At 43.0% G+C, this 144,179-nt stretch overlaps 1 protein-coding gene across 2 annotated transcripts; it reads right to left on the reverse strand.

Annotated features, from left to right (window-relative positions):
* Positions 1-33,347: 33,347 nt before the first annotated feature.
* DENND2C (DENN domain containing 2C) lies at positions 33,348-94,673 on the reverse strand. 2 transcript variants are annotated; one of them, XM_077481593.1, is made up of 19 exons: positions 94,441-94,673; positions 71,370-72,476; positions 65,914-66,062; positions 64,131-64,237; positions 63,470-63,637; positions 57,678-57,774; positions 57,305-57,349; positions 55,581-55,768; positions 54,906-55,015; positions 54,672-54,741; positions 53,450-53,527; positions 52,723-52,863; positions 51,364-51,512; positions 50,973-51,150; positions 50,031-50,072; positions 48,868-48,973; positions 46,142-46,378; positions 41,286-41,372; positions 33,348-38,561 (listed from the first exon to the last, which is right to left on the reverse strand). In XM_077481593.1, the coding sequence occupies exons 2-19, from the start codon at positions 72,197-72,199 to the stop codon at positions 38,530-38,532; spliced, it is 2,814 nt and encodes a 937-aa protein (XP_077337719.1). In that variant the 5' UTR covers positions 72,200-72,476; positions 94,441-94,673; the 3' UTR covers positions 33,348-38,529. The 2 variants fall into 2 exon arrangements, with proteins under 2 accessions (XP_077337719.1, XP_077337718.1); XM_077481592.1 differs by having other exon boundaries at positions 46,142-46,381.
* Between the last annotated feature and the right edge of the window lie 49,506 nt (positions 94,674-144,179).

Below are 144,179 nucleotides of genomic sequence, written 5' to 3' on the forward strand. Positions count from 1 at the left end.
TGATATGGATCGGAAAATAATTCCAGTGACTCAAGCGGAAGGTATGTGGTGGTGGTGGTGGTGGTGGTCGTGTTGTTGGTGGTAGTGTCTTTGGGGGTGCACATAGCAGAGAGTGAAGAAGAGGGTGCAGATCGAGAGGATGAGGAGGGTGCAGAAGAGTAAGGCTGAGCGAGCCACTCAACCAAGTCTGGTGCATCCTTTAAAGTAATTGAACGCACCTTCTGCAACTTCCCACTTTGGCTCAAGCCTGTTGCTCCTGCCCTACCCCTACCACCCCTGCGGAAGGGCCTGCCTCTTCCTCTGCCTGTCATTTTTTAAATGACCCTGTGACAAAACTCTTAGTCCCTATACCGATGAAGGACTGCTGCAGTATAGGGCAGCGGTCAGCAGTGGTGCACGTCAACCCTATCTATTGTGGACCGATAGCGGTCCTTACAGAACAGCAGACTGTACCGCACTCAAGCCTATGTACCGTAGCACCCTATACCAAGTTACCAGTCCTTATAAGAACTTTTGTGGAACAAGCAGGTTGTGTGTTAGTGATTAGCAGACTGTACGTCAGTCCCTATACCGCTGAAGGACTGCTGCAGTATAGGTGAGCGGTCAGCAGTGGTGCACGTCAACCCTATCTATTGTGGACCGATAGCGGTCCTTACAGAACAGCAGACTGTACCGCACTCAAGCCTATGTACCGTAGCACCCTATACCAAGTTACCAGTCCTTATAAGAACTTTTGTGGACCAAGCAGGTTGTGTATTAGTGTTTAGCAGACTGTACGTCAGTCCCTATACCGCTGAAGGACTGCTGCAGTATAGGGCAGCGGTCAGCAGTGGTGCACGTCAACCCTATCTATTGTGGACCGATAGCGGTCCTTACAGAACAGCAGACTGTACCGCACTCAAGCCTATGTACCGTAGCACCCTATACCAAGTTACCAGTCCTTATAAGAACTTTTGTGGAACAAGCAGGTTGTGTGTTAGTGATTAGCAGACTGTACGTCAGTCCCTATACCGCTGAAGGACTGCTGCAGTATAGGTGAGCGGTCAGCAGTGGTGCACGTCAACCCTATCTATTGTGGACCGATAGCGGTCCTTACAGAACAGCAGACTGTACCGCACTCAAGCCTATGTACCGTAGCACCCTATACCAAGTTACCAGTCCTTATAAGAACTTTTGTGGACCAAGCAGGTTGTGTATTAGTGTTTAGCAGACTGTACGTCAGTCCCTATACCGCTGAAGGACTGCTGCAGTATAGGGCAGCGGTCAGCAGTGGTGCACGTCAACCCTATCTATTGTGGACCGATAGCGGTCCTTACAGAACAGCAGACTGTACCGCACTCAAGCCTATGTACCGTAGCACCCTATACCAAGTTACCAGTCCTTATAAGAACTTTTGTGGACCAAGCAGGTTGTGTATTAGTGTTTAGCAGACTGTACGTCAGTCCCTATACCGCTGAAGGACTGCTGCAGTATAGGGCAGCGGTCAGCAGTGGTGCACGTCAACCCTATCTATTGTGGACCGATAGCGGTCCTTACAGAACAGCAGACTGTACCGCACTCAAGCCTATGTACCGTAGCACCCTATACCAAGTTACCAGTCCTTATAAGAACTTTTGTGGAACAAGCAGGTTGTGTGTTAGTGATTAGCAGACTGTACGTCAGTCCCTATACCGCTGAAGGACTGCTGCAGTATAGGTGAGCGGTCAGCAGTGGTGCACGTCAACCCTATCTATTGTGGACCTATAGCGGTCCTTACAGAACAGCAGACTGTACCGCACTCAAGCCTATGTACCGTAGCACCCTATACCAAGTTACCAGTCCTTATAAGAACTTTTGTGGACCAAGCAGGTTGTGTATTAGTGTTTAGCAGACTGTACGTCAGTCCCTATACCGCTGAAGGACTGCTGCAGTATAGGGCAGCGGTCAGCAGTGGTGCACGTCAACCCTATCTATTGTGGACCGATAGCGGTCCTTACAGAACAGCAGACTGTACCGCACTCAAGCCTATGTACCGTAGCACCCTATACCAAGTTACCAGTCCTTATAAGAACTTTTGTGGAACAAGCAGGTTGTGTGTTAGTGATTAGCAGACTGTACGTCAGTCCCTATACCGCTGAAGGACTGCTGCAGTATAGGGCAGCGGTCAGCAGTGGTGCACGTCAACCCTATCTATTGTGGACCGATAGCGGTCCTTACAGAACAGCAGACTGTACCGCACTCAAGCCTATGTACCGTAGCACCCTATACCAAGTTACCAGTCCTTATAAGAACTTTTGTGGAACAAGTGAGTTGTGAATGTTTAGCAGACTGCAGCAGAAGGGCAGCAGTCAAGTATAATATCCTTTCTATATTTGGAAGAAAGAATATTATACATGTACAAGCCTATTACTGTACCACTGATACCAGTCCTGAAAAGAACCTTTGTGGAACTAATAATAACAGCAAGTCTTTAAAATTACCCTCACTGCCTGACAACACTGCTTCCTTCCTGTCCCTATACAAATTGGCAAAAAAAGAGAACGATTAGTGGTTACTGGAACAGCTCTTTTGTGGACCTTGATAGTAACAGCTAATGATGATGATGATGATGATGATGATGAAAGACTAATCTGGCTGTCCCTGTAGCATACACCGTCCTTTCCCTTTCTCTAAACTAACAAAAGACACTCAGGCTGCTGCAAGAATCAGCAGCACAGCAAACCTATCAACACCTAACACCTATACCAGTCCTGAAAAGAACTTTTGTGTACCAAATAGCTAGTGGTTTATCTCTCCCTACTCCACACAGGAACCTGTCCCTATCGTAACAGAAGAAAGAATGTAAAATGGCCACCGGATCGGGTGTATTTATAGGTTAGGGGGAATGTCCAAGTGTCCATGTGCTGTCATGTCTCAATTGGCTGTCCTGTATCACATGATAAACGTGTCACCAAAGGTTAAAGTTCTTGTATACATTAAACACGTAAGTCCGCCGCGGCGAACGACGGAAAAAGGCGTTCGAACGTGCGGACCGCGAATGTCGGAAATTCGCCGCGAAACGACCGCCGGGCGAAACGTTCGTCCATCACTATTCTCTAATAGAGCCATCTGCAGGGCTTAGTGGGTGTTGTGTGACTCAATTACAGTATACCCCTTTATCTCTGGTGTTCTATAATAAAGGCATCTGCAGGAGTTAGTGGGTGTTGTGTGACTCCAGCACAATATACACCTGTATCTACCGTTAATTGCTGTTCTCTAATAGAGCCATCTGCAGGGCTTAGTGGGTGTTGTGTGACTCCATTACACTGCTGTTTTACCCAACTCCCTTCAGGCCATTACCATGTCTGGAAGGCCAGCAAGGAGAGGCAGACAGGCGCGAGCCGATAAAAGAGGGCAAGCAGGCTCTGTGTCTAGAGACAACAGTGCTGGTCGTGGACGCGGTGCATTGTCATCAGCACGTGGCCATGGGACACGCTTGTCCTTCTTTTCGGCAGCTGGACATGTTGAACAGCAACATGCCAACGACTTGGTAGAGTGGATGACCAAGCCCTCTTCATCCTCCTCATCCTCTCTCACCCAGTCTCAGGGTACTAGCAAAGCAGCTGCCAACGCATCGTCTTCCCTCCTCTCAATGTCATCATCAGTGACTCCTTCCCTAGACCCACCACGTCCTCCTGAGGAATCTCCTGAACTCTTTGAGCACAGTGTTGGGTACATGCTCCAGGAGGATGCCCAGTGTTTTGTGGGCTCTGATGATGACACTCAGCTAGAGGAAGGCAGTAGCATGAGCGCAGAGAGAGGGGATGCTCAAGAAGGACAGAAATCTGGCAGTCATGTTCCACAAGCTGCAGCATACTGCCAGGTTTGCTACAGCGATGAAGAGGGAGGGGATGATGAGGGCACTGACTCCACGTGGGTGCCTGGAAGGAGAGAGGAGGAGGAGGAGGCACATGTCCAACGAGGCAGGATGCCCTCCGGGGGCCAGCTTAGGGGCAGCACACCGACTGAATCACACCGCAGAGCTCCGCCTGTGCAGGGCGCTGCCTCTGCGTGTTATTCTAAAAGTTCTTTGGTGTGGGCCTTTTTTGAGACGAGTGCATCAGATCGCACCGCTGCTATTTGCAACATATGTCTCAAGCGTATCTCGCGTGGCCAAAACATCAGCCGCTTGGGCACCACATGCTTGACCAGACATATGTTGACCTGCCATGCAGCTCGTTGGCAAGCATACCTCAAAGACCCACACCAAAGAACAAAGCGGACCTCTCCTTGCTCCTCATCAGCTGGGCATCTCCAACCCCACTAGACCTTCAGTCCTCTCTGAAACCTGCTCGCTCTAGGAGGAATGAATGTGTAGAATTAGGTGTGTCACAGCCAAGTGCTTCCGGGCACTCTGCTAGCAGTACACCCACGTCCGATTATAGCAGGCAAATGTCCCTGCCCCAGCTGCTGGACCGGCGAAAGAAGTTCACTCCCAGCCATCCACATGCCCAGCGGTTGAATGCTAGCTTGGCTAAATTGCTAGCACTTCAACTGCTGCCTTTTCAGTTGGTAGACTCGGCCCCCTTCCGTGAGTTTGTACAATGTGCGGTTCCTCAGTGGCAGGTCCCCAAACGCCACTTTTTCTCACGGAAGGCGATTCCGTCTCTCTACCGGAATGTGGAAGGCAATGTCCTTGCCTCGCTGGACAGGGCGGTCAGCGGTAAGGTGCATATTACCGCTGACTCATGGTCCAGCAGGCATGGACAGGGACGTTACCTGTCTTTCACGGCCCATTGGGTCACTCTTCTGGCAGCTGGGAAGGATGCCTCCAAAATGCTACTATTGGTTGTGACACACCTCTCTCCTCCACCCCCTCCTCTTCTTCTTCCTCCATAGCCTCTTTCAATGCTCTGTCCTCAGAACCAGCGGTGCTCCGTAGGCGTTCCAGGGGCTACGCAAGTACGCAGGCAAAACGATGCCATGCCGCGCTTGCGCTGGTTTGTTTGGGGGACAGGAGCCACACTGGGGCGGATGTTTTGTCAGCTCTGCAGGGGCAGACCGAGAGGTTGTTGACGCCACGCCAGCTTAAGCCAGGAATGGTGGTTTGCGACAATGGCACCAACCTCCTCTCCACCCTCCGACAGGGACAACTGACCCATGTGCCCTGTGTAGCTCACGTCCTTAACCTGGTGGTGCAGCGGTTCTTGGGCAGGTACCCCGGCTTACAGGATGTCCTAAAGCAGGCCAGGAAAGTCTGTGTGCATTTCCGCCGATCATTTAATGCCTGTGCTCGGCTGGCTGAGCTCCAAAAGGAGTTGAACGTGCCCAAGAACCACCTTATATGTGACATTCCCACCAGGTGGAACTCAACGTTGGCCATGCTGCAGCGGCTGCACACACAGCAGAGGGCCATCAATGAGTACCTGTGCGACTACGGCACCAGGACAGGGTCAGGGGAGCTCGGTTTTTTCTCACCACGCCAGTGGGGCATGATCAGGGATGCATGCACTGTCCTGTCACCGTTTGAGGAGGCCACAAGGATGATGAGCAGTGACAGTGCATGCATCAGTGACACTGTACCTCTTGTCCACCTCTTGGAGCATAAGCTGCGTGGAATAATGGACAGGGCACTTGAGGCAGAACAGAGGCATGAAGAGGAGGACTTCCTTGCCTCTCAAGGCCCCCTTTATCCAGACAGTGTTCCTGCTGTGCCACCCATCACACAGGAAGAGGATGAGAAGGAGGAAGAGGAGGAGGAGGATGATTGTGTCAGCATGGAGGTGGAGGCTGGCACTCAGCATCAGCAGTCTTGTAGGGATGATTTACAGTCCCAAGAAACACGTGAACTTGTACGTGGCTGGGAGGAGGTAGCTGCGGATCATGTTGTCCTTATTGACCCAGAGGACTCCGGACCGAATGCCTCAGCTAACCTATGCTGCATGGCCTCCCTGATCCTGCAAAGCCTGCGGAAGGATCCTCGTATTCTTCGGACCAAGGAGAGGGACCATTACTTGCTGGCCACTCTCCTTGATCCACGGTACAAGGGTAAGGTTGCCGACCTTATCTTGCCATCGCAGAGGGAGCAGAGGATGAGACATCTCCGGGAGGCCTTGCAGAAAGGTCTGTGCAATGCGTTCCCAGAGACTGGGAGGTTACAAACTCCTGGTCCTGGACAATGTGTTGCTGAGGCATCGGTCAGAAGGAGCGGTGGAGAAGGTGGCCGTCTGACTGATGCTTTCAGACAATTTTTTAGTCCGCAGCCCCAAGGTATGATCGGTTCCAGCACCCATCGCCAGCGTCTGATTTACATGGTGCAGGAATACCTAGGGGCAAGGTCAGACTTGGACACCTTTCCCACCGAAAATCCTCTGGCTTACTGGGTCTTGAGGATGGATCACTGGCCAGAGCTTGCACAGTATGCAATTGAGCTACTGGCCAATCCTGCATCCAGCGTTCTTTCGGAACGCACCTTCAGTGCTGCTGGTGGCTTTGTTACCGATCACAGGGTGCGCCTGTCCACCGAATCAGTTGATCGACTGACCTTCATCAAGATGAATCAGTCTTGGATCAGCCACAGCTACCAAGCACCTGAAGCTGATGTAACCGAATAATTTTTTTTGAAATACCACATCCCTTCAAGACTGCCTATGCTGATGCTGAGTGACTGTCCTGTTATGTTGATTGTCTATCCTCTTCCTCCTCCGCTGAGATGTTGGAAGAACATTTCTGGTTCTGGGTGATGCCATCAGCCCAATTTTTCTGCCCCTGTTTAACAGGGGCGTTTAAGTACAATTTTTGATGCAATGCTTTGCAGCAGGGCTAATTCCTGCAATAAAACTAGAGTATATGGGAGAGGTTGCAGTGTGGTGGCACCAGCACCAGTCCCTAAGGCCCAATTTCTCTGCCCCTGTTTAACAGGGGCGTTTAATTACAATTTTTGATGCAATGCTTTGCAGCAGGGCTAATTCCTGCAATAAAACTAGAGTATATGGGAGAGGTTGCAGTGTGGTGGCACCAGCACCAGTGCCTAAGGCCCAATTTTTCTGCTCCTGTTTAACAGGGGCGTTTAAGTACAATTTTTGATGCAATGCTTTGCAGCAGGGCTAATTCCTGCAATAAAACTAGAGTATATGGGAGAGGTTGCAGTGTGGTGGCACCAGCACCAGTGCCTAAGGCCCAATTTTTCAGCCCCTGTTTAACAGGGGCATTTAAGTACAATTTTTGATTCAATGCTTTGCAGCAGGGCTAATTCCTGCAATAAAACTAGAGTATATGGGAGAGGTTGCAGTGTGGTGGCACGGATGCTCTCAAGTGCGCGCCCCAGGGGGCGTGCGAGAGCGGAATTCTGGGAGGACGTCATATGACGGCCTCCCAGAGTTAAGAAACCGCCCTGTAGCCGTCATTTGGCTATAGGGCGGTTATTAAGTGGTTAAAAATCAGTGCTCCCGCCAAAACGGCCATTTTTAAAAGTTTTTTTTTGCATTGACCCATGTCCCCTGGGGCAGGAGCCAGGTCCCCAAACCCTTTTTAGGACAGTATCTTGCATATTAGCCGTTAAAATTAGCACTTTTAATTTTGAACGTTCGAGTCCCATAGACTTCAATGGGGTTCTAATGTTCGTACGAATTTGGGGTCCGTTCGAAAGTTCTGGTGCGAACCGAACCGGGGGGTGTTCGGCTCATCCCTAGTCTTGGGCCTTCCAACACCAAGCATCTGTCACTCAGGTGTGTAAAGCGGGGACCTGGTTGTCTGTCCACACGTTTACCAAGTTCTACAAGGTAGACGTCAGTGCATCGGCTGATGCCTGTTTTGGCCGCAAAGTTTTGCAGGCGGCCGTATAGTTGCAATTGAATATGCAATATATTTCCCTTTTTTCCTGCTTTTTTTTCAATAAAAACACAGTACCGTTAAGTTAATGCTCTGTGCATTACATTCCGCAGTTTTTTTGTGCGGTTGTGGGTAGTCACTCCTGTTGAGGGTACCATAGTTTGGTGGTGGATTTCTCCACGCACTGTTGTTTTTTTGGGTAAAGATTCACTAGTTCCCACTTGCCTTGGTGGATGACGTTTTTATGCTGTTTTCCCACCCCTCGTTTGGCACTGCTTGGGGACGCCCCAATGGTTATGAGAGGAGCTGTGTCGGTCGATGAATATAAGAGAAAATAGTTTTTTTTGTACTCACTGTAAAATCCTTTTCTCTGTAATTCACAGACAGACACAGCACCCGCCCCTCCTTTTTCTCTTTACGTTATACTGCTTGTTGACATACTGATGACTGCATTGCAGGGTGGAGGGTTGTTACCCAAGGGACCACCCCCTGGGTGGAACTAAGAGTTCTGAGTGTTGTATTACAACTAATGCCTAGTATCTCCTAGTAATAGGGCAGAACAACCCAATGGTTATGAGAGGAGCTGTGTCGGTCAGTGAGTTACAGAGAAAAGGATTTTACGGTGAGTACAAAAATACTATTTTTTGAAGAACTCGCTTGATCTTTCTGTACTGATCGTGCTCCCTCAATTTCAGGTCTGACCAGCGTTTCCTCAATAGATCCTTGGATCATCGTACCCCAAAATTTTACAACTTTAGTCATGATCTTGGCTTTTCTCACATTTGGATTTGGGTAAGGTCCATACTTCCCATCATAGTCGGCCCTCTTCAAGATGTCCACCATCTCCACCATCTCTACAAAGACATATATGCGGCCTTAAATCTCCTCCGGGATCGGGATGTTTCTGGCTCCGGGCTTTCGTTGTCCTCCTCGTTGCTGAAATTAGCACGCACCTGCTGTGTCTCTGCCATGTGCTCTCCCCACTGCACCGAAAGAGAAGGGGCGGGGAATAAACTAGAAAGAACATCAGGGGTGGGCGAAGTTTTACGCATGCGCAGTGTATATAAAACATAACACGAGTGTGTCTTATGTACGATCTGTAAGCTGAGAACGGAGTATCGGAAGCGACAATCGTTATAACGAAGGTACAATTTAAACTTGGTGCTTCAGTGGCCTATACTGCTTATAGATTGAGGCCTATATTGGGTCAAGATTAGGAGAGTTTAGCCTGACATTAGGGTTTGTCTTGTGTTGTGTCTTGCAGAGAAAATGGATGGGTTCAAAGACCACAGATTTCTCCCAATTTTCATTGACAAGTACAGGGAGCTGCATTGTCTGTGGCAGGTGAAACACCCACATTACAATAACAAAATAAAGAGGCAGGCAACGCTGGAGAAACTGCTGGAGTTGGTGAAATCGGTGGTCCCCACGGCAAACATCAGCTATTTAAAAGCCAAAGTTGGTGGCCTGAGGAGCACTTATCTTAGGAAGCGCAAGAAGGTCCAGGATTCCCAGAGGTCAGGAGCTGCAGCAGATAACGTTTATGTCCCCAGGCTGTGGTACTGTGAGAGACTGCATTTTCTGTTAGACCAGACCGAAATCAGGGAATCCCTCTCAACCCTTCCTTCCACGCGTCCTTTTATGCTTCCTTCCACCCCAGCTGAGGTTTTCCGTTGTCCAACCTGGGACTTTCAGCCAGGAAGAAGTGGAGGAGCCCAGCTTGAGCCAGGTATAGTATATATATTGTTCTACATTTTTTTTTTTTTTTTGTAAAAATTAATGATGTTAACTAGATGTGATTATTGATCACTAATTGCTGATTTAATAAAGTGTTTTACATATCTAGAGACAGTAGTAGCCAAAAATAACTGGGACAAGAATGAAAAATGCTGGGCTCAGAATGATAGTCTTTTCTATTTGTTCTGGAATGTGGCAGCCAGGAGGAGGCAGGGGTTAGTGGCAGCCAGGAGGTAGACAGGCCTAGGAGCTTCACAGAATCCCAGGTCACTCCTCTCTGCCTTCCAACCGAAAGGCCAAGCAAGGGGAGGAGTGTGGAGGAGTCAGCGCTCAAGTTCATTGGGGAGGCTTCTGAGGCCCTCAAAACCACCCTCACTCTTCAAGAGGCCTTTGCCTCCGTGGCTGCATGCAAAATGCAGAAAATGGAGAAGGGGGACGCCTCATGTGTGAAGAATTTATTTATCACACACTAAATAAGGGGTTGAGGAGACAACTCACAAACAAAACCCACCTGTTTGAGTTGGACCATCTTCCTCCTCCTCCTTCTGCCACACCTTCAATGCCACAGCCTGGAAGGAAGCATGGAAGGAAGACCAGAGAGTGATGGCCTGGGTTCAGTCTGGTCTGACAAAAGAAGCAGGCTCTTGTATGACCACAGCCTGGGGACAGATATGTCATCTGCTGCTGCTCCTGATCTCTTGGATTTCTGGACCAGATTGTACTCCCTTATATATGGACTCCTCCGGCCACCAATTTTGCTTTTAAATAATTGATGTGTGCCTTGGGGGTCAAAGGCTTCGCCAATTTCAGCAGTTTCTCCAACGTTAGCTTCCTCTTTATTGGTTATGACCCCCAATAAAGGTTTTTTTTTTGGATAAAGAAATACTTGCCTATGTGTTTTACTTCAAAAAGGACAGTTTGTTTGTGAGTAGGCAGGTACATTTAAAAAATACAAAGTCAAACTAACAAGGGACACCAACACCCACCAACCTCCTCAAGATTAAAAAATACAAGATAATAATGGTGTTGTGGTAAGTTGACACACAAAAAAATTAAGGAGATCACCAAAATATAAAAAAAAAACAGGAGATATTGATTAAAAAGACAACCACAACATTTTTAAAAAATATTAAAACATAAAAATAAAAAATTATTTGGGACATCTGACAAATAAAAATATTCTATTCATGAAATCAGGAGAAATAATAAAGAAAGAAGTTTGTGAGAAGTCTGTGTGAATATGAGCAGCAAAACAACTTCATTCTTCTAGCATTATAAAGAAAAAGAGAATGCGCTGCATTAACCACTTGGGATCCGCGCTATTGCAAAATGACGGCAATAGCGCGGACCCACATTTTCGGGACTACGTCTATTGACGTAGTCCCGGTTACGAGCGGCCTGCGCGCCCCCTGAGGGGCGCGCGCGGCGCGCTCTGTGATCGGCGAGTCCGTGAGACTCGCCTGATCACCGATCCGTGTAAGGGGTCGATCCCGACCCCTTATCACGTGATCAGCTGTCAGCCAATGACAGCTGATCATGTGATAAAACGGAGCCGGTAATCGGCTAGTATTCCTCCTCGCGCTGACAGCGCGAGGAGAAAAAAAAAAAGCCGATCGCCGGCGGCCGTGTTCGGGACATCAGTCCCGATCACGGCCAGCAATTTAAAAGGACACCTGCCCCCTGCCAGTGCCCACCTGCCACCCGCAGTGCCATCCTGAAATAAAGTAAGTGCCCCCCTGTCAGTGCCACCCAGCAGTGCCCATAGTGCCCACAGTGCCACCCAGCAGTGCCCACAGTGCCACCCAGCAGTGCCCACAGTGCCACCCACAGTGCCACCCAGCAGTGCCACCCACAGTGCCACCCAAAATCTGCCTCAGGTGCTGCACCCCAGTGCCGCCCATCAGTGCCCAGCAGTGCCGCCCATCAGTGCCCAGCAGTGCCGCCCATCAGTGCCCAGCAGTGCCACCTATCAGAGCCACCTATCAGTGCCACCTATCAGTGCCCATCAGTCCCATCTATCTGTGGTACCTATCAGTGCCCATCCGTGCCACCCATCCGTGCCACTTATCCGTGCCACCCATCCGTGCCATCTTATCTGTGCCCATCTTTGCCCATCAGTGCCGCCTTATCTGTGCCCATCGGTGCCGCCTTATCTGTGCCTATTAGTGCCGCCTTAACTATGCCTATCAGTGCCCACCAGTGCAGCCTATCAGTGCCCACCAATGCAGCCCATCAGTGCCCACCAATGCAGCCCATCAGTGCCCACCAATGCAGCCTATCAGTGCCGCCTAATCAGCGCACTTCAATGAAGGAGAAAAATGACCCGTTTGCAAAATTTTATAACAAACTATTAAAACATGATTTTTTTTTTTTTTTTTTTGCATCTTTTTTTGTTTGTTTAGCAAAAAATAAAACTCCGAGCTGTAACTAAATACCACCAAAAGAAAGCTCTATTTGTGGGAAAAAAATGATAAAAATTTAATTTGGGTACAGTGTTGTATGGCCGCGCAATTGTCACTCAAAGTGCATCAGCGCTGAAAGCTGAAAATTGGTCTGGGACTGAGGGGGGTTTAAGTGCCCAGTAAGCAAGTGGTTAAACAATTTTTAACATGCAGCATGACAGATGTGCTATATCAATTACGAACGCTAGTTTTACCATACAGAGAGCTTCTTAGTTTCATAGTTTCATAGTTAGTTAGGTTGAATAAAGACACCAGTCCATCCAGTTCAACCTGAGTGAGTGTCTACAATGGTCCCTTTCCCTGTACATTACTACACCCACATTGGTCCCTATCCTCAAGGAGTCTGCACAATCCACAATCCAAGGTCTGCATTCATATACTAGGGCCAATTTTTTGGACAGAAGCCAATTAACCTACCTGCATGGCTTCTGTCTCGTAATTTATTCTGAGCATGTGTGGCACTTTGTGGGTCGGACTTGTCTACATATGATCGGAATTTACGCAATCGGATTTTGTTATTGGAAAATTTTAGATCCAGCTCTTAATCTTTATGTGTCGGAAATTCCGATAGAAAAAGTCCGATGGAGCCAACACATGGTTGGAATTTTTGACAACAAGCTCTGATCGCACATTTTCCATCGGAAAGTCCGACCGTGTGTACAGGTCATAACACTAAATATGTGGTTTACCTGATTACATGTGATTTGTGCCACATTCAATATGTGGGTAGGTCCACAAGATGGCTGAGGGACTGTTTTTATGAACATGTGTATAGTGTTCAGAAAAACAGAATTACCAATGTAGCAAGACATTTTAGGGAATTTCATGCTGGTGATATTTCTGCTATGAAGGTTCAGGCCATTGAGGGGGCATGTCCAAGATGGCGATCTGAGAGGTCGCAGGATCCAGGGCTCTGCTGGCTACCTGACATTTATTTACACTCCTAGCCGGCATTTCTAGCCCTAAACTATCCAGACATACTCCGGATGTCATATAGAACTAGACACAGGGGGAAAAAGCTCTGTTTTACAGATACAGCACAGCGAGAGGCTCCCCACGTGGCGGCCTCCCCTAAGAGTGCCCGTAACATGGCGTCACAAATGGAGATGGAGGAACAAACAGCGGAGACACGACTTGGATTTCAAGAGGTGATGGCAGTGATAGCAACATGCCAAGCTACTCTGACTAACAAAATCGAAGCTGTACAGCTGGACATCGGTCTTATTTGTCAAGACCTTGACAAACTCCGCTCGAGGGTGATGGAGGTGGAGCAGCGGGTTGGGCTGACGGAGGACAATACCACTGAACACACAGAGTCTCTCCACACTATACAGACGAGGGTCCGAGCCCTGGAATACACGGTCGACGATGCAGAAAACAGAAATAGAAGGAACAACCTTTGCATCGTTGGCATGCCTGAAGGAGTGGAGGGGAAAAACCCCACAGTGTTTGTCGAGGAGCTACTAAGGGGCCTACTGCCGGCATCACAGTCCTCAACTTATTTTACGGTGGAACGTGCCCACGATATCCCTCCTGTCCCGGAGTCGCCTGGATCTAACCCCCATACCCTGATTTTTAGGATGCTCAACTTTAGGGACCATGATGAGATCCTCCGGGCCGTAGGGCGCGTGAGTTAAAATATCAAAATGCCAATTTAATGTTCTTTCCTGATTACTCACTTGAGACTCAGAAACTATGCAGATCTTTTGTTCAGATCAAAGTGGGGCTGCGGGAGCGGAACATCAAGTATAGTGTTCTTTTTCCCGCCAAGCTAAGAGTCCGAAATGGAGAGACTGTTAAGTTTTTCACTATGCCCCGGGATGCCACAGCCTGGCTAGAATCGTTGCCTCCAATCCGTTAAGAATTGGCTGCCCACCTGTTCCAACTAATTGGCTGCCTCACTTTGTTTTCTTTCTATGACTGTCTGTGGAAACTGCTGCGACGCATGCATGGGTCATTGATCCCAATTGTACAAAGAACTCGATTGAACCCGGCTGACCAGTGCCACATTAACCTCCAGGCCCCCTCGTGGAACTCTTTTGATCACTCCTGTCCTCCTCTCATGCCCGCATATTGGACTGTGGCACTGTGGTGGCCTTGTCCCTCCAACATATAATGCCTGAGAAGTGGAGATTGAACTGGCAGCAATACGTATGGAAACCTGTTCTTGAGTCGACTTTACTGAAGGCATGTGGATCGAGTTGGCCAGACAGTAACATCTGACTCGTTCGTTGTGTGTAATAGGATTGGTCTTGATAAAGGAACAATACCTCCTATTAAAAATATTTTGCTGCCAGTGATTTTGCTGTACCACCTACTTAATCCACGAACGGGAGACACTATGACTCGTTGCGCCCTAATACATGTGGAGCTAACTGAGCAGCTGAGTCCCCTAAGACAAGGGGAATCCCTGGTTGGGGCCGATAAGACCTGCACAAGTTGCCAGGAGTTGCGGTACATCCTCAGGCTATGACTTATATCCTAGAGACAGAAATATTGGGTATCTGACTTTGTAATACAGGATTGGGGTCAGTTGCAAGCTACCTATACAGACAGCTCTATTCAATGAAGTTACAAGTGAATGTTCTACAGTTTTATGGTTAAATCAGTACAAAGCTATATACCCCTTGCCTCGCCTAGGACACTGTCCCTACAACTTAAACCAGCACCTCTGTTGCCTCTGCTTCCTACTAGGCAACACCTCTTGCTATGAACGCACGCCCTTCATAGTCTTCTGTTCCATGTTGGGGTTGGGGGATACGATAAATTACCAGGTTCTGATGGAAATGTGGGGGGTGGGGGATGTTTTCTGTTGTTGCAGATATTAAGGGTTTTAGTTGCTAAATTGTTATCTTTGGAGTTGCTTTATCACCTTTGGAGTCCTGCTGATTTATATGTGCAATGTGATTATACTGCTTCAGTATGTGACCTAATACCTCATTTAAGGAGCAATGTATGATGGTCAGATTATATCCCTCCTGGTGACCACCCGAGTAGGTGGGGAAACTTACGGATCAACGCCATTTATATATTCCCAATAACTAATGGCTAGCCTTTCTATTATTTCCTGGAATGTCCGGGGTCTAAACTCAGCCACTAAAAGATCATTGGTATTCAAATATTTACAGAAATATAATCCCCATATATGTGTCCTTCAGGAGACTCATTTGGTCGGCACACGAATACTTGGTCTCCGGAGGGCATGGGTTGGAGCCCACTATCACGCAACTTATTCCAACTATGCTAGGGGGGGTAAGCATTCTGTTTTGTAAGTCCCTTCCACTACAAATATTGGACATCCGAACAGACCCTGGGGGTAGATATGTGATCATACATACTCTAATATATAATAAGCATATGGTTCTGGTGGGCCTATACCTTCCTCCCCCGGCAAATGTACAATTGCTATATGATATTATGCAGTTAGTGATGGGTTTTAATACCCAGGAAGTCATTATTCTTAGTGATTTTAACTTGATGCCCTCGCAAGACCTGGACAGGCTTCATGCCACTGCTCACCCCTCCTCAGAATTACAAAGCTGGGCTGACACGTTTGCTCTCACAGACGTGTGGTGACATTTCCACCCCCACTAAAGGGAGTATTAATGTCACTCCACCTCCTATCGGGCCCTCTCCCGCATAGATCTTGCATATACCTCCTCCGGGGCCCTATGCTGGGCAAGGGAGGCAACACATTTACCATGTGGAATTTCAGATCACGCTTGCAATCCCTCTGGCAAGATCCCCGACACGGAGGTTATGGCGTCTGTCCAGGTTCTGGGCCACAGTTGAAAGGTTGCAGGAATTAATGATGGAAGCCATTTGTAATTTCTGGAATTTGAACGGGGAATCTGCAGATATTACTACTGTGTGGGATACATTTAAAGCCTGGATAAGAGGGGAATATATTTCCCGCATAGCTTCTCTACAGAGAGAAGCCTCCCGGTCTCTGGAGGTACTGAAGGAGGAGAGTGCAAGGTGTGAGGCAGCGTATATCCAATCTCCCAATGATATTAATTATATGTTATGGTAGAGGGCCCTCAGGTACCTTTCTCTACATAATGTGGAGCGGACCCAAAAGTCAATGTTGTATTCCAAACAAAGAATATTTGAACATGGGAACAAAAATGTCAGGCTGCTGGCATGGGTGGCGAAAAGTCAGACTTCCCTTGCTCCAACTCCTGAGGGAGAGATGCCTATCCTGGTCCAGGCTTCCGTTGAATTCAATAGGCCGAATAAACATCTTAAAGATGATAATTTTACCCAAATTCAACTACCTTTTCCGAAATAGCCCGATCTGGATTCAGGGGTCTTTCTTCCGGGAAGTGGTCAAATGCATCATTTCCTTTATATGGAATGGATCCATCCCTAGATTGGCGAAATCCACACTGCACCTACCTACACATTTGGGGGGCCTTGCCCTCCCAAATATATGGGTCTATTATTGGGCTGCTATGCTGGTCACAGTATACTGGTGGTTTGAGGCTAAGCTCTATAATGCTGCAGTCAGTATAGAAGTGGCTCATTTGGGTTCACTACAGGCTCTACAAAATTTAGTCTATAGAGGGATAAGGTCATATAAAGATCTCAATGGTCCAACTAGAGCGGCGATTAAAATATGGAATGTAGCTAGATGCAGATTCTTTCAGGTGGAGTGCTAAGTAGCTTGAGATGAGTGGGAGAGCTCTGTACTGGGATTTGGGGAGGGAGCTTTGTACTAACGGAGAGCTTTGGTGGGGAAGGGTGATGAATAGCGATGAATGCAGGTGTGTTCAGACATGAGTTTGAACCCGCCTGAACTATTCTACTGGGAAGCTGTCAAAACCAATAGCCAATTATAGGCAGTGGAAGCATCCCCCCCTCCCCCGCAGTCGCACATATGCAAGGGGTGTGCATGCATGTGGCTGCAAAGTGGTTTATGCATCCGCCACCTGTGATTGGCTGTTGGGTTTGACAGCATCCTGGCAGGATAGCTCAGATCGGTCCAAACATGTCTGAGCTCATCTCTAGTGGGGTTGAGGAAAGAGCTCTGTACTGCAGAGGTGGGAGAGGAGCTATGTAGAAGTGTTTCTTCCACTGACATCACCGACGCAGGGACAGTTTTTTCTTTTCAGTGACACCACCAACACCCCAGATAGCAAGGATAACTTGCCACCAATTTGTGGCAGTATTGAATTTTAAGTCTGTTAACTTGCGGCACATTTTCACTGGCAAGTTGCACACTTGCAGAGCACTTGAAGCACAAATTCTAGTTGACATTTTCCCAATTTGTAGCAAATTTGTGTGGAAAGTCTCTAGCTAAAGCAAAGGTTCAGTGGGGTGTCTACAGCAAGAGCTCTGCAAGTCTACAGCATGAAAATTAAGCCACAGTGACCCCTGTGGTCGGATGACACCATACACAACTTAACTGAACCAAAACTTGCAGCATACTTGCAGAATGTTTGCAGAGAAAGGTGATCTGGAGCCATGCAATATGGACTTGCTGTAATTGTGCAACAAACTTGTGGAGCCTGATAGGTCTAGCAATAGCTTAGCAAGTAATTTTCAAACTTTCAGTACAATTGCTTGCTATCTGGAACAGAGATATTTTTTCCTCGTAGAAACACCACAGACTCCAGAGACACCTTCAACAGAGGGGCATTTTTTCTTCTCAGTCACACCACCGACACACAGGGTAATTTTTTTTCTTACAGTGACAGCACCAACTCAGGGACATTTTTTCCTTCCCCGCTGTTAGCCCAATATTTCTATAAATATTAATATTACAGTGCATCCAGAACGTATTCACAGAGGTTCACATTTCATGTTACAGCCTTATTTCAAAATAGATTCAATTCATTATTTTCTTCAAAATTCTGCAAACAATACCCCATAATGACAATGTGAAAGATTTATAATTTATTAAAAATAAAAAACAAAAAAAATCCCATGTACATAAATATTCACAGCCTTTGCTCAATACTTTGTTGAAGCACCTTTGGCACCAATTACAGCCTCACATCTTTTGAGTATGATGCTACAAGCTTGACACACCTATTTTTGGGCAGTTTCTCCCATTCTTCTTTGCAGGAACTCTCAAGCTCCATCAGGTTGGATGGGGAGCGTCGGTGCACAGCCTTTTGTCAGATCTCTCTAGAGATGTTCAATTAGGTTTAAGTCTGGGCTCTGGCTGGGCCACTCAAGGACATTCACAGAGTTGTCCTGTAGCCACTCCTTTGTTATCTTGGCTGTGTGCTTAGGGTCATTGCCCTGTTGGAAGATGAACCTTCACCCCCAGTTTGAGGTCAAGAGCAAGTTTTTGTCAAGGATGTCTCTGTAAATTGCTTCATTCATCTTTCCCTTGATCCTGACACGTCTCCCAGTTCCTGCCGCTGAAAAACATCAAAAAGATGAGTGGTGCCTGGTTTCTTCCAGACATGGTGCTTGCCATTCAGGCCAAAGAGTTCAGTCATTGTTCAATCATTGTTTCATCAGACCACAGGAATTAGTTTCTCATGGTCTGAGAGTCCTTCAGGTGCCTTTTGGCAAACTCCAGATGAGGGCTTTCATGTGCCTTTGTGAAGAGCTGTGATTACTTTCCGGATAAACGGCATTTCATTGCATACCACAAACATGGCATATGCCACTATTGACCCTGTCTTCCTTCTCCACCCAACGGGATGGGCGGGGTTGGGGTTTTCAATAGGCGAGGGTAGTGAAATTCCAAGAAGAGGGGGGGTTCAGTTTTCCATCCTCACCCTGGGCACTGGGGGGCCAGACAACTGGGCTGATAGGTCAGTGTAGGATCTCAAAGACTAAAGAATTTTTATCACGTTCCTTGTGGTGGCCCAGTGACAAAAAAGATATTGAGAAATATGTCCCCTCATGTCTGTGCACATAACAAGTTACCCCTATCTTCTTCTCTGGGTTAACTGTAACCACATCCAGTCCCATCACATACTTGGGGGTCAATTTCTATGGATTTTGTAGTTGATCTACTTAACTAAAGATAATACTTTTGTAACAGCTACATTCTCCTTTGGTAATCTTGGGCTCTGCTTGCACTCTACAGTGTGTGTGTGTATATATATATATATATATATATATATATATATATATATATATATATATATATATATATATATATATATAGTAGACATAGTTGGGAAGCCTATTTTATTTGCCTCTGGTGTTTGAAATCCATATGTCAAGAATTCTCTGTTTCTTTAGAAATGCCACTATGTTCATGTTTTCTTCAGATTTTTTTGTGTGTTCTGGTATGTACTGACTTGTATTGTACATGAACACCTTCCTAAAAAGACTGTTTTCTGATTAAAGATATTACCTTTATCTTAGTATTCATTGAACATCTCACTAGGATGGCTCATTTTCTACCAACATTGTCTACCCACTGCTGAACAAACTGCAGAGCTGTCTGTTCAAGAAATATTTAGAATGCATGAAATGTAAAGTTTGACAGAGAATGATAGTTCATCTCTAAATTTTGGAAGAACTTTTGCACAGCACTAGGTGTTATACATTGTCTTCTGCCTTTAATACTCAATCTATTGATCAGACCAAGAGGACCAATCTAACTCTGGAGAAGTACGTTCAATGTTTTATATGTTATTTTCAAGATGACTGAATGGACTATCTTCCATTGGCAGAATTTGTATATAACAATTATAAGCATAAATCAACTTCTCAAACACTCTTTTTATACACTGTTTTTTTTTTAATCAAATCTTAAATCCTAACCTCCCTATTTCAACTACAATTCTTGCTGTAACTTGAAGAGTACGGTAACTTCCTTACAGAAGGCTCAGAAGAAATTAGTTGAAGGAAGGAAGCTCAGGAATATTACAAAATGGCTGCTGACAAGACATTATAGAGCACCTCCTACAGATCATATAGATGACAAGTCTGGTTATCTACCAAAAATCCAAATATGCATATTCAATCTTCTAAGTTGGACTAAAAGTTTTTGGAACATTTTCAAATTTCAAATCTATTCAGTAAATCCAATCTATTGATGTACAAGACTAAGCCAATTTTTGAGAAATTCTTGACTCCAGAATTTGTAAGAACAAATTACAATTATAGGTTCAATGGAAAGGATATGGACCAGAAGACAACTCTTTGGAACTACAAGAAAATGCTTGTCTGATCCTGACAAGAGAATTTTACCATGAACTTTCCTTTTCTTTGTTGCTGGAGAATGTAGAGGGTTGAATTCCATTTTGTGGAAAGGGAACAGAACAGCTGTTGCATGGATAAACTGTGCTGTCTTTGCAAGGTCAGTAGTTGTTGTTCTGCACAGTAGGATCTGCAGAACATTGACCTTTGCACAGTCACATTGGAATGTAGTCATAGTGGCAAACTTGGCTGAAATTCCCCAGTTTCTGGGTGCCAACAATGTTGTCACCAGCTGCAGTGCCAACTCATGAACAAGGAGTGGAAAGAAATTTACTTTTGTACAATTTTTATAGAAGATCTTAATAGAGTAATTTTTTTTCTGAACACATGGATATAGAGTACAGAATCCTGCTAAGGAAGATACTGTTCAGGGATTTCATCTATATATTGCAGGGCCATTAATGGTCACATAAGCTGACTGGAGCCTTTATAACAACTTTGAAATGCAGAAAAGGGTAAGAGGTTATATTTCCAAAGTTGTATTGAACTGGATGTATAAAAAGAGCTATTTATACTTTTTATTGCAAGCTTCTATTGGTGAATACGCCTTGCAAGCTTCTTTTGGCAGGCAAAAGAGCAGAGAGAATTATTCCATATGTTAGATAAAACTGAACTCTGGCAAAATATAGAAAAGCACCAGATTATTGCAGCCATGTATTTGTTAAAAAAAAGTATTGAATGTTATTCCAAGTGAAATTGGTGTAAGTGCCTTAATTTGACTTGATATCAGTCTGATCTAATATCCTGATTCTGCGGGGAACTGATATGCTGGCACCATTTGTTCTAATGGAAACACAACAATCAGCGAGAACCTGTTGGAAAAACTGTGCTAAATAGCGCGCTGTCCAAAGAAGGGGGGGAAGCTGCCAGCACCGCAAATGACAATTGCATAAAGTAAAATGGGAAAGTGATGGTGCAGCGCTAGTGACAATTTAACATTTAAATGGGTAGTCTAAAGTGCATAGATTACCTAATGCACATGTAAAATATATCAACATTAGAAAAATTGTGAAGATATCAAACAGTATACATGTGCAATATAGAAATAATGATAACAGGTGATTAAACCGATGTATAACATGCATATAAAATGCAGCGATATCAGGTGATTAAACCAATGTATACCATACATATAAATGCAGTGATCTCAGGTGATTAAACCAATATACACATAAAATACAGTGAACAACTCATTATAAACTCAAAAGCAATAATAGAAAAAATGAATGAACAAAGAAAGAGTCCACTGAGTAGGAAAAAAGGGTTTGATGAAAATGGAAATGTTCAAAACATATGTATCTTGACGCCCCAAATGGTAATTATCAAGCCACCACTAAATGCGCATGAAAAGGGGGGGAGATGGAGCACTGCCACCAATAACACTGAGGCTTACCGGAAAAAGTGGATTCAGTAGGACATACGCCCTATGAATCAGACTTGTCCGTGATTCTTCACCAAAGATAATAAGGTCCAGATGGATATAGACGTTGGAAGAATTGGGTAAAAAAAATCTTCTCACAAGGACCACCGATCGACAAGAAAAGAGGCTCCAAGATATATAAAACGTCTCATGGATTCAAACGTATAAGGCCAAAAAGGAATAAAAAATGCACATAGCGTGAATCCGCATAACACAAAACGTATTAAAAAATTAAATGGATTTCTTCAGAATAACAAAAGATGGAATCTGCAACAAAAAAAAATGGAGGTGGGGCTGCCAGTACCGCAAATGAAAATTGCAAAGAGTAAAAGTGATGGTGCAGCGCTAATAACAATTTGAAATATATATGGGTGAATGGGTTATCCAGGATTGGATGGGTGATCTGGCTATCAAAGTGCCCGGACCAAAAAGAGGGGCTGTATGTGATCCCCTCTGATCACTGGGAGAACAGCTCCTATACAACCCGCCTGCTGGTGGTGCTCGCCCCCCCCCCGCTCCCAGGCAGCCATAGCTCGCCAGCCCTCAAAATCCACTCGCAAAATGCGAGCAGTTGAGTGTAATTTTTGAGGACTGCACTATAATATACTGCAGTAAAATTTTCCCAAGCACTGCAAAATACTGTGTTAAACGTGCAGTAACGCACAGAAATATACTGCAGTTAACTTGTACTAATGCACTGAAATATACATTAAATATATGTTATATGTTAAACATGCAGTAGTGCACTGAAATATACGGAGTTAAACAGCACATAACACACTAAAATATACGGCATTAAACTTGCAGTAATGCACTGAAATATACTGTGTTAAATGCATACTAATGCACAGAAATATACTGTGTTAAATGGCACGTAACGCACTGAAATATACAGAACTAAACTTGCAGTAATGCACTGAAACATACTGTGTTAAACAGCATGTAACACACTGAAATATACAGTGTTAAACCTGCAATAGTGCCCAGAAATATACTGCGTTAAACAGCGCGTAGCGCACTGCAATATGCGGCATTAAATTTGTAGTAACGCACTGAAATATACAGTGTTAAACTTGCAGTAATGCACAGAAATATACTTAAACGGCACGTAACGCACTGAAATATATGACATTAAATGGCACATAATGCACTGAAATATTCAGCATTAAACAGCACATAATGCACTACATATACTGCGTTAAACGTGCACCAATGCACAGGAATATGCTGCGTTAGATAACACGTAACACACTGAAATATGACATTAAACAGCAGGATTGCACTGAAATATACTGCGTTAAATGTCACGTAATGCACTGAAATATACAGCGTTAAACTTGCAGTAAGGCACTGACATATACTGTGTTAAATGGCACTTAACAAACTGAAATATACAGTGTTAAACTTGCAGTAACGCACTAAAAAAAATTGCGTTAAATGGCACGTAACACACTGAAATATATATATGGCGTTAAATGGCACATAACACACTGAAATATACTGCGTTAAACGTGCACTAACACACTGAAATATACTGAGATAAATGGCACGTTCTGCATTGAAATATACAGCGTTAAATGGCACATTACGCATTGAAATATACAGCGTTAAACTTACAGTAACACACTAAAATATACTGCGTTAAATGTACACTAATGCTCATAAATATACTGCACTAAATTCCATGTAACACACTGAAATATATACAGTGTTAAACTTGCAGTAACTCACTGAAATATACTGCGCTGAATGTGCACTAACGCACAGAAATATACTGCATTAAATGGCACATAATGCACTGACATATACGGTGTTAAACTTGCAGTAACGCACTGAAATATACTGGGTTAAATGTGTAGTCTAAAAATGAATGGTCACTACACTCACACTGACTGAACTATCACTAGATTCACACTAAAGCGACACTAAAGTAAAAATGAATGATCACTCACTACATTCACACTGACTAAACTATCATTAGGTTCACACTAATGCAAAGATGAATGGTGATCACACTCACACTGACTGAACTATCCCTAGATTCACACTAAACTCATATTCTACACTGACAATAGAATCACTATAGCACACTGTCTAATAGCTCTGAACAGAGCCCTGTTCTATCTCTCCACACTGATATCACACTACAAATGGCCGCTATTGAAAGAATAGTTTTATAGTGTGGGGCAGGACTAAGAGCAATGAGCCATAATAGAGTCATCATGATAGCTTCTAATCATAGCTCTGACAGTGCTCTGTGCCCTGATTGGGCAAAGCTTTCATTGCTTCAGCCAATCAGGGATTACAGTGCACTGTGCGGCAGCGCAGTGCATTGTGGTCATTCGGGAGGCTGAACAAATAGATGAACGCCCCGAAAATTTGGGTGTTCGTCGAACGGGCGAATAGCCAACGTTCAGCCCAAACTCATGCTCAGGCCGAACCGTTCGCCAATCCATAATCACTGGTGTTAATTTAGTAAATGAGTAGAGGGTGTTCACTTTCAAAGTGAATTTTCACATTTTAAAGTGATTTTCCACTTATTCTAGTAAATGAGATTAAACAAAGTGAACATTCACTTTGCAAAGAATACCCAATCATGTGCAAAGATAATGTCTATTTGCACGTTTTTAGATAATTGAAGTCAGCATGACCCATCACCTTATTCAGTTCGGCGAGTGAATTTTTTCTTTGTAAAGTGGATTTTCACTTAGCTTAGTGGATTTTCACTTAGCTTAGTGGATTTTCACTTAGCTTAGTGGATTTTCACTTAGCCTCGTGAAAGAGGAAATGCTCAAGCAATCTTTGCAAAGTAAATTTTCAGAAAATTGAAAACGTATTTCAAAAGTAAACATGCTGTTCTCCTTTAACCAGGACCATTGTTTGTTCTACTGTACGGCAACAAGACAGTATCATTCATTTAGGGCCCTGTTCTATCTCTCCACACTGATATCACACTACAAATGGCCGCTATTGAAAGAATAGTTTTATAGTGTGGGGCAGGACTAAGAGCAATGAGCCATAATAGATTTATCATGATAGCTTCTAATCATAGCTCTGACAGTGCTCTGTGCCCTGATTGGGCAAAGCTTTCATTGCTTCAGCCAATCAGGGATTACAGTGCACTGTGCGGCAGCGCAGTGCATTGTGGTCATTCGGGAGGCTGAACAAATAGATGAACGCCCCGAAAATTTGGGTGTTCGTCGAACGGGCGAATAGCCAACGTTCAGCCCAAACTCATGCTCAGGCCGAACCGTTCGCCAATCCCTAATCACTGGTGTTAATTTAGTAAATGAGTAGAGGGTGTTCACTTTCAAAGTGAATTTTCGCATTTTAAAGTGATTTTCCACTTATTCTAGTAAATGAGATTAAACAAAGTGAACATTCACTTTGCAAAGAATACCCAATCATGTGCAAAGATAATGTCTATTTGCACGTTTTTAGATAATTGAAGTCAGCATGACCCATCACCTTATTCAGTTCGGCGAGTGAATTTTTTCTTTGTAAAGTGGATTTTCACTTAGCTTAGTGGATTTTCACTTAGCTTAGTGGATTTTCACTTAGCTTAGTGGATTTTCACTTAGCTTAGTGGATTTTCACTTAGCCTCGTGAAAGAGGAAATGCTCAAGCAATCTTTGCAAAGTAAATTTTCAGAAAATTGAAAACGTATTTCAAAAGTAAACATGCTGTTCTCCTTTAACCAGGACCATTGTTTGTTCTACTGTACGGCAACAAGACAGTAACATTCATTTAGGGCAGGCAGCGCGGCACATATACAATGCAAGTCTGAGCTTATCCCACTTATCCACTCACAGTACAGCATTTCTCTTTGATAGCATTTCAGAGAGCCAAATATGCAGAGTAATAATTTGCAGCACTGGTAATTAAAAAAGAACACTGTATAATAATTATAGATAACTTGATAATAAAATAAAGTGTGGACAATTGTTGTGCGTCATGGGAATTTTCAGATCTGTTCACAACAAAGGTTGAAAAGATGCTTTGGAAATTTTCTCTAAGCAGGTGAATCACATGGATAAACTGTGCATGCTCTCTTTTAGTGTTTCTGAAACTTTTAAAAACTTTTTTTTAAGTGCCACTTCTTGCATGGTTTCTGCACACTTAATTAGAAGCAGTCAGGAATTGCCAATTCCAGTCCTTCTGCCCTCCTCCCCCTCCTTCCCCCTTTTGAGGTCCTAGTGCAGGGGTCTCAAACTGGCGGTCCTCCAGCTGTTGCAGAACTACAAGTCCCATCTAGGGTTGCCACCTATCTGGGATTCACCTAGACAGCTCAGGTTTGGAATCATGTGTTCCGGTTTCAGACCTTCTGAAATACGGACACATTATTCAGACCAGACTATGGCATCCCAGCAGGGTTGCTGGCTGCAGTTGTGTAAGCCAAGAGTATCTGTTTCACTCTCTTTTACACTTCCCAAAAGCCAGCACTAACAATTACCCCTCCCCCACGCAGACAGGAGAGGAGAGAGGCCTTGATCTGCTCCTCTTCCTCCCACCCCTACCCCTCTGTGAGTGCGCCCAACTCTTCAATCCCTGGCGCTGTGGGGATTGAAGTGGGGAAAGTGGGAACCAGAAATTTGAAGTCCAGCAGCCTCAGCTACATCTGGATGAGAGGTGCTGACTGCGAAGGGGTGATTGAGCTCGCCATTCATCCCTGCCTGTGACTGAAGTCTCTCTCCTTCTCTCTGCTTCTTCTGAGTGAGCACATTACAGTATATAAAGGTTCTCAGAGCACCCCTTACATCAGAGTTTGCCTTTACACCAGAGGCCACAGTGTTCCCCCTTACATCAGAGTCTTCTTTGTACATCAGAGTTCTCAATGTTCCCCCTTAGATTAGGGTTCCCAGAGCATCCCTTATGTTAGAGTCCCCAGAGTCCTCCCTTACATCCGAGTCTGCAGAGTCCACCCCCTTAAAGTGTAAGGGAATTCCGTGAGTTCAGATGTAAAAGGGGAACTCTGTGGACTCTGATGTAAAGGGACACTTTTGTGATTACCTTCATTTGATTAGAAATGTTATTTAATTTCAAAATATATGTATAGTAAGGTCTTGCAATGTCTCATGGGACTTGTAGTTTCAAAACAGCTGGAGAACCGAGGTTCCCTACCCCTGGTTTATACTATAAAAAAGATTGCTGAGTGCCACTAAAGTGTTTGGGTTTGACTTGAAGAAAAGGTGGCAACCCTAGTCCCATCATGCCTCTGCCTGACTGAGTCATGCTTATAACTGTCAGCCTTGCAATTGCATGTAGTATTGGAAAGGCCGTGTTTGCGCTACTGGGCAACAAAAAACACAATGGGGGTTATTTACGAAAGGAAAAGCCACTTTGCACTGCAAGTGCACTTGGAAGTGCAGTCGCCCTAAATCTAAGGGGTAAGATCTGAAATGAGGGGAAGCTCTGCTGATTTTATCATCCAGTCATGTGCAAGCTAAAATGCTGTTTTTTTTATTTTCCGTGCATGTCCCCCAGCGACTTTATTTCCAAGTGCAGTGCAAAGTGGATTTTCCTTTAGTAAATAACCCCCAATATACATAAAGCATTTTGCATGCATTTTACTTAAGGAGTATAAGCCCAAAGTAGAGTGCTCAAGAATTCTGGAAGAACAGCCAAAGGGTAAAGGGAGAGTTTACTCATAAAGCCCCATACACACTATCAGATTATCTGCTGAGATTTTCCTTCAGATTTACCAAAACCATGTAGTAGAAGGGCCTGCCTGATTGCATACACATTGAAACTCCTAAGGTTTGTCCTCATATTATATGGTTTTGGTAAATCTGAAGGAAAAACTCAGCAGAAAATCTGATAGTGTGTATGGGGCTTAAGTAAGATTCCACGACACTCTACATCATGATAATATTATTCTGGATTTTCAGGCTTGATACCTCTGGTAATAAAGTATTATTAATTCTACATAAACCCTCTGATTGCTGCTTTACACCCTCACATACAGTATTTCTAAACATTGCCAATAAAATAAGAACTCTTGGTTCACATATATTACATGTTCAAGCTGGCCACTTGCATCAAAGGTTACACTTATAGCTTACACTTATATAGCATATGGGGTCCAAGCGGGGTATGACCATGTCAACACTAAATATTCTAATTTGTACACGGATATATACCCCTTTATATTTCTAGCAAATGTTTGTAGGAATTTATAGTTTGCATATTACAATACATTAATTCCTGCAATACATGAAGCTGGCCATCTGGCTATACATCTAGCTTGCCATTTACATGAAAGTGATTCCTCCTGGGATAATCTCTAGCTAATGCCAAGTACTTATAGACCACTTCAGGCTGGCCCCTTTTGCAGGTATAGCTATGTAAAACGTTAAAAATAAGTGTATATTCTGTATTAAAATCCAGTAAAACGGTGTCTCGCCCTGCTCTGCACATGCTCAGTTGCTCTCTATTCTCAGGTACTTTGCCTAAAATCAGAGTAACTAGAGGCTGGTCAGCTGACAGCATTAAGGCCCAACTCCAGGCAAAAAAAAAAGTTTTCACATGCAGTGGGCGGTGCCTGCACTGCATGGGTCAACTGCTCGTTTTGTCTAGGGATGAGGAGAAAGCTTATACTCACCTGATCCTGTATTCCACTGGAAAATGGCACTCACCCACGGTCTAGTTATGGACTGTTCCTGATCTATGGAGCCTGCTCTGGGCTTGATGAAGTCAGGAACAATCCACAATTCAAGACTGTTGTTGCATTGGGTTGCTGAACTGGTCTTGTGCTGGAGAGATCTGAGTATTAAGCAAGTAAATATCCTTTCTCCTCTCCCATGGACAAAAATAAGCAGTTGCCCCGAGTTGGGCTTTGAGATTACTGTTGCTGAAGGGGGGAAGAAATCAACAGGAATGGCACAGACTGTGCTGAGGAAACACAGCTTAATGAGGGAGAACAAAAAAAAAGCAGGAGAGGTGGCAAGACAGACTCTGCTGCATGGAAGGCTCAAAAGAGTTAAAGTGGTTGTAAACCTCAGTCATGAAATATGAGCAAAGCATATTCCTCTATAGTGTTTACTTGTCTTGCCGAAAAATCATGGCAAGACAAGTACACACTATTGGGATATATTTTCTGTTTCTTTTTTTTATTATTATTCATTTTCCCTAAAAATGGCGTTTGAAAGACCACTGCGCAAATACAGTGCGACAAATTATTGCAATGACCGCCATTTTATTCTCTATGGTCTTTTCTATGGTCTCTGCTAGAAAACACACACAAACACACACACACACATATATATATATATATATATATATATATATATATATATATATATATATATATATAATGATTGTAGCAAAAAATACAGAGTTTAACTTGTAAGCAACAAGTGTCAGAAATAGTCTTCAAGTGGTTAACAGCACTAAGTGTCATTTCGCCCCATCTCTGTTCCTGTGTGCTGTGTGCAGATGGGTGTGCCCCTCCCCTCCAATAAGCTCTCAGAGCTTTCCTCACTGTTCTCTGCAGAGTGTGACTTCAGCTCTCCGCCCCTTTTTTTCTGACAGCTCAGACAAGCTTTATAAATTCTGGACTTTGAACAGGTGTAGAAAGACTGCAGATAGACAGGTACACTATATGTAGGATGACTTGTTTCAGCTCTGTGTATTGCATGGGGCCAGTCACTTCACTGTGTAGATGTAAGGGTTTACAACCAATTTAAAGTTACAAGGACAGTATCTAATCTTATCCCCTTGAGTCTCCCTCCGTTCTGTCTCATCGGCAGCCTATGAACTTCAGCATTGTAAAGCTGCTGTCGGCCTTCCTTTTTAACTTCACCAAGACATACAATCAAGGCTGGAAATGTACATATTTTAATTAAAGAAGTGATTTATAGTTTTTGAGACTAAGAAGAGGGGGGAAGTTTCCAATAAGGAAGTGACTGCTTTGGGCTTCAAAAAAAACAGCAGCCTCCAGCAAGGAAAACAGGAGCAATGCTGGAGGCAATTTATAGCACACACTAATTTTGGTAGCATAATTATAATATGGAATTGTTATGGGTACATTTACGGTTTAAAGGGATTGTAAAGTAAAATTTTTATTTAAAAAAAAATAACAAACATGTTATACTTACCTCCACTGTGAGGCTCATTTTGCACAGAGTGGCCCTGAAACTGCTCTTCTGGGGTCCCTCGGCGGCTGTCTCGGCTTCCTCCCGCAGGTCCTTCTCATGTTCATGCGAGCTCCCTCGCATGGTGAGAAGCACCTGCAGGCTCGCTCCCGTGATACAGCCGGCGGCTATAGCTGCTCGCTGTATCACACGGCCCCGCCCCCCAGAGCTCCACGTCAGTGGATGTGATTGACAGCAGCGCGAGCCAATGGCTGCGCTGCTTTCCATCCATCCACTCCAGCCAATCAGCGGCCAGGCTGAGTGGCGAGGAAGGACGGCGGGGGCGAGCGCGGGATTTTCGAGGGGTGAGGTAAGTAAAACGGTGGGCCCGGGGCGCCGGCACTGTCAGATGTTTTTTCACCTTAATGCATAGAATGCATTAAGGTGAAAAAATATTTACCTTTACAACCCCTTTAATATTTTGTCATGTTTTATCCGTGCAAGTACAGAAAAATACCTTAGATATTAAGCCCTGTTGTGGACTGACAACACACAATATTTTTGTGTGGTGTTGGCAGGTATGCTCAGTGTCTTTTGCTAAACTACTCAACAACTCTTACTTTTAGAGCTCCATAACATATTATTATTCTATAGTCCAAGATAAGAACTGGAGGGATTCATTTTGATAATGCAGGAAGTCTGCAGAAGACACAAGACAGTTGTGATTTTTCAATCAATGGCTGCTCCAAAGGGATCAAATAAGAGAAGTTCACTGTTAGGACTTGCCACACACATATACCCAAAGAAGTGAACAGTCTCAGATGATACACAGGGATAAAACCAATCTCCCTACATAAGTTTTACATCTATATCTGCTGCCTTCAGCTTTATATATTCCTTAGAAAGTTCAGATCATGTTAGATATTTTCTATTCCTGTTCAACACTGAGTGCAAAGTCTGGGCATATGGCCAAGACAGCTGATTGGACGTATTAGTGGCATCTGTCATCAGTGCCATGTATTAGTGCCATCTGTCATTGGTGCCACATATTAGTGCCATCTGTCATTAGGGCCATGTATTAGTGCCATCAGTGTCACGTGTCATCAGTGCCATCTGTCATCGGTGCCACATCAGTGTCATGTGTCATTGTCCTGGTGCTCCAGGGCCTTCAAAAGTGCAATAGGTAGCCAACAAGTTAGATGTGTCATTTATGCTCCTAGAACACACGATGGTGCTTCCTGCCTGTTGGGCCTCTCTAAGTGGCCAGGCTGTGAAAAAATCCCACGCGTGTCATATTGTAACACTCAGGAGGAGTAGCAGAATGTATTTTGGGGCATCATTTGGGGTATACACTGCCATGTAAGAGAAATAACCTATTACAATGACAATTTTGTGGGGGCAAAAATCTTAATTTTGCAAAGAATTGTGGGAAAAAATTACAACATCAAAACCTCCCCATCCATCTTACTAAATACCTTGGAATGTCTACTTTCAAAAAAGGGGTACCGTATATACTCGAGTATAGGCCGACCCGAGTATAAGCCGAGGCCCCCAATTTACCCCCAAAAAACTGGGAAACCTATTGACTCGTGTATAAGCCGAGGGTGAGATATGCCTGTCCATCCCTGTGTGTGTCCGTCCATCCCTGTGTGTCCGTCCATCCCTGTGTGTGTGTCCATCCATCCATCCCTGTGTGTGTGTCCATCCATCCATCCCTGTGTGTGTGTCCATCCATCCATCCCTGTGTGTGTGTGCGTCCATCCATCCATCCATCCCTGTGTGTGTGTGTGTGTGTGTGTGTGTCCATCCATCCATCCATCCCTGTGTGTGTGTGTGTGTCCATCCATCCCTGTGTGTGTGTGTGTGTGTGTGTGTGTGTGTGTGTGTCCGTGCAGCCTTGTGTGTCCAGCCTACCTGTGTCCGTCCGGTCCCGTCCCGAGCCTCCGTGTCGTCCCGTCCCGAGCCTCCGTGTCGTCCCGTCCCGAGCCTCCGTGTCGTCCCGTCCCGAGCCTCCGTGTCGTCCCGTCCCGAGCCTCCGTGTCGTCCCATGCCAGGATCGCCGCTCTTCGTCAGGGCCCTGGCGGCCATTCCCCTGTTCAAAAGCCGCGCCTCCGCCTGTGATAGGCGGAACACTCAATTTCCCAGCAGTCAGTGTTCCGCCTATCACGGACATCGGCTCATCCGAGGATGAGCCGATGTCCGTGATAGGCGGAACACTGACTGCTGGGAAATTGAGTGTTCCGCCTATCACAGGCGGAGGCGGAGGCGCGGCTTTTGAAAGGTAGAATGGCCGCTGTCTGTCTGCTCGACACGCTGTTCGGGCAGTCAGACAGCGGTGACTCGAGTATAAGCCGAGGGGGGCACTTTCAGCCTCAAAAAAGAGGCTGAAAATCTCGGCTTATACTCGAGTATATACGGTAATTTGGGGGGTATTTGTACTTTCCTGGCTTGTTTGGGTCACAAGAAATGAGGCCACCGCTACATCACGTGTGATCATTTTTTTATGATTTGCACCACAGCTTGTCGACTCGCTAACTTTCACAAAGACCAAATAATATCCACTAATTTGGGTTATAAACAGACTAAGGACATGGATTACTGGAACCATGTTCTGTGGTCTGATGAGATCAAGATACACTTACTTGGTTCAGATGATGTCTTATGTGTGTGATGGCAACCAGATGTGGAGTACAAAGACAAGCATGTCTTGTCTACAGTCAAGCATGGTGGTGGGCATGTCATGGTCTGGAGCTGCATAAGTACCTTGCCAGCACTGGGAAGCTACAGTTCATTGAGGGAACCATGAATGCCAACATGTACTGTGACATACTGAAACAGAGCATGATCCCCCTCCCTTCGGAGACTGGGCCGCAGGGCAGTATTCCAACATGGTAACGACAACAAACACAACTCCAAGACGACCACTGCCTTGATAAAGAAGCAGAAGGTAAAAGGTGATGGACTGGCCAAGCATGTCTACAGACCTAAACCCTATTGGGCATCTGTGGGGCATCCTCAAATGGAAAGTGGAGGAGCTCAAGGTCTCCAACATCCACTAACTCTGTGATGTCGTCATGCAGGAGTGGAAGAGGACTCCAGTGGCAACCCGGGAAGCTCTGGTGAACTCCATGCCCATGAGGGTTAAGGCAGTTCTGGGAAATAATGGTGACCACACAAAATATTGACACTTTGGGCGCAATTTGGACATTTTTACTTAGGGGTGTACTCACTTTTGTTGTCAGTGATTTAGACATTAATGGCTGTGTGTTGAGTTATTATAAGGGGACAGCAAATTGACACTGTTATACATGTTGTTCACTCACTACCTTGCATTGTAGCAAAGTGTAATTTCTTCAGTGTTGTCACATGAAAAGGTATAATGAAATATTTACAAAAATGTGAGGCGTGTATTTACTTTTGTAAGGTACCGTGCATGTGTGTGTATGTGTATATTATTTATATATATATATATATATATATATATATATATATATATATATATATATATATATATATATATACATACATACATACATACATACATACATACACACACACACACACACACACACACACACACAAACATACATACATTATATTCTATATATTGCTGTTTGCTTATGGTTCTGCTTTACTTTCAGATTTGGTCGTTGATCAGCAGCCTTTTATTAAAAAGCAAAATGCCAAAAGGGAATATATGTAATATGTTAACCTTTAATGACTTTTGAAAATCTACAAGTTTACAAAAGAATAACAGTATAAAAATATATTTACATCATTTACAAATGTACACTAAATCACATTAGAAAGTATCTATTATAACACAAAATACCCTTTGAAGACATCACATGATGTTCTTCCCAGAGCCTAAACAGTAGTACTTCATTAACCAGCTTGGAAGATCCTGCTGGATTAGAATATGTAAAATGGGCATTCCACATTTCTTCCTGATACATCAGTGTGTGATTGCTTTGGATCTACAGTGAACACATGCTAAAATGAATCTGCTGACAGTTTACTTCTGTGTATGCTTTTCTATTAAGCTGTAAACACAACTGAAGTATACAAGCAGACTCTGGGTGCCATCATTGAGAAACATGTAAATAGCAAGTAAGGACTCTTTAAGTCACCACAAAGATAAATTATATTAAGCTCATCTTTTGTCCATCAAATGCAGCCACACTCTAGTGCACAACAAACTGCACCCTAAATTCCATAATATGTATACTTAATGTGCTCAATCCACTAAAGTATGATGTATGCAGTATTTTTAATAAATATACATTGTTACTTTATTTTTACAATCATGTTTTCAATATACTTAAAGTGAAACTTTAGTCAGAAAATTAAGGTTAATAGATCACTCCAGGCTGGCCCCTTTTGCAGGTATAGCTAGGTAAAATGTTAAAAAAATAAGTGCCTCTACTGTTTAAAATCCAGTAATACGCGGCCTCATTCTGTTCTGCACATGCTCAGTTGCTCTCCACATTTGTCATTGTGCTGAAAATCAGAGCCATTAGAGGCCAATTTGCTGACAGCCTAAAAATGTACTGCTGCTCATAGGCTCTGGACTTCAGCAAAATGACAACCTCCGACAAGTTCATAGGCAAAATCATCAGTTTAAAGTACACTAAAAGAAAATTTACAAGCACACACTTATTTTGTTAGCATAGTTAATGTGGAAATGTATGTTCCTTGCTAAAGAACATTATTTTTTAGAAAGTTGGTATAGGTAAAGTTCCACTTTAAGCATTTATTACCCTGATTAGTTACACAGATTTTATATTATATTTGTTTTTGTTTCTTTATAGTAGAACTATAGACAAAATCAAAATCAAAAATGATATATGGTGCAGTCTGTCAAGAGCATTAACACAGCTATTCAGTCCCCTATACAACTGTTTTTTACACACTGATTCTGCCAGTAGATTCATTATATTTCCACTTCCATGAACAGCCAAGCTTTCCAACAAAAGTGGCAGGTACAGGGCTTGGGATCAGCCATTAACAGAGGTGCTGATAATGGTGTTAACTGGATTTAGGCTTTAATAGGTTTGTCTCTTTTACTTAAAGTCTATTTAAATGTATGTCTTTCTGATGCCACGTACACACGATCGGAATTACCGATAGAAAGTTTTTCCGGTGGGAAAATTGAGAACATGATATCCATTTTTGGCTGGCGGGAATTCGGACAGCTAAATTCCGATGGAGCATACACACTGTCGCATTTTCCGATGAAAAGCTCTCATCTGTCTTTTTCTGGCTGGAATTCCAATCATGTGTATGCAGCATAAGACTACCTTGTCCACAAGGTTACACTGCTGTTGTGCGATTTCACTGCACAACAAACAACATTGGCACCCTACTGCAGGAAGTGGAAAAATAACTCATCTATCTGTAGGTTCAACATATTATATATTATATATATATCAAAACACCCTTACATTTTGATTGACCATCGCAGTTGAGTATGAGGTAGGATACCCTAGACAAAGCTAATTTAGGATAGACTATGGTAACCATGATTGTCCAGTTGACATGGTGCACAAAAGAACTGAGTAAAGCAGAACATTTTAAAAGCCAATGGTGCAAAATAAATTTGATGATCAGATATAGGTCTAATAAACAAACACCAAAAGGTACAGTGAGACAGCCTTATATTACAATATCTCACTAACAAAATTTCAGTAGTGGCCTATTCCATATAACAGAGTTTGTGCCATTATCAGATAACAATACTAGCTGGTCAACAATATATTTATAGAATTGTATTTTGCTATTTGTTTATTCAAATAGAGTAAAAAAATAGGTAATGCTGGGCTACACACAAAACAGAACAATCCTGACAAAAATTGCTATGTGTCCTGCCCTTTAGTGGATCCTCCATAGAAACATATGGATAATTTAATCCATAAGGCTAGGTGTCATTTCCATGCATTCTTTGCAATTTATCATTTGTTTTAAAAAAAAAATAAGGAAAAGGCACATCTAAGTGCAGAAATAAAAACATTTAATATCCCAAAGGGATTAAAAACACTTACAAAATAGATTATGAAAGGAGGGCATCATGTATGAAGCAGGGAAAGTGGCATCCGTCATCAAGATGGTCCCAGTATTTATCATAAATTCCCAGAGATGTCACTGTGCAGCAGCAGAAAGTCCCAGAGGAGCCAGCAGGTGGAGGCTGCAGCTCTAGAGGCACTGGTGGAGCAGCTGCACTGTCAGGATCAGCGTGGAACGCGAATCCCAGAAGTGACATCAGCGGGGAGGGGGACCAACAAGCAGCCTTAACCACAAACCGGAAGTGAGGTCATCTGCTGGCTCCTCTGGGACTTTCTGCTGCTGAACAGTGACATCTCTGGGAATTTATGATACATACTGAGACCATCATGATGCTGGATCACCTTCCCTACTTCACACATAATCCGCTCCTTTCATCATCTATTTTGTAAGTGTTTTTAATCCCTTTGGGATATTAACATTTTTTATTTCTGCACTTGGAGGCAGCCTTTTCTGTTTATTTTGTTACTAGAGATTGCTCTCCTCTTTGAGTTCTGCCCTAAGTGTATGAAGACCTTTCATCTTTTGAATATTTCCACCCAATATAGACATCAATCTGTTCAGTCCTGTTACTCAGAGCTCTCTTATGCCGCATACACACGATCGAATTGTCCAGCGTACTTAGTCCGGAAAACAATCCGGCGGATAGTCCGGCGGACTTTCTACCGAACGGACTTGGCCACACATGGACACACAGAAAGTCCGGCGTTTGCTAGCGTGATTATGTACAACACGTACGACGGGACTAGAAAAAGGAAGTTCAATAGCCAGTAGCCAATAGCTTCCTTCTCGTACTTGCTTCTGAGCATGCGTCATTCTTAGTCCGTCGGACTAGCATACTCACGAACATATTGTCCGCTGAAACCCCAAGTCCGGCTGAAAGATTGGACTGCAAGGCTGAAAGATTGGACTGCAAAGCTACTTTCTAAGTCCACCGGACTTTACGCTGAGAAAGTCCGCTGAAGCCCACACATGATCGGATTGTCCGGTGAAATGCGCTTCGGTGGACTAAGTACGCTGAACAATTCGATCGTGTGTACGTGGAATTATACACACTTTTTATCTTCTGGTTTTTGTGTGTTGCCATTGAAGTCTATGGGGCCAAAAAACAAGCATTCATGTACCTAAAAAAGCACCTGTGATATTTTCCCCAATGCAGGCAGCGCAACACGCAGATGTGAACAGGCCTCATAGAAAAAAATAGAAAATCTCTTGTCATACATTGTTGGGCAATGCATATTAAATTGCACATATGTCAATAGGGACTTAAAGTTCAATATCAGCAGATCTGAAACCTGGTGAGTTGAACCTTGAGGCAAAGGAACATAGGTCTACACGAAAGCATATTTGCTCTATCACACAGTTTGAATAATTAAAGTAAAAACGTAGCTCATAAACCTGTACATAAATTTGCATAATAACATGCACTGTCCCCCTAGTGTGTCCAGGCAGTTATTAACAACTGCAGGCACAGTGAAGGTGCTTGAATTCTAAAGCATTGACTCCCAGCTGGTGAAGACTGACATTTGACAATGATGACCTGAAAAAAACAGTGATGTCCCTTATAAACAGGGGGGAGGACAAAATGAGACTTGGACTGCTATCCTGTGCATAAAAACTTTGCAACTACCCGAGGGAAAAAAATAGGAAAGGGCTTACTCGTTTTGACCACAACCTCCCTGACCACAAGTACCCTGGTCAAGGGGTTAAAGATCTGGCAATAAAACTCAAAAATTATTTTTGTGCTCTAAGTGAGTTCAGAAGCAAAATTGGCATTCGGGAAAGGCACTTACATTTCTAATTTTTAAAAGGACTAAATAAAGTGCATTTCTAAAAGAGCTATCTTTTACAGTAACTTTTAAAGGCTCATGATACCTGTGCTTTGTAAATACATATAATGAGTCTAAAGAGCACTGCCCCAAAATATCATAGCAACACATTACTTTTTTTACAGAGTAGTGTAGATTATAGTACAATTCACAGTGAATAATGTGCAAATGGGAAGATATAAATGTAAAGGTGAGCAAAACACCTGTATGGCATCTTGAATTCCCAGTGCAAAATAGATGATGTGTATATCTTCTATGGGATCAGATAACAATACAATATACAGTATACAAACATTTGTTTTTTTTTTCTTCCCATCAAAGTCAGTCACATCCTGTATTTACATGTACATTAGTGAAGGAAAGCTTTCTCGATGCCTTCAATGGATCCTTTTCATTATTAAAATCTGTATACTTATTAAAATGTTACATCCAGTCAACAGTAATGTTGAGACATTGGTAGATAATTGTTTATACCTCTGTAAATGTTCATTAAATGTTCAATGTTTGTGGCAAACTCAGAATTCTTTAATGCCATAAACATATTTGTCATATGTTTGTATTTATGGACAAATACAAAACACATCCATAACCGCAAAGCCAATATCTCTACACAGCACCGCCGTTTATTGTGGAAGAGGAAAACGCCATAGTCTTCATTATCTGAAAAAGTCATTCCATTTGAAGAAATTTTGGGAATCAATACCTAAAATGTTTCCATAAATCTTTTTTCAGTTTTGGCATATGGAATATTTTACTGGCGTCCATCTGTTTTCATTAATAATCCATCGAACAAGGTCTGGCTGCAGTACTGAACTCATTGTCCACATTTCTCCTCTAGGACTTTGGTTAAGGCAACGTAGAAAAGAAAAATCTGTATCCTCATTTTCCATATCGGTATGAAGCTTTAACCTCGGTGAAGTGACTCAGCAACCACAATGCTGTAGTCGATCAGCAGATCATGTATATATTTGATTTTTCAAAAATGTTTATTTCTTTTGAAGAAACTTAATTTTATTACCTGCAAGTAAAAGCACAAAAGTTATTGTCTTTGCTTGTCAAACTGCTTAAAGTTATTGTAAAGCACGATTTAAATAAAAAACAAACAAACAAACATTTTATATTTTCCTCCTCTGTGCAGTATGTTTTGCACAGAGCAGCCTGGATCCTCCTCCGGTCCCTCTTTGCTGCTCCTGGCCCCTCCCTCCTATCGAGTGCCCTCATAGCCAGCAGATTCCTATGGGGGCACTGGAGCCAAGTCACAGCTCTGTGTGTCCATTTAGACATGGAGCCCTGACCTGGTCCCATCCCCTCCCTCCTCTGATTGGCTGACTGGCTTTGATTGACAGCCAATGGCGCCGCTGCTCTGTCTCAGCCAATCAGGAGGAGTGTCCCGGATGGCTTAGACATATACGTGGACATGGCTAGAGAGAGATGGGTCTCAGTTAAGTAATTATGGGGTGCTGGAGTGGCTGCTACACACAAAATATTTTTTATCTTAATGCATAAGGCTACTTTCACACTGGGGCGCTCAGCGCACCATCATTTTAGCGGCACTGATCAACCGCTAGCGGGGCAGTTTTAACCCCGAAAAAGGGTTAAAAACGCCCTCAAAGTGCCGCTGCAGCAGCTCTTTGCAGGCGGGTTTGGAGCACTGCCCCATTGTTTTCAATGGGAAAGGGCGCTTTAGGAGCAGTAAATACACCGCTCCTACAGCGCTCCAAAGATGCGGCTTGCAGGACTTTTTTGACCGAGCGGCTCTTTCAGGTCGCTTTTCAGGTGCTATTTTTAGTACTTTAGCGCCTGCAAAGTGCATCAATGTGAAAGGGGCCTTAAGATAAAAAACCTTCTGTCTTTACAACGCTTTTAAATAAAACAGTACAGTATTAATTAAAAAGCATTAGCTGAGAAAGGGAGCAAAAGCTGTAGCAAGATGGTTTCACAGGACTTCAGGCCACGTGACTTAAGGCAGAAATGTAAGGTCATGTGACCTGCCACACCTCATTACTATGGGCTGCGAATATTAGCAGAGCATTTTTTTAAATAAAATAAATCAAGGATTTCAATCAGCCAGTGATAGGGAAGTGACGTCACCCGGCTCCTCCCAAAACTAACCAGACGAGTCGGGTGACGTCACGTCCAGTTACGGCCAAAACCAGAAGTTTCTCTTTTCAGCGTTCTGTTGTTGTGTGACCCCACTTGGCTGTAGTTATTCGCAATTTTAAATGTAAGTTTGTTTTATATACAGTTTCATTGTATACTACACCATGAGGAGATGTCTCTCTTATTGCATGCACAATGACCATTCATGAAAGATACCTCAGGGAGATTGTCTGGGCAGTCTGATGCGCATTGTCTTTGTATTTGAGGTTAGCGGCCATTGCACTTGAATGATTTGTGCTCTTTTGGGATTCAGCACTACTTTATTATCATCGACACTGGGATTTATTTGCTGTTCATTCACAACTTACCTTAGAAAAAGGACTTTACGTCACTATTTTGTGATCTTCATATTTTTTGCACTGGACATATCTATATATATGTTTTGAAATACATATATATTTTTTCACTAGTTTCAAAAATACCCTTTTCATCTTCTTATGATATTTGAATATATGTTATTTGATATGTAGATATATGTATTTTGATTTAGCGCTGCTCCATCTTACAAACTGTTTATTGATATTGGTGTTAGTGAGTTTGGCAGCTTTATATTCACTATTGCGCCACACTTTGTTAATTTTAATTTTTATTATTGTAATCCACACACTGAGTAGTGCGTAAGTTTACCTTATTTTCCACTTATGTTTGCCAAAAGGCACACAACTCTTTAAAATAAAAGATCACTTGTGGTATTTAAAGGGATTGTAAAGTCTGTTTTTTCCCCATAAAAATAACAAACATGTTGTACTTACCTTCTCTGTTGCAGTGGATTTGCACAGAGCAGCTCAGATCCTCCTCTTCTCAGGTCCCTCTTCTGTGCGCTCCCAGCCCCTCCCTCCTGTTCAGTGCCCCCAAAGCAAGCATCTTGCTACGGGGGCACCCAAGCTCAGTCACAGCTCCCTATGTCCATTCAGACATGGAGCCCCAACCCGGCCCCCTCTCCTCTCTGATTGGCTAGCTGTTTTCTATTGACAGCAAGGGCAGCCAATGGCGCAGCTGCTGTGTCTCAGCCAATCAGGAGGGAGAATTTCAGACAGCTGAGACACTCATGGACATCGCTGGACAGAGAGGGGGCTCAGATAAGTGTTAGGGGGGCTGCTGCACACAGAAGGCTTTAAATACTAATGCATAGAATGCATTAGAATAAAAAAAATATTCTGCCTTTATAACCCCTTTAAGGGGAGAGAACAGAGTTGATGCATACGTTTTATGCACTATATTTAGGATTAAAAATCATTATTTTTTATTTTGTTTAGTCGGGTAAATATTATATATTAAGTTAGTAGGTGGTGCGTGTGAATCGGATATTCCAGGGTTGTATATTGGTGGTATACTGCTCCGCTGAGAATACAGACCAGAATATCAGGATCTTCGGTTGCGCACACACATGCTGAATGACTCAGAGGAAGGACACACCTCTCCTGTCTACAACATGTGCGGAGCTACTGCTCTGCTCTGTTTTTAGAAACCCCATCATGCACACCCAAAATCAAGGTAGCACCCTGTTTTAAATGTTTATTGTAACAATACAGTAAAATAAAACTGATTGAGCAAATAACATTTTCCTTTAAATCAAACTTACTTAAGCCTTTCAGAAATTTGTTGACTCCACTGGGCTCTGCCTCAGGAAGCGTCTTCAGATATTCGAGGGCTCGTACCTCAAAAAGTCCTAAATTGGAAGCACATAAAAGAACTAATAAACATAAATTCATATACTTCGACATTATTATATAGAAAGTTACCGGTTCTTAAAACTTTTACAAATATGTAGAGAACTCTATTGAGTAAACTCCTGAAAGAACCTATGCCCCTAAATCCATTCCTTTGCCAAAGGCTGTGGGGGTGAAGAAGGAATAAACCTGTTCATGTTTTGGACCTAGGCAAGACTAGAGGTTAAAATTTTGTTTCAAAGAGTTTTTTTTGTAATGGTAAAAAACAGGAAAATAATCTTCATCTGCCCAGTGTTACTCATACTACTTCTTACCACTCAAATAAAAAATACAGGATTTGCATAAAATTGCAAGAGTTAGGATGTAGAAATTAATTCACACGTAAGTGAGGAACATATGGTGATCATAAAGTGAACTCTGTTAGCACATGCTTACACAGTCGTTTTTAACCACTTTCAGACCGGACCATTTTGCTGGTAAATGACCAGAGGTCTTTTTACACTTTGGCACTGCGCTGCTTTAACTGGTAATTGCGCGGTCATGCAATGTTGTACCCAAACAAAATTTGCGTCCTTTTCTTCCCACAAATAGAGCTTTCTTTTGATGGTATTTGATTGCCTCTGCGATTTTTATTTTTTGCGATATAAACGTAAAAAGACCGCAAATTTTGAAAAAAAATGATATTTTCTACTTTTTGTTATTAGAAAAATCCAATAAACTCAATTTTAGTCATACATTTAGGCCAAAATGTATTCAGCCACATGTCTTTGGTAAAAAAAAAGTCAATAATTGTATATTTATTGGTTTGCGCAAAAGTTGTCACATCTACAAACTAAGGTACGTTTTCTGGAATTTACGCAGCTTTTAGTTTACGACTGTCTATCTCATTTCTTGAGGTGCTAAAATGACAGGGCAGTACAAAACCCCCCCAAATGACCCCATTTTGGAAAGTAGACCCCCTAAGGAAATTGATAAGAGGCATGTTGAGCCCATTGAATATTTTATTTTTTTGCCTCAAGCGATTGAATAATGACAAAAAAAAAATTTTTTTTTTTTTTTTACACAAAGTTGTCACTAAATGATATATTGCTCACACATGCTATGGGCGTATGTGAAATGACACCCCAAAATAAATTCTGCTGCTTCTCCTGAGTACGGGGATACCACATATGTGGGACTTTTTGGGAGCCTAGCCGCGTACAGGGCCCCGAAAACCAAGCACCGCCTTCAGGCTTTCTAAGGGCGTAAATTTTTGATTTCACGCCTCACTACCTATTACAGTTTTGAAGGCCATAAAATGCCAAGATGGCACAAAACCCCCACAAATGACCCCATTTTAGAAAGTAGACACCCCAAGCTATTTGCTGAGAGGCATGTTGAGTCCATGGAATATTTTATATTTTGCCACAAGTTGCGGGAAAATTACAAACTTTTTTTTTTTTTTTTTTTTTTTCACAAAGTTGTCACTAAATGATATATTGCTCATGCATGCCATGGGCATATGTGAAATGACACCCCAAAATAAATTCTGCTGCTTCTCCTGAGTACGGGGATACCACATATGTGGGACTTTTTGGGAGCCTAGCCGCGTACGGGGCCCCGAAAACCAAGCACCGCCTTCAGGCTTTCTAAGGGCGTAATTTTTTGAGTTCACTTCTCACTACCTATTACAGTTTTGAAGGCCATAAAATGCCAAGATGGCACAAAACCCCCACAAATGACCCCATTTTAGAAAGTAGACACCCCAAGCTATTTGCTGAGAGGCATGTTGAGTCCATGGAATATTTTATATTTTGCCACAAGTTGCGGGAAAATTACAAACTTTTTTTTTTTTTCACAAAGTTGTCACTAAATGATATATTGCTCACGCATGCCATGGGCATATGTGAAATGACACCCCAAAATAAATTCTGCTGCTTCTCCTGAGTACGGGGATACCACATATGTGGGACTTTTTGGGAGCCTAGCCGCGTACGGGGCCCCAAAAACCAAGCACCGCCTTCAGGCTTTCTAAGGGCGTTACAGTTTTGAAGGCCATAAAATGCCAAGATGGCACAACCCCCCCCCCCCCCCCCAAATGACCCCATTTTAGAAAGTAGACACCCCTAAATTTAGGGGTACACTAGTGAGACTAGGTAATAAATGGCGGGTGCCCTGAAACTATAAAAAAATAACTAACCAACCAGCGTCACCTGTAACAGTTATATGGTGATCACTGGTGAAAGGGTTAACTAGGGGGCAATCAGGGGGCTTTATGCGGTAGTATATGGGGGTCCCTGGCGCTATAAAAAGCTGCGGCGAACCTAAATACCTACCTGCCTAACTAGCGTCACCTGTGACACTAATACAGCGATCAGAAAAACGATCGCTTATTAGGCTGGGTTCACACTGGAGCGATGCGGGAACGCCACGAATGCGCGGCGGGTTCCCGCATCGCATGCCTCCCGGCGGCAGTTCACACTGCCCTATGCGAACTGCTGGGAGTGTCAGTGAAATGTTAATGACACCCCCAGATCAGTTCGCATATCGCAGTGCGATCTGCAAACTTGGATCGCATGGTGTGAACACCCATGCGATCCGATTCTGCTGCGGACCAAAAAAAGGGTCCCGTGCGAGTTTGCGGCGGGTGCGGCGGGTGCGACACGAATTCAGCCATACTATCTGTATAGCTGAACTCGAATCGCACAGAGATCGGATGTGATTTGCACTGCAGTGCGGTGCGAATCACATCCGTTCTCATAAACCGCTGCAATGTGAACCCAGCCTTAGTGACACTGGCGACGGGGGGTGATCACGGGGTTAAACCTTTATTGGGGGGGTTAGGGGGGTACCTTAGAACTAAAGGGGGCTAACCCTAACTGCCCTAACAGTTATTAGTCACAAATGACACCTGCCGGGTGATCAGGGGGTTAAACCTTTATTAGGTAATAAATGGCGGGTGCCCTGAAACTATAAAAAAATAACTAACCAACCAGCGTCACCTGTAACAGTTATATGGTGATCACTGGTGAAAGGGTTAACTAGGGGGCAATCAGGGGGCTTTATGCGGTAGTATATGGGGGTCCCTAGCGCTATAAAAAGCTGCGGCGAACCTAAATACCTACCTGCCTAACTAGCGTCACCTGTGACACTAATACGGCGATCAGAAAAATGATCGCTTATTAGGCTGGGTTCACACTGGAGCGATGCGGAAACGCCGCGAATCCGCGGCGGGTTCCCGCATCGCATGCCTCCCGGCGGCAGTTCACACTGCCCTATGCGAACTGCTGGGAGTGTCAGTGAAATGTTACTGACACCCCCAGATCAGTTCGCATATCGCAGTGCGATCTGCAAACTCGGATCGCATGGTGTGAACACCCATGCGATCCGATTCTGCTGCGGGCCAAAAAAAGGGTCCCGTGCGAATTTGCGGCGGGTGCGGCGGGTGTGGCGGGTGCGGCGGGTGCGGCGAATGGCTGAACTCGAATCGCACAGAGATCGGATGTGATTTGCACTGCAGTGCGGTGCGAATCACATTCGTTCTCATAAACCGCTGCAATGTGAACCCAGCCTTAGTGACACTGGCGACGGGGGGTGATCACGGGGTTAAACCTTTATTGGGGGGGTTAGGGGGGTACATTAGAACTAAAGGGGGCTAACCCTAACTGCCCTAACAGTTATTACAGTCACAAATGACACCAATGCAAAAAAAAAAAAAAAAAAAAAAAAAAAATGACATTGGTGTCACTGTGACTGGGGGGCAGGGGTAATTGGGGGGGTGATCGGGGGGTAAAGGGGGGGTGTGAGTGTGCCTGGCATGTTCTACTGTGTGTGGGATGTGTTGGTGCAACTCACTGATCCGCTCTCCTCCGTGTCGGAACGAAAAATACCGACACGGAGGAGAGAATACATCACTTCCTCTCCTGTGTTTACATTACAGGAGAGGAAGTGATGTCACCGGGGATTTCCATTCGTCGGGAGCGATCGCGAGGGGGTGGCCATGAATGAATGGCCGTCCCCTCGTCCGGGATCGCTCCCGAACGAAAACCGACCGCCGCAGGCACCGGGCGGGGGCCCGATCGGGCCCCCGACCCGCGGGAGGCAAAGCACGTACATGTACGTGCTTATGCCTGCCCGTGCCATTCTGCCGACGTACATCGGCGTGAGGCGGTCGGCAAGTGGTTAATATTCCATGTTTAGTAGCAAAAGGCCATAGTCGCTCTCACCTACATTAAACTTAAAAAAAAAAAAAAGAGGTCAATTCAGTTGAACTATCAAAATTAATACGGTAACTTGGTCAAGTAAGGAGATCACTTCTTTGCCTTCTGACCTATATAGGAAGCTCTTAGGAGGCCTTTTGCTGATATTTTGGCAGATTGTTTCTTGACTATATATCACCATTCATCAACAAGAGCAATTTTGTTTGGTAAAATATGCCCTTTTGTCATATGAAAGCTGTTACACAAAGCAGCAATCATATGGCAGTATCTGAATGCATTAACACCGATTTTGGTAAATAGTGATTAGTATCCTGATTCTGGCTTTGGATGTTACCTGAGCTAATATTCCTTCTAAGTAACACAAGATTGTAATTGGCAAGTCAAGTACCTTTGTGCAAGATACCTATTTTACTATGAATATGAACAGCAAGTGAAAAATAATTACCCCTTTAAATTTCTGTGAAATAATCTTTAGTTATACTCTTTTTTTAATATGAATGTAATGCTGCATTTTAGGTGCATAATCAACTGAACTAAAGCTACAAGACACCACTGGTGTTTTCCTTTACCTTTAACGACACTTTTTCGTAACTCCCGATCCTGTGTGAATCCTGCAAACATCTGGGTCTCCATAAAGAGATCGAGGAATTGCCGTACGCTTCTGGAAGTGTGCGACTTGCGAAAAGGCTCTCTTTGAAAAATACGCTCTCCCTTCTCATTCACATACATGTGCAGAGAGTAATGTCCAACAATCTCCACAAAGAACCACACAAAGGCCTCTGATACTAGGGTGTTCAGAGAGACTTCTTCTGGGGAGAACAAAACACAGTAAGTACCGTACATGTTACTCTTTTTGGGATAAATTGAGTGTCATCGTCATATCACTATTAGATTGACTGCAGTCATATGACAATCTATTTATTATAATATAACTTGGTGATACTGAAATGTAATATTAACAAGTATAGAGTCTAGTAAGCATAAAACAGCAGCAGTATAATAATTACATTTAATGAGATAGCCTAGAAAACATTCAAATGGACTTTCAATCCATTGATCCCGTTTCAAAATGTAAAATTGAGTTTAAGAAATGCTACTTTTAAAGTAAAGTCATACCACATAATGCAGCCTAGTTGAAAGTAAAATTATCACCAGTGCACAAAGCAAGGTCCATAAAGTCATGGATGAGTGAGTTTGGGGTGGAAGAACTTGACTGGCCAGCACACAGTCCTAACCTCAACCCGATAGAACACCTTTGGGATGAATTAGAGCGGAGACTGCATGCCAGGCCTTCTCGTCTACATAAGTGCCTGACCTCACAAATGTGCTTCTAGAAGAATAGTCAAACATTCCCATAGACACACTCCTAAACCTTGTGGACAGCTTTCTCAGATTAGTTGAAGCTGTTATAGCCGTAAAGGGTGGGCCAACTCAATATTGAACCCTACAGACTAAGACTGGGATGCCATTAAAGTTCATGTGTGTCTAAAGGCAGGCGTACCAATACTTTGGTAATATAATGTATGTATAAAATATACTAAAGCTGAAATATTGATTTAAAAACATTGTGTATTGGGTTTGCATCTACTAAATGGAATAAGAATTATCACTATTATAATTAGGAAGTTACCAAGATCCTTATTATTTACAAATTTAAAATGTATCTAAAATGTTAACACATGTTTAAAATATTTTAAAGTATGTGGATAATAAAGATTTCAGTTAGAATTGTATATGTACAGTTATAAGAATTGATGATAATATACAGCATATCTATAAATATTGCTTAACATACAAAATAAACCTATTAAAATTAGGTAATCCATGAGAGATGAAGGAGGTTGGAACCCCTCTCCATATTACTACACACAGTGGTCGAGAGTTAATAGTGATCGTTATATTTGTATAAATTTGGAATGTCATCTAATTAATATTTATAGGTGTACAATGGGGAACATTTATTAATGCAATTGTGTCTCAAGGTTCTGTATATAAGTGTAGTGGTGACATTTTGGACAAAGTGTCATTCATGTGTAAATTTAGTTTTTGCCTCAGAACTGTAATGGGGTTCTGAGGGTTAATTATGTAGGTTAACTTTGACATCAGTTTGGCTGGGCTGTGTTAGAGTTCTGCCAGGCCTTAGGTACAGGGAGGTGCACATGACAGGCCAGAACCAGGCCTGGTTGGATGTTTTGGGTATAAGCTTCCTCGGAGCCAATCAGTGGGTGTGCCGGGCCCTGCTGAGGAGTCTGGGGAGGGGTACTTAAGATGTGGAGGTTACGTGTTACGTTTGGTTCATTTGTGAGGCCCTAGAGGTCTGTTCCCGTTTTTGGACCGGGGTAGCCCCGCGAGGGGTCCTGGTCACGGGAGCGTTCGTCGATCCGCAACATGCTTTGGTTGGTTAACCCCAATAGACCCACCTGGTCTGGGGTAAGGATTCGTCTGTTCCCGAGTCTCGGAACCGGCTGGTCCGAGGCGCAGTAACTGAGGGAGGATTCAAGGCGTCCGGGTGTGCTCTCGGCTTGGAGGGGCACCGCAGCTCATGCAAGTGACTGGAGGGGCACTCTTCAGAGGAGGGCCAACAAGCTGGCATCCTGAGAAGTGCCTGGTTACTGAGTTGTGAAGGACAATGATGAATCCCCGCTTTTTCCAGTACTGTCAAGGAGACAGAGAACGTTCCAGGTACTAAGAAAAAAGGTTCCTGTTCACTTTTAGTTACAACTTGTTCAAGGTCAGAGATTTCACAAGTTCTGAGTCAAAGCGCTGATTGCCATAATCTCTGGCTAGAGATTTGTTCAGCCTTGAAGTGCTCAGCTGCGAGTGGCTACTCTCTGGGTGGCACTAGAGACTTTGTTATATCTGCAGTTCGAGGTGCCTGAGTTTTTTCACCCTTGCCCTCTGTTCTCATATGAGACTGTGTTGTTGGATGTTACCCCTGTAAATAAAAACCTTTCAAAAGGACTTTATTAATGTCAGCATCCAAAGTTGTTGCGTACTAACCCTGGGAACCCCTAGACGTGGAAGAACAAGCCAAGCGGAGGTAACCGGTAAGCCAAAAAAGTTAAGGCCGCCCTGCCAAGGGTTATGGCTGCTACATAAGTATCTGTTCAGATGCTTTTCAGCTGTATTTTACATAAGCTTCAGTGTTAAGAGCATCTTTACATCAATTTGGCCAAGACATCATCAGGTGAAATATGTAGCTTTTGTTCTATTTATTTACATTATATACAGCTTTTGCTTATAGACTTTCAGATTGTTTTCTGTTAGAAAGCTCAGAGTAGGCATTACTGCTCACCTTCAGTGAAAGTGTGATCATGATACAGGATATCATTTCTCTGCTCTAGGATCTGGACCAGTGCAGCTTGGAGCTTGCGAGGTAAAATGTCATCTTCATCTGACAACTGTGATTTAAAATAAATAAAAATATCATTTAAAAATATGCATACTTAAAAGTATAATTTAAAGTACAGGTATATAGATACCAAAAATATGTTTATTTGTATAGAACAGAGAAGGATTAGAACCCCTATCATGTTTTTATTGTTGTCTGTGTCTCCACTAGGTAGAGTTACCCTCTTTTGTTCTGGTGACCTTTTTTGCCAGAACAGAAATGGATAGGTAATGCAAAACTTTAGAGTTGTCATTAGAACAAAAGGTAACAGGGAAAATATTCCAATAAGAACACTTGTTCTGGTGACAACTGTTTAAGAGGAGAATTTTCCTCCTTTGTAGACATTTCCTCAAACTTGAATCTCCAGGCAGGAAGTACAGTGAAATCTCCCCCAATAGGACACAGCCAGCACAAAAATAAAATTAAGCTTTAAACTCTCTTCTTCTCAATCCAAACAAAAAAAAATGGCTATACATACAGTAGACCTTAATAAATAGTTCATCAATATACAATTAATATATATACATAAAGCTTATTTTTAGCCGCTACTCTTATCTTTTTTTTTTTATTACAATTTATTCCCTGTTGAACCCGTTAAACCTGTTAATGTGTCATTTAGGTGGCAACCTATAAGCAGATGTCCAAATGATAATCTTGATATGGGCATGTCAAGTTCAAAGACAAAAGAAAAACGTGCATTGTGCACTCGGTGCTGTACAGAAACGTGGAGAGGTTTGGAGGGAAGCCAGATGGTATATCTCTGAAACGCCCACATTGTGGCAGAACGCCCCGGGCATCAGACTGAGTTGTCAGTTTGGAAATCAATTTAAAAAAGATTGAGTATGTAATCACAGGGCAGGGACTAAAATTCACCGGAACTCAGGTGAATAAAGATGACCTAAATGTATACAATTGTCTAGTTCACAAAAGCATACAGCATACACCTAGAGTTATTTAGCAACTATCAATTAATACAGCTAGGTTATTCTCACACATCATATGAATAACATAATAATTAAGTCATTAATAATATGGAGAGTCTACATAAAAAGCAGAAAAATTCTCACCTGTTGAATGAACTTATTGCCACAGAGATCTACAATTAAAACCTAGAAGAAAAAAATAAAAAAAACTTTATAGATATGTTTCACACATGAAGGATAGGAGGCATTGAGGAGGCATTGAAGCATGTAGGATAGGAGGCAAGCTTATACACAGACTGGATATGATCATTTGTAAAATATACAGTTTATTTTGTAGGACTGTGAGCTGAATCAAAACCTACTATGTAGTATTAAATTAAACCTGTGTTTGACCATCCTAAACTGCAAGCATGGAAACCTAGTAGAGCTCCCTTAGAGTTCTGACACCTGGAGGGCTCTAATCTGCAAATAGTGACTTCCGTTACTAAAGATTTGCTTCACCCTACCCCTCCCACCACCTGGTGTCTACAGTAGTGGTCAGTGGAGAAGTCCAGACAGGGATGCAGGGGTACTTGTGGAGTGTTATAAGGTATGTAATTCTACAAGGGCCTGCTATACATATCTGCCTGCATAGTGAACACAAGTTTACATTAATATTATGGAGTATTCACCAGACGGAGAGAGAATTAAAAAAGGGTGCAGCAATAAAAAAAAAAAAAAAAAGCCAGTGAGTAATTGATGAACAATATGGGATTTGGGTTGACTGATGTTCTACGCTACGAGTAATACTTAATAATTAATTTGCGTTTAATATATAGTAGAGTGGTTGTGATTTAATATGAATTGATTTGGTTATTATGCAAGATGATAATATATATATATATATATATATATATATATTTTTTTTTACAGTAATATGGTCAGATGCATCAATCTGACATGCTCAGATGCACCGATAGTAGTTCTGATTTCCACCATCTGATATTTATTATAATGGTCTCTTATTTGCCATTACAATATTTGAGATGTGAGAAACTACAAAATTTGTTTTACTAATTGAAGGGAAAAAAACACTAGTTTACTCACCTCTTCAATAGGGAGGTCATTTAGCAGAGGCAATGAGCACGACAGAATACCAATAAGGAATGGAGTGGGAGAACACACAATGTCGATCATGGAAGCTGGAAGGACAGGGATGTAGGTGTGCTGCCAGGTGAATGGATAAAGCATTGCAACCACTGCATGAGCACATTTGGATAGTGTGCTGGAGAAAAAAAAAAGGAATATTATAAAAATTGTCTCACAAAGAATCGCATATTTTTTTTACTGATGATATAAAAGATAACCATAGTCTCAAGGAAACACACAGGATGGCAAAGGGAAAGGTAATAATAACAAATATAATGTTGCAAAAAGGTAAAGGTTTAAAAAAATGCACTAAAAAGTAAAAAAGTATAACTTTTAATTGCTCTCTCACCTAAGATTTTCAGCTACAAAGATAACCCGTCTCTCTAATAAAAGTGAAGCAAAGACTTTAATAAGATGGCAAACACTGAGACACCTGAACAAGCAGTCAAAGTCTACATGTTCCAGACGGGAGTCCATTGGCCGACATAGCTCAATAACCTGCAGATAAGGAGAGGCATGCAGACACATTATGAGCAGATATATAAATAATGTATTTAAAAAGTTTATTTCAAACAGTTAAAAAATGATTTTCATAGAAATGTTAAAGGGTATATTTAAAGAGGACCGGTCACATTTAGGGAGGCTTTTACTTTAGTTAATATTGCAAACCACACTTTGAATTCTTTTTTTTTTTACTCAGGTTCTATCATATACCAGTAAGAATACATTTCCAAAAGGGTGCTTAAAGGGTAAGTTCACCTTTGCAGAAAACTCTGTAAGGTGAACTTACACTGGCCCCCCTCCCCTTCGCAACTTAGTCCCGCTGACCTGGAGTCTGGCGATCACCCACTCCGACACATTGGGTCGCCGCTTCACCGCTCTGAGGATTAGAAATTTCCTCAGCTTAATCTCCTAAATGTACCTCGTAAGGTACGCATACGAGGCATTCTAATTGGTCAGCGCTGACCAAGCAAACCACGTAGCCCATCCTGTCAGCGCTGGGGGAGAGGAGAGAAAGCCGCAGGTATTTAAAATCCCCAGACCGGTAAAGCGGTGACCCAATGTGTCAGAACGAGTGATCTCCGGACTCCAGGTCAGCGTGACTGGGTGCGATGGGGAGGGGGTCCAGTGTAAGTTCACCTTATAGATTTTCTGTAAAGGTGAACTTACACTTAAAATGAATTCATTATGTGTGAATCACAACAGTGTCTATGACCACACATGGTCCAATTTCTTCAACTAACACAGCCAGTCTAAGGCTGGCCATACATGAGTCATATTTTTTTTCATTCAACCAGCATGTTGAACAAAAGAAAATGGCTTGGTTCCCCCATGTACACATTCGATGAGGAATCCCTCCTGCTATCCGCTATTGTATTCTGACACTGATCAGCACCGCTGACTATAGCCAGCAGCTGGTGTGTGAGGCCAACTTAAATTTTACTGTTGGAAGTGCATTTTGACACACACAAAGATTTCCCAACTTGATAGAAAATCTCCGTAAATGCATGCATTGATCACATCCCTTCAATGGAGAAAGGGAAACACAGCTGTTTACCACATCAGTAAATCAGCAGAGTAGGAGAAAACATTGCTTTGGTCTCAGCAGAACAGGGAAGCAGCTGTGTTACTACCCATCTTCCTGTGTGAGAGATATCTGCTTGTCTACAGCTAACCATAGAGTAAACAGTTATAAAGGTAAAAATACCTCATTTCCTGATCCTGGTAGAAAGCTCTTTACTGTTATGGTTCGTCCAGGTGCAGGGAATGGAGCTTCCATGACACTTCGCATAAATGGAGACACCAGAGCTGGAGACATTTCTCTCCTCTTCTCTACTTCATCTAAGATCTAATGGAAGTTGAAGGAGAAAGATATTTTTATAAGCTTATAGGAAAAATTAGGACAATAGGAATAAATATTGTGATTTACAACTTTATGATAAAACATCATTTAATAAGTTAAGGAAATTAGCATTTTTGGGCAGCTAGTTCATTATATCTCCTGCCTACCTCTAGACAATCAACTTGCCATTAATAAAACTAAAGTACACACAGTGATTTTGACATGCAAATAAGGGGGCCTTATAGGAAAAAGAAACATAAGCATTCGAGGATTCCAGCAAATTGAACAAATAAGTACACAAAGGCACTTAAAATATTTTTTAAAAAGCTTTTCGTTGTAACTGGGCTCATACAAGTGCAAGTATAGCACATGAATGTTTTACTGCAACTCTATCCTTAACGCAGGCCATAAATGGATCAAAATTCCTGCTGAACTGGCTGAAATTTGATCCATTTATGGGCAGGCTGGTTGTACAGAAGTTGATCTCTCAATCAGCTGATGGAACATGGTCTCTAAATCAGTTCCACCACTGGAGAGATTCCCCTAACCACATCAAGTGCATTGAACCATGTATGGTCTGCCTAAGACTTACCTTAGAAAACAGATTGAAACAGCCCAGACGGCTTACTATGCAGTAAACTTCAGGCAGACGTTTCCCTTTACCTTGTGGCTAAAATAGAGGAGAACAAAATTATTGCTTTCATGTTTTTTTTTCCTTTTAAACATAATCTATAATAAAATTTAAATGGTACATGCTAATGTGGACAATTGTATCAGTGCATATTTTAAGTGACTTTATAAGCCTGAAAACGAATGCCCTGTACACACGGTTGGACATTCCGACGACAAAATCCGTCTGATTTTTTCAGACGGATTTTGGCCCAAACTTGTCTTGCATACACACGATCGGAAAATCCAATCGTTCAGAACGAGGCAACGTACAACACGTACGACAGGACTATAAAGAGGCCAGTAGCCAATAGCTTTCATCTCGTAATTTATTCTGAGCATGCGTGGCACTTTGTGCGTCGGAATTGTCTACACATGGTCAGAATTTATATATGGGCTTATTATATGTTTTCAGAAATATTCCATTAAACATCTGCCACAGGGGATCTACCCTGACATAGCCATGGGTTTACATCTAAGAGTCAGTTTCCAAAAAAAAAACTTCTCCCTATTTTTGAATTGGATTTAGTGCTTGCCCTACAGCCCTGTTTCCCTCTGTGTGCCCTGGGTGCATTGTTTCCAAGTTCCTTATGGTCCTTACAGAGGGATCACTTTGATATGAAGAAGCAGTCAGCGAAATGCAAGTATTCTTCCATAGCCTACCTTTTCCATTATACTGGCCCTACACTAGGAAAATTTGTAAAATTTACACCATGTTTTCAATTAAAAGGTAATCAAATGCAACCTATAACCAACAGTGATTGTTTTAACATTCTTGATAGACACTGTTGGCGGTATAAGGCTGGGCACAGAGAATGCTAGTATGCAGTCAGCTATTACATGGCTTAACAGCAAGCCAGCAACTTACTGAAATTATTATGAAATTAACAGAATTACAAAGTAACAGGCATTTTTTTAAAGGGGGTAAAAGTCTGTGCTTACTAACTTATGTACTTATTTCTAAATAATAGGAGTCGTTTACAGCCATTTTTTTTTTTAATTTACAAAGTTCACTATGCTTCCATATACATTTCTTAAAGAACTCAAAGAAAACACTATATAAGCAATTTTTAACGGTCAGCCAAATATGAACCAAACTTTCCATTTTATAATAGCCCACACCCATATAGGAAAGTGATTCTTACCAGAAGCTTCCTACAATAGCCAAACCACCTGCTGCCATCTTCACCAGTCAGTACAAATGAAAAGGTTTCACTAAAACAAGAAATTTTTGGAAGGTTATATATCTGAATCTTTTTCTCATATCTAAAAATACAGTAAACCTACTGATATGTACAGGGTAGTAACATTTTTTTTTACTACCATCAACAAAAATGTTATTTCAAAGCAAAACAGATTATAGATTTGAAAATGATTACCTCTTAAAATTTGATGCAGGAGCCCAGTCTTTTGAATCAGGGAAACAAAACTGTGGGATGACTTTTAACCTCTCCTCTGTGTCCTTAGATTGCTTCAGTGGATGATCATTCTGTTGGAAATGTCAAGAAGCATGAATAATATAAATATAATTAATGGCAGGTAGGTTAAAAATCCTGACTTTTCAATATTACTAATATCAGGACCTTTTATGCTATAAAAGGTAAGAGAATATGCTCCTGAGATATTCTTCTTGCTCTGAGATATTGCATTTTGCATTATTTCACTGTGTAGTAAAGCAAAGTAAGGCTGCACAGGCGAGGAGAACAAATGTGTACTGGCTTTATTAGATAAATCGGCTTGATATGTTAAATTACATAAGAGTAGCATATGTTTTGATTGCACAAAACAAAAACAAAAATCTCCTTAATTATAGCAAGCTTCTGCATTTATGATTTGCCATTTAAAAAAAATTAAATGGATTAAAACTCTTTTGAAGTCATACTGTAACCTAATCATAAAAAAGAACCAGTTATACTTAAACCTATAACATCCACCTCTAGCATCTCTTGGCATAACTTGTTAATTAATTAGGACAAGTAAAAATGAAATACAAGGGACTTTTAACACATAAATATTATGAAACGCTTTAATAGCTAAAAAAAAAAAAACTTTACCTTACTGGGGTACTGCTGTGTTATATAGGGAACATAGGTATCTCCTGATGGCTTCTTCTGCAAAGAGACAACCACGAACAGCTCAAATAGTTGCTGTTCTTGGAGTTCGATAAGGTCCCGTTCCAGAGTTTGGTAGTGGGGGTTGCGCTTCAGGGAATTCTGGACATGAGCCAAGCGCTTATTGTGTTCTGCATAAGACATTAAAGAACATTGATTAAACTTTGTTTCATGTCTAATGTTTTTTTTTAACTGTTAAAATGAAGCTTCCAGTATTCTAAGCTATGGTGTCCTTTTTAAACCATAATGCTTGCTTAAATATCTCAGAACCCAAGGAAGTGTAAACTTTATTTTTCTGCTCTCAGTTTCTTGTAAATCAGCTGTTGAGAAACATTGTTATGGGCGTCACGAGATTAGTAAAGATGGCCTAGGAGTCCTGCCCAGTCATCAAGTAAACACATGTTACACCTTCTCATTTATGATAACTAGGCTGGTCCATCAAGAAAGACAAGGTTTTCTGGATTTATAAAACCATTGTCTTGTTTAGCGTTTGATTTTTTTCAAAAGACATTGGCTAATTTCATTAATAGACCATTTTCAAGAAAATGTTGGGAAATCTGTGACAAAGACAAATTTTCTTGCGTTACAAGGAAGGGAGTGGTGGAGACCTCATATACAAGGGCTGATTAAAAAAAAAAAAAAAAAAAAACACATGCTATTCTAGTTCACACACATGATGTTTATTTTATCCTAATTTATACAAAAGGACAAGGCAAATTGATTTAAAGTGGCTTTTAGGCCACACAAATTTTATCAGTATTACACACTGCCAGCACCAAAATAGCAACCTCCCAAGCATAGCATTCTTATCTGGCTTACCACCTGTTCTAAACTGCTACAGACATGGGTTAACTATCAAGAATATAACTAGCTCATCATCGGCCCTGTGTTTGCCTTTTTCCTTGCCTGGCATCAGGAGATCCTGGCCCAGAACACCGCCTGTGTGCCACAATCTGACTTGTAGCATGGTCCTGCTGCTTTTTAGTACTAGTATTGTAGCCCTGATTCACAATCATATAAACTGCTAGCAGACACAAGTGTAGTGAAAAAGACCAGGATCTCCTAATATATGGCTGTGAGTTGTTTGTCAGGCAAGAAAGTCCTTGAACGCTAAACCAAATTTTGAGGACAAACACTTCAGCATGCTCCCAACAAATGCACATCAATGTATATCTTATAAACATTAATATGTAATAAAAAAACGTGATGTTTGTTATAAAAAATGTTATTTTTTCCCAAAACGGTTATAAAATTCTCTTTTGTTCTGTTGCAAAAAAGAAAAGCTTTATCCTCCCTCCTATTCACCCCAGGTTTTGTGTACAACTTTCTGCATACTGTATGTTCCCCTTAGGAGCTGGTTCACATATATCCGGCCGTGGTTCCAGTGGGATTTTTAAAAGTAGGAACAGAGCAGGTGTCCCAATTTAAGATTTCCCCTTTATTTCTGTTCTGGAGATACCTCAAAATTTTGGATTTGGCTTTACTTTCAGGCCCAGTGACAGTGATACCCAAGAAAAAGAGGGAGGAAAAATTAGGGCACAGGGCAGCAAAAAAATCTGGCATGGGTTCTAACCCTTCCCTCTCGACCCAGAACCTGTTTTTGCTTTAAATACACTTTAAACACAGAGTTTTTGACATTACACTTCTAAATTAATTTCTTTGCTTACTTTTTTGACGATCCTCTGCCTCACTTTCTGACTCGCTTGCTTCTCCTGCAAAATAAGAAATGGCAACAACGATTAGTAAATATACAACATTGTTTCAATTCATATCTCACCATACAACCTAGATGACCGTTTTCAACTAATGAATTTTGGATATGGCAAGGTCAACAGAGGCTGATTCTTTAATAATAGGGCATATATCTTAACAACATCCATTATTATACAGATGGGCTTAGAATGGTGTTAAAAATCCCTTCTATGAGCAAGGGTAATATGGCTTGTAAATAGAATTCTACAGCTTTACGTTTGTACTATGAAGCTGTATATTACACTGCTTAGTGATACGGCAAGGATTAAAAATCGTAAAGAGAATTACCTTTGGATGAAGTTGTGTCCTGTCCATTAAATGTCTGGACTTTGACCTTCTTTTTTCCACGCTTTGTATCAAAGATATCTTGTATTTTCATTACCAGCTGTGCAAAATAAATAAATACATTTTAATATATAATATACCATGTTAGTTTTATATATATGTACCATGTTAGTTATTGTCCATCTACACAAAAGTACCCAAATGCCACATTTTAATTTGTATTTTTTTAAAGTGGATCTAAACCGAAAAATAAAAATATAATATATTTACTAACTACTTCTTAGGTGTGGTGGTTGCATTGTTTTTCAGTTTTCAGTTATTTTTTTTTCTTTTACTTTTCTTTCTACCTGGTGATCCTAAAAAACAACACACTCTCTGCCCTAGGGTGGCAACACTTAACTTCACTGCATCTATCTATGGAGGAGCCATGGTTATTATCCTAGACTGCTCTCCTGATCTGGACTACAAATATGTCCTCCTCACTTTGTTTGTTACATGGGAGGAGGTGGGGAATTGGCAATTTACAGAAGATAGCTCAGAGGGAAGATAACATTGTTGGGGATCTATGTACAATTCAAATAAAGTGACAGGGACACTGCACTTCTGCCCCTTGATTCTTTCTAGCTATAAACATAAGTCAGACTGATGAGAGACCACATAATAGCTAGTGCATAGAGACGGTCCCTATGTTTAAATTGAACGTAAGTTGACTCAAACATTGGGTGTTCTTTTGTCCGCAAACAAAGCAAACATATGGGGTGTTCGCAGCAAATTTGAGTGCCGCAAAGTGCCCCATAATGCACTGTGAGATTGCAGTGCATTGACAGTTGCTGATTGGCCAAAGTATGCACCTGGCCTGCATGCTTCGGCCAATCACAGCATGATCTGCTGGGAGAGTCTGCTTTGGCCAATCATGGCTCAGGGGGATAAGTCTACTCCCCTCACTATATAAGACTGCTTACACGGTGGTCATATGTAGTGTGATAATGTGGAGAGATTGAGAGAACGTGAGCTAGATTAGGCAGGTTAGTTAAAGGTATGCAGGCAGTTTAGTGTATGCTAAATATATATATATATATATATATATATATATATATATATATATATTTACACACACATACACACACAGTGCATTCAGTGTAGACTATACATACAGTGCATTCTGTATAATATTTATATATATATACACACACACACACACATACAGTGCAGTCAGCGCAGACTATATAATACATTCCATTGAAGTGGTTAAGGGGAACCCTGTGACAGAATTTGTTTCTATTTTTGGGCAGCGTAGTTAAAGATGGATGGACATCGCGGGACATTTTTTTTTCTTTTTTTAATAAAGGAATTGTCAAAAACTGTCTATTTTAGATTTTACTTTTTGGCACCTTTTTGGTGAATGGGTAGGGGTACAATATACCTGATACTCATTCACATGGGGGGGTGGGATCTGAGGGCTTCTAGACTCTGATAAGCCCCCCACCCACAGACCCCGACAACCAATGGGCAGGGTTGTCGGGAAGAGGTCCTTGTCCCCATCAATATGGCGACGAGGTGCCTTGGGGGACATTAGAAATGTAATTTTACTGCGGCACTGTTCTACACATCGTACATATGCGCCACTTTACAGGCAGACTAAGGGGACGATATTTAAGGAATGTTTCACTATAAGCATTATTAAAATTGCTGCTCCTGAAAAAAATGGTTGTTTTAAAAACTTTTTTGCATTTATACATGTCCCCTGGAGCAGTACAGTACTCGAGTCCCTATACTCTTTTTATGGCAATAACTTGTGTATAAGCCATTTTTTATTTTTCATGTTCGTGACCCATATACTTTTTCATGTTCGCTCAAACTTTTATTCCGTTTACATGTTCTGGTGTGAACCGAACCTGGGGGGGTGTTCGGCTCATCCCTACTAGTGAAGTATTTTCCTTCCTGGAACGAAAGTCCAAGTGATGCTGCTTAAGCTGCTCATGTGTTGTTTTTAACGTGCAGGCTTCACATGCACTTAATGTCAGTAATATTAATCCAAAGCAATTACAAGGGTCAACAATAGTCCGTAAGAAGTATTCAACACCCAATTAAAAAAACAGATACTAGAAGCTGGCAAAAGAGAAATACATTTAGTAGAGGCCACACATTGCATCAATGAGATAACCAATTATAGCGGGAGGGATCTTTTGTGGGTTTCCTTCCTTAAAATATACATCCTGTGCAGTTGACTTCAGGCTTGTAAACGCAAAATGAAAATCTATAATGTTACAGGGCATTCCCAATGAATATACATGCTAGTTAGTATGCAGGGAGCATTGTAAAAGACTTAAATGCTTTAAAATCTGTAAAATAACAAAAGTATTTTATAAAATACATCCCTTAAGAGTGAACATGAGAAATCTGGTTCACTCAGGGGAAAACAAGAGATACTTTTTTTGCAGCGATTCCTGCCCATTTATCTTTCTGGAAGGAAATGGGATGTGAAAGTTCACATCCCTACTGCCATGGTACTGCTGTGTGCTTGGATAGTTGTGCAGTTGCCTCTAGTGATCTCAGAAAACAGTAGTCAACAGAAAAACAGTAAGAGACTCAATTCACAAAGCTAATACACAAAAATCTTTATTTAAAAAAAAGTTAGTTTTTTTATGTGTCCTACAAGATTGTAAATGATGGTCCCAATGTTAAAATAAAAATTGTGTCATGTACTTCTCAATAGGGCTACCAGTTTATCATTGTTAATACACATTTTCTTTGGATATGTTGACTCAGATATTTTATATAATATGGATGACCTTGTTCATTCATTTGATCTGACTTATGTCTTTATGCAATGCCTTATGTTATTTCGTACCATGTCCTAAGTCTAGTAAACACAATCAGAAAATCAAACGAAAAATACTGCTTTCAAAGCGATCATACCATAATCTGATCATTAGTACACAGCTTTCTAGAGCTCATCACGACAGTTCATCTGAAATTGTGTAAAGGGACAAACGCGAAAATTTTTCTTGTACAATACCAGATTGTACAATTTTCGTTTAATCAGTACAGTATTTGTCCAGAAAAAATTAGAATAGCAAGACCACGCATGCTCAGGAACTCAAGAACACATTACAGTGCAATACATTACATGATTTCCAAAGTTGTATTCTGCCCTACAAGAATTTTCGTAAATTTAGTAACCTCTTTATTTTCGATATGAAACTATCATGCAAAAAAAAAAAAAAAAGTGGATGATCATTCATCTGATATTCTCATTGTGTGTACGAGGCTTTATAGTTTTAGAGGATGACAATGGAATATCCTATTGTTCCTTTGTACATGCGTTATAATCTTTTCCAGAAAATAATTAAACATATATTAAAAAAAAAAAAAAAAAGTGTTTTCAGCAGCCCATAGACAGAATAGTTGGCCCATAGATGGGGGAATCATGCAAAGAAATTTGCATGATTCCCCCATCAACGCAGATAATGCTGTCCGGAAAATCAACCATTGTCTTCTCCTTGTGGGGGGGGGGGGGGGGGGGCAAGTAGTGCGGGAAGCCAGTGAGTATCGCTAGTGATCATCGCAAGTGAATCCCACAGGCTGGTCATACCCAGACTGATCTATTGATCAATTTGGAACATTCAGCCTGCCTATTAAGGGTTTGAATCTCAGCCGGTACCTGCTGAACCAGCTGAGATTCGAACAGTGTATGGCCAGCCTTAAAGCTTTGTGAATTAAGTTACTGGTCATTTACTATTTGGTCTATTCTCTGACATTGGACGATGGTATTCTGAAGCATGGAGGAAGAAAAGGAAGAGGTAAAGCAATTCTGGCTTGGTAACATTTAAAGCAAGCGATGAATTATCTTTCTTTACTTTGTTTTGTGGTTAGTCAGGCCTGTGCATTTAACTTGGAATAATAATCCCTTTCATTTATTACCTTAGAAGATAATTATTATTGTAATAAGGGAAAGTGTATAATTACAAAGATCATCCGGAGAATAAAGTATAAAGGTTGAATAATAGGTAGGATTTATTACCAGCCGTTCAATGTTTGCTTAGCTCTGAAAATCAGATTCAGCTTTGGCCTTATTGGATTTTTTTTATTTGTGCTGAGAATATTACAGCTTTAAGGCCCCATTCACACGCATTGAAAAACGTGCACATGTATGCCTTTATTTCTAGGCATATAATCATTTTTAATGCCATAATCCACACTTTACATTTACCTGCACTTAGGTGCACTCAGTTTAGCTGCATTTAGGGAAAATAGAAATATGTGCGTCCATGGACAAATGAGATATTCTGAAATGCATGTAAAATGCGCATAACCCTGCGTAAAGGCAAAGCACATTTAAATGCAGGAGAACTTGATCTTGGAGACAAAGTTTGTTTATGCCTCCCATATAAACTAGTGTGAATGTTGGCTTAACCACTTCCCACCCGGCCAATGTATATATACGGCCGGGTGGGAGCCGCCTGCTCCTGATAGGACGTTCAGGAACGTCCTTCAGGAGCAGCGGGATCGCGCGCGCGCGCGCCCGCGCAGCGGCGCGATCCCGATGTGCTCGTGTCACCCGGACACGGCACATCTCAGATCGGCAGGAGGGCTCTGTGATTGGCCCTCCTGATCACATGACGGCCGTGTCCAATCACGGCCGTCATGTGATGTAAACAAACAGCCGGTTGCTAGGCAATCGGCTCTCCTCTCCTCACACGGAAGTCACCGCTGAGAAGAGGAGAGCAGAACGCTGCAGCCGGCTGATGATCAGTGAGTATGGGCTGCTTTTCACAGCTTTTTACTCACTGATCATCAGTGTAGTGTAAACACACAACACACCACACAGTGAAAACACAGTCCCCACATATGTCCCCAAAACACACATGTCCCCAAAACATACATGTCCCCAAATAATAAAAACACATGTCCCTAATAATAAAAACATGTCCCCCACATATGTCCCACTAAAATCACATGTCCCAATGATTATCTGCACACATATGTACGTGATCACCTGCACACATATGTACATGATCATTTGCGTACATATGTCCGTGATCACACAAACCAATTATTATACACTTAACGGAATTTTTTTTACCAAAAACATGTAGCAGAATACATTTTGGCTTAAATTTATGACAAAATTTGATTTTATTGGATTTCTTTTCAAATAGAAAAAAGAAAATATTGTTTTTTTCCCAAATTTCCGCTTTTTTTGCGCTTATATCGCAAAAAAAAAAAAACGGAGTCGTGAATAAATAACACCAAAATAAAGCTCTATTTGTGCGAACAAAATGATAACAATTTCATTTGGGTACAGTGTAGCATGACCGCGCAATTGTCACTGAAAGCGCTAGAGCGCTGAAAGCTGAAAATTGGGCTGGGAAGGAAGGGGGTGAAAGTGCCCTGTATTGAAGTGGTTAAAGAAAAGACAGTACAGGAGACTATTACAAAAGGTATGATGCTGCCACAGTGAAGCATGCTGGTGCATTTCAACTGTCTGTAAACAAATGTATCACTGTAACAAAAAAAGTATAAAAAAAAAAAAAAAGTGTATAAAAAATAAAAAACTGAATACATTTTTTGAAGTTCATTGTCGCATTCTGTGCTGCATTACCATTGTCCATTACCAATGTGCATTGTAGTGGAATGAATGGCACTGCATTGCGCCAACACAAATAATGTGCATTGCAGTAAAGTGTGCAGTAACGCGTGCATTACTACAACAATATAGTGTGAAACGGCCCCTAAATATACCGTCCTGCATACTGGGACATATCAACAGCAAAACCACAAATCCTACATACCCTAGGGAATTTCTTTTTCTTCTTTGCAGTCTCTCCTCCGCTTTTGAACATTTTCCACTCCATCAATGTTACCGGTAAGGTAGAATCCTTTGCGGACTTCTTGTGAATGTACAGCTTGGTACTTTTCAGTTCCAATGTCTGTCTTTTTAAAAAGCTTCTTGATGGAATCTGAAAAATTATTGGATTTTCTAGTTATAGTTTATCATTTATAATAATATGCAGGTGTCTAAAAATCTGTACTATTTAACAAATTTTAAATCACAATTTTGTTAATATGTGAATTTTTTTTTTGTAGATCTACTATTTTGTATAGAAATGTAAACCAATTAAATTGTGTTACTAGTCCTCAGTTATGTATGCAATTAATGTTAACCTTTATAATTAAATAGAGTATTCAGTAGTTAAGAACATATAATCTGTAACATTCAAAGTGTGAACGCTAACCTCATATCATGTGTGACATGGCAATGCACAAGATCCCTTCCCTAACGGGTAGAAGGTTCGATCTTCATTTCTTCGCTACATAAAAACTTGCTAGATAGTACAGGTACATGTGAATAAACTGACTCAATACTTGAGCTCCATGGCCACTGGGTGGAGATCTTGTTGCAAAAACTACACGTTAAGTCATTTAATGCAAACTAAAAAAAAATTGACTAACCTTGGGTGCTTTTATTGTACAACGTGGAGGTGGGATCTTCCATGTGGTTGGAATCCGCCATAAAGGAGATGTTTTGATATCTTCGTAAGGGTTCTCCTTCTGAGGATCTGGAGTAAACAAATTATTACTTTGAATGTTTCTTTTATCATGGTGTTTTCAAATGTTTACTGAATGAGCGTATATTTGTAGCAAAATGTCTAAAGAAAAAATCCAGGCTCAATAATTCACCCATAAGTTGTTCCCCTTCTCTGCCCTGAAGATCCCATTGCTATTTTTTAAATGTTTTTAGGTTTTTCTTTTTAAATATACTTACCTACTTTTTCCAAAGCCTTTAATCAGGTCATGATGCTGCAAGTCCTCTTCCTCTTCTCCAGGCTGGAAGGTGCTTACTGATGCACAGAACTCTCTGCATTAGTACACTATAAATGATGGGCACCATGCTGACACCCCCTAATGGACCGACATTTATAACAATCCTCCATCTTCTGGGCTGTGTAATGCTGGATGTCATTCAAGCTAGGTGGCTGAGAAAATCTTATGGCAAAGAAGAAGTTCTGTGGGGGCAACTTTGGATTAAATGTGAGTATTGCAGGATGAGCTGCTTTTATTTTTCAATTTTTTTTTTTTAAATACAGGCTGGGGAACATTTTGCAAAAATAAAAAAATTGTATGGAGCAGGGCTTTGATGGACATTTTAACAAAGTTCCTACTTGGTATTTCCCAAACATATGCCAGTTATAAAGAACAGTAAGAACTTTGCTGTGCTGCAGTTTATATTTACTAGCAGAATAAAATCCAACTTAAACCAATTTAAACAAACTTTAACAATAAGCTGTCAAAAGGTTTAGATTTTAATAGGGCAGTCGAAAGAGCAAAAAATAATTTCTATTAATCCACACCTGTCTTGGTGGAAACAACAGATACAGATCTAAAATTATACATTTAAACACAGCACCACCCAGGGGGCTCCTCGCTGCCTACTCAACATTGCAATACACTTAAACATGTTCACAAGCTCAGTGGAAATCTCAAGTTTTGGGACCTCTAATAACCAAATTTCAACAATACTTAGTGGTGTTTTTAGTTTCCCTTGCCATCTTGCATCCATCATCTGACCAATTACCAGTGTAACAAGCTTCAGTTTATTGTAGTCAGATTTCACCTATCAGTAATGACAGCCTTTCCAGAAAGTTGTATATCGCTAAACTTTTTCTCAAGTACTTTGGGAGACCTGGTCTGTACATTCCTGCACCTTTCTACTTCCTGTCACTGTAATGTGTGGCCTCACGCTTCATAAGAAGGATGCAACAATGAGAGTATTAGAAGTAGTTGATATTGGTCTCAAAGATTATTCTCTGTAAGGAACAAGAGATCACTGCACTACATTGGATGGACAGATGACTCCATTCCTCTTATTTACAAATAGATATCAGCCTGCCAGTGAAAGTGAAATGTAATTGGTCCTTGTAAGTCAAGGAAATCTGCACAACTGCCTAGTCCTGTGCACTGTCTTAGTGAAGCCTGTATGAGTGAGAATACAACATATCATTTCACCATAACATGACACTGGATATGCAATTATAAATCAACTGAGCCAAGTGTAAAACAGAAGTGGAGGTTTAGCAATTTAGCAAGGATGGTGAAATTGAGAGAAAACATGTCATGTCATGGAACATGTCATGTATGGCTAGCCTTAGGTAAAGAGACACAAAGATCCAGAAAATTCCCTTTAAAACATATTTATGATGCTAGAATAACACACAGAATGCTGTGGAAAACCTACACATGATGTCCTCATAGATGTTGTCTTCAGACAGTGTGTGATAGAGAGTAGATTGTGAGACTTCAGTAGGCTCTTCAGAGATCTGAGAATGGTTTGTTTGTTGTAAAAGACGTCTGTATGTTTGAACATCTTCATATTCAAAGGATTTCCTAGAGACAAGCAAATGCCATTAGATGAGCCACATCATCCTATGTAGGATGGATTAAAAAGGATGCAGATGGAAAAGATGAAAGAAAGGTTTACACAGGACAGGAGCAGTCCTTTTGAAAACTTCTACATGATATGTATACATCAGAAGTTTCTCTACCACAAAAAAAAATGTACTTTAATGTGTAACGTTATATCTTTTTTAATTAACCCCTGTTTACTTTAATTATGTATATGTGTTTTTTCACTTTGTCATTCTATATGTACCCTTTTAGCCATAGCATTGAAAGGCCGACTGCTGAGGCAGTCTGTCATGATAGCTTATTTTACTTTAAGACACAGACTAAAATCTTCCAAATGATTGTACTAAAAGGGCCCTCCTTTAAATAAAGGCTGGTAAAACAAAACTGATATTTTAAACATTGGTGGATGTAATCCAATTAATTCAACTACGAAGTCTATATATCCTGGGAATGTCAGAGGTAATATTTTTACACACATTTTAAATTCCACCCACCCCACCTACCATGGCACACTAAGTGCAACTTCGCCTTACCTTAAAAAAAGCTTAAAGGTACATTATTGTTTTTAATATTTTGAAATGTCTTGTGTATCATTACTTCTTGGACCTTAGAAGAAGGGCAATATCCCAAAGGCTTGTCATGAAATTTAATAGATATTGCAAATAAAAAAAAAAAAAATGGATCATAGACAGTACACCCTCACCTGCATTATAATGCCCTGTACATACGGTCGGAAATTCCGACGGAAAAGGTCCAATCGGATTATATTGTCAGAAAATCCGATCGTGTGTAGGCTCTATCTGACTTTTTCCGCCGGAAATTCCAACGGAAAAAAATTCGAGAGCAGGATCTCTAATTTTCCAACAACAAAATCCAATCGGACAAAGTGCCACGCATGCTCAGATCAAATTACGAGACCAAAGCTATTGGCTACTAGCCTCTACGTAGTCCCGTCGTAACGAATGTCATTGCGTTCCCAATGATCGTTTTTTCCGACAACTTTGTCTGACCATGTGTATGCAACACCAGTTTCGGACAAAATCCGTCTGGAAAAATCCAACGGATTTTGTGGTCGGAATGTCTGACCTTGTGTAGGGGGGCTAATAGAAAGAATGTGTGACAAATTAAGGAAATCGGGCTGAAGGATCTCTGCTGATGCTTTAAAGTACGCACTGGGCTTTATTTACTAAAGCTGGAAAAGTGCAAAATCAGGCTCACTTTTGCATAGAAACCAATGAGCTTCCAGGAAGCTCATTGGTTTCTATGCAGAAGTGAGCCCGATTCTGTACTTTCCAACTTTAGTAAATAAACCCCATTATGTACTTAAAAGTGGGGTATGCTTGTACATTAGGGATGCATCCAGCCAGGCCAAACAAAAACATAATGGACCCCCCCCCATCCACACAAGCGAGATGGATGGAGGAATCATCTCTGCTGTGCTACTGTTATTTGACCGTGGGACTGCTCCCCTGTCAGAATACACTGATCAGTGCTGCAGTCAACTGACTGTAGAGGCTGATAAAATATAGGTTTTCCAACAGTCTCGTTTGACAGAAGTTGATCTACCGATCTAGCTTGGTACACCCGATTTACGTGACCACTGACTTATAATTCAGGTGGCAAAGGGCGTCTTCTGAGGTTCATGGGAAAAGTTGGTAGAGTGGCCTCCTATTTGCTTTCACACTGAGAAACTGCTCTGAATGAAAGCATAATCTGCAATAAGAAGTCATAACTAGCATTTTATTAAAGTGGTTGTATACTCAATTTTTTAACTTTTACCTACAGGAAAGCCTATAATAAGGCTTACCTGAAGGTAAAAAAAATATCTCCTAAACCGTACAGTATATTCCCCTCGGTATGCGCCGCTGACTGCAGCGGCACATGCGCACAAGGGGATTCTCGGCCTGAAAATCCGGCAGTGGCCGGCCGGCTGGAATGAAATCTCCCCCGCGCATGCGCTGTGAGTGGCCGGAGCCGCGATACCCAGAAGAAACGCAGAGGGAGCATGTCAGCTTCCTCGGCGTGGATCGGGCTAGATGTCGGGGCCTCGTTCTAAGGTAAGTATTTCATAATGAGCTAGTATGCGGTGCATACTAGCTCATTATGCCTTTTGCTTTGCAGGTGTTAAAAAATATAAAAATTGCGGGTTTACTACCGCTTTAAGAGATGTCCTTTCTATGCCTAGAGTCTTGCTAGAACGTTAGTAATACTCTTCAGAAATCTCAAACCAGATATATCATGGAAGATGAAAACATGCGATACTCTGGATAAGTATTTTGCTCTCACTGCAGAAACAACAAGACAATCATCATACATTTGCTACCTTAATAACCACCCTAACAAAATAAGAAAAAAATAATAATTTACAAACACTTTAATCAGGTCCACAGTTCTAATGGTTTAGAAATACTGAGAGCAAAATAAAAAGATAGCAGATTCCTATTAAACATAATGTAGCATTTTTGTACTTTATATTTCAAATAATAGGTTTTGAATCTGTACTAGGAACAGTTCCCTTCCTTTTAGCCTTAGGGTCCTTTCACATGGGACGGATCCATGATGATCTGCCCCGTGAACATCCGCTTGCTCAGCGGGGATCCCCTCTGAGCCAGCAGATAACAGGGCGGTCCCTGCACACTGTGCAGGGACCGCCTTGTCAGATCTCCACTCTCCCCTTATGGGGGGATCCCATGAACATGGACAGTCTGACCGTGTTCATTCAATCCGCTCTGCAGACGGATAGAAAATAGGATTTTCTTCTGTCTGCAAAATCGGACCATAGCGGAGGCGGATGATATCGGTGTCAGCGGTTGTTCATCCGCTGACACCCGCTATCCCATAGGGATGCATGTATGTCCGTATTTCACCCGAAAACGGACAGATTAAATACGGACATACTGTCCACGTGTGTGAAAGGGGACTTATAAATATATTATAAAAACACGAGTTTAGGGGATAAGGAGGGTGCTTTCATCTTATAGATCTTACACATTTAGTAGATGTTATGGATGTAAATCATTTTTGTTCCTGAAAGAGGATTTTCTTTTTGAGAGGAAGGAATCCTCCTATTTGCACTCAGATCTAATCACCCTATCACCGTACCATTCATTTGAACAAAAATCTTCCCAGAAGATAAAATGTTATTTACCTGTTAAAGCCTCCCCTGTGTAGACATGCAAAAGCCCTGAGACTGCTGCTGGACACCACCCTCTTGGATGGGATGTCAGCAGCCCCAGCAGACACAAAGCTGTCACTCAAATTGCTCTATATTATTCTATTTTACTATGACTCCTAGCAACTCCACAAAGGTTGTGTAGGGAGGTGAAGATAGGGCAGAGGACCTCGGATACCACTGAGAGTAAATTAGATATTCCAAAAGGAGGAAAGGGCTATGACATGCAAAGCGGGACAGGGCTGTGCTAGAGGACTGACTAGTCAATCATGTAGCACGTTTAAAGGCACATTTCAAGTGAATAAAATAATTTATGGGTGGAAAACTGCTGCAAGGAAGCAACTCAAATAATTGTTTTCTCTCTGCTTTTTAAAAAAAACTTTTAAAATTTTACATTTTTACAGGGTTGCCCTTTTATAAAAACTCTTTCAAGAAATTTCAATTTCAAGAAATTTCTTACAACTCCTCTTTCAACTGTTATTTTAGTAAATATATTACTTTACAGATTAAATGGGGAGCTCCCATTTAAAGCACATGCTGATAAGATCATTTTCACCAATGTGTTTTTTTATTTAGACTTATCTAAAAACACTGAAAATACTATGCATTCCTTTTAATTTGACTTTTTATCTAACTTTTCTAGTGATACCTAGTGTTAGACTATTGCATCACTGGAAGTTTTCATTTTTATTGTGGAAGCAGTTATTGAACAGACAGTAATTTTACCCCCAAGGACAAATGGTGTAAAGCAGGGTTCTTCAAACTTTATAAACAAGGGGCCAGTTTACTGTCTTCAGACTTAAAGCGGAGTTCCACCCAAAAATGAAACTTCTGCTTTAAAGGGAAGGTGACCCCCTGACATGCCACATTTGACATGTCATTTTTTTGGGGGGGGGGGGGGGGGGGCAGATACCCTCTTTTTAGACGGTCCCAGCTCCCCCTTATTCCCGGCGTACCGTGGCACCGGAAGGGAGATCACCTCTCCCCCCTGCCTCTCGGCAATCATTTGGGACATGCCACAGGTCCCAGATGATTGCCTGGCCAGTCACGGTGCGTTGAGCGGCTTGCGCATGTGCAGTGCGTGCCCAGCTGTGAAGCCACAGCCGCGAACCCACAGTAACAATGCCGGCGCCGCAGCGAGGAGAGGGAGACGAGGGGGGCTTCGTTCCCCTGCATCCTGGGACAGGTGAGTGTCCGATTATTAAAAGTCAGCAGCTGCAGTATTTGTAGCTGCTGACTTTTCTTCTTTTTTTTTTTAAGTGGAACTCTGCTGTAGTCAGTGAGAGAAGAAAATATCCTGATGTTAGTGGGGGTAAACAATGCCACATCTTTAATGGGAGGAATAGCGTCCCATCATTGTGCCCCATTGTTGGCGTAAGTTTGAGGAATAGTGCCCCATCATTGGTATCAGTGGGAGGAATAGTTCCCCATTGTTGGTGTCAGTGACAGGAAATATTCCCCTATTGGTGGTTTCAGTGGGAGGAATAGTGCTCCATCGTTGGTGTCAGTGGAAGGAATAGTGCCCTACTGTTGGGATCATTGGCAAGAATTATGTCCCTATTGTCCATGTCAGTAGGAGAAATGGTGCCCCAAAGGACCGGATAAAATCAAGCATAGGGCCACATCTAGACCCCAGGCTGCAGTTTGGAGATCACTGGTATAAAACAACAAGGGATTGTTTCCAAAATTGTATATTGTGGGTATTCTGGTGTTATAATGGGGCAGCACAGTGGTGTAGTGGGTAGCATTCTCGCCTAGCACCACAACACTACCTGCCTGCAGTTTGCATGTTCTCCCTGTGCCTGCGTGAGTTTCCTCGGGGTACTCAGGCTTCCTCCCACACTCCAAAAGACATGCTGGTAGGTTAATTGGCTTCTGTCTACATTGGCCCTAGTATATGAATGTGAGTTAGGGACCTTAGATTGTAAACTCCTTGAGGGTAGGGACTGATGTGCATGTGCAAATGTATATGTTAAGCACTGCATACCTTAAATACATATAAAATAAAATAAAAAATTGTTCAACAAAAACTTCAAAGATCAGATTCTTCATGTAATTAATAATAAATTCTCTCTAAATTACCAATTTCAAAAGTTAAGAAAAATACCACCAACCTTTTTGATCTTGGTTTAAGTTTCCTGTTTGCAGGTTTCTTTGGTTCAGAAGGGGGGATGGATGGATCAGATGACTCTGTATCACTTTCATCTATAGACTTTCTCCTCCTGTGATTACTGTCCATATATTTCTCTGGGCGATTACAGTTGGCATAGCGAAATGTTCTTCGTGGCTTAGGTACAGGGTTTATAGATGGACCATCATTAAATGGCTCTGTATCATAATAGTTATCATCTACGCTCTTCATAGCAATGTTTTGATCTGACAAACATTTAAATTCAAGTTTATCGTCTGCATCAATGCTCTTAGTTCTTCTTTGCTTACATTTTAAAGCCATTTCTCTTAAGTCCTCTGCAATCAATTCATTTTTTTTAAACATTTCTGGAGAGGTGTAAAAATTTCCTGGAGGAAGGTCTATTTCAGGATCTAAAAATGAACTCTGTTTTTTACTAAAGTATGGTGGGCTTTCTAGCTTGTCCTCATAAATATTGTCTTTATGGTTTGCTTTGTTGTTTTCGTCATCTAACAAGTTGTCTCTGTTACCTTCCCTGAAATCCAGGCCCATATTCTTGTCATGATTTACTACTGGCTTTCTGTTATCCAGTAAATTTTCTGTTGATTTTGTAATTCCATTTTGCTCAGTGTAAGATCTTCTGGGTTTTATGTCCAGGAGGTTTTCACAGGAGCCACTGCTGGCCCTGCATTCCCACTGGGAGATCTTCTGCCTGATATTTTTGCAGTGACTCCTTGACATTGTCTGTTGAGAAGATCGCGTTAGGCCACATTCTGGGCTTCCCACAGTATGCATGACAGGCATCTTTGTAGTCATACAAGCCTCATAGTTTGCTGGAACATAGAGCAAATTGCTTAGATCTACAAATGAATGACCATCTGGTCAAAGTTTCCACTGTCTTTCCAACGAGTTATCAAATTCAAAAATAAAAATGTAATCAGTTTATTTTAAAATTGGCTTTCTGGTTTCATACCCAAAAGGCCTTCCGCCAACAAATATTGGATATTCCAATGTGATTTGACGCATGGGCTTCTAAAATACATCTGAGGAGCAAAGCAACCTGTACATCGATGTCTTGCATTCAGTGTCAGAGCTGGAAAACAAAAGCATCTGGTTACAATAAGTCTTACAGATAAGGCTCCACTAAAAGTAACAATAACTGCAGTGTTCCAGAGCAAGGGAAAGACGTCAAGTTCAACAAATTGAAGGACGCAGTTTGAAAAAAAAAAAAAAAAGTAAAAAAAAATACATTGTAGAAACAAGAACATAAGCACTGACTGTTAAAAGGATGTGAACTATTAGAATGTTTCCTCCGTCTGTTATATATGGGCATAGAAAATAATGCATTTATGTTTGAGAACTGTTTTATTTATAAGCTCTAGCTATAGAAACAATTGTAGGCTTAACTTCAGTACATACATACTTTAAAATATAATGACTTTTTGGTAAAGCATTGCGAGTTAAAACAGGAAATCTAAAACCAAAGAAATATATACATACCCACTGAAGGCTACCTGCCTTATCTCACAAAAGTCCGATGTAGTGCATCAGCATGCCAGTTGTGGCTTAGGTGTTTCTCATTACAATCACATTAAAACCTGCTTTGGCATTTTGAACATAACATGTAATACATCAGACCTAGAATAAAGAGCTGCACAGCACATTCTTCAGAAAAACAGAACCACCCACATAACATGTGAGGTGCTCTGTGAAATCTTGTTGCATTTTTTAGCTTAACACATTGAACCCCAATGAAATAAACATCCCCAGTAAATTATCTGTCATAATTCTTACCCCAGCACTTGCAATTTACAACTTTAACTGCTCTCTCATTGCTGCTTTTCTGAACTTCCTGTCTTCAAAGGAAATCGTTAATAGTGAACAGTGCAGTCTACTGTCTATTAGTTTGGGAGGGTTGGAAGGGGAATGTCTTGCCATTTTGGACTATGGGGCTGTGTGTTTCTATTCATGCACACAGTGTAGGTGGCACAACTCTAGTGCCTACATGCAAGGGCGACTCCATATGAGGCCGCAAGAGAAAGGAGCAACTCTAAAAACAGGAAACCTGGAGCAGCAGCCATTGGCCCAGCTTAAACTGGAATATAGGCAAGGATTAAAATATAAAAAAGGAGTTACATACTTAGTAAGTGATTAAAATCAGCTGCTAAAAGTGCTTAAAGTTTATAAAGGGAAAAAGATTGTTTTACCTTGATGCATTCTCTGCATTACGGTAAAAAACCTTTCAAAAGTTTCCTCCCCCCAGTCCCTCTTAAACACTTACCCGAGTCTGATCTCAATTCAGCACCGTGCCCATCTGCAGCAGCTCTTTTTCCCTCTTTTCTCACACAGCAGCAGTGGGAGTCATCGGCTTCTGCTATTGTCAATCAAATCTTGTGAGCGGGGGGGGGGGGAACTAAGCCACACTATGTTTGATAATATAGACACACACAGCCAGGGCTTCTGTTTGAGCACGATGTCTGCCCCCATAGCAGTTTAATAGGGTGAAGATGGCGAATAGGAGGAGCCGACAGTACCGGCAGGGGAACCCGGGAAAAGGTGTTCAGGGCTGTTCCATTGCACAGAGCAGGTATGTATGACATGCTTGTTATTTAAAAAAATATCCTTTACAATCACTGAAGGTTTAATATCGCTGTTAAATGTTAAATGCACACAGGCACTTTTTGGAAAACAGCGAAAACAGTGGGCATATGCATGAGCAGGGCATACATAGTTCCAGCGTACAACTGACCATAGTAATGATTGTCTGTATGCGGCTGCACATGGGTTTATGCTACTACTTGCGTAGTAAGCTGAATGCCCCTTGGATACAGGTTATCTACATCCAGGGCTGTACACCCATGGGTTTGGGCAAGTAGGGGCTTAAAGTAGAGTTGTTTTATTTTGGATAGCGTAAGGGAAGGTTACAACCTCTGTCAGATTTCATTTTCGCCATTTGTGTCCCGTTGTGGAGATTTCCATTCACTTCCTGTCCCACAGCCAAACGGGAAAGGAGAGGAAATCCCTGAAAATTAAGGGAATTCCTTGGGGACCCCCAGGTCACCAGAACTAGCGTCCTCATTGGAAGATTTCCCCTCTATCACTTTTCTGGGGACAACCCAAATTTGGGTAAAATTATAAACAGGACAAATAGAGAGGGTGAATCTCCTTAACGGGGGCTTAGAAAGCAATAAAAACCGACAAGCATTCTTATCTCTCTGTACTCTATCCAAAATCAAAAAAAATAAAAAATAATTTTGCCTTATTTATACTTTAAACCAGTGTACAGCAATTCATAACTATGTACATGGTATCCCCAAAATGCAATCCTGTCCAATAATTATTTTCAATGTAGTATTAAATGTAGTAATTAAAACGAAACTTGAAAAGCAATATATATGTAGGTAACACACTTTTGTCTGACATGCAGAGAGACCTGTTATGTCACAAACACGGTCATTACATTTTTACACATAAAAAGAGAAATATCTCTGAATTTATACTGTAAAAACAGGACAGATGGCTGCCGTTATAATTTCAAAATGTACAACCGCATAGACTGCTAACCAATGTCTGCGAGTAATAACAGGGTCTGCTCCCACTGGGAAAATGAGAGGCAGGAAGAAAGGTTGGAGTATGAACAGAAGATATTTTCTCTCGGCTTCCTGCAGTGTTAGCAGCACCCACACCCTAAAATAGTTTCAATAAACTGCTTTCCTGGCATTACGAGACAAAAAGGTCTGAACGTGTCAGCTCAGCTTTTCCTAAATGCAGGAGAATTTCTCTACCACAGGAAAAATGTGTTTGCCAATTGTGAATCCTAATGACAGGGAATCAAAGAGCCGTTGTCATTAAAAACGGCGTGATTAAAGTTTCACTACTTTATTACAACACAAATAATAACTAGTAGAAGTTGCTCGCTGTGAGCAGTATTTCAACAGCAGGATACTTCAAGTATATTTAAAGCCATTTTTTTCAGAGTAGGGAATGGTTAAACTATTTTCAGGGGTTTTTATTTTGTTTTTTACCATCTGTGTAGTATTGGGGAGATTTCTCTTCATTTTCCATCCTGGAGACACAACCAGAAATAAGAGAAAATTGCTTCAAAGCAAATGCTCTACAGTCAAATCCTAAATCATTTTTTTTTTTTTTACCTAAACATCAGCACAAGGAACGGTACTCACATGTAAAAGAGAAGTATGGGATGCAAAAAAACAAAACAAAAACAATCATACATCCTATGTAGATGTAGCTGTGATCTGATATTGTTGCTGTCCCTACGCAGGCTCCACACTGAGAACTGAGCGATCAAAGACTGATGATCGCTTAGTTCTGGGGTCTGCTCTGAGCACTGTTCGTAACTACTCTGCCCCTCCAGCGTTCACTGGAGCATCAGTCTGTTTAGGCGGCAAGACCCACTGGCTTAGGCTCTCAGTGGTCTGCTCAGCGGCTGAAACAGCTGCCAGGTTAGGCATCTGGAGGAATCCCCAACATTATTGTCAGGATCCCTGCAGAGCCTGGAATGCCTCTGTGACATTAGCCAACAGCGGGCTTTAGCACTGTCAGCTGAATCGGGGGCACAGTAGTGCCGAACTAAGTGCACTCCTTTGACTCGCATGTGAAGTACAGTCATACTTCTGCTTTATATAGAAAAGTATCCCTTGTGCTGGTCGCTACTCTCATTGAAATATTTAGTCTTCTGTCCCCTCTCCCATACGCCTGCAGCAGTAATCTTCCAGTGCAGCAGGGATTGATACCAGCCCCCGGACCAGTCATAGGCACTCATTAGGAGTGCCGACTATTCTATGCCCACTCCTTCTGTCCCACTATATTTATAAATGCTGTACTTTAGCTACCAGCAGTGAAAAACGATTGGGTGGATGAATGAAAGGTCTGCCTCCGCCATTCATATAGCGCTTTTCTATGCTGAAAATTATAGTACCACTTCTATAAATGGAGGAGGAAGGTGGAAAGGGTGGACATAGTAAGAACTGTTTTGCTTACTTGACACTTAAGTGCCTATGACAGGTCCAGCGGTTTGTATTACCCCTACAGTACCAGAAGATTTTCTCTACAGAGGTATGGGGCAGGGGAAGATGGGGAAGACATAGGATAGAAGATTTAAAAACTTTAAAAAATGACAATAAAAAGGAGCTTGATACAGTTTTATCGGTGGGTCCTTCAAATTATCATTGGGCACACTGGCTCCGGTTTGACAGTACTTCACAAAATGTCGACACCCCCAAAAACAGGGGGAAAATTTCAGAGTTCAGAATCCACACATATACATTCCAATAACCGTCAAGCAAATGTTCAAAGCCTTTTAAGGATATCATTTGTTCACAGCAGAAAAAAAGCCTACATGTTTTGTGGGCCAAACAGATTCCTCTTCATCAGGACTGAGATAGGTAAATAGTTACCACAGCGATTTGTGTTGTTTTCGCTTGGTTTAAAAATGGGGGCTGTTTATGACAGTGTTAACAAGTGCAGAAAAGGTTTTGGCATAACCAGCCCCTTTTTTGAAACCCTTCCAAGTGGAAAACCAAAGATCTATCTGCCATTTTCAGAACTTACTGCTGGTTCACTCATGCTTTCCAGTGATTTCACATAGCTACACTGAGGTCATTAAGATTGTGCCACAATCTACCCTGCATTACTACGCACCAACATATGAAAAATACTGATTCAATTTAGTCACTTTAAGTTGCAGAATGAAACCTCGTATGGAAAAAACATGGAAGTTGCCAGTGCCTTCTGAATAATAGTTGCCTTACTGTAATGGTAGGTTAGCAATTAGCTATGTTATCCAAGTTAATACTTTCAGCCGAGAATCCCTGGAGCGCATGCGATGCTGAAGTCAGCGGCTCATTGCAAGGGGAATATCCTTTGCTATTTTTGTACTCCAAATTATTACATTTACTCTTTAATTTAAAGTGGTTGTATAATCATTTTTTTACTTTTACCTACAGGTAAGCCTATAATAAGGCTTACCTGTAGGTAAAAAGAATATCTCCTAAACCTGTACGGTTTAGGAGATATTCTTTTTACCTACAGGTAAGCCTTATTATAGGCTTACCTGTAGGTAAAAGTAAAAAAATGATTATACAACCACTTTAAATTAAAGAGTAAATGTAATAATTTGGAGTACAATAATAGCAAAGGAAAGCTCTTCTTGTCCTAAAAATATATGTACCACTTTGCTATTATAGGTAATGACAGTACATATTCAGTAGGCCCATAGCAGAAATAGTAAAGTTATTTTGGCCCCTAAGGAATACACAGGGCTCTGAAATTGTTAAACCAATAAGCATTTACATTCTTCGTCATGAAAAAAACATTTTTTGTCTAAATATAATCGGCAAAGATGTGATGCGACAATCAAGAGGCTTGGTTTCGTCACACACTGCAGAATCTGCTTTCAAACTGTTTTTCAGCAGAAAGTAATAAAACCAAAACATGCATAAACATGATCAAAACTTGCAGCTAATTCCATAGAAATAATACACAGGCGTGGCAGGAGAATTACGCAGGCGACATGAATCAGTGCAAGACAGGATACTGAAATGGTGCTTAAAATGATTTCTGTCTGGGGAACAAAGCGCATTAAATTAATGTTTTACCTTAATCCAACAGCAGAATGAATACCTAAATATATAATAAACTCCTCTACACTGCATAAATAAACTGGGTAGAAATTAGAGACACAAAACACAAATCAGGCTGCTTTTCATTTAACGACCATCTTTTTATTTGCGACCCCTGCATCTGTGTAGTAAACGCACAGATTTGGCACCGAGGATGAGACAGATTTTCACTCCAGGCACACAGTTCAGGCTCAGTTCACTCTGGTGCGACATGGGATCCAACTTGTAAGAGCACAAGTCGCATTACATGTCAAATGGGAAATGTTTTCCTATGAGAGTTGCCTTAACTAATACAACACAAGTCACTCCAACTTTTGAAAAGGTTCCTGCATTACAACTTCGATGCAACTTCAATGCCACAGAGTGCAAAATGTCACATCAAAGTCGGATTTCAAAGTTGCACTGAAAGTCACGCGACTTTTGAGTCGGGCTAGTGTGAATGGAGCCTAAAGCCTCATACACACCGTACAATTGTTGGACAACCGAGCGTCTGCCTGGATCCTGTCTTGCATACTAACGGTACACAATTGTCGTGCAACAAACATGAACGTAGTGACATACTAGGAGGAATTTCAGCTCTTGAGCACCAATCTTTGGGCCGCTTTTGCTAATTTTGTATTTGGTGAGCGTTGATTCTGAGCATGCGTGTTTGTACTTTAGACTTTTGTGTGACAGATTTGTGTACTGACCATACGAAATTCTGACATCAAACCGCTGTTCACCGAAAACGTACTAGCTCATCATCCAACATTTGTTGGCCGAAAGATGGACAACGTTTGCAAAAGGAGCGTACCAACCGTAAGATTTTAGGACAACAGTCTGTCAGCAGACAATACCTGCCAATAATCGTACTGTACTGTGTGTACGAGGCTTAAGATGTGGTCAAGGGTGGGTTCTATTCCGTCACAGCACTACTTTAAAGTGGTTGTATAGTCAAAATCTTATCTTACCTACAGGTAAGCCTATAAAAAGGCTTACCTGTAAGTAAAAAAAAAAAAAAATATCTCCTAAACCTGTACAGTTTAGGAGATATTCCCCCTGCAATGAGCTGCTGACTGCAGCGGTGCATGCGCACATGGGATTCTCGGCTGAAAGCCCAGCAGATGACGGACCTTGCTGGAAAGAAGTCTCCCACGCGCAGTTGAGAGTGACGACATCACGGATCCAGCCACTCATAGCACTGGAGCCGCGATACCCGGTAGACACACCGAGGCAAAATCAGCTACCTCGGCGTGGACCAGGTGAGATATTGACGCCTCGTTCTAAGGTGCATACTAGCTCATTATGCCTTTTGCCTTACAGGTGTAGAAAAAAACTAAAAAGGTGTCAGCGGGTTTACTGCCGCTTTAATATAGCAGAAAGAGGCATTCATGAATTCATTCCCACTTAAATAGCAAGGGCTTATACAAACTAAGTGCGTTGATTAAAGCATTGTGTTAAAGTAGTACTAAAAGATAAGTGTCATTGCCATGCTGTTATCCCCCCAACTTGAGCAGAGAAGACATTAGGGGAGCAATAGGCTTCTCCAGCTTTCAATGTCCAGTGCATTCCATACAAATATTTTATGCTCTCACTAAAAAAACAGATGCTTAATATCACATATGGAGGGGGGGAAAAAACACATTTGGGTAATGGTTCACAACAGACTTATGTAATATTAAAAATATCACCAAAAAAAAAAAAAAAAATTATATATTATATATATATATATATATATATATATATATATATATATATATATATATATACCCTTCTAAAGACAGCCTTGGGCATCCAGTAATAGTTAGGCAGATCACCAAACCTACACAGAGATCTGTTCGACATCATCAAAGAGATTGTAAACACATACGCCAAGATCTTCACTTTCCATCCAGTGAGTTTAAGGCCCAATGGGCATTTCATTTTTACAAGATTTCAAAATAATGAGGTCATCCAATAGAATTTCTGGATGGATTGGAATATGGAAGTCATGATACGCCTTTGACCATTGCATTTTCTTGAATAGCTGTAGTCTTCCGACACACTGAAAAACTTTTACGAGTGAAAAGTTCCAGGTTTGTTCTACAGCAAAATAAATAATATTAATATAATAATAGTATTTATATCAATTATGCTCACAGTGTTACTAAAAAGGTATTAATAGCCCACCATAAATATTTTAACTTCTTCAGAAACCCTTCAACTGCTACATGTAAAAACAAAACTGATACTGTCTGGTAACAGCAGCTTAAAATTCCCTGTTTAAAAACTGCAAAAGTCATAATAATACTAACAGGGTGTTAACGGACTTTGAAATCTTCCAATGGTCACATGGCCTTAGAGCTCCCTGCTGGCATCTGAACTTTTGTTTTAGCCGGCAGAGGAAGTTCTCATAAAGCATTGTGTTTATAGCATATACAAAAAAAAGGTTGACACTGAAGTACAGACATTTGAGACACTGCTCTAACAATATCAGCTTTCTTTTTGTGCACCTATCACACAGATATACAAAAATACTAAAATAGTATATGTAACAGATCAAAAAGAGAGCAAAATAATAGACATTCATTGTTCAGGTTCACATACACTTGAACATTTGTCCATGTACAACAATTCCTCATAGACTTTCATTTCCATGCAAAATTTGCAGTTTAAAGAACCGCATTTCCTTATATCAGCACTTTTTCTTATCCAAACGTGGTTATAAAAAAATTATAGTTTATAAAATAGTGGCATTGCAGCAATCAGAGGTAAACGCCTGAGCAAGCTGCATTCATTTTTAAACATTTCAAACTAACTCTAAAGCTGGACGTACACACATAGAATTCCTATCTATATTTCTATCCTGCGGGCTTAACAAAAGAAATCAAACCCAAAAAAAAAAAAATCGAAATTTTGAATCCACGCCAAACAGCTCGGATGGTTGAATCTCCCCTGCCAGCTATGATTGCTAGCTGTCATAATACCCAAACAATAGCTGAATCTGATTCTAAGCAGTTACTGTTTGGCTGGCAATTTTTCACTTGGCTTTTTCAACAAAAGTCGAACGACTATTGTTGTGCCTGGTGGTGCTGAATTTTGGCTGATTCAGCAAGAATTAGCCCTTGTACACACGGTCGGAGAATCCGTCGGAATGTGTCCTATCGGACCGTGTCGTCGGATAATCCGACTGTGTGTGGTATGCATCGGACTGATTCCGTTGGAATATCCGTCGGACCCAATTTTCAAACATGTTGGAAATATTTCCCGACCAACTGGGCCGGTCGGACATACTCCGATCATGTGTAGAGAATTTTGATCGGACCAAGTGCCACGCATGCTCAGATCAAATTCCTACATCAAAGCTATTGGCTACTAGCCTGAATGTAGTCCCATCGTAACGAAATTACGTCATCACGTTCTGAAAGATCGGATTTTTCACCAACTTTGTCCGACCGTGTGTATGCAACAGTTTCGGACAAGATCCGACGGACAAAATCCGACGGATTTGTTTGGCAAAATCTCCGACCGTGTGTACAGGGGCTTAGCTGAATCTGGAGCCATGTATGGCTGCTGATTCTTTCCAAAGTCTTTGATAAGAAAACATTAAACATATTATTGATCAATTTATGGTTTGTAATAACCATTATTAAAAAAATAATAAATAACTGGATCTGTTCTAATTAAAGATTCACAGAATGTCTTAATAATGTCTGTCAAAACTGGTTGATCTATAGGAAGGGCAGGGCATGACTTACATCCACCCATAATTATGGGCCAGCCCTCTCCTAAAACGCCCCAGTGCACGTATCAAACAGGTTCCACATCATTAGCACATCATAAAACTAAACTCATTTTTTTACGAAAATTTACAAACACTGCACCTTGCCGTTCTTTTACATATAAGCACAGACAAACTACCAAACCTATTAAAGTTTGAACATTTTACAAATACTATATCTTACAAAATCCTCACTTTGTTTTTACCTGGACACATCCTGGCCAATTTAAAGAAGAACTGAAGGCCAATTTTTTTTTTTTTGGAAAGAGTAAGGAAGAGATATAACCCCATCAGGTTTAGTCATCTTTGTCTCATTGGGGAGATTTCCCTTCACTTCCTGTCCCATAGCCAAAACAGGAAGTCAGAGGAAATTACTCTAAAGTGAGGGACAGCAATAAGAGCCTGACAGGTCTTCTAATTCCTCTTTACTTGAACCAAAACTAAAGAAAAACAATTTGCCTTTAGACATACTTTAGCCCAATTTAGAGGTCATAAAAGTTTTACGAAGAATTCACACATCAAGATGATCTAGAGTAGATGAGATGTTCTAAATAAACAGGGGATTACAAATAACTTAGCTGGCAATCCAAAACCATCCAGCAACCCTGATTAATAGCAGTAGGATCACTGGTGCTACATTTTATAGGATGCAATGGCAGGACGGTTGGGTAAATTTGTAATGGTTGCACATCACACCAAACAGAAGGCTACATACCCCCTTCCGAACCTCACACTTCAATGCCATATGTATGTGCTATGCAGCAGATATAAAAAGATTCATAACAGTGATTCTCAACCAGGGTTCCTCCAGAGGTTGCTATGGGTTCCTTCAGCACTGGGCAATTTCTGCCTCTCAGATAAGTTCCCACTCATACATTGATCTTTTTAGCTATCTGCAAGGAGGTAATTCTTCCCAATGACCACAAGTGTAAGGACCATTCTTTCAATGACCATCACACTAATGTATCAGGAGTTGTAGATTTCTAATTTTTAGCAGGGGTTCACCGAGACCAGAGAACTCTTTCAAGGGTTCCTCTGTGTTGAAAAGGTTTAGAAAGGCTGATCTATAAGATAAAACATTTAGGGGTAGGCAAACTTCAGCCCTGCAGTTGTTGCACCACCATGCTTCTTCATCTGTCAGAGTAATTCTTGTGGCTGTCAGAGTCAAGCAATCCCTCACGTGACTTGTAGAGGGTCAGAAATCGCCTACCTCTGACTGTAGGCAGTTATTGAAAATGTCCAAATTGACCATCTGTTATATTTGTGTTTAACAAAATAGAAGATAATTAAGATAACAAAAATGTGCACCATAAAACGTGGATGCACAAGATACTCTGACCATCTGCTGTTTTTGACTCTCAAGTAGGCCTTTAAGAACAGTCACTTTTGCATTATACACATAGTTTTAATAGAATTAATCAAAAATCTCATAGTGTTTGAGCTAAATCTGATCACATTGAATGACTTATGACCATCAGAATTTAAGGCCTCATGCACATGAGCGTACAATCAGGAGCTTACAATGTATAATTCTGGCTTCTTTCTGCACCAGAAAGGCCCATGTGCTGTGTACAGCCACCCAAAGACTTGAAAGACTGTACGCGGATATAAGCTGGTACTTTCTTAAACCCACATATAGAGTACAGGCATATTACATAAATTAAAGACAGTCATACAATATACGTCTATATTAAATAATACATATGAAGGCTGTATGTGGGATTAAGCAAGTACTAGCATATACTCACGTACAGCATTCGTGTCTACGGTCAGCTGTCTACAGCAACTGGGTGGTTACCTGAACTTCAAAAAAGCCCAAAAGCCAAAATTTTACACTCTGTGAGGTTTGGGGTTGTTTAGCTCAAGAGTAACGCTCCCCGGTAAATACAGTCCATGCCAGATATGCTGTTTAATTAAAACCATGCCAACAAGCCCTTAAACAGAATGAAAAAGTCAAATAGAATAAATAGTTTCCCTTGCTGGGGCTTCCACCAGCAACACAAAATAATGTAATATTAATTCTCCTTGCTCTCTTTAGGAGTGCTGCTGCTCAGGCTACGTGCTTTGATCCTCCTGACCATCGAACACAGCATTCTGTGGGTGACCTAAAACCCTTTTAACACCATGACAGGGCGCTGCACTGTCACACTCCTAATGCGCCCTTGTGCATTAGGCCTAACCAACTCCTGCTGTTCCCTTCCCTGCTATGTGCCATTACCAACGTAGGTATTGTCCAACCATGGGGTACAAGTTGTGAATAACAAAAAAAAATAAAAAATCACTCCAAGGATCAGATCAATAGCAGTCCATTTGGGTGGGTCTCTGTAGTAGTTGCTTAGACGGTACTTGACGTCAGTATGTTATCAGCGTCTCCAGTTTTCCCATTTGCTACAATGGAGGTCTACACAGAAGTTTCCCATGCTATAGAAAAACAAATACACCCTGAAAAATGTCATAGAGAAAATAAATAAATATTCCCAGTTATGGTACACTGAAGAGGCAATATATTTGGACTACAATGCAAATACTTTACAACGTATGACCTGACAGAATAACAAAAAATTTGGTAAAAAGTACACTGGGGACCCTTACCCCTCCTTTTTTCTTAAAATATTGAAAATTTCCCAACTTACCCCCTTTCTTCTTCACTATGCGGCTCATTCTGCTATTTATGGTTTTGTTTTATAGACACCCCCTTAATCCTCCTTGAGAAGACGGTGTACTGGGTTTGCCATGTTTCATGCTTTTGGGGCTTCCACTGCATAGCTAGGCTAGATGATAAAGACACTGTTTAGGTGTTTTAAGGATACTGCATAGCTAGATGATAAGGATGCTATGTTGTGGTGTTGTACTGTTTCCTATCATTTTAAAGTAAACAGAAAAAAAAAAAAAGTAAAGGAGGTCACACAGCCTGGCCAATTCCACTTTCTCATGGGCGCTACCTCCCGAACCTAATTAATGCATACGTACTCACAAATACACAGATTTTTATTTTTCAATTTAATTAATTTCTAACCTGTCTCTGGTAAGGAAACCACATGTCATCTGCCATTTTATGTAAAATATTCCCAAAGGTAGGAGCTAAACTATATGACAAGTAGAACTACCACTGACCGCTCATTAAGCTGAGCTCTGTGCAGATGAATTTAATGGATGGAGCTGCAGCCAAAAAAATAAATGCATAGCTAAAATGCATACTGTATATGTTTTTGGTTTACCTGTGAAAAAAGATCTGTAAATTGTGCTTTACTAGATTTGTCCCACAGCTCTGCCATACAGTATAGCCGGGCTGGCGACACCAAGATTTTCTGGTTAAGCTTTGCAGCTCTGTGTCACCTGCTCACTGATCAGTAAGGTGGCTAATGGCCAGCAGGATAGTGGTCAGCACTTCATCCTTGCAGTACTTGCGTCTTCGGTTCAAAGTCAAGCGAGGACTATCTGCATGGAGTTTGCATGTTCTCCATGTGCTTGTGTGGCATTCCTCCCACACTCCAAAGACATGCTGGTAGGTTAATTGACTTCTGTCCAGCTAGGCCATAGTATGTATGTGCATGTATGTGATATAGGGACCTTAAATCGTAAGCTCCTTGAGGGCAGGCACCCTAGCTTGTGCCATCTGCACAATCAGTAACTCCAACTGATTATAAAAGGGCTTCATCGACAAGCAAATAGTATTGTACAGTCCACAGAAAGTTACAGCCCACAAAATTTCAGGTAGGATCAACAGGTAATTCTGTTCACATACCAAAAAAAAAAAAAAGTGAGAAATTCACAGTTAGGGTTAATATATACTTTTAGTCTATGCCCTTTACTTTAGCTAAAAGCTTTTAAAGGAAAATCGTATTGAAAAAAATATGGAGCCTGCCAGTGCTGACTGTGAAAGAAGTATGTAGCAACTGAAGTTAAAGGTAAATGATACTTTTTCAATGTCAGTGTCTTGAGAAATTAGCATTTTTTAGTAAGGTAAGCCTCCATATTTCTTAAAGTTACAGGATGTTCCCTCAACAACTTCAACATTTCACCACATGATAGACTGTGACTCGTACTGTTCATTTGTCTAGTTAGCCAGTTGGATAGGATACTATTTTACTTGGGGATATATTGTATTGACATACATTGTGATAAAACTGAGAACAGCTAGAGTAAAATTAGCTATACAAATATAGTTTTTCTTCCATTCAGCCTTCACCTGGCTCCTTCGATTTTTCAATCGAGGGAGGTCAAGCGGGAAGGTGGCATCAGGACACCGCCCACAAAGCAAATTTAGGCAGGTTCAACAGGAACCAGGCAAAATTCACTGTATGGCCATATAGGGATATGCTGGTCAGAGATTTCATTATATCTTCAACACTTCGTCTATCATGGCTTACATTACTATAATAAAGTTCATCTGATGTGTATGTTCCACTTGGAAGAATTCCTTACCCATGGAGAGACCAATAAGGAATCCTTCCCCTACACTGAGAGCAGGTTGACATCCCAGTTGATAAAACTTATCACAAAATTACAAACTCTGGGATTAGGTTAAAGCTGAGACCTGGTATAGCAATAGATCTGAGGAACCATCATTACAAAAAACTATTTGAATCCCTGGCTTAGCAAGCATCAAATGGTACCTGTAGGTCACCCTACAACTAGCCATAGGTACCTACGCTGAATTAAATAAATCACTTGATTCCCCCATCCACACTAAACAGTGCAGATGGAGGAACTTCCCTTGTTAATGTATCTGGACAGCTGCAGCACCCAAACAGTGAACTTATCAGATGGGATGTAGTAAATGTTTGGCCACAACCTTCCACTCAGCTTCATCGATTATTTTTTTTTGCTTAAGGTTTGTCATGCTGTGTGGTGCCAACAAGGTCATCCACAGCTAGGGGCTCCTGATCATGTGACTGCTGCAACATTCAATCTCAGTGGTCACATGATCAAGACCTCTGCACCCAGACTTTCAGAACCCATTATAGGGCCAGTGGGAGTCAGCCCCAAAGGATTATATGAGTTTATAGAAATCGGTTATCTATATATTTTATTTAAGGAGTTCCTGTGTATGACAAGCTCTACATTTCTTTAAAGGGAAATTTGCTGATCCTTGCTATGTTCACTGTACTATGCCATTGTCATCATATGTGAATACACTGCTGCTATCGCTAAGCAATTTAAAATTACAAAGTGCATCCGGCTATACTTGGTAGAGACATTGGCCTACATCTGAAAATTACCATTACAGGTCTACTGAATGAACTGAAAGTGCAAGTGAATATTTAGGCTGCCATTGCTTCAGAAAATGACCCATTATTCTAAAACAAGCATGTAGATCAGGACATCTGACTTCACTCTGACTTTGCTTGCTGAATGCTTGTTTAGGTCAAAGACTCAGAAAGCTAGACAACTAGCATATCCAGAAGAATGAAAACATGGAAGCCTCTGAATTTCTCTCTGTGTTGGTAGACTGAGCCTTAGATGGACATTGCTTTTCAAGATAACCTGCTCTGGTTTCAATTTTTTACCTCTTTGAATTTTTATGAACCTTGATGAAGAGGGAAATGGTAAAGCCTCAGAAAATGTGTTGGGTGACTCTGATTTTATTAATATAGCAAACGGTCTTGCATCTAAACATGCTGCAGTCTTTTCTTTATAGGACTCATGTACGCCGGGTACTTGCCCAGCTTTTCTGAACTCCTCTTCTTCTGGCAGGAGAAAAAGCAATGCAAAAAACGTGTTTAGGTACATCAAGTCTTTGGGCGTTCATTCATTCCATTGGCCAGAATATTCATTTATTCTGGCCATTGAATGCTCAAGCACTAAACACACCCAGCAGTTTTCTCTGCTGAAATGCTCCTCTACTAAAGGCCTCAAAATGCTTGTATACATCTACAGTATGTGTGCATGGACACATAGTTTAATATGGAGGGGTATTTAGAGGCAGAACAAATTAATGTCATATCCCCTTAAAAGTAGTGTTTTTGGCCCCCTGTGTGCATGAGGCCTTATTGTACACATTGATGTTGTGTTAAGGACCCATCAGAGCACATGGGTCTTTGGAGAGCTACCTCCTTTTAATTAAAGGGGCATTTATACTGTGGCCTGAAGCTCCACCAACACTTTATTTGTATATTTCACAGCACCTTTCTTGAGAGAAAGATGGGGACGGCCGATGTTGATCTATAAATGATTCTGAAAATGCCAGTTACCTGGCTGCTTCGCTAACCCCTTGACTCTCAGAGATCAAGGAAAGACCAGCAAGTTCAGAATAAAAGCTGAATTCCTTATGTGCATACCTGTTGTGGATTAGATACATAGGATCCTACAATAACCACTGAGAGCGTGACATGCAGATGATAATATCAGGAGACAGTATCTAGCAATGGGATGTGTTTGAATTTGTCATCTGATTTTCTGTTCATCTTTGCTGATAAAACAGCAAATAAACATTCCAGCAACTCTATCAGCCAACATTAAGGCCCCATTCACACCTGAGCGTAGAATTTTCAGGCAGAAAGTCCTGCAATTTTACCGCAATTTTTGCAGCGATTTTGTACAAGTCAAAAGGTCACCAATGTAAAAAGCTGAAAATTGCCCAAATCTGCCTAAAAAAAAGTTCCAGAACTTGTTTGAGCTTCAGGCATTTTGGAGCTTCTGGTCTCAGGCATTTTGGAGTGGAGATGTGAACCATCTCCATAGAGAATAATAGATTATTTCTCTCCATCGTTTTGTAGCTGCAGACTTCAAGCTACAAAACACTCAGGTGTGAATGGGGCCATACAGATACGGTAAGTGGAGCTTAGAAGGCATGATTGTCTTTATGCTTGTTCTAATCTGAATAATCAGATCCCAAATTCCAGACAAGCAACAAAGAAGAGGGTACATGTTCTTTTTTGCTACACCCTGATGTCATAAGCAAAGCAAAAGAAGATCACAGCAAAATATTCCTCGAACATAAACAAATACGTGGAAGTGTCAACTGGGGATTCATTTGTGGACCACTTAGCTATGTGCCTGGCTATTATGCTGACCCTTTGGCTTTGAAGCTTCCTGGGTCGCTGACCTGGAACAAGTATGCAGATTAGAAATGTCAAAGAAACGTCCCAAGTCTTCATTTGTGTTTAGTTTGGTTAGCATGCTGGTCATTTGGTTAGAGACTCAAAGTGCTGGATTAAGAGGGTCAGCATGGTAGCCAGGCAAATAACATTTGTAGAATCAGCAGTTGTAGCCTTCATGTTTTTCTTAATAATGGTTTTCTTTAAAATCTAAGGGAAATTAAAAAAATATATTCATATCTTGACAGTTTATCCAAACTCAAAGTCATATCTTCCATTTTTTGGACAGGGTGGCGAGAAGTCAGATCTCGTCAAGTTTTTTATTTTGCCATCTGTATCCCAGCTAGGGTAATTTTCTCTATTTGTCCAAAGGGCCACTGTCACTGGGGCTGAAAATGAAGTATAATCCAAAATGTAGAATTGGGGACACTTGTTCTATGGACAAGAGGAGATTTTCCTCGCTTTGAATAGAATTGGGCCTCATGCATACGGGGCGCATGAGACTGTACAACATACAATGCATGCCAAGGAGACACAGTTATAGCATAAAACTATCCACGGTAATTAATGGCTGTTCGCTAGTTGTACATAGGAATACTCAGGTTTAAACCCATGTGTGTGTTTACCTGCATACGGACATTCAAGATATGGGGAGGCTGTACACTGCAGCTGTTGCTTCCAGGCACTGAAATATACTCGCTATTAAGTTGTATGGACTAATGCACCAGTGTGCATTAGGCCTTACTCTCACTTCTGTTTATATATCTACATGACAGGAAGTATAATTTCCTGAATGGGACACGAATATAAAAAAAAAAAAAAAAAAAAAAAAAAAGATTACATACTGTATAAGTTAACCCTAGAATGCTGGATGTATGCATATATGTGGCAGCAGGGTGGTGGATCTTAACACTGAGCTGCCACACACACAGTATACATAAAGCTGGTGTGTCTTGTTCGCACTTGGAATGCGCTTCACGTGGCACCACCTGCACAGAGACCGCTCTGTCACCAATAGCTCCCTGTTTACAATCAGGAGGCGGTAGGACGGGAAGCTCAGGAAACACCTCCTATGTTAAGAACCCCTTTAGAGCGCTGGTGGGTAAAGATGAGCTCAGGCGTGTTCTCATGCCCGCCAGGAAGTCGGCGCAGCTCTGCGCTAATCACAGGCAGTGAGACATTGCCCCGATGCGCGGCTGCAGAGATCAGGCAATGTCTCACTGCCCGTGATTAGCGCATCGCTGCGCCGACTTCCTGGTGAGCTCTGCACGTGGAGCATGTGAACACGCCTGAGCTCATCCCTACTGGTGGGAGCCAGTGGTACTACATACGGACTAATTTATTTCACACGAAGAACATCATGTTAAACAAAGACAATATATCATAATGGCTCCTACAGTTCTAATATTATTTGGGGAAAATAGAAAGAGTAAGCAAATGGATCTACATTTTGTTTTATAAATGTTGAGTCATTTACAGGAAGCAATTAACAGTTCCCACTAACGTGACAATGGTCCTCACACAATTAGGATTAGGCCCCGGCTATAAGGCTTTTCACAGTTCAGAAGTTATTTACATGGCCACAGGCAACAGTTTCAACGTTCTCAAATAACAGTGCAATAACCAGTGCTCGGAGGCATATAGCAAGCACAGAAGAAAGATATGTGTAGAGAAGCCAAGAAGTAAATCTAACCAGAAGTGCCCATTGCTTTTGCTATAGACAAGGATGTTGACTGAAAAGGCAAAAAGGTTCCCCAGTGAGCCAATTTCAAACAATAGAGCAGAAGGGCTGTAATAAAAGGTAAACAATCAATCCACACACAGCCAGATCCATGCCTTGACATCAAATCACTTTTTTTATTCCACAATTTGAATGTACCGCAAATGCTTTATTAAAAACCACCCCAATATTTTTTGCTATAGCGGTCCTTTAATACACCTCTCTAAGCCCCACACGTAGCTGTCCCCATTACAAGACAATCACACATTTACAAATACAAGCAATCAGAAATTAAATAATCCTTCGTGAACATGATGAATCTGCATGTAGATATCAAACACAATCAGGATGTGTAGTAACATCCACTCTGCCCAATTTACAAAATGGTTCACTCTTCCAGGACACTCAAATGATGCTTCGATTCAAAAAGAAATGCTTCATAAAGCCTAATATCCTTTTTACACCTTCTATTGTATTCTTAGCAAATACACAAATGGGATTAAAAGATGTATCGGGCCAATTATTTAATCTAGATTTACAAACTAGTGCTAGGACCAGCCTAATTGAGGGTGAACGGAATAGATCGTTCAGGTGAGGCCAGCCATACACAGAGAGAATTTCTTTCTTTCCAGAAATTTGTTAAATTCCCCCTTTAACACAGACAGTGATTAGCAGCCACTAGCAATAATCGCAGGTAAAACCAGGCATGCTTGTTGTACCCAAGTTGATCGATTAGCTTGGTACATTCAGCCTACCCATACACAGTTCCAGAACCGACCGAGAGTCAAAAACATGTATGGCCTGCACAAGACCTCATAAGAAGAAAATTCTTTACTTTCTCACATTTTGGCTAGATAGTAATTTATACAATTGTAGTGTGTTAGCTTTGTATTGAGCCTTCTGACCATGGTACCAAATCTGTAGCATGTAGGACTTGCAGTGCAACACCGAGGTATCAACAGTTAGCGCTAGTTTACACTTGCTTCAAAACAAGGCTTTGGACACGCTTTGTTAAAGCTCTCTGAACATCAGTCAAAGCTCCTGTCACTAAATAAAATGGTTAGCTTACAGTCCTGTTTACACCTTGCTTTTGCTTGGTGCTTCAATGAAGCTTCGGTGGGGCTTCGATGAGGCTTTGTGGGTGCTTCAAGTGAGCTTTGCCAAAGACTTCTATGGAGGCTTTGAAGCACAACTAAACCTACATGGGGTATAACTTTTGAAACAAAGCCAAAAGCAAAAGCAAGGTGTAAACAGCACTGTAAGCGAACCATTTTATTTAGTGACAGGAGCTTTGACTAGCAATCAGAGAGCTTAAAGGGCTAGTTTACACTTCAAAACATGGCTTTGGACATGCTTTGTTAAAGTTCTCTGAATGCCAGTCAAAGCTCCTTTTACTAAATAAAATGGTTAGCTTACAGTCCTGTTTACACCATGCGTTTGCTTTGCTTAAAAATGATGTTGCTTTAGTGGGGCTTCAAAGCGTCTTCAAAGCTCCATAGAACTCTATGACAAAGCTCGCTTGAAGCACCTGCAGCTTTTGAGAGGCTTTAATTCAGCTTTAGCTTCCCTTCCTTAATGGAGAAATTGCAGGCATGAGATATCCACACACGCACAGGGCTTCTGCCAAGCTTCAAAAGAGCTTCACGGAATCATCACCAAAGCTTCACAAACACATCAAAAAAGCATGTTGAAGTGGTAGGTACTTTAATGTGTATTGAAGCCGAAGCAAATGTAAAGTAAGCCTAACAAAGCCTGTCCAAAGCCTCGTTTTGAAGCAAGTGTAAACTAGCCGTTAATGTGTGTTGAAGATGAAGCAAGTGTAAATGAGCCCTGACAGTATAGCCTTCACATCAAGAAGGAAGAATCCAAAATGGCAGGCTCTAGGCCTCTTGCACATGGCCACTTATTATAGCCTTTGTCCTCAAGCTCTCCTGGCCTAGGTGCAGCCGATACAAGTGAATACCTGCCATACGCATGTAAATGGAGATTGCTTCTGCATTAGCAATTACCCATGCATGCGTGTATGGCATATTTCCCCAAATCCGAAGTGGCACACTTGGGGAAATACTCCCTATGCAAATGCTTGAGTACTATCTAGTGCAATGACTTGCCTAATTGGCTATAAATTGATTGGATAGATGATATACATTGTTTTTGTAAATGTAAAGTTTGTTGTACAAAGAATATATGGACAGATTGTAATATTTATGGTGACGCTTAGGGATAGTTTACATTTGCTTTAAAACATGGCTTCAGACAGGCTTTGGTAAAGCTCTCTGAATGCCAGTCAAAGCCCCTGTCACTAAATAAAATGGTTAGCTTACAGTTCTGTTTACACCCTGCGCTTGCTTTTCTTCAAAAATCATACCCCATGTCGCTTTAGTGGTGCTTCAAGGCATCTTCAAAGCCTCCATAGAAGTCTATGACAAAGCTCACTTGAAGCGCCTGCGGCTTTTGAGAGACCTTAATTCAGCTTTAGCTTCCCTTTGTTTTGGAGAAATTGCAGGTATGAGATATCCACACAGACAGGGCATCTGCCAAGTTTCAAAAGAGCATCACAGAAGCATCACCAAAGCTTCATCGAAGCACCGCCAAAGCATCAAAAGCTCATTATAAAAGCATGTTGAAGCGGTAGGCACTTTAATGTGTGTTGAAGCCAAAGAAAATGTAAATGAGCCCTACCAAAACAGTGAAGGTAGACCATGGGGTTGATTTACTAAAGAGCGCAAAACCTGCTGCAGCTCTATATAGAAACACGTCAGCTTTCAGGATTTTTTTTTTTGTCAAAACTTAATTGAACAAGCTGAAGTTAGAAGCCGATTAGCTACTATGCACAGCTGCACAAGATTTTGAATTCTCTAGTTTAGGAGCCACATTAGCGCTAAAGCGCCACTCGTTTTAGGCTAGATTCACACCTATGTATTTTTAGTGCTTTTTTGCATTTGCACTATAGCATGGGTTCCATAGGAAACCATGATAAATGGACTGTAGTGCAAATCTGCAAAATGCACTAAAAATGCATAGGTGTGAATCCAGCCTTAGTGGTTATCTAAGGATAAAAGATATATAAAGGATAATCCGATTGTAGCATGTGTGGCAAGGTGAAGGTGCAAATGACTGTAAAAAATCCGGACAGTACTGCAACAAAATTTACTCCAATATAAAAGAAGCCGCATTTGTTATTACTGATATGGCATTATTTCTTTATGAATTTTCCACAACATTAGTGCCATACAGTATAAGTATTACGAAGAACTCCTTGAATGTGATTAGTCAGTACTAGCAATGAAAACGTTACAGGGTTTTCATTAATTTGGCACAAGGCTTCTGACCACATACACACCGCTGGAATCGTGCCACAAATGCTTTGTTAAATTGCCCCAATATTTTTTGCTATAGTGGTCCTTTAATTTAACTCTCCGAGCCCCACATAGCAATCCCTGGAACAATGCGATTACAAGTGCCATCCGCCTGCTCTGCATTTGAAAAGTCCTGTTTGTGTGTTTCAATCCGCTATTGAACAACAACCCTACAATTATGCTAACAAAACCTGAGAGAGCCCATGTGCACTCAGCAGGGGACAAGTGACATTTTCTCATTGATGCAGTCAGCCCTTCCTGAGAATATAACTTTTTTTTTTTCTTCACTTTTATTTATAAACAAAGAGAATATTAACCCTTTTGTGACCAGTTTTTTCAGCTTAGACGTCAAATTGCTCAGCGTTGATATGCGTCCGTTAACTTGGCGATAACTCTGACATTGTTTTCTAATTGACAACGGGTCTGAGAACTAGGAACACACACAGTTGCACACTCCTAATTCTGTGCTGCAAGGTTAATGAATGTTCTCACGACAAAGACTTATAAATTTGTATTGCGGTCACAATGGCATCAAATAGTAGAGAACGGAGCACTTACTGTAAAATAGCTTGAGTAGTTTCCCAGGAAGACAATCCAGGTTGGTGAAGGCTGTAAATCCACGCTGCTCTCCTCTGGCAGTGTTCAGCCTGTGCTGGATCCAGTATGATTGCTCATTGAGCTCCAGCAGAGGAGAGGAATGTCCTGTGATGATACATGGTTTCACAGCAGTGTAAACAGCTCAGTGAGAACAATCCCTTTAGCTGGCTCATTATTCAGGAGTGGAGTGTGGATGTGCAGGGGCATGTTGTGAAATGTGTGGGGTGGAGACATATGGTACATGGGCTGCTGTAAGGGAGAGGAAGGCTTCAAGTGTGACTTTCTGTTTGTCATCTACTCCTCCTCCATGTGAAAAGCTGTAAAGCCTTGATACATGTGATTGGAATAAACTGATGACCCAATGCCGACCTCTAAAATTAGACGCTTATTGCACTTTCCACTTAAAGTGAGTGATTGTGCATCACAATGGAGAACTGGGTGACACGACAGGAATATTACTATGCTAAATTGCTGAGTGAATCCTTTTTTTAGTCTTTGGAGTTTACATGTGAACAGTCTTTCCATACCATTGCATACAATCGAAGTGGAACTCAATTTACCTATGAAAAGTGTGCAAAGGCCCTCTCCAACGCTCACTGTAAAGATAGCCATACACAAATAGAGGCACAGGATGAAGTTGAGATGTCTGATGCCACATACACACGATCTGAATTTTGGCCAGCAAAAGACCGATGAGAGCTTTTCATCGGAAAATGCTACCGTGTGTATGCTCCATCGGAATTTAGCTGGCCGAATTCCTGCCAGCAAAAAATGTGAGAGTATGTTCTCAATTTTTCACACGGAAAAACTTTCTATCGGAAATTCCGATTGTCTGTATGCAATTCCGACGCGCAAAAAAGTCACGCATGCTCAGATTCAACTACGAGACAGAAGCTACTGGCTATTGAACTTCCTTTTTTCTAGTCCCGTCATACGTGTTGTATGTTACAGCGTTCTTGACGGTTGGAGTTTGGTGTGACCGTGTGTATGCAAGACAGCTTGAGCAAAATCCTGTCGGAATTCCATCAGGAAAACCATCAGAGCTTTTTCCGACCAAAATTCCGATCGTGTGTACGGGGCATAAGAGAACTGTTATAGACAGAGCTAAGAGAAAGCTAAAGGATCCCCCCATTAATGTTAAGCAGGGTTTACAGCATCCAATTCGCAATAGCAGGAGATTGACCAGCTCTCTATGGAGCCGGTTCATATATCTCCGCTGCGGCTCCCGTGCAAATTTGCACAGGACTTCTGTGCTTTTTTTGGTCCGTTCCAGGCCCGAATTCAGCCAAAAAAAAGACCTGAAATGGTGAGCAGAGATGCACCGGGCCCCTGCTGTGAGCCGCATGTGAAGATAGTGTGAACCCAGCCTAAGAAACCTTCTCTGGGGGCTATTGTATTCTGACAGCTGTCAACTGTGTCAGAATACCTGAGCATGATTGGATGTAGCCACTGTTTGGTCCACTATTTTCCAACCCGCTCCTTAACTTCTTGAGATCCGCACTATAGCCGAATGACGGCTACAGCGCGGACCTGCTTTGCCGGGACGACGTCTATTGACGTCGTCCCGTGCACGAGCGGCCTGCGCGCCCCCCGAGGGGTGCGCGCGGAGCGCTCTGTGATCAGCGAGTCTATGAGACTCGCCTGATCACAGATCGGAGCAAGGGGTCGATCTCGACCCCTTACCACGTGATCAGCTGTCAGCCAATGACAGCTGATCATGTGATCACAACAGAGCCGGTAATCGGCTATTAGGAGAAAAAAAAAGCCGATCACCAGCTCACCAGTGCCCACCTTCCCCCTGCCAGTGCCATCTAAAATATGGCAAAAAGTGCCACCCATCAGTGCCCATAGTACCACCCATCAGTGCCCACAGTGCCACCCATCAGTGCCCACAGTGCCACCTATCAGTGCCCACAATCTGCCTCGCACACACAGTGCTGCACCTCAGTGCCACATATCCGTGCCCATCAGTGTCATGTACCAGTGCCCATCAGTGATGCCCATCAGTGCCCAGCAGTACCACCTATCAGAGCCACCTATCAGTGCCACCTATCAGTGCCCATCAGTCCCATCTATCAGTGGTACCTATCAGTGCCCATCTGTACCACCCATCCGTGCCACCCATCAGTGCCATCTTATCTGTGCCCATCTTTGCCCATCAGTGCCGCCTTATCTGTGCCCATCAGTACTGCCTTATTTGTGCCTATCTGTGCCACCTTATCTGTGCCTATTAGTGCCGCCTTAACTGTGCCTATTGGTGCCCACCAGTGCTGCCTATCAGTGCCCACCAGCGCTGCCTATCAGTGCCCACCAGTGCCACCTCATCAGCGCATTTCAATGAAGGAGAAAAATTACCTGTTTGCAAAATTTTATAACAAACTATTAAACATGATTTTTTATTTTTTTTTGCATCTTTTTTTGTTTGTTTAGCAGAAAATAAAACTCCCAGTTGTAATTAAATACCACCAAAAGAAAGCTCTATTTGTGGGAAAAAACGCGTAATTGTCATTCAAAGTGCATCAGCGCTGAAAGGTGAAAATTGGTCTGGGCAGAAGGGGGGTTTAAGTGCCCAGTAAGCAAGTGGTTAAGCAAAAGTCAATTGAAAAATCAACTTTTGTCAATCCGGGTTGTTCCGATAAGGCCACCCATGCTTGAATGTTTGCCAATTTAATCGTCCAAAATTCGAGCCAGCTTTATTAGAATTACAGACCTGAGATCAGAAGCTACAACATCCACAGCACTCCAGCTTTGTTTACAGAGATTCCCCCACCTCATGCACAGTATTGCACAAGAGCAAGAAAGCTGAATAGACCTCTGTGGGTGGTCAAGGATATAATGTAACCAAGAAGCTTTTAAAAAAAAGAAAAAAAAAAGGTACCTGGTAAAAGATGAGGAATAATACTCACTGGTCCTAATGTTGGTGACTTTGATCCTCGCTCTCTTGAAGAGCTTCACCAGCTGAAGGATCTTCGCCCTCCAATACCACTGTGTCCATTCGGAGCTATAGTGACGTAGCAGCTGGTGAGTCATGCCAGATTACACGGTAATCGTCAGTCACATGCCTGATGAAGGGGTCCTGCATGTCTCTGAAAAGTTGCTATCTGCTGTAACGATGTGATCGCTGATTAAAGCTTTGGACGCATTTTGGAGATCTTGGTGTGCTGGCGACATCACTCTTTCAGATTAAACAGTAGGGGACACAAGCATCCCATAAATCTGGAAGTACATGGTTAGCAACTAAATTTTTTTTCCAGGAACAAGAACATTTTTGCTGTGCCTCCCAGCAAGCCATTTTAGGCAGAGAATGATGTGGTTTAATTAGAGGTAGGTCATTAATTTAAAATTGGGCCTGGTTCTACAAGAAGTATAATATTAACCTAGTGCCATCCTTTAATTAAATATGCATTTAAGGTATGGATATTTTATACGTATTTACAAAGTTCCAGTTTGGACCAATGTAACTATGCATTTACCATACATAGTCAATGCCGCTGGAAGCCACAAATCACTGAAGTAGTCACCGCTACTCCAGTAATCTCTATTTGTTCCCAGGTCCCATGCTGAGTGGCTGCCCTGCTGCATTCTGAATGACGCAAAGTGTTCTCTGATTGGACAAGGTTGTGACGTGGTGGCGCTGCATGGTGCCTGTACCTCTAGCCTGACCTGTGTTCAGATTGCAGCAGGCTGGCTGCTCAGAGCAGAAGCTAGAAGCAAGTGGAGAAGCGGTGTCTTCTTCAGTGATTTCCAAAGCTTCCAGGGAGATAGGCCAGGTATGGTATATACAGTTACATTGGCACAAGCTGGACCAATGTAAGTATGTATAAAATATACATAACTGGAATTTATCTTTAAATACATTTAGGGCTTCATGTACACTAACCTGCACTGGCAGTTTTTTTGCCAAAGCTCCTAAACTCAATGCCATAAAAGCCTACATTGCCTTGAAAAAGTATTCACACACCTTTAAAATTTTTCCACATTTTGTCATGTTACAACCAAACACGTAAATGTATTTTATTGGGATTTTATGTGATAGACTAACACAAAGTGGAACACAATTGTGAAGTGGAAGGAAAATGATGAATGGTTTTCCACATTTTAAACAAATAAATCTGTGAAAAGTGTGGCGTGCATTTGTATTCACCCCCCTTTACTCTGATACCCCTAACTAAAATCTAGTGGAACCAATTGCCTTCAGAAGTCACCTAATTAGTAAATAGAGTCCACCTGTGTGTAATTTAATCTCAGTATACAGTAAATACAGCTGTTCTGTGAAGCCCTCAGAGGTTTGTTAGAGAACCATAGTGAACAAACAGCATCATGAAAGCCAAGGACCACACCAGTCAGGTCAGGGATAAAGTTGTGGAGAAGTTTAAAGCAGGGTTAGGTTATAAAAAAAATCCCAAACTTTGAACATCTCATGGAGCCCTATTCAATCCATCATCTGAATAAGTAAAGAGTATGGCACGACTGCAAACCTACCAAGACATGGCTGTCCACCTAAACTGACAGGCTGGGCAAGATGAGCATTAACCTCCCTGGCGGTATGATTCAGTCTGGATTTAGGTGCTGAAAGCGGTACAATTATTTTGCATGGAAATTTGGCGTTTTATATTATAGTCCTGTAATTCTTAGGAATAACTCTCTTAAATCTGTTCAAACCAGAGTCTAGCAGACATCCCGGGTATGATAAAGTTTATAATATAATAAAGAATAATAAAAATTATTCAATAATGTAATCAAATCCTAAAACACTGAAAAAGGGACACTTTTTGGTTGCTATGGACAATCTCCAGATTCCAGGCAGAAAAAACTGTATTTATAATATAAAAGTGCATGCAGGGCATTGCACAGACCACTATGGACAAAGGGGGTGTGTATTTTGTAATACAGCACTGTAATCTTACAGATTACAGTGCTGTGTGTGTTTTGTCTGTTTTTACTTTTTTGAATTTGCCGCCGTTCTCCGCTCCCATGCGCCGTAACAAATCGCAGGGAACGGAGCTCGGCGGCATTTGGCACTGTGAATCGAGCAGAGGACAGCTCGCTCACACAGCACGGAGGACATCGCTGGATCCAGGGGACAAGATAAGTAACTCTCTCTGTGTCCTCCCCTGCATCCAGGCTCTGGATCACCGCTAGGGGGGTTAATCAGTGAAGCAGCCAAGATTCCCATGGTAAATCTGGAGGAGCTGCAGAGATCTACAGCTCAGATGGGAGAATAGGGCAACTATTAGTGATGGACGAACTTCCGACGGGACGTTTCGCGAACGCGAAACGCGAACGGACACAAACGTTCGCGAAAACGACCGTTCGCCGCGGGCTCCATTGACTTCAATGGGAGGCGAATTTCGCAAACCTTTAGGTCGAATTTGCGGCCACGGGGTAATTATTAGGGGGTAGCACGTAGTCCCACCACCTGGACAATAGCATAATACATGTATGAGGTGAATTTGGGATCGATAACTACAAGCATTTTTTTTTTATTTGGGAAATTGTTCTGACAATTCAGGACTATGGAGCTAATGAAGGCAATGGAGGAGAGGGAAGGTCAGGGACCAGGGTAGGCAAACAAGAGGGTGCAGGAGATACAGAGCACTGACAGCAGCACCGTAATACAGAGCACTGACATCAGCACCGTGACATACAGCGCTGACAGCAGCTCCGTGACATACAGCGCTGACAGCAGCTCCGTGACATACAGCGCTGACAGCAGCTCCGTGACATACAGCGCTGACAGCAGCTCCGTGACATACAGCGCTGACAGCAGCTCCGTGACATACAGCGCTGACAGCAGCACCGTGACATACAGCGCTGACAGCAGCTCCGTGACATACAGCGCTGACAGCAGCTCCGTGACATACAGCGCTGACAGCAGCTCCGTGACATACAGCACTGACAGCAGCTCCGTGACATACAGCGCTGACAGCAGCTCCGTGACATACAGCGCTGACAGCAGCACCGTGACATACAGCGCTGACAGCAGCTCCGTGACATACAGCGCTGACAGCAGCTCCGTGACATACAGCGCTGACAGCAGCTCCGTGACATACAGCGCTGACAGCAGCTCCGTGACATACAGCGCTGACAGCAGCTCCGTGACATACAGCGCTGACAGCAGCACCGTGACATACAGCGCTGACAGCAGCTCCGTGACATACAGCGCTGACAGCAGCTCCGTGACATACAGCGCTGACAGCAGCTCCGTGACATACAGCACTGACAGCAGCTCCGTGACATACAGCGCTGACAGCAGCTCCGTGACATACAGCGCTGACAGCAGCACCGTGACATACAGCGCTGACAGCAGCTCCGTGACATACAGCGCTGACAGCAGCTCCGTGACATACAGCGCTGACAGCAGCTCCGTGACATACAGCGCTGACAGCAGCTCCGTGACATACAGCGCTGACAGCAGCTCCGTGACATACAGCGCTGACAGCAGCTCCGTGACATACAGCGCTGACAGCAGCTCCGTGACATACAGCGCTGACAGCAGCACCGTGACATACAGCGCTGACAGCAGCTCCGTGACATACAGCGCTGACAGCAGCTCCGTGACATACAGCGCTGACAGCAGCTCCGTGACATACAGCGCTGACAGCAGCTCCGTGACATACAGCGCTGACAGCAGCTCCGTGACATACAGCGCTGACAGCAGCTCCGTGACATACAGCGCTGACAGCAGCTCCGTGACATACAGCGCTGACAGCAGCTCCGTGACATACAGCGCTGACAGCAGCTCCGTGACATACAGCGCTGACAGCAGCTCCGTGACATACAGCGCTGACAGCAGCTCCGTGACATACAGCGCTGACAGCAGCTCCGTGACATACAGCGCTGACAGCAGCTCCGTGACATACAGCGCTGACAGCAGCTCCGTGACATACAGCGCTGACAGCAGCACCGTAAGCAGCCCCAGGAGGAAGTCAGCACAGCACAGGGATGGTGTGATCCCCTCATAATAAGAACCCCCAGGAGGAAGTCAGCACAGCACAGGGATGGTGGGAGCCCCTCATAATAAGAACACCCAGGAGGAAGTCAGCACAGCACAGGGATGGTGGGAACCCCTCATAATAAGCAGCCCCAGTAGAAATATGACACCGCTCAACCTCTTCAAAGAGGAGGGTAGGGGCATATAGTACGGTGTGCTTTTTTGGGTCAGGGAAGTGAGCCAAATGAATTAAGAAGGTCTGTGTGCTTGATTCCAAAAATTGTTTATAGACATATACATGGTCTACTGATCACATGTGTTGAATTCCTCCGAGATCCATGCCTCATTCATTTTTAGAAATGTGAGGTAGTTAACACTGTGGTGAGCTAGGCGAGTACGCTTATCGGTCACAATCCCCCCTGCTGCGCTGAACGTCCTTTCGGACAGGACACTGGATGAGGGGCAAGCCAACAGTTCGATTGCAAATTGGGCAAGCTCTGGCCAGAGGTCAAGCCTGCCCACCCAGTAGTCTAGGGGTTCATCACTCCTCAGAGCGTCCACATCGGCCGTTAACCCAATGTAGTCGGACACCTGACGGTCTAGGCGTTCCCTGATGCTGGATCCGGATGACACCTGTCGATGGGTCGGCTGAAAGAATGACCTCATATCCGAAGTCACCAACACATCTTCAAACCGGCCTCTTCTTGCAGGCGCTGTTGGATTGGTACCCGCAAATCCTTCTCTGGGAGTGGGAATTGCTCCTCTGCCAGCGCACGCAAAAGCAGAATGCAGCATTTCTCGAAGCAAGGCCTGGAAGTGCTGCATTCTGACAGCCCTCTGCGACGGCGGTAACATTTCCGCCATTTTGTGTTTGTACCGGGGGTCTAAGTACGTTGCCACCCAGTACTGGTCCTTGACCCTCATGCTTTTTATACGGGGGTCCCTATTAAAACACTGGAGCATGAAGGCCCCCATTTGCACTAAAGTGGAAGCGGTGTGGTGGCCTGGCTCCTGCTCATCATCCAGGATAATGTCGTCCTCTTCATTCTCCTCTCCCCATCCTCGCACAACAGGGATCCCAGAAAGGTTTAAAGCATGCTCTTCTTGCTCCTGCTCATCCGCCCCGGCACCATCCTCCTCTGACTCCTCATCAGACTCCTGTTGTTGACTTGTCTCAGATAGAGTAGCCCCCCCTGGGAATTCATCCAGCATTGCGACTTCCTCATCTTCCCGCTCCTGCTCCTCCACAGCCTGATCAATGACACGACGCAATGCACGCTCCAGAAAGAAGGCATAAGGTACCATGTCACTGATGGCGCCATGGCTGCGACTGACCAGTTTGGTGATCTCCTCAAATGGCCGCAGAAGTCTGCATGTGTCGCGCATGAGCAGCCACTGGCGCGGTGAAAAAAAACCCAGCTCCCCAGAACCGTTTCTTTCGCAGAGTTCATACAGGTAGACGTTAACTGCACGTTTCTGCTGGAGCAGCCTATCAAGCATATAGAAGGTTGAGTTCCATCGCGTCGGGCAATCGCAAATAAGACGTCTGACCGGCAGATGGTGTCGCCGCTGAATGTCAGCAAGGCGAGCCATGGCCGTGTAAGATCTTCTGAAATGGGCCGAGATTTTCCTTGCCTGCCGCAAGATGTCCTGGACCCCAGGGTATTTGACAAGGAATCGCTGCACGACCAAGTTTAAGACGTGTGCCATGCACGGCACGTGCGTGATTTTGCCCTGTTTCAATGCGCTAAGCAGATTGGCACCGTTGTCACACACCACTTTACCAACTGTCAAATTGAGCGGTGTTAGCCACTCATCTGCCTGTGAACGCAAAGCTGAAAGGAGTGCCGGGCCAGTGTGGCTCTTTGCTTCCAGGCACAACAGACGCAGCACGGCATGGCAACGTCTCACCTGGCATGTGGAATAGGTTCTGGGGAGCTTGGGCGGTGCAGTGGAAGAGACGCTAGCAGCGGAAAAGGAGGAGGCAGCTGAGGAGGAGAGGGAGGAGGATGGAGTAGGAGGAGGAGAAGAAGAGTCAGGCCTGCATGCAATCCGTGGCGGTAAAACCAAATCTACACGGGTGCCACGGGTTACATGCTTGACGGCCGTCAGAAGGTTCACCCAGTGGGCAGTAAAACTGATATACCTTCCCTGCCCGTGTTTGCTAGACCACGTGTCTGTGGTCAGATGTATCTTGGCACCGACACTGTGTGCCAGAGATACATTCACTTGCCGCTGAACATGGCCATATAGCTCTGGGATGCCCTTCTCTGAGAAATACTTCCTTCCTGGGACCTTCCATTGTGGTGTTCCAATGGCCACAAATTTGCGAAAGGCCTCCGAGTCCACCAGTTTATATGGCAGTAGTTGGCGGGCTATGAGTTCTGACAAGCCAGCCGCCAACCGTTGGGCAAGAGGGTTATCCGGCGTCATCATTTTTTTACGCTCAAACATTAGGCCCACGGAAGCCTGCCTTTTTGCAGAAAAATGTGAGCTTGGCGTGATGGAAGGTGGAGTGGAGGACAATTGTGAGGAGAGAGGAGAAGGAGAAGTAGAAGACGAGGCTGGACGGTGAGAGCCTGCAGTGTGGCTTTGTGTGTTCCGTTGCTCCCACTGGGCTCGGTGATGGCTGCTCATGTGCCTTCTTAAGGCGGTCGTCCCTAGGTGAGTATTGGGCTTACCGCGACTAACGCGTTGACTGCAAAGATTGCAGATGGCAACGCTATTGTCAGCAGCGGACACGTTAAAAAAAGCCCACACTGCGGAGCCATGTGCCGGTGTCCTGGGAGCGCCAGATGTGACCGTACATGGTCGATGACTCGCTCCTGATACATTTGCAGTCTGCTTTGTCCCTGCTGTGCAATGTAAGTCATTGCTGCTTCTCCTCCCTATCTGCTGGTCCATATCTCCCTCTGAACTCCCCTCCTCTTCCTCTCTTGTGGGCACCCACGTGACATCACTAGACACGTCATCATCAACGTCACCTTCCCCACCGCTATAAGTAGAGTAGGCAGCAACACCGGGGACCAACCTCCTCCTTGGGCTGATCTGGGTACTGGCGTCAGACTGCTGAGTAGCGCTTGTTGCTACCTCCTCTTCCTGATCCAATACCAAGAGTGGCTGCGCATCAGAAATGTCCTCTTGATATGGATCGGAAAATAATTCCAGTGACTCAAGCGGAAGGTATGTGGTGGTGGTGGTGGTGGTCGTGTTGTTGGTGGTAGTGTCTTTGGGGGTGCACATAGCAGAGAGTGAAGAAGAGGGTGCAGATCGAGAGGATGAGGAGGGTGCAGAAGAGTAAGGCTGAGCGAGCCACTCAACCAAGTCTGGTGCATCCTTTAAAGTAATTGAACGCACCTTCTGCAACTTCCCACTTTGGCTCAAGCCTGTTGCTCCTGCCCTACCCCTACCACCCCTGCGGAAGGGCCTGCCTCTTCCTCTGCATGTCATTTTTTAAATGACCCTGTGACAAAACTCTTAGTCCCTATACCGCTGAAGGACTGCTGCAGTATAGGTGAGCGGTCAGCAGTGGTGCACGTCAACCCTATCTATTGTGGACCTATAGCGGTCCTTACAGAACAGCAGACTGTACCGCACTCAAGCCTATGTACCGTAGCACCCTATACCAAGTTACCAGTCCTTATAAGAACTTTTGTGGACCAAGCAGGTTGTGTATTAGTGTTTAGCAGACTGTACGTCAGTCCCTATACCGCTGAAGGACTGCTGCAGTATAGGGCAGCGGTCAGCAGTGGTGCACGTCAACCCTATCTATTGTGGACCGATAGCGGTCCTTACAGAACAGCAGACTGTACCGCACTCAAGCCTATGTACCGTAGCACCCTATACCAAGTTACCAGTCCTTATAAGAACTTTTGTGGACCAAGCAGGTTGTGTATTAGTGTTTAGCAGACTGTACGTCAGTCCCTATACCGCTGAAGGACTGCTGCAGTATAGGGCAGCGGTCAGCAGTGGTGCACGTCAACCCTATCTATTGTGGACCGATAGCGGTCCTTACAGAACAGCAGACTGTACCGCACTCAAGCCTATGTACCGTAGCACCCTATACCAAGTTACCAGTCCTTATAAGAACTTTTGTGGAACAAGCAGGTTGTGTGTTAGTGATTAGCAGACTGTACGTCAGTCCCTATACCAATGAAGGACTGCTGCAGTATAGGGCAGCGGTCAGCAGTAGTGCACGGCAACCCTATGTATTGTGGACCGATAGCGGTCCTTACAGAACAGCAGACTGTACCGCACTCAAGCCTATGTACCGTAGCACCCTATACCAAGTTACCAGTCCTTATAAGAACTTTTGTGGACCAAGCAGGTTGTGTATTAGTGTTTAGCAGACTGTACGTCAGTCCCTATACCGCTGAAGGACTGCTGCAGTATAGGGCAGCGGTCAGCAGTGGTGCACGTCAACCCTATGTATTGTGGACCGATAGCGGTCCTTACAGAACAGCAGACTGTAACGCACTCAGGCCTATGTACCGTAGCACCCTATACCAAGTTACCAGTCCTTATAAGAACTTTTGTGGACCAAGCAGGTTGTGTGTTAGTGATTAGCAGACTGTACGTCAGTCCCTATACCAATGAAGGACTGCTGCAGTATAGGGCAGCGGTCAGCAGTAGTGCACGGCAACCCTATGTATTGTGGACCGATAGCGGTCCTTACAGAACAGCAGACTGTAACGCACTCAGGCCTATGTACCGTAGCACCCTATACCAAGTTACCAGTCCTTATAAAAACTTTTGTGGACCAAGCAGGTTGTGTGTTAGTGTTTAGCAGACTGTGCGTCAGTCCCTATACCGCTGAAGGACTGCTGCAGTATAGGGCAGCGGTCAGCAGTGGTGCACGTCAACCCTATCTATTGTGGACCGATAGCGGTCCTTACAGAACAGCAGACTGTACCGCACTCAAGCCTATGTACCGTAGCACCCTATACCAAGTTACCAGTCCTTATAAGAACTTTTGTGGACCAAGCAGGTTGTGTATTAGTGTTTAGCAGACTGTACGTCAGTCCCTATACCGCTGAAGGACTGCTGCAGTATAGGGCAGCGGTCAGCAGTGGTGCACGTCAACCCTATGTATTGTGGACCGATAGCGGTCCTTACAGAACAGCAGACTGTAACGCACTCAGGCCTATGTACCGTAGCACCCTATACCAAGTTACCAGTCCTTATAAGAACTTTTGTGGACCAAGCAGGTTGTGTGTTAGTGATTAGCAGACTGTACGTCAGTCCCTATACCAATGAAGGACTGCTGCAGTATAGGGCAGCGGTCAGCAGTAGTGCACGGCAACCCTATGTATTGTGGACCGATAGCGGTCCTTACAGAACAGCAGACTGTACTGCACTCAGGCCTATGTACCGTAGCACCCTATACCAAGTTACCAGTCCTTATAAAAACTTTTGTGGACCAAGCAGGTTGTGTGTTAGTGTTTAGCAGACTGTGCGTCAGTCCCTATACCGCTGAAGGACTGCTGCAGTATAGGGCAGCGGTCAGCAGTAGTGCACGGCAACCCTATGTATTGTGGACCGATAGCGGTCCTTACAGAACAGCAGACTGTAACGCACTCAGGCCTATGTACCGTAGCACCCTATACCAAGTTACCAGTCCTTATAAGAACTTTTGTGGACCAAGCAGGTTGTGTGTTAGTGATTAGCAGACTGTACGTCAGTCCCTATACCAATGAAGGACTGCTGCAGTATAGGGCAGCGGTCAGCAGTAGTGCACGGCAACCCTATGTATTGTGGACCGATAGCGGTCCTTACAGAACAGCAGACTGTACCGCACCCAAGCCTATGTACCGTAGCACCCTAGACAGACCAAGTTACCAGTCCTGATAAAGAGCTTTGTGGAACAAGTGAGTTGTGAATGATTAGCAGACTGCAGCAGAAGGGCAGCAGTCAAGTATAATATTCTTTCTATATTTGGAAGAAAGAATATTATACGTGTACAAGCCTATTACCGTACCACTGATACCAGTCCTGAAAAGAACCTTTGTGGAACTAATAGTAACAGCAAGTCTTTAAAATTATCCTCACTGCCTGACACACTGCTTCCTGCCTGTCCCTATACAAATTGGCAAAAAAGAGTAGGCTGGAACGATTAGCTGGAACAGCTCTTTTGTGGACCTGATAGTAACAGCTAATGATGATGATGATGATGATGATGAAGAAAGACTAATCTGGCTGAGCTGTCCCTAAAATAGCAGCATACAGCGCTCTGTCCCTTTATCTAAACTGACAAAAGAAACTCAGGCTGCTGACCTAACACCTATACCAGTCCTGAAAAGAACTTTTGTGTACCAAATAGCTAGCGTTTTCTCTGTCCCTACTCCACACAGGATCCTTTCCCTACAGTGACAGAAGAAAGAATGTAAAATGGCCACCGGATCGGGTGTATTTATAGGTTAGGGGGAATGTCCAAGTGTCCATGAGCTGTCATGTCTCAATTGGTTGTCCTGTAACACATGATAAACGTGTCACGAAAGGTTAAAGTTCTTGTATACATTAAACACGTAAGTCCGCCGGGGCGAACGACGGAAAAAGGCGTTCGAACCCGCGGACGGCGAAAGTCGGAAATTCGCCGCGAAACGACCGCCGGGCGAACCGTTCGGCCATCACTAGCAACTATTAGTTGTGCGCTCCACAAATCTGGCCTTTATGGAAGAGTGGCAAGAAGAAAGACATTGTTGAAAGAAAGCCATAAGAAGTCCTGTTTGCAGTTTGTGAGAAGTCATGTTGAGGACACAGCAAACATGTTAAAGAAGGTGCTCTGGTCAGATGAAACCAACATGAAAATTTTGGCCTAAAAGCAAAACTCTGTGTGACAGAAAACGAATGCCGCATACACACGACCAGACTTTTTGACAGCAAAGGTCAGAAGGAACGAATCCGTCGGACAATTCGATCGTGTGTGGGCTCCATCGGACCTTTGCTGTCCAAAAATCCTTTAGAAATAGAACATGTTTTAAATTTTCCTGCCAGAACTCCACCAGACTCAGTTCCTAGCGGGAAACCCGTTCGTCTGTATGCTGGTCCGATGGACCAAATACGATGCATGGGCAGCTACAGCACCTGCCCGCGAGAATGTTTCCAGCGCGATCCTATCGCTCTGGTTTTCGGCGACAGGGTACTGTACATCTCGCGCTCGCTGCAATAGGAAAAACACATTTTCCTATCGCAGTGAGCGTGAGGGGGAATCCCCCTCCAGGGGCATACAAGGCCCTTAGGTCTGGTATGGATTTTAAGGGGAAGCCCCTACGCCGAAAACATGGCGTGGGCATCCCCCCAAAATCCATACCAGACCCTTATCCGAGCAAGCAGCCTGGCCGTTCAGGAAAGGGGGTGGGGACGAGCGAGCTTCCCCCCCCCTGAGCCATACCAGGCCGCATGCCCTCAACATGGGGGGTGGGTGCTTTGGGGAAAGGGGGCACCCTGCAGACCACCCATCCCAAAGCACCTTGTCCCCATGGTGATGAGGGCAAGGGCCTCTTCCCGACAACCCTGGCTGTTGGTTGTCGGGGTCTGCGGGTGGGGGGCTGATCAGAATCCAGGAGCCCCCTTTAATAAGGGGTTCCCAGATTCCGGCTCCCCACCCTATGTGAATAAGTATGGGGTACATCGTACCTCTACCCATTCACCTGGGGGAAAAAGTGTCAATAAAAAAACACACTACACAGGTTTTTAAAGTAGTTTATTAGGCAGCTCCGGATGTCTTCTTCCGACTTCGGGGGTCCCTTCTGACTTCTCCACGCTTTCCGCCTCTTCTCCCGCTCTCTGTTTCTTCTCCCGGGCTCCTCCGCTATCTTCTGCTCTTTTGCCGCTCTTTTGCTAGCGGAAGCCCGGCTTTCTCCTTCATCGCCATAGCCGTCTTCTTCTTCTTCCTTCTTCTGTTCTTCCGATGTTGACATGACGCTCTCTCCCGCTGTAATGCCATGGACACAGTGAGCAACGACTTATATAGGCATAAGGGGTGGGGTCCCCAGGTGATGTCACCTGGTGACCCCGCCCCTTATGATGTCACAGTCCTGGGGCATGCTGGTAAAAGCAGTAAAAGCGGCGAGATTGACTTCCTTTTCTAGTCCTGTCGTAACTCATCACGTTCAAAATGAACGGACTTTAGTGCATGTGTGGGCAAGTCCGTTCATTTGGAAGTCCGCCGTAACTCCGTCGGAACCCCGTCGGTAAGTCCGGCGGACCTAGTCTGCAGGAAAGTCTGGTCATGTGTGGGCAAGTCCGTTCATTCGGAAAGTCCACCGGGAACTCCGCCAGAATTCCGGCGGAAGTCTGTCAGACCCTAGTCTGCTGGAAAGTCTGGTCGTGTGTACAGGGCATTACACTGCATATCACCCTGAACACACCATCCCCACCGTTAAACATGGTGGTAGCACCATCATGTTAAAGGGATGTTTTTTTTCAGCAGGATCGGAGTTGATGGAAAGATGGATGGAGGAAGTTCAATAGCCAGTAGCCAATAGCTGCCCTTGCCTCGTTGTTGGTCCGTCAGACCTGCATACAGACGAGCGTTTTTCTCGATAGGAATTGATTTGAAATATGTTCTATTTCTAAAGTCCATAAGATTTTTAGACAGAAAAGGTCCGATGAAGCCCACACATGATCGAATTGTCTGACAGATTTGTTCCATCGGAACTTTGCTGACGAAAAGTCTGGTCGTGTGTACATGTCATTAGAGTCTGCAAAAGACTTGAGGCTGGGGTAGAGGTTCACCTTCCAGCAGGACAACAACCCTGAACATACAGCCAGAGCTACAATGGAATAGTTTAGATCAGAGATGGCGAACCATGGCACCCCAGATGTTTTGGAACTACATTTTCCGTGATGCTCAACTACACTACAGAGTGCACGAGCATCATGGGAAATGTAGTTGCAAAACATCTGGGGTGCCAAGGTTCGCCATCACTGGTTTAGATCAAAGCATTATTCATGTGTTAGAATGGCTCGGTCAAAGTCCACAGTATCTCACAAAAGTGAGTACACCCCTCAAATTTATATTTTATTTTTATATATATATATATATATATATATATATATATATATATATATATAAGTGTTTGCCCCCTTCCTCATTTCCTGTTCCTTTGCATGTTTGTCACACTTAAGTGTTTCGGAACATCAAACCAATTTAAACAATAGTCAAGGACAACACAAGTAAACACAAAATGCAATTTGTAAATGAAGGTGTTTATTATTAAAGGTGAAAAAAAATCCAAACCATCATGGCCCTGTGTGAAAAACTGATTGCCCCCTAAACCTAATAACCGGTTGGGCCACCCTTAGCAGCAACAACTGCAACCAAGCGTTTGCGATAACGTGCAATGAGGCTTTTACAGCGTCCTGGAGGAATTTTGGCCCACTCATCTTTGCAGAATTGTCCTAATTCAGTTACATTAGAGGGTTTTCGAGCATGAACGGCCTTTTTAAGGTCATACCACAACATCTCAATAGTATTCAGGTCAGGACTTTGGCTAGGCCACTCCAAAGTCTTCATTTTGTTTTTCTTCAGCCATTCGGTGGTGGACTTGCTGGTGTGTTTAGGATCATTGTCCTGCTGCAGAACCCAAGTTCGTTTCAGCTTGAGTACACGAACAGATGGTCGGACATTCTCCTTCAGGATCTCTTGGTAGACAGCAGAATTCATAGTTCCTTTTATCACGGCAAGTCTTCCAGGTCCTGAAGCAGCAAAACAGCCCCAGACCATCACACTACCACCACCATATTTTACTGTTGGTATAATGTTCTTTTTATGAAATGCAGTGTTCCTTCTACGCCAGATATACTTGGACACACACCTTCCAAAGAGTTCCACTTTTGTCTCATCGGTCCACAGAATGTTGTCCCAAAAGTCTTGGGGATCATCAAGATGTGTTGTGGAGAAATTGAGACAAGCTTTGATGTTCTTTTTGCTCAGCAGTGGTTTTCTCCTTGGAACTCTGCCATGCAGGCCATTTTTGCCCAGTCTTTTCCTGATGGTGCAGGCATGAACGCTGACCTTAACTGAGGCAAGTGAGGCCTGCAGTTCCTTGGACGTTGTTGTGGGGTCTTTTGTGACCTCTTGGATGAGTCGTCGCTGCGCTCTTGGGGTAATTTTGGGCGGCCGGCCACTCCTGGGAAGGTTCACCACTGTTCCATGTCTTCGCCATTTGTGGATAATGGCTCTCACTGTGGTTCGCTGGATTCCCAAAGCTTTGGAAATGGCTTTATAACCCTTTCCAGACTGATAGATCTCAATTACTTTCTTTCTCAATTGTTCCTGAATTTCTTTGGGTCTCAGCATGATGTGTAGCTTTTAAGGATCTTCTGGTGGACCTTACTGTGTCAAGCAGCTCCTATTTAAGTGATGCCTTGATTGTGAACAGGTGTGGCAATAATCAGGCCTGGGTGTGGCTAGAGAAATTGAACTCAGGTGTGGACAACCACAGTTATAGTATGTTTTAACAAGAGGGGCAATCACTTTTTCACACAGGGCCATGATGGTTTGGATTTTTTTTCACCTTTAATAATAAACACCCTTATTTACAAATTGCATTTTGTGTTTACTTGTGTTGTCCTTGACTATTGTTTAAATTGGTTTGATGTTCTGAAACACTTAAGTGTGACAAACATGCAAAGGAACAGGAAATGAGGGAGGGGGCAAACACTTTTTCACACCACTGTATATATCATTTTATTCAGTAGTGACACTGAAGAAATTACACTTTGCTACAATGTAAAGTAGTGAGTGTACAGCTTGTATAACAGCGTCAATTTGCTGTCCCCTCAAATCAAAATAACTCCACACACAGCCATTAATGTCTAAACCTCTGGCAACCAAAAGTGAGTACACCTCTAAGTGAAAATGTCTAAATTGAGCCCAAATTTCAATATTTTGTGTGGCCACCATTATTTTCCAGCTCTGACTAAACCCTCTCAGGCATGGAGTTCACCAGAGCTTCACAGGTTGCCACAGGAATGCTCCTCCACTCCTCCATGACAATATCACGGAGCTGGTGGATGTTAAAGACCTTGCTCTCCTCCACTTTATGGATGCCCCACAGATGCTCACTAAGGTTTAAGGTATGGAGACATGCTTGGCTAGTCCATCTTCTTTACCCTTAGCTTCATTAGCAAGGCAGTGCTCGCCTTGGAGGTGTGTTTGGGGTCGTTACCATGTTGCAATACTGCCCTGCGGCCCAGTCTCCAAAGGTAGGGGATCATGCTCTGCTTCATTATGTCACAGTACATGTTGGCATTCTTGGTTCCCTCAATGAACTGTACCTCCCCAGTGCCGGCAGCACTCATGCAGGCCCCGGACCATGACACTCTAACCGCCATGCTTGACTGTAGGCAAGACACACTTGTCTTTGTGCTCCTCACCTAGCTGCTGCCACACACGTTTGACACCATCTGAACCAAAAAAGTTTATCTTGGTCTCATCAGACCACAGAACATGGTTTCCAGTATTCCATGTCCTTAGTCTGCTTGTCTTCAGCAAACTGTTTGCGGGCTTTCTTGTGCATCATCTTTAAAAGAGGCTTCCTTCTGGGACTACAGCCATGCAGACAATTTGATGCAGTGTACGATCTGAGCACTGACAGGCTGACCCACCACTCCTTCAACCTTTGCAGCAATGCTGGCAGCACTTTATTTGCCAAAGACAACCTCTGGACATGATGTTCAACTTCTTTGGTTGACCATAGCGAGGCCTGTTCTGAGTGGAACCTTTCCTGTTAAACCATTGTTTTGGTCACCGTGCTGCAGCTCAGTTTCTGGGTCTTGGCAATCTTCTTATAGCCTAGGCCATCTTTATGTAAAGCAACAATTCTTTTTTCAGATCCTCAGAGAGTTCTTTGCTATGAGATGCCATGTTGAACTTCCAGTGACCAGTATGAGCGCATGAGAGCGAAAAAAACAAATTAACACACCTGCACCCCATTCAAATCTGAGATCTTGTAACACTAACAAGTCACATGACAACGGGGAGGGAAAATGGCTAATTGGGCCCAATTTGGACATTTTCAGTTAGGGGTGTACTCAATTTGGTTGACAGTGGTTTTATGGCTGTGTGTTGAGTTATTTTGAGGGGACAGCAAATTTATACTGTTATACAAGCTGTTCACTCACTACTTTACATTGTAGAAAATTTTTATTTTTTCAGTGTTGTCACATGAAAATATATAATAAAATATTTACAAAAATGTGAGAGGTGTACTCACTTTTGTGAGATACTGTATATACAGTACATTACCACAATGTGTGATGGCACACCACACAAACATTAGTTCATTATAGTGCCATTCACCTTGAATGGCAACCAGTGTTTTAAAGCAACATATATGTGATACAGCATGCTATAACACATGACAACACATAGTAACATAGTTACATAGTAAGGTTGAATAAAGACACCAGTCCATCCAGTTCAACCTGAGTGTCTACAATTGTCCCTATCCCTGTACATTGCACACTCACATCGGTCCCCTACCCTCACGGAGCCTACAATCCAAGGTCCCCATTCATATACCAGGGCCAGTTTTGGACAGAAGCCAATTAACCTACCTGCATGTCTTTGGAGTGTGGGAGGAAAACCGACACAGGCACAGGGAGAACATGCAAACTCTAAAACAAAAAAAAAAGCTTTGGCTTTACATACACTTCAAAAATAAACCTCAGACATACAATCACCCATAAGGTACATGCAAATCTACTTATTATTGATCTAGATGCTATTTCTAAAAATGTATTCTAATTACCATTTTAATTTATAAGAAAATTGTCTATATGATGATTTGTTGCCCAGTTCTCTTTTGAAACATTCAATGTATAGGAATAGAAACACTGTACATGCTACAATGGTGGTAAGTGAGGTGGCTGTAAGCTGTGAAAGGATTGTTCTGAGATGGGCAGGAGACAGTACATGAAGTATAGGCTTGGTTAGGTTATATGTGGATACAACACAGTAACCATATATGTGTACGCTGTAGATGCTCAAGGGGGTGTGTTGGAGACCTCCCTTGCTGAAGTCAAAGGCAGCTGCAGATAGAATATATGTTGGAAGTGTACTAATGCTATACATGGATCTGTGCCAATTCTTTGCAGTACATCTGTGGCATTGCCTTTGGAACCTTACCTTTCTATAGACCCCTAAGTTCTCGAATTTTTGCAGGTTTAGGCTTCCCTGCCATCAGAATATAATGATCATCTATGGCTGGCCTAAAGTGATACTAAACACACACTTTAATATACATTATCCCTTTCTATTTCTGTATGTGGATGATTGCTCTGTAATTATGTTAATTTAAAAAAACCATCAAAGTATCTTTTTCCTAATCGATATACAGCTGTCACATGACCCAGATATTTCTCAGCCTGCCTGTAGGTAAACATAAGCAGGAGGAGCTTCTAGTCCTCTGTTGCTGGCCACATGTTCAAAAAAAAAAAAAAACTGCCTTCAGAATACAGAGTAAAAGTAAATAATTAATATCAATAAACTGTTTTAAATTAGCATACAAATATATATATATGTTAAATCAAATCTTTATTATTTTGTGGAAATAACTTTGGTGTGGGCAGTTTTTCTGCCAGTCACAACCCTCCAGCCTGTGTCTTAGAATAAGAGGGAGGCGAAGCCACCAATAATCTATGTGTAATATCCTGCCTCCATTGTGTTTAACTTGTTAGTGGGCATGGAGGAGGAGAGAGGGAGTGGTCTGGCATTTACCACTGTATATAAGCCCACATGTGTGAATCTATAGTCACATGGGCTGCTCAGATGTGATACAGAGGAAATGCTCATCATAGAATCTCAATGACAACTGAGCATGTGCAGAGTTGCCAACACAGCTGCAAAATCCTTAGCTGAATTAGGGACATGACCAGAAGGTGGGGATAGAGAACAGCAGGATCAACCAGGTTTTTTGCAGAATACAGAAAATGAATCTCATAGTGGCTGAGTGTGTATGAACAGCATGTAATTCACTATTTATTGATAGTTTTTTTTATGATGTGGGTTTAGTGACCGGCTATTAATGCTGAACTGGGAAAAGTCAGAACCATGGTTTGTACCTCGACACCCATCTCAACATACTTTGGTTAAAAAAAATTGAAAGAGCTGGGTGTAAAGTTGTTAGCTGAATAAGTGAATCAGTTGCAGTCTAAATAGAAAAGGCAGCAGTGCAGATGATGCACCCATCCTTGCGGTATAGAGTGGATTGGGAAATCAAAGACAATCTAAAATGTGTATAATAAGAATAAGATGTGTCCACTCTGTTGACTGACCTTCATTTGCGTTGTGCTTAATGTTCTTGCCAGTAGTCACCGACCTAAGTAGATTTTTGAGAAATGACAGCACGGTTGATTTGTAGGGACCTGAGGCAATACTTTGTAGTGCTAAAGTCCACATTTTATTGGGCAAAGAAACTGCTTAGAATTTGCGTCTATTCCCATTGTTTGCATGGATTACATCTAAGTGCTGCAATTTTCTCCCACAATCCAAAAACACACTGCTATGACTATCGGTGTCCACTGGTCCAGGTGTTTATGTCTGTATTTGCAGAATAAACTTATTACAGCAGAACTCAAGCTAAAAATAATTAGCTAAAAATGAATAGCCCATTAAATATTATAATAATGATGTATGCATAGATTTCCCCTACAATACTTTTTTCAGCCAGTAGATGTCCTCAGTCTGATGACCAGCATCATTTAAAGGGGTTGTAAAGGTAAAACTTTTTTCACATTAATGCATTCTATGCATTAAAGTGAAAAAACATCCGACAATACCGGCCCCCGCGTTTTACTTACCCGACCCCTCGAAAGGCCCGCGCTCGCCCCCGACATCCTCTTCCCCGCTCAGCCTGACCGTTGATTGGTTACAATGGATGGATTGAAAGCAGAGCAGCCATTGGCTCGCGCTGCTGTCAATCACAGTGAGGATAAGCCCCCCGCTCGCAGACCCCGACAACCAACGGCCAGGGTTGTCGGGAAGAGGCCCTTGTCCTCATTAACATGGGGACAAGGTGCTTTGGGGTGGGGGGGGCCGCGCGCCCCCCCCTTCCCCAAGGCACCCCCCATGTTGAGGGCACGGCCTGGTACGGCTCAGGAGGGGGGGGCGCTCGCTCGCCCCCCTTTCCTGGCCAGCCGGGTAGCGTGCTCGGACAAGGGTCTGTTGTGGACTTGGGGGGAACCCCCACGCCGATTTTTTTCGGCGTTGGGGGTTCCCCTTTAAGTCCATACCAGGCGGCGGGGCCAGCGACGTCTCCTTCGCGGGCCCCGCCTACCTGGAGACCCGCTCGAAATGAGCGGACTTTTCTTCGGGCGGGAAAAGTCCACTCATTTCAAAAGTACGGCGGACTGGCATACACACGGCCGGATTGTCCGCCGAAATGCGAGTACGGTGAGCAGATCGATGTGCAACACGAAATTCTAAGTCCGCCGTACTGTCGGGTCAAAAAAGTATGCCGGAGGCTACACACGGGGGGATTGTTTGGCGGACTTGAGTTTGCCGGACTTTTCCACCGGATTGTTTGATCGTGTGTACGCGGCATTAGTCTGCTTGTCTTCAGCAAACTGCGGGCTTTCTTGTGCATCATCTTTAGAAGAGGCTTCCTTCTGCTAAGACAGTCATGCAGACCAATTTGATGCAGTGTGCGACGTATGGTCTGAGCACTGACAGGCTGACCCCCCCCGACCCCTTCAACCTCTGCAGCAATGCTGGAAGTACCCATTTATCTATTTCCCAAAGACAACCTCTGCATATGATGTCTAGCATATGTTATATCCTAGGCCATCTTTATGTAGAGCAACAATTCTTTGCCTCAGAGAGTTCTTTGCCATGAGGTGCCATGTAGAACTTCCAGGGACCAGTATGAGAGAGTGAAGGGCGAACACCAAGTTTAACACACCTGCTCCCCATTCACACCCGAGACCTTGTAACCCTAACGAGTCACATGACACCGGGGAGGAAAATTGGCTAATTGGGACCAATTTGGACATTTTCACTTAGGGATGTACTCACTTTTGTTGCCAGCGGTTTAGACATTATTGGCTGTGTTGAGTTATTTTGAGGGAACAGCAAATTTACACTGTTATCCAAGCTGTACACTCACTACTTTACATTGTAGCAAAGTGGCATTTCTTCAGTGTTGTCACATGAAAAGATAGAATAAAATATTTACAAAAATCTGAGGGGTGTACTCACTTTTGTGAGATACGCTATATTTTGTAGCACATGGCCTGGCACATTATTGCATAATACTATTTTAGACAATGCTTCAGACAATGCAGAAACCACTTCTACCTCCAGAAAACACATTTCAACTTATTAGACCTCAGCCTGGGTTCACATTTGTGCATTGCAAGACCCTGCATGTGATTTGCACATGAATCACACTGCATTCCTGTGCACATCACATGCAATTTCTGTGTCTGCATGGCTTAAATCACATCGCATCGGATACAGGACCCTTTTTTTCCCTGCACCTGAATTGCGTCACATTTAGTCGAATCCGATTCTGGCAATTGCACCACATTTTCTGAGCTGTTTCGGGGTGCCATTAATCTAACATTGAAAAGTGAAAAAGGAAAGAATTTGAGACTTTCGATGAGGCCTCTGACGTAGGAATCAGAGGTACCTCCATCCCGGCCTTTGCGCAGCAAAAAGAGAGAAAGGGTTTAGGACTTTGAGTGAAGCATGCAGCTGGAGAGCAAGGAGGCACTAGAGGTTATCAAAATAAATTTTATTCCATAAATACAACATACAATACTTTAAATTACTGGCACAGAGATACATTGAGACCTGCAAGCCATCTAAAGTTCAGTTGCATAATTTATAATATGCGATATAAACAGGGCTCGAGTCCTGCGGGAACGCGTGGGAACGGCGTCCCCGCACTTTTTTCACAGCAGGAACGCCGTTCCCTTTGCAGGACCAGAGCCGCCCGAGGCTCTAGCACAGTCTGCTAGCTGCTTTGTCTTCACAGAGCTGACATCGGAAGAGCAGCACAGTGATGCACGGAGGGCAGGGGCTGGCTCAGTTAACTGATTGGTTAATAGAACTGCTCTGCATTCTATCAACCAATCAGTTAACTGGGGCAGGTCCCGCCCTCTGTCCATCCCTTTGCTGCACTTCCGATGTCATCTGCTGTGTCCTGTGTAAGGTAAGACAGGGAAGAGGGCACTGTTATGAAGGAGGGAGGGGGAAAGTATCAGAAACAGAAAGGAATGAGGAGGGGTGATATAAAAGGGAGGCAGGGCAGGAATGTGAAGGGGGGTTCTACAAAGGGGGTGAGGACAGGAATGTAAAGGAGGTGCCATAAAGGGGCTGAGGACATGTTTAAATTTTAAAACTAGCTACTTGGTCATCTTCTGTACTATGTCGCATTCGCAGTCTGATCATCTCCTGTAGTATGTCGCATTCACGGTCTGGTCATCTCCTGTAGTCGCATTCGCAGTCTGGTCATCTCCTGTAGTCGCATTCGCAGTCTGGTCATCTCCTGTAGTCGCATTCGCAGTCTGATCATCTCCTGTAGTCGCATTCACAGTCTGGTCATCTCCTGTAGTCGCATTCGCAGTCTGGTCATCTCCTGTAGTCTCATTCCCGGTCTGGTCATCTCCTGTACTATGTCGCAGTCTGGTCATCTCCTGTAGTCGCATTCGCAGTCTGGTCATCTCCTGTAGTCACATTCGCAGTCTGATCATCTCCTGTAGTCGCATTCGCAGTCTGGTCATCTCCTGTAGTCGCATTCGCAGTCTGGTCATCTCCTGTAGTCACATTCGCAGTCTGATCATCTCCTGTAGTCGCATTCGCAGTCTGATCATCTCCTGTAGTCGCATTCGCAGTCTGGTCATCTCCTGTAGTCGCATTCGCACTCTGGTTATCTCCTGTAGTCGCATTCGCAGTCTGATCATCTCCTGTAGTCGCATTCGCAGTCTGGTCATCTCCTGTAGTCGCATTCGCGGTCTGGTCATCTCCTGTAGTCTCATTCCCGGTCTGGTCATCTCCTGTACTATGTCGCATTCGCAGTCTGGTCATCTCCTGTAGTCGCATTCGCAGTCTGGTCATCTCCTGTAGTCGCATTCGCAGTCTGGTCATCTCCTGTAGTTACATTCGCAGTCTAGTCATCTCCTGTACTATGTCGCATTCGCAGTCTGGTCATCTCCTGTAGTCACATTCGCAGTCTGGTCATCTCTTGTAGCATGTCGCATTTGCAGTCACTGTATTTTATGTGAAATATATATATGCATATGAGCGTATCTTTTTTTTTTTTGGTAGGGGAGTGGATCTTGGGTGGGAGTTCCCACACTTTTTTCCCCAGGACTTGACCCCTGGATATAAATACGTAAACATAAGATACAATTGTATATGACATCCCATACAATAGTGATAAAATAGTCACTGACTGTAAACATAAGGTAGCAGCATTGTTGGCTCAAACAACTGGATGTATAACCATGATTGTAGCATCTATAGATCGACGCGTTTCGTGACTAACTGTCACTCATCAGGAGCAGACGCTGTAGGGATGTCTAAAAGATTGAAAGGTGAACAGTGAGTAAACTGAACACACATAAGATGGGGAAGGGGGTATGATGGAACATTCACCCATACTTACAGGTCAACAATGAACCTGGAGTGTGGTGGTAGATGCCAAGGCAAAGCTGCAGACAATTGTCTCCCACGGGAGCAGAGGTGGCAAAAACAATGGCAAAGCAACTAGGAATCCTGAAGGGTGAGGTGTGACTGGGGGAGTGGACCCCACCAAAATCCATGTATGTGCATGATTTGTGAATGAAAACATCTGTAAATGAATATAAAAGTGTGTATGAATATATGAGCAGTATGTGAGATATTATTATATTGCTGGTGAAGCAGTAATCCAAATCTATTATAAGAAAGTGGTAAAAGATGTGGGAAGTAAACATAAATGTGGAAAAGAATGTGAAAAAAACATAAAAAAAAACACACACTATAAAGGAAAGACCAATATTGTTGATGTGCCTGAACTTAAAGTGGTTGTAAACCCTTACAAACCACTTTGACCTACAGGTAAGCCTAGATTAAGGCTTACCTGTTGGTCCAAGAAATATCTCCTAAACCTACACGGTTTAGGAGATTTTTGCGAAAAGACAGGCACCGCTATCTACGGCGCATGCGCCGTAGACAGCGGCGCACAGGCGCACTGAGTGAGCCGCTGTTAACGACGATATGTCGCGAGTGGCGGCTCCCGTGTGCATGCGCGGGAGTGACGTCATCGCGGCTCCGTCGAATGACAGCACCGGAGCAGCGAAACCCATCAAGAAGATGGAGGCTCCGTACACAAGGGGACAGCGGTGACATCGCTGGCTCCTGTGTCAGGTAAGTGACAAAAAATGCACTACTATGCGATGCATAGTAGTCCATTATGCTTTACCTTTGCAGGGAATCAAAGAGGAAGTAAACTCATCAGGGTTTACTTCCTCTTTAAATGAGATGGGTGAAAAGATGAATGGAGAAGCAGTGATGAAAGATGAAAATTACCTCTTAAGTGGATGTGTATGTATGTGAAATAGCCGTGCATGATAACCTAGAAAGCACCAGCCCAAACAGAGAGTGCCCGTTCAAACAGTGGAAGTATGAATACTCCACTGCAGCCATTGTTTGCCACCAACGTCACGCCGGCAGATATGGGAGAGAGGGAAGGCGTCAACCCGAGCGATAACCACCCAGCGAATTGACACCCGCAGCAGATCACATGGATGCCGTGTTATTGCAATGTGGTGGGTGAAATGCACAGGACTCGCTGCGTTTCCCACACTGCATCAGTGTGAACTAGGGCTCATGTATTCAAGATGATCTACGTTTATATGGAAATGTTGTGCTTTTCACATCATGAAACGTTGCACTAAATGAGGACTGTTATTAAGATAAACAAAATAAAACAGTTATTGGGAAAAAAAATAGTTTTTTTTTAGGACGCAATGGAGGTTATTTACAAAAGGCAAATCCACTTTGCACTACAAGTGCACTTTCAAGTGCAGTCGCTATAAATCTGAGGGGTACATCTGAAATGAGGGGAAGCTCTGCTGATTTTATCATCCAATCATGTGCAAGCTAAAATGACATTTTTTTATTTCCTTGCATGTCCCCCTCAGATCTACAGCGACTTTACTTCCAAGTGCACTTTCAGAGCAAAGTGGATTTGCCTTTCGTAAATAACCCCCAGTAGTGGAAGTGCACTCGCTGTAAATCTGAGAGTGACATGCAAGGAAAATAAAAAAACAGCATTTTAGCTTGCACATGATTGGATGATAAAATCAGCAGAGCGTCCCCTCATTTCAGATCTACCCCTTAGATTTACAGCGACTGCACTTCCAAGTGCACTTGTAGTGCAAAGTGCATTTAACTTTCGTAAATAACCCCCAATGTTTCACACTTTTTGAGTGAAAACGGTCCCAAAACACAAAATCCATAATCAGGGATCAGTTTAGGCAACAGCCAATTAACTTACCAATAGAGTCCCAGAAATAAACCCAGGACCCCAGCGCTGGCCTTTGAGCCTCTTGAACAGTCATTCACTGTGATAAAGGGAGAATGTGTGAATGCGTGTTGAATTGCCATCTCCAGAGATATACAATGGATACCCTGTAGCTCAGAATTACAATTCCAAACTCGTGTGGCATCTCACAGTTTCTAGTTTACCAATCTTTCCCATCCTTTCACATAATGAATCTATCATTTCTGAATATTCCTGCAGTAGTGGTATTTTTCCTGTCACAAAAACGGGAAAGAAGTTACTTGTATTTCATAGTGGATTATGTGTGAACAGTGAGTATGCAAATGTCTTGTCGACAATAGTCATTTTCATTACGATATACTAAATATATCAAGTACATGTATTCATTTCCCCTGTGCATGTTTTTGAAAGTTTGCTTGCACTGAGAAATGCAAACTGATCCACATCAGATCAGGGGCGGATCCAGAGTCTAGTCTCGGGAGGGGCACTTCTATAAAATATGTTTTTTTGGGGGCAATTTATATGGGAAATGGCTGGTATTGGCACTTCAATCATTACGGCACCATGGTTGTTATGGTGTCAGGATGATTGAAGCACATTATTTCTATTAATACATTGTAATATAAAATTAAATGGTTCAACTCACCATAATGCAGAATCAATGGGAGCCCTGAGCGTGTCTTTTGCCATGTCGCCTGCCACCAAATGCGGATTGTCACTTGCCACGTCACTTGTCTCCAAATGCGGATTGCTACTTGCCACGTAGCCTGCCACACATTGCGGATTGTCACTTGCCACGTCATCTGCCACACATTGCGGATTGTCACTTGCCACGTCGCCTGCCACACATTGCGGATTGTCACTTGCCACGTCGCCTGCCACACATTGCGGATTGCCACTTGCCACGTAGTCTGCCACACATTGCGGATTGTCACTTGCCACGTCACCTGCCACACATTGCGGATTGTCACTTGCCACGTAGCCTGCCACACATTGCGGATTGTCACTTGCCACGTAGCCTGCCACACATTGCGGATTGCCACTTGCCACGTAGCCTGCCACACATTGCGGATTGTTACTTGCCACGTCGCCTGCCACACATTGCGGATTGCCACTTGCCACGTCACCTACCACACATTGCGGATTGTCACTTGCCACGTCACCTGCCACACATTGCGGATTGACACGTAGCCTGCCACACATTGCGGATTGTTACTTGCCACGTCGCCTGCCACACATTGCGGATTGCCACTTGCCACGTCACCTACCACACATTGCGGATTGTCACTTGCCACGTCACCTGCCACACATTGCGGATTGACACGTAGCCTGCCACACATTGCGGATTGTCACTTGCCACGTCGCCTGCCACACATTGCGGATTGCCACTTGCCACGTAGTCTGCCACACATTGCGGATTGTCACTTGCCACGTCATCTGCCACACATTGCGGATTGTCACTTGCCACATAGCCTGCCACACATTGCGGATTGACACGTAGCCTGCCACACATTGCGGATTGTCACTTGCCACGTCGCCTGCCACACATTGCGGATTGCCACTTGCCACGTAGTCTGCCACACATTGCGGATTGTCACTTGCCACGTCATCTGCCACACATTGCGGATTGTCACTTGCCACATAGCCTGCCACACATTGCTGATTGTCACTTGCCACGTCGCCTGCCACACATTGCGGATTGCCACTTGCCACGTCACCTGCCACACATTGCGGATTGCCACGTAGCCTGCCACACATTGCGGATTGCCACTTGCCACGTAGCCTGCCACACATTGCGGATTGTCACCTACTGTGTCACTTTTCTGCTAAGGTGTTCTTTTGTTGAGTCTAGAGTGAAGATAGGCAGCAGAGAGATGATGTAATCTCTCTGCTGCACACAGCTTCCTGCACAGTGAGGGCAGAACTGGAGGGATGCAGGGCAGTGAGAGATGATGTCATCTCTCTGCTCCCCTGCCCGCTGGCTTCCTGATTGGCCAGCAGCCCTCCTAAACCGCCCAGCTGCCCCCCCTCACCAGTCCACTCTGCACAGTCACCCGCGGAACCGGCAGCGCAGGTACCCGCGGAACCGGCCACGATTGTACCCGCGGAACCGGCCGCGATTGTACCCGCGGAACCGGCCGCGCTGGTACCCGCGGAACTGGCAGCGCAGGTACCCGCGGAACCGGCCATGATTGTACCCGCGGAACCGGCCGCGATTGTACCCGCGGAACCGGCCGCGCTGGTACCCGCGGAACTGGCCGCGGGTACACGCGGAACCGGCCGCGATTGTACCCGCGGAACCGGCCGCGCTGGCACCCGCTGGGCATATTCTCGGAGGGAGCAATTGCCCCGTTGCCTCCCCCTGGATCCGCCGCTGCATCAGATTTGAGAACGTCCTTTATGTTTGTATTGCTCTGCAATAGAGAACATAGCAATATAAAAAGCCAGGGTAATGTGCAGTTTCACCTATTGCAGCTCACTTACAGAAGAACTAAACCAATTGACTTTAACCACTTCAGCCCTGGAAGGATTTACCCCCTTAATGACCAGGCCATTTTTTGCGATACAGTACTACGCTGCTTTACCTGACAATTGCGCGGTCGTGCAACGCTGTGCCCAAATAAAATTGACGTCCCTTTTTTCCTACAAATAGAGCTTTCTTTTGGTGGTATTTGATCACCTCTATGGTTTTTATTTTTTGTGCTATAAAAATAAGCAAATTGAAAAAAAAAACTTTCTGCTATAATACATATGCAAAAAAATATATATATAAAAAACAAATTTATTAGTTTAGGGTGTTATATATTCTACATATTTTTGGTTAAAAAACATCACAATAGGCGTATATTGATTGATTTTTGCCATAGTTATCGCGTCGAAAAACTATGGTATAGACCTAGGGACTTTAAATTTTTTTTATTGTTTTTACTGGTAATGGCGGCGATCTGCAATTTTTAGCGGACTGCGACATTGCAGTGGACAAATCTGACCCCAAATTACACTTTTTGGGGACCAGTGACATTATTACATTGATCAGTGCTATAAAAATGCACTGATCAATGTATAAATGGCACTGGCAGGGAAGGGGTTAACACTAGGGAGCGATCAAGGGGTTAGGTATGTTCCCTAGGTGTGTTCTAACTGTAGGGGGATTGGGCTGTCAGGGACATGACAGAGATATATGTGCCTGATCACTAGGAACAGAAGATCTCTGATATGTCATCTGCCAGTTTACACTGGCACCTCCCCGTTCTGCCTCTGTATAGGGCGATCGTGGGTCATGCGTGCCCGATATCTCCCATGCATGGACCACCAAACACCTACGGTGGTTCACGCAGGAGAGCCGACTTGCTGCATTATAATGGCGGCAGTTGGTCAGCAAGCGGTTGTGGTGGTTGTAAACAATCACATATACCCAGTGAAGTGACTGGCATTAGGTGATGCACAGGGATTAAACAAATATTCCTACATAAGTTGTATCCGTTTAACTGTAGTTTTCTTTTCCCTACACTTGTTCAAAGTCTAGAATTAATAAAGTTTGTCTGAGCATTCAGAAAAAAGAGGGCTGAAAGCTAAAGTTACACTCTGCAGTGAGGAGAGCTCAGAGAGCTGATTGGAGGGAGGACACACCTTTCACACAGCACACAGGAACAGAGCTGAGGCTGTCAATCAGCTGGAGCTCACTCCCCTGTCACCTTTTTTCTATTGGTGTCAGGAAAACTTGTCAGAAGTGATTCATGCTGATAGCAGAGGAATGAAGCAGCAGACAGAAATGACATTTAGTGCTCTGGATTGAGGCAAGTACACATTATTGAGGCATATGCTTTGTTCATATTTCATGTCTGAGGTTTACAACCACTTTAACTGTCTCTCAAAACAGTTACATTCAAGGCATGCTGTGAATGATAATTTTTACATTTGCTTTTGCCCACAACTGAACTGTCAAGCCATTAAATGGTTGCTGTCATGACCGATCACGTGTGCAGTACCATGGCAGCTGCAGATCAATTAGAGGCTAAGATGGCAGCTTCCTTGGCTGTAAAGTATAGAATGGTTTAGTTCAGCTTTAAAGATGTTGTAAAGGCAGAAGTTTTTTTTTATCTGAATGCATTTCATGCATTAGGATAAAACGCCTTCTGTGTGCATCAGCCCCCCTAATACCTGCACAAGACATTTAGCTGCTAGGACTCTCCCTACTGATTGGCTGAGACACTCAATCAAAGACAGTTAGCCAATGAGGAGAGAGGGGGTGGGGCCAAACTGTGGCTCAGTGTCTGAATGGAAGCACTGAGCTGCTGCTGGGCTCGGGCGCCCCCATAGCAAGCTGCTTGCTTTGGGGGCACTCAACAGGAGGGAGGAGCCAGGGGCGCTTACCAGGGACCCGAGAAGAGGAGGATCTGGGCTGCTCTGTGCAAAACCACTACACAGAGCAGGTACGTATAACATGTTTGTTATTTTTTAAGGAAAAAAAACAAGACTTTAGTTTCACTTTAAGGCCTACCAGTACATTGATGCCCCCCGGACATGAGGCCTGGAGATATTTCAAAGAACTGGAGTGCTCCATAGCAACACAGTGGGAGAATCCACGTCAAATCGAGGCAAGGCATCAGTACAGAGCCAGGAAGCAGAATGCTATCACAATCCCGAAACACCACAACCAACCAGGAGGGAAAAGCAGAACAGGCAGCATCTAGTGTCTAGCAATGAGGACGCCTCTCACCCCAGGCCAGCGTCCCATTTTACTAACAATTAGCATTCTGTTTTAGGGAGTGCAACTTTTTCTAAAGGATGAGGTTGGTAGCACCATGCTCAACCTCCAGCCAAGGGCAAAGGTATCCCCGATACCCAGCTCATGGTGTATACAACCAGGATCATGACTCCAGGGTGGATATGACAGATTCACTTTAAAGAAGACTTATTACTATTATTTTACATGATTCAGCTCCAAGTGGACAAAATACGTATGTAGTATTTCATAGGTGCCCTGTTGCTAGCTGCAATGTCAGATAGGGCGCCCCCCTTGGAGTATTGAGGTATTGCTTTGTAATACCTGTCCCTGGCTCCCAGCACTTGCCTGGGAAAAGCACCGGCAAGAGGAATGCAGGCAGGAGGGAAGTGTGTCAGCCTCAACTTCTTTTGCCTTCTCTATGGCACTGCTTGCCTTGGCCAATTTCTGGGAGCCAGAGACAGGTGCTCACTATCAAAGCAACTGTCTCCTTGCTGGTTGCATTGTTGGGTGCCAAGGGGGTAAAAGGGGGCGCCCTATCTCGAATCACAGCTAATGTTACAGGTCACCTAGGGAGATGAAGAAATGTGTTACATGTATCTTGCCCCACCTTGAATGCAATAATGTTAAAAAAAAATGGTAACAATTCTTCTATAATAATAATGTGTTAAAAAGGTATTAGCTAATTAATCCTTCTATATGGCAGCAGCATTTGTTTTCTTTTTTCTTCCTGTCTTAGGGTGTCTCCACTCTGGATGTAGTTGCACTGTTGACACCATTGGACAGCAGCATTGTCAGCCTGTGGAGAGGGTGGTGTTAAATCCACTAGCAGATTTAACTAAACTTGAATAACAAACTAAAGCCGAACTTTAGCTAATGCTTTTTATTTCTATTTTCCTTTCAGAATAAAGGTTTTACATAAATTAATAAAAGTTGACCATTGTAAGCACCCTCTAACTTCCACTTTTGCTGGAAAGCATGGTCTGTTAAAGCAAGTTGCAAAATAACAGATTTACTGGCCTGATCACCCAGTGAAAATAAAGGAACTAAAATATGCAAAAGAAAACGAATGCAGCTACCAGATCTAGGTATTGGTGAGTTGCAATATATTATTGTTTTCTTTTTAGGTTTAATACTGCTTTAAAACAAGGTAACAAGTGTAAAAATTATAGCAATCCATTACAGGTTACATTTTTATGCTTTATTTAGTCTTTCTTTACCAATCTATTATGATGTAATTCTTTGCCTTTGGTTGTTGCAATGTGTGATCCTTTCCATTTTTTTTTATATTTCTTTGTTAGCGTCCCAGACATATACTTTACCCATGTGTGTTCGGTGGTAAGAGCACGTGTTTGCTTGCAAGCTAGTTAATGAAATGGCTCATAAAGCAATTGTAATTTCATTTGTGGTGGGTGATACAAAGTTGCTGAGAGACTAATGACGCATACAGCTGCCAGGAAAGAATGACTATTGAAATATTTATGATGGACTTTTCCTGTTTTATCCGACAATAGGCTTACAGCTGCTCAAAACATGATACTGTATAACCTCACTTCTTTCGGTATGCCCGAGGATAACAATATGTAAATATAATCGGAAGTAGAGTTCTACAATTCCAATTGATTTTTTTTTTAATACTCCTGAGTTTGAAGTATAATACAATTTAAATACAACTGGATGATAGAAAAATGTAACAATAAGTTATGTAGAATAAAGTGAATACAAACTTCTTTTAGGTAATCAAGTGTCCAAACTGTGGGAGGATAATTGGGCTGGTTTCAATGTTCCCTATATTGCTTTTAACATTGTGATCACTAATTAAATTTTTTTTTTTTTTTTTTGTATGCTGGTTTTATGCCAATAAACAGCGTAACTGTTTTTTGAACTACACTATTGGAGGCTGTTGTCTCTGTTTGTTTTTTATATGACCTACTCTGTGAGCCTCCTCTATATCCATCGGATACCCATTCCTTGGTGGTCGTTTTCCAATTCTTGGACTTCATTGAGAGAGGGTTGCAGTTCCTGAGGACATCGCGAAGGGTTCCTTTCCAATCAAAGGATCATCTGTGATTGGTCACACTGCTCCTGAGAGATCGAGGACTTACCTGTCCATGCTTGGTAGACCTGGTGTTACTCACACGCAGGTCCATAGGCTCTGGTAAGAGTACCCATTCTTTACACACTTGTATAACGTCACTGCCTTCGGATGCCCACTGGATGTTTCTCTGTTCTTCTATAATAGGAACTATTACATCGGTGGTTGATACCTTGAATTTCGGGACAGAACTATTTCTTTACTTTTTCAGATTGTATTGAGTCTTCGCGGACATTTTTCACGTCTCACTTATCTGTATGATAGCCTGTCTTTGATACAGGGTTCTCCTTTTTTTGAGTACACCAATTTTATGCACTTTTTACAGTATATCTGTACTGTATTTTCTTTGCTAGCGCTACATTGTTATTCTCCCTTTGTATATGAATTTTGTCACATTTGTGTGTAGCAGCTGTTTATTTGTTAGTTTATAGGTTAGCGCAAAAAGTTTTCACTTCACATATGTCTAAACTGTACCTGTAGCCTAATATTTACTGCCTTATTTGTAAATACACATATCGATTGACTTCAGCACAACCAGCCTGTCGAGTTTTTTTAGAACGATCGCTGCTGCTGGCTATAGCTGGCAGCAGTGATGATTGCTTTCTTATGGCAGGGAAACCTTCCACTGTGAAATACAATAGCCCAGCGAAAGTAATCCTTCATCCTGTGGTTGAAGGAAAGAAAATTGCATAATGTAAGGCCAGCCTTACAGCTCAATAATTATGTCTGTAATATACCTGTGGATAGCAGTAGGAAATGTGTTAATCACCATACATTATAAAAGCTGTACTGTTTTTGGCATGACTATAGATTTTGAACTTAGCAATTCCTTTTTGAAATTGTCCACAATAACAGGGATTGTTGTTTGCAGTCATTGGCAGGATCCCTAGGAGATGAGATTGTATTTCTGGCAATTAGTGATCAGCCAAACGTACCTGGGTGATTCGATATTTAGGGTGGGTTTGTCCAACTTTATGGAAGTTTGGATGCTGAATACAAACCTCACTGAAGTCAATAGTAGCCAACATCAGTGATATCCATTTTCTAGGCTAATAGGCAATAGATTGTCAAACAAATGGTATGGAATGGGCTGGGCACTTACCTAAGGGACATGTCCCAAAACAAACAAATTATAAAAAATTCAGTTTGATGAAGAGCAGCAATTTTACAAATGCTTGATTAAAACATTAAGTATGGAAAATTCCTTTAAATAACATGCCTGGGGAGGCTGTCTTTAACATGCTTGAGAAGTGGTCACCTGTACGTTGTATACAATCTGCTACGGCAAGATTGACATTTTCAAAGAATAAAAATGCTGTTTAAGCTGCCAGTAAATACCAGCTCCCAACTGGATACTTATTTGGGTGGGGATTCCCTTCATCTATACCAGACCTTTATCATAGATAAGGGTCTGGTATAGGTGCTAATGGGTGACTTTACACAAAAAAGAGGTTCCCCTAAAAACACATACTAGCCTCTAATCCTTGCCGCATGCAAAAAGCAAGAAAACAAAATGCTGGGTCCTCTCAAAGATCCATATCAGACCCTTATCTGAGCATGCAGCATGATAGGCCAAGAAAGAAGGAGACAATCATTCACCCTCCCCATCCTGATGCCCTCAACATGAGAATCCATGGGAACATTCACCTGTCCTCAACATGAGAAGGGTATCTTGCCAGGGAGGACCCCCCCAACAACTCACTTTCTACCCATGTTAATGAGGATAAGAGTCTTTTCTGCAACCCTGGCCTGGTGGATGTGATGGTGAGGGGGACGCTTTTTACAATCTAAAAGCTCCCTTTAAAAATGTGGGGGGGGGGCCCAGATGCCACCTAACCATGTGATTGGGTAACAAGTACATAGCACCTCTACTCTTTCACAAAATAAGACTAAAAAAAGCTTGTCAGTCATGATGAACAATGCCCACTCATCTGCTGAATCTGCAAACACATCTGATCCCATCGCTCATTTACTGTGAATGACAGCTCCTTGTCCCCAAAGGCGAATGTAAGCAGAGGGGTAGGGGTCAACTGGGTGACATCACTGAGCAGTTATGGACATTTTTTTTAACAGGGCCTTTTAAAAAGTGTTTTAGTGTTTACTTACTGTTTACATTTTTTTGTGATTGGGTAGGGGTACTATGTATGCCTTACTCAATCACATCAGGATAGGCCAGAATCTAGAGGCCCCTTCTTTTAAATTGATGCTTACAGATACCGATAAGCACACCACCCGCAGCTTCATACAACCACCGGGCCATTTAATGATGTATTATTAAATACAGTACAGAACTGTATTAATATGTAGATTCAGAGAGTCCGTTTCCAGACCTTGTTCAGGATGCTCTGGGCAGTGATGGAGTTTTCAGCCGCAAGAAGTATATGTCATCTACTAAGGACTGATTTATTATCATTCTTACATTTGATGTTTTAGAGTGACTGACTGATGTTCAAGAAAACCCATTAAAACAAAGCCTACTGTGCCAATAAAATTATTGATAAAAGTCACCAGCAAGGCTAATTTTTCCTTTAAAAATTATAGTGACATTCATAACCAATAGGTTCTGGGAAAGGAGTTATTTATAGATCTCAGTTTAGGTTGTTTTGATGACCTAGTTTCCAGACCTTACTATTGTTCTTGACAAGGTATATAGATGACTACCACCCAATATTGGCAGGAAGATCAACACACCGAGCAGTAAGGCTGCCAACATTATGCGGGTTGATACAGGTTTAAATATAAACTTGAACATTGTAATTTAACCAGTTATCAACTTTGGGGGTGTAACATGCAATCTAAAAAACGTTATTCAAATATGCTGGTGTACGTCGTACCCCAGTTCATCTCCACTGCTGCCAATCCTCCTGCCACATCCCTTGCTGTGTAAAGCAAAGCTTCTGAATAGTATAAAGTATTTGTAACACTATTCAGAAGTGTATTTGAGAAACACAATATAGTAACATTATTGTTAGAATGTATTTCCTTTGTTTCATTCATATGCAGTTCAAATGGATGACTTTATATTATTATTATACACAATTTATATAGCGCCAACAGTTTACGCAATGTTTTACAATGTATGGGGGGGAGGGGGCAACACAATTACAGTACAGTTCAATACAAAAGGTACAGAAGGGCCCTTCTAATAGAGCTTACATTCTAAAGGAAGGGATCTACATATAATGTCAAATAAAGTAGATGTAAAGGCACAAGGTTTTTTACCCTCATGGATTCTATCCATGAAGGTAAAAAAAACCTTCTATGTGCAGCAGCCCCCCTCCCCCAATACTTACCTGAGTGCCCTCTCGATTCAGCGATGTCCATGAGAGCCTTGTCTCTCCAGGGAGACACACTCTTGATTGGCTTTTCGCAGCAGCGGGAGCTCTTGGCTCCTGCTGCTGTCAATTACAGCCAGATAGCTAATCAGGAAAAAGAGGGGTGGGGTTGAGTTGCGGCTCTGCATGTGAATGGAGCCGTGGGTCAGGAGCATGCCTACTTGGGTGCCCCCATTGCAAGCTGCTTGCTGTGGGGGCACCCATCAGGAGGCAGGGGCCAGGAGCACCGGTGTGGGATCTGAGAAGAGGAGGGAACCATTGCACAGAGCAGGTAAGTATGTGTTTGTTAATTTAAAGAAGAAAAAAAAAAACAAGACTTTAATATCTCTTTATCCTTAAAAGGAAAACATTTTTTTTATATAAAATGTGCCCTTTTGTTGCATTCCCCCACCGAAAGCAGCTTGCTATGGGAGCACCCAAGCCGAGTCACAGCTCCCTATGCCCATTCAGGCAGGGAGCTGCGGTTGGGCCCCACCCCCTCTTTCTTCTGATTGGCTAACTGACTTTGATTGACAGCAACGGGAGCCAATGGCACTCAGCCAATCAGGAGGGAGAGTCCCGGATGACCAAGACACTTCTGAACATCGCTGGACAGAGAGGGGACTCAGGCAAGTATTAGGGGGTGCTGGGGCAGCTGCTGCACACAGAAGGCTTTTTATCTTAATACATAGAATGCATTAAGATAAAAAAAACCTTCTGACTTTACAACCCCTTTAAACTTAGTCTACACTACTAGTTCTTTTTCATTCAACCCAGCAGGTTGAACAAAAAAAAATTTTCACAGCTCCGGTCGAAGCTGCTGTACTAACAATCTGATGTTAGTACAACTATCTCCCCTGCTCCCGCTCGGGAGCCCGTCGGCTGCTGGTTTTCCAACATGCACATCTGACAGAAGCCGGCCAAGCGTCTGCTTACACAGGGGCTGAATGTTGCTCGACATTTGCTCTGTGTGTACTAGGCTTTAGTTATGCATAATTAACCTTAATTAACGTCTTTTTAACTTTCTGCTGATTTTTTTAAAAAAAATATCTATTGTTAACCACTAATATTCGATTTTTTTGTGTTGCATTACAAAAACTACATAATTGTAGATATACTGTCATTATAAATGGAACAAAAATAATAAAATGTATAGTTTTATCTTAAGTAACATAATTTTTTTTAAAACTGATCAAATTAGAAAAGAGCTAAATTGTTAGTTTTGTCACATTTTGTTACATTTTGTCACATCTTTTGCTTGCAGATTGCATAAAAAAATAAAATAACCTTTGCAAGACAATATAACGTTAAAGTAGAACTTTAGTGAAAAATATAAAATGGGCGAACAGGCAGGAATTTTTAAGCAGAAGGGATATGCTTTGTCTCTTCTGCTTTAAAGTTATTTACCTGCGTGTCTGTCCTTGTACAGTGAGCCATGCATACGCAGTTCACTGTACAAAGTCAGCAATGCCGAATCTGACTGAACTCCCTTGCATGTGCAGGAATGACATCGCTCCCGCCTGGCCAGTTACAGCAGCCGGCAATCGAGGCCTGGAAGCCGGAGGCCCGAAGATGTCAGCGGCCAGGCATCCAGGCGGGAAGCTCAGGGACAAAGTAAAAGGTATCAACACAAACTAAGTAATCAGTGTAGAATTCCCCAGGGCAGCAATTACGTATAACACCTGGTCCTGTTCTGATCCATGATGTGGTTGTGCAATAAAGGAACATTGTTTTTTCTGGTTCTGCTGGCTGTTAGGTCCATCCCAGGCTGAAGCCCAATTTATAGGTGTTCTTTTGGGGAAGCTGCAGCCACAGCTCTTTCTTTTTTTTATTTATTATCACTGGGGTGGATATTGTGTATCTGTATCTTGTGTGCTCCTTCCCTCCTGCCAGCCAGCCAGACAGACCTGAATCAGGTAGCTGTCATCTAGACAGGCATGGACTGGCCATTGGGACTACAGGGAGTTTCCCGGTGGGCCATTCCTCTCTGACAGTGAGTGATCACGATTTCACTCCTGTCAGGAGGAACTGCTTCCGTCATATGCAGGAGAGAGCATTAGGCTTTCTGCTCCCTCCAGCCTGCAGGGGGAGATAGACGGCCGGCAGACTTTTCTTCCTCTCTCCCCTTATCACTTGTGATCACATAAGACAAGTATTTGGCGCAAATCAAAGATATTAGGTTCCCACTTAAAAAAAGTCTATAAAATTACATATGATAGTGAGTGCAGGGAATGCACTACTTTTTCAAGTCCAAAAAAGGAAAATTAAATGTTCTTTAGTTCCTGAGGAGAGGGGGGGGGGGGGGGGATGGAGAGGGGGGATGGATCCGCATGCAGGGCTGCCACCTTAAAAGATCTGAAACTCAAGCTCCTGGATTGCTGCAGATAAAGGAGAAAAAAGAGAGAGGGGTGGGTGCAGATTTTTCAAAAGGTTTTATTTTCAGTGTAAAAACATAAAATTTTGCACTCACATTTAGTAGGCAAAAAGTAAGAATTAAACACAGAGGGTCATCTGGTGTATCTGATTATGGGACGTCAGCCAGTGATCCGGTCCACATCTGTCATCTCATTGTTCCTGTTCCTCTCACGTGAGGTCCACTACAGGTGTTTTTTATGAAGCAGCCGGCTTATGGTGGACACGAGATGTGCGGTCTTCAGAACGAGGCTTGGGAGGCAGAGATGACCAGGGCGCGGGGCTGTGACGTCAGAGGGTATGCAACGCGTTTCTTGAGCGTGCGGGTCGAGATTGTCGGACAACCGCGCTCTTTCATCAGGCAGAATCAGAATAAAGTGAAGGGGACTAGGGATTTAAATAGGGGCAGGCTAAGGACAGTAGGCGTGGCTGGAGGTGGACTAGGAACAGGTGAAGGGGCGTGGCTATGGCCGAGTATGGGGAAGGAAACGATGAGTAATGAGGGGGGGGAGGGAGATGGGAGAGAGGGTTGAGCAGCAGCGGCTTGGTATAAGGAGGAAGAAAAAGTCTATGGGGAAATCTTATGTATAAATCGGTAAAAATGTCTATGGAATAAAATTCTATGGGAAAAAAGTCAAAAATAAGTGGGAAAATGAGTAAAAAGAAGGGGCAGGAAAAATGATAAAAGATATATATAAAAAAAAGGGGTCCTCATCAGGCCTCAAGGTCTGGGTTATCGAGCAGATCCCCAACCATCTCCCTCCAGCGGAAAGGTTTAAAAAATTATGCTCTCGCGAAACCTTCTGGATCTATACCCTCGACGCACTCTCCCCAGGGGGAATCAACGAGTGTATCGAAATTGCCACCATCCTCTGATGTACCACTACCTTATAACCCACCTGTTATCATCTGTCGCAGAGCTCGAACTGCCCCATACCAGACACCCCTCGTCTATGGTGCCGTCCTTATCACACAACATGACTTTACAAAAAACATCCCCTCACCTATATAGATATCCTCTCAATCTATCCGCTCGTTTTCCAGATGTGGACCGGATCACTGGCTGACGTCCCATAATCAGATACACCAGATGACCCTCTGTGTTTAATGCTTACTTTTTGCTTACTAAATGTGAGTGCAAAATTCTATGTTTTTACACTGAAAATAAAACCTTTTGAAAAATCTACACCCAGAGGCGCCCCTCTCTCTCTTTTTTCTCCTTTATCTGCACTTGTGATCACATGACTGGAGCTGCTGATGGGACACTCTGATGTAAGGGGGCTGCAGATGGGACTCTGATGTAAGGGGGCTGCTGATGGGACACTCTGATGTAAGTGGGCCGGTCTGGATGAAGTCCAGGGCCAAATTTCTGTCCCAGTCCAGCCCTGCATCTAGATGTAGTTTTTTTTAGCAGTGGGCCACTTGAATGATGTTCTGGTAACTCTCAGACAGAGTCTGATTAGTTGCCTGTATCACTTGTTCTAACAATACCTGCAGTTTTGCAATGCTACAGCCCTGTACATCTTTACATTGTAAGCTGTATTGCTTGCCTGCTCCTCCTCTAACAACATCTGTAGTTCTGTGATCTTACAGCCTTTGTGCATCTCTTCTTTGTACAATTGAATTGAAGTCAGACACATCCACCTGCTATTCTGAGGAGATAGACTGAAGTACTAACTGTCTGCTTCTGTTTTTGTAAGGACGCTCATCTCCAGCACAAGCCATCATTTACAATAACACCAGCTACTAATCTAGTTTCTCTCTCAAAAATAGCAGCCAGATGGGCCTGAGCTCAGTCCTCTGATGTACTTTGATGTTCCCACATAGTGCTGGTATCAAGGCAGCTAGGCTATTGATATTGTAAGCTGTGAAAGGTCAAAAAGAGCATCAAATAAAAAATCCTTATAGTATAACTAATGGCAAACTTTTTTTTACTTTGGATAGAGTGGAGATGGATTAGAACACTTGTCAGGTTTTTATTGCTGTCTATGCCTGTAATGCCGCATACACATGATCAGACTATCCGGCGGACTCTGGTCCGCTGGACAATTCAACCGTATGTGGGCTCCGGCTGGGTTTTTCTTCCCAAAAGTCCGGCAGACATTGAAAGAAGACTTGACTCAAAATTGTCCGTCAGACTCAGCTTGCAGACAATCCACTCGTCTGTTTGCTAGTAGAAGAGGAAGGCGTTGGCGACAGCGACGAATGAGAAGACCGGGTCAACGCTAGTAAAAGAGCTGGATGAAGATAGAACCAAAGAGTGGGAGAAGAGGCCAGAAAGCGTAGAGAAGTCGGAAGAAGACCCCTGAAGTCGGAAGAAGATCCCTGGACGGCAGCGACGAAGGAGAAAGCCGGGCTCCTCCGCTAGTAAAAGAGCGGTAAAAGAGAAGAAGATAGTCAGAAGAAGACCCCCCGGAGCTGTCTAATAAACTACTTTAAAAACCTGTGTAGTGTGTTTTTTTTGGACACTTCTTCCCCCAGGTGAATGGGTAGGGGTACGATGTACCCCATACTCATTCACATAGGGTGGGGGGCCGGGATCTGGGGGCCCCCTTATTAAAGGGGGCTCCCGGATTACAATAAGCCCCTTTCCCACAGCCCCGACAACCAACAGCCAGGGTTATCGGGAAGAGGCCCTTGTCCTCATCAACATGGGGACAAGGTACTTTGGGGTGGGGGCCTCCTTTTCCCCAAACCACCCCCCTATATTGAGGGCACGTGGCTTGGTACGGTTCAGGAGGGGGGCGCTCGCTCCTCCCCACCCCCTTTCCTGACCGGCCAGGCTGCGTGCTTGGATAAGGGTCTGGTATGGACTTTGGGGGGACCCCCGCGCCGTTTTGTTGGCATAGGTGTTACCCTTAAAACCCATACTAGACGAAGGGGCTCGCGAGATGTCAATCTCGCCAATGGAGGTGGCGAGATTGACTTCATTCTCCAGTCCCATCGTACCTGAAGTCATGTTCAAAATGAACGGACTTTAGTCCGTGTGTTTCATAGTTAGAAAGGTTGAATAAAGACACCGGTCCATCCAGTTCAACCTGAGTGAGTGTCTACAATTATCCCTATCCCTGTATGTTGCACACTCACATCAGTCCCTACCCTCAATCCAAGGTCCCCATTCATGTACTAGGACCAATTTTGGACAGAAGCCAATTAACCTACCTGCATGTCTTTGGATTGTGGGAGGAAACCAGAGTACCTGGAGGAAACCCACGCAGGCACAGGGAGAACATGCAAACTCCAGGCAGGTAGTGTCGTGGTTGGGATTTGAACCAGTGACCTTTCTTACTGCTAGGTGAGAGAGCTAACCACTACACCACTGTGCCGCCACAAACCACTGTGCCGCCACGGGCAAGTCCGTTTATTTGGAAAGTCCGCCAGAAAAGTCAGTTCGTGTGTGGTCGTGTGTGGGAAAGTCCGCTCGTTTGGAAAGTTCGGCGGATAGTCCGATGTGTGTACGTGGCATAAGTCCCCCATTTTATCCAGTTTACCATTATCATTGAAAGTGAAAGTAAAAGAAAATCACAAATTTTAGGTTGTCCACAGGAATCTTCCAACATGGCTACTAATTTTGGTGACAGATTGCTTGCTCATCTCAACCATGTAATACCATAGAATAGAAATGGAAAAACCATAGTGCACGCTGCTTCAAATATTTATTAAAACAAAATAAGGGGATTAGAAACACTCACAAATATATGTCTAAAACAAGCATATAATCAGCTCACCACACTGATACACAAGTAATGACGTCACAGACAACAACTCCTCCCACCTGTATGGGTTACGCCCTCCTATTGGGCTTCTTCAGCAGGTGGGGAGCCATCCATTACTAGTAGTTTATATAGATCTCCAATTCCCTCAATTAACTCCTAAATGTGTGGGCATCCATGGTCCGGCTGGGAGAGTAGACATGGATGTTAGTGACTCTGTATCCGGTGTCATACAATAGTCTACCAATTCCTTTTCCTCCAGACTCTATTCCTTTCTCCTGACCACTTCTGCCCAACTCCCGTACCACTGAAAGTCATGCATCCGTAATATTACCTCTCTAACTAGAGACTGCGTCGGTCGGAAAAAAAAAAGTTACATAGTAGGTGAGGTTGAAAAAAAACACAAGTCCATCAAGCCCAACCTATGTGTGTGATTATATGTTAGTATTTCATTGTATATCTCTGTATGTTGTGGTCATTCAGGTGCTTATCTAATCGTTTTTTGAAACTATCGATACTCCCGGCTGAGACCACCGCCTGTGGAAGGGAATTCCGTGTCCTTGTAGCTCTTACAGTAATGAACTCTCTATGCAGTTTAAGGTTAAACCTGTTTTCTTCTAATTTGGCCACATTTCTTATTAAACTCCCTTCCATTATAAGTTTTTACCCTTTTGTGGGGTCACCAATATATTTGTAAATTGAAATCATATCCCCTCTCAAGTGACTCTTCTCCAGAGAGAATAAGTTCAGTGCTCGTAACTTTTCTTCATAACTAATATCCTCCAGTCCCTTTATTCGTTTTGTTGCCCTTCTCTGGACTAGAGTCTTGTAGAGTCGGATAATTATCACTTTATCTCTTGAGTTAGTCCCCTATTTAATGCATGCCAATATTCTGTTTGCTTTGTTAGCAGCAGCATGCCATTGCTGAGCCTATAATTTACTAGGACCCCCAGGTCATTTTCCATCCTTGATTCCCCCAGAGGTTCTCCCCCCAGTGAGTAGATTGCATTCATATTTTTTACACCCAAATGCATTATTGTACATTTCTCCACATTAAACCTCATTTGACATGTACTGTAGTTGCTCACCCCATTAATTTGTTCAGATCTACTTGCAAGGTTTTCACATCCTGCGGAGACGTTATTGCCCTGCTTAGCTTAGTATCGTTCCTACTCCATTCTACGGTGCCCTGATTTATAAACTACTTCCACCCTAACTCATGCTAATACCCTGGCACTCGAGCGGATGTGGAACAATCTAAAAATTTGGAAGTGGCGGAAACCGAATATGGTCACCCTAATTGGAAACTGTTCAAGCTCTAGGGGACACATCTACCTTCTGCATTAGATAAGAATTTAATCTCCACTGTATCCAACTGCCCGGATGTCCACAACAGGGGCGGACTGACCATTGGGCCACTCGGGCACTGCCCGAGGGCCCCATGCCACTAGCGGGCCCCATTAGGGTTGCCAGCCTCAGTAAAACCAGGGACAGTATGTAAAAATTTGTGTGGCCCCCATAATCTCTGATTGCCTGGGGGCCCCATAATCTCCCATAGCCCGGGGGCCCCATGAGTTGTCAGTCCTCCCCTGGTCCACAATTATATATAATTATACATAAATATACATAATTCTAAATAAAAATATATATTAACAAACACATAAAACCTTACTAAAATCATCTCCCAAACCAATACAGATATAATGATAATACATAAATACATATATACAAAAACTTCAAAACAATTCATACCACCTACATACCTGTATATATATTGAAAATACTTTAACCACTTGCCGACCGCCGCACGATGATGTACGTCGACAGAATGGCACGGGCAGGCATAAGGGCTTACATGTACGTCCTTGCCTGCCCGCCCGGTGCCTGCGGCGGTCGGTATTCGTTCGGGAGCGATCCCGGACGAGGGGACGGCCATTCATTCATGGCCACCCCCTCGCGATCGCTCCCGACGAATGAAAATGTCCCGTGACATCACTTCCTCTTCTGTAATGTAAACACAGGAGAGGAAGTGATGTATTCTCTCCTCTGTGTCGGTATTTTTCGTTCCGGCACCGAGGAGAGAGCATCGGTGAGTTGCACAAGCACTACACTACACAGTAGAACATGCCAGGCACACTCACACCCCCCCTTTACCCCCCGATCACCCCCCAATTACCCCTGCCCCCCCAGTCACAGTGACACCAATTGCTTTTTTTTTTTTTTTTGCATTGGTGTCATTTGTGACTGTAATAACTGTTAGGGCAGTTAGGGTTAGCCCCCTTTAGTTCTAATGTGCCCCCCTAACCCCCCCAATAAAGGTTTAACCCCGTGATCACCCCCCCTCGCCAGTGTCACTAAGGCTGGGTTCACATTGCAGCGGTTTATGAGAACGAATGTGATTCGCACCGCACTGCAGTGCAAATCACATCCGATCTCTGTGCGATTCGAGTTCAGCCATACAGATAGTATGGCTGAATTCGTGTCGCACCCGCCGCAAATTCGCACGGGACCCTTTTTTTGGCCCGCAGCAGAATCGGATTGCATGGGTGTTCACACCATGCGATCCGAGTTTGCAGATCGCACTGCGATATGCGAACTGATCTGGGGGTGTCATTAACATTTCACTGACACTCCCAGCAGTTCGCATAGGGCAGTGTGAACTGCCGCCGGGAGGCATGCGATGCGGGAACCCGCCGCGGATTCGTGGCGTTCCCGCATCGCTCCAGTGTGAACCCAGCCTAATAAGCGATCATTTTTCTGATCGCTGTATTAGTGTCACAGGTGACGCTAGTTAGGCAGGTAGGTATTTAGGTTCGCCGCAGCTTTTTATAGCGCCAGGGACCCCCATATACTACCGCATAAAGCCCCCTGATTTCCCCCTAGTTAACCCTTTCACCAGTGATCACCATATAACTGTTACAGGTGACACTGGTTGGTTAGTTATTTTTTTATAGTTTCAGGGCACCCGCCATTTATTACCTAATAAAGGTTTAACCCCCTGATCACCCGGCGGGTGTCATTTGTGACTGTAATAACTGTTAGGGCAGTTAGGGTTAGCCCCCTTTAGTTCTAAGGTACCCCCCCTAACCCCCCCAATAAAGGTTTAACCCCGTGATCACCCCCCGTCGCCAGTGTCACTAAGGCTGAATTCACATTGCAGCGGTTTATGAGAACGGATGTGATTCGCACCGCACTGCAGTGCAAATCACATCCGATCTCTGTGCGATTCGAGTTCAGCCATACAGATAGTATGGCTGAATTCGTGTCGCACCCGCCGCACCCGCCGCAAACTCGCACGGGACCCTTTTTTTGGTCCGCAGCAGAATCGGATCGCATGGGTGTTCACACCATGCGATCCGAGTTTGCAGATCGCACTGCGATATGCGAACTGATCTGGGGGTGTCATTAACATTTCACTGACACTCCCAGCAGTTCGCATAGGGCAGTGTGAACTGCCGCCGGGAGGCATGCGATGCGGGAACCCGCCGCGCATTCGTGGCGTTCCCACATCGCTCCAGTGTGAACCCAGCCTAATAAGCGATCGTTTTTCTGATCACTGTATTAGTGTCACAGGTGACGCTAGTTAGGCAGGTAGGTATTTAGGTTCGCCGCAGCTTTTTATAGCGCCAGGGACCCCCATATACTACCGCATAAAGCCCCCTGATTGCCCCCTAGTTAACCCTTTCACCAGTGATCACCATATAACTGTTACAGGTGACGCTGGTTGGTTAGTTATTTTTTTTATAGTTTCAGGGCACCCGCCATTTATTACCTAGTCTCACTAGTGTACCCCTAAATTTAGGGGTGTCTACTTTACAAAATGGGGTAATTTGGGGGGGGTTTGTGCCATCTTGGCATTTTATGGCCTTCAAAACTGTAACGCCCTTAGAAAGCCTGAAGGCGGTGCTTGGTTTTCGGGGCCCCGTACGCGGCTAGGCTCCCAAAAAGTCCCACATATGTGGTATCCCCGTACTCAGGAGAAGCAGCAGAATTTATTTTGGGGTGTCATTTCACATATGCGTGAGCAATATATCATTTAGTGACAACTTTGTGAAAAAAAAAAAAAAGTTTGTAATTTTCCCGCAACTTGTGGCAAAATATAAAATATTCCATGGACTCAACATGCCTCTCAGCAAATAGCTTGGGGTGTCTACTTTCTAAAATGGGGTCATTTGTGGGGGTTTTGTGCCATCTTGGCATTTTATGGCCTTCAAAACTGTAATAGGTAGTGAGGAGTGAAGTCAAATATTTACGCCCTTAGAAAACCTGAAGGCGGTTCTTGGTTTTCGGGGCCCCGTACGTGGCTAGGCTCCCAAAAAGTCCCACATATGTGGTATCCCCGTACTCAGGAGAAGCAGCAGAATTTATTTTGGGGTGTCATTTCACATATGCCCATAGCATGTGTGAGCAATATATCATTTAGTGACAACTTTGTGAAAAAAAAATTAAAGTTTGTAATTTTCCCGCAACTTGTGGCAAAATATAACATATTCCATGGACTCAAAATGCCTCTCAGCAAATAGCTTGGGGTGTCTACTTTCTAAAATGGGGTCATTTGTGGGGGTTTTGTGCCATCTTGGCATTTTATGGCCTTCAAAACTGTAATAGGTAGTGAGAAGTGAAATCAAAAATTTACGCCCTTAGAAAGCCTGAAGGCGGTGCTTGGTTTTCGGGGCCCCGTACGCGGCTAGGCTCCCAAAAAGTCCCACATATGTGGTATCCCCGTACTCAGGAGAAGCAGCAGAATTTATTTTGGGGTGTCATTTCACATATGCCCATAGCATGTGTGAGCAATATATCATTTAGTGACAACTTTGTGTAAAAAAAAAAAAAAAAAATTATTTTTTGTCATTATTCAATCGCTTGAGGCAAAAAAATAAAATATTCAATGGGCTCAACATGCCACTTATCAATTTCCTTAGGGGGTCTACTTTCCAAAATGGGGTCATTTGGGGGGGTTTTGTACTGCCCTGCCATTTTAGCACCTCAAGAAATGAGATAGGCAGTCGTAAACTAAAAGCTGCGTAAATTCCAGAAAACGTACCTTAGTTTGTAGATGTGACAACTTTTGCGCAAACCAATAAATATACAATTATTGACTTTTTTTTTACCAAAGACATGTGGCTGAATACATTTTGGCCTAAATGTATGACTAAAATTGAGTTTATTGGATTTTTCTAATAACAAAAAGTAGAAAATATCATTTTTTTTCAAAATTTGCGGTCTTTTTACGTTTATATCGCAAAAAATAAAAATCGCAGAGGCAATCAAATACCATCAAAAGAAAGCTCTATTTGTGGGAAGAAAAGGACGCAAATTTTGTTTAGGTACAACATTGCATGACCGCGCAATTACCAGTTAAAGCAGCGCAGTGCCAAATTGTAAAAAGACCTCTGGTCATTTACCAGCAAAATGGTCCGGTCTGAAGGTGGTTAATATGTATATTTAAAATGAGACCACGATTTATTTGCAACATAAGACCACTATACTATTATATAAATATAAATGATGAATAATTTGCAAAATACTATATATGTAGGTTGTATGAATTTTTTGGAAGTTTTTCCCTTTTTCTTTTTCATTTCTCAAATATCTACATACTGTATACAGTGCTTTGAAAAATTATTTATACCCCTTGAAATTTTACACATTTTGTCATGTTACAACCAAAAACGTAAATGTATTTAATTGGGATTTTATGTCATAGATCAACACAAACGGGCACATAATTGTGAAGTGAAAGGAAAATTATAAATGGTTTTCAAAAGTTTTTACAAATAAATATCTGAAAAGTGTGGTGTGCTTTTGTATTCAGCCCCCCCGAGTCAATACTTTGTAGACCCACCTTTTGATGCAAATAAAGCTGCAAGTCTTTTTTGGGTATGTCTCTACCAGCTTTGCACGTCTAGTGACAATTTTGCCCATTCTTCTTTGCAAAATAGCTCAAGCTCAGTCAGATTGGATGGAGAGCATCTGTGAACAGCAATTTTCAAGTCTTGCCACAGATT

Source organism: Lithobates pipiens, unplaced genomic scaffold (assembly GCF_037356315.1).
Source record: "Lithobates pipiens isolate NorthernLeopardFrog02 unplaced genomic scaffold, aLitPip1_a1.2 Scaffold_16, whole genome shotgun sequence".
In the NCBI taxonomy this organism is placed as follows: Eukaryota; Metazoa; Chordata; class Amphibia; order Anura; family Ranidae; genus Lithobates; species Lithobates pipiens.

Excerpts from the sequence above, each read along its gene's own strand:
- DENND2C (XM_077481592.1), bottom strand. The coding sequence starts at position 72,199 with ATGACTACAAAGATGCCTGTCATGCATACTGTGGGAAGCCCAGAATGT. Across the intron at positions 66,063-71,369 it reads CTTAAACCAAGATCAAAAAG|GAAATCCTTTGAATATGAAG; the intron begins GTTGGTGGTATT and ends GCTTGTCTCTAG. Across the intron at positions 52,864-53,449 it reads GTTTCAATCTGTTTTCTAAG|ATCTTAGATGAAGTAGAGAA; the intron begins GTAAGTCTTAGG and ends AACTTCCATTAG.